Source organism: Oppia nitens, unplaced genomic scaffold (assembly GCF_028296485.1).
Source record: "Oppia nitens isolate AA-2021 unplaced genomic scaffold, nextdenovo-longstitch-racon4-pilon3 scaffold5_pilon_pilon_pilon, whole genome shotgun sequence".
In the NCBI taxonomy this organism is placed as follows: domain Eukaryota; kingdom Metazoa; phylum Arthropoda; class Arachnida; order Sarcoptiformes; family Oppiidae; genus Oppia; species Oppia nitens.
Genome location: NW_026533243.1, coordinates 5,335,526 through 5,467,500, shown reverse-complemented (window position 1 = coordinate 5,467,500; position 131,975 = coordinate 5,335,526). Strand labels below are relative to the sequence as shown.

The following is a 131,975-nucleotide window of genomic DNA, read 5'->3' as shown; positions in this document are numbered from 1 at the left end:
ATCAATAAGAGATCAATATTTAAAAGTTTTTTTAACGAAAATATCTTAATATAACAAACTTTTTTGAAGTTATTGAACAAATATTTTATAATTCTTTTGTACATAAATTTTGATTAATATTTTTTTATAAAAATATATATTAATATTAATAGTTTTATATAAATAAGAAAAAAGATTTTAAATATTGAATTATTTTATTATATGTTTTTAAAGATTTATATTTAAAGTTTAATTTTAATTTATTAATATTATAGTAATATAATTAAATAGATAATTTATATTTGGATTATATAAATTTACATAAAAATATTGTACTCATTATAACTTATATAAACATTTGTAATATTTTTGATATAATTTTTTAAATTAATTAATTATAAAATAAAATAAATTAATTATAAAATAAAATAAATTAATTATAAAATAAAATAAATTAATTATAAAATAAAATAAATTAATTATAAAATAAAATAAATTAATTATAAAATAAAATAAATTAATTATAAAATAAAATAAATTAATTATAAAATAAAATAAATTAATTATAAAATAAAATAAATAACTTATTTATAAATTTTGTTTCAATAGTTTCACTAATGATTACGTTATTTATGTATTATTATTGACTGAAAATATTGATAAAAATATTAAATTGAAAGTCAATTGAATTGAATTTTGAAATAATATTTAATTGTTTTTTGAATTAAATGTTAATTACATTATTTGACTGAATAATGAACTCAATAAACATATCCAGTAATTGGTTGTCCACTAAACCCATCACTTCATCACTTTATGTCAGATTTAATGACAATAATTGTGGTAATAAAAGACACAATCAATTGATGACATTTTATAACCAATTTTTCACATTTGTTATCATAGATGAAGACAACAATGAAGATATTGAAACACTTTTAGAAAGTTATGACAATTGTATTCAACTGTTGGCTAAAGACATGGATGAATGCAAACTATTTATTAAAGCCATTGATGACAATGAAGACAATGACCGGTTAACCACAAGAATTAGTTCGTTGTCGATGTTATGTTCAGCAAAAGTGATTGAAGTTCACGACAACAATACCAATGAATATATGGAAACTATTTTTAATAAGTAAGACATCGATGGATAACAACAACTAATAAAGTAATGATTTAATTGATTATTAGATTTATTGATGAATTTGGTGGCTTAAAGATGTTAAGATGTGATCATAATTTTAAATTACCACAAAAACATATATCGTTGACATTCAAAAATTTTGACGACTTATGGGTCTATGGATTGGTTGTCAATCTTTGCAAAGTGAAGGAAACTACTACACCAATGATGACATCTAATACTTGTCTTAATGTGGTACCAATAGCTACCATGTTATCCATGTTTAGTAATACAATAAAACCATCCAATGATTCATTGAACACTGATTTGATCTCAAAACTCGTGAAACTCACAACCAATGATAAGATTAGTGATGAAAAAGACGTAAAAACTTGTAGTATTTTAAATAACGATAATAATGGACAACCAATCATAACACCTGCTTCTGGAGATAATACAAGCGATAAAATAATAAACAATCAAAAGTGTTGTCTTTGTGATTGTCATATGAATTGTTTGACACAACAAAACTCGAGTCATTTATATGAATATATTGACCAAAAGTTTGCAAATTTAGATAAATCTATTGATAACAAGTTTGCTTTACTTGAAAATAAAATGTTAACAGTTTTACAACTTTATTTAAATAAATAAAATAATTTTTACAACTTTAAAATATTTATATACAAAAAAATAATTATTATAGAATTTTGCAATTCATTTATTTATATAATAATTATTATATAAATGTTTTATCCTAAAAATTTATCATTAAATCAGAAATATATATACAGTATATGTTTTATTACATAAGTATCATAAAATGAGTAAAATTATTTTATTAACTTTTTTTAAAGATATTGTATGCAAAAAATAGCTAAAGATAATTAAAAGTTTATTTATTATTTAGTTTGCGCTAAAATAAGTTACTATGTAATTATAAATAAATTCCTCTATTTGTAATATAATGGTGCTATTACAAATTGATCTAGATAATTTACTAATTTTGTTATAGTAACTTAAATTATTAAATTTTGTATATTAATCTACGGTAATTAAGTCAATAAGATAATAAAGTACTAATTCAACTATAGTTACAATCATTTTTTAAGTATTTATGTTAATAATATAGTTTTGTTTAAATATTTGGCGGTTGACTTAACATACGTTTAGCCCTAATCTGGAAGCACCAGAAGAAACTCATGATGAAGATGGTAAGCATTAGCACTCCGGCCACTGTACTGACCAATACAACCAACAATAGGAAAAAGTTTATTAAAGTCAACACTAAGTGATTGTCGTTCGGGTCCTTCCTATATGAGACCAGATTTGCTGAAATGCTGAACACAATCATTACGAATATTGATCCACAAAATACACTCAAATTCACATAACATTGTTTGCAGAGACCATCGATGTGTATAATATAGTAATAGTAAATCATTGAACCAATTATTAAACCAATTATTAATAAAATCACAAGAGTTATGTTTAACACTTTTGAAACGGTGTGTAATATGTCATTATCGGGTGTTTCAATCACATTGATGTAAGAGATGGCTAACATTAGCGATATAATTGTTAATATAATTGATGTAATTATTATAGTCTTTTTAGATAACATTTTTGTTAAGAATATTCTTTAATATTAATTATTTTATATATAGTATATTAAGGTAGAATTAAAAGTGAAATTACTACAATAATTTTTTGATAAAGTTATATATTTTATAAAAGCAAATATTAAAATTGTAATAAACCATTGAAATGAAAAATTATTAGTAAATTTAGAAATGAAAGTATAAAAACAAGTTTTTTAAGTTTAGACTCACAATATATACGATGAGTCGACACACAAACAGTCTTTAACCAAAAATTATCGATATATTACATAATCTGTATGTAAGACACAATTGCTAACTAATCGATAGTATGATTTTATTATATATTTTATTATTATATTTTTGTCATTAAGTTATATACAGTATATTTATAGTGTAATAGTTTGAGTAATCATTTATTTAGCATTAAAACCAGTGATTTTGGTTTTTAGTATAGCATGTGATGTGAGGACAACTCCCTTCTCAGACATAAACACAAAATATATCGACTAAAATATATTACGTGAATAATATAGGGATTATTGTATTCAAAAATATATTATATGTTATTTAATACGTGTTATATAATACTTACATTAAACTTATTTCTATATTGACTATTATAAGATACAATAAAAATTTATTTGTTAAATTAATTAAGTTTTTATTTTAATATAGCGAAAAAAAATATTATTAACGATGTGCTACTGGAGCATAATTTATTAGGAGGAGCATATGAGTGGGTGAGTGGGTTAGTGGGCTTGCAATAAGTGATGGGGTAAAAATATTAACAGTTCAGACACAATAATTATGATAAAATATATAATTTTTTAGAAGTTTTTATTGCTAAACTTTTAGACGCTTAACTGGTTTTAAATAAAATTTTAACTTAAAAAGTCGTAGACTTAAAAATATAGAGGCTTTATTAATGTAATTTTTTACATTAATTTTTAAATTATTTAAATAATTTTTTTCAATTAAGTTTAAACTTTTTGTCATACATGTTTTAAAAATTATAAGTATTAAAACAAATTTATTTATCTTTAATTAATTACAATATAATAGATATGTATTTATTATATAATTTACTATATAATAATAATAAATTGAATTGGTTTAAAATGAAAATAATAATTTATAATAAAAATAACATTAAAACTGCTTATTATAAACTTTGAGACAAAAAGCAATATTAGTTTATAACTTAATTACAATTTAATGTGTGATTTCTTTGTAAAGCTTTGTGTCCTCTGTTGAGCTAAAGAGGACTCATCTGTTTTACCGATTACTCGTTTTCGGGAAAGACTTATTCGTCCACTCGATTGTTGAGTTGTTAACAATGTTTTACTGTCCGACACATACTTCCTCTGACGACAACAACTTCTACATATATAGATGACTATCAAAACTAATATAATAGTCAATAAAATGGCCACTAATGAGCCTCCGATGATATAATAGAGCAAATTCTTCGATTTCTTGTAACAAATATCCTTATAATAAAATTTTTGACAATCAATCAATAGTTTCTTTGGCTTTGTATTCGTCTAAATTGAATAATTAGAAGACTATTATTATTAATTATTTGATGACTAAAATATTAAAATATGATTTAATTGTTAAACAAGTTTTACCTTATAATTACATTCATGGAAAGCTTTGCGGACATAAATGCCAGAAGAGCTGAGTTGTGCGACAAATAGATAAAACTTTTTCGTATCGATGTTTACAAAACCACCAAAAATGTCACCCAAAAAGGGCTTTGAATTATTGGAAAACTCTATTATATTGTCATTTATATACCAGTTGTTCTTCTTATCGCATGAAATAAATATAAGATTATTGTCTGTATTATCAGATAAACAAATTTAAAATTTAATTACGATATCAAAAATAATAATATAGTTTAGAATACAAGCCTTGAATGAATAGTACCCCAAATAAGTCAAAATTTAGAACAGCTTTTATCCGTCGGTTGGGTTTGAGTGCATCCATAGCCCTATTGATCACCGGATGCAGTGTTTTGTCGGACAATTTTGTCCACTTATTATTGATATATTTATAACCAAACCAATTAGTATATCCAAACAACTATAGATAAATACAATTATGAATTATTACTATGAATTGGTTGACATTCAACTATACTTTTGTAGCGAAAAGTGTTTCCGATTCGAGATTACAAATACCGTTGAAATTGATTCTAAAGGTTAAGTCAAATGTTTTCGAAATGGAAATATTATCGACTTGTATGACATCGATGTCGATTGTATCCACTTTTCCAGAATAATAACCCTTTTCTTTCATTTGGGCCTCACTTTTGAACACAGAATCGTCAGTTAAAGAACTCCAATAATAGCCGTCATTACTGACCATAAAATAAGAATTATTGTGTGATATGGGAGTAATTGATGTAAATGAAGGCTTAAAACATAAAATATCTTGTAATGGAAAAGATGTATTTGTGGTAATCATTATCATTATAATTGACAAACATTTGAATATATTTTTAACAAACATTTTGTACATCACTTTTTCAAACTTTCTAATGTTTTAAAAATTATAAGAATTTAGCTGTTAATAACTTGAATTCACGTTATGTCATTATTTTAGTAATTGTTTCAAATGTTAATATGTAATACTAATAAAATTTATATGCTATTGATTTAACTGATTAGAATTGATAAATTGGTATATATTTTAAATATTTTGTGCTATTTTTTAAAAATATTTATAATTAATAATTTTGTTTAATTTTTGTAAAATAAATTTTGTAGAATCATTTTAATTGAGTTTAGATCACAATAATTGTTTTGTTATAATTTTATATTAATGTAATGTATATCCAATAAGTCAAACCAAATAAATGTAGATTTTTTTTGTAAGATTTCAATCTAATTTAAGCTAACTTAGGATTAATCCCATAACACACACATAAAATATTATATTCATTTATTTGTGTTAATTTTTAATATCAAAACTATATTTTAAAGAAATTTTCAGTTTAACAACAAAATTAACTTTAAATTTATTATTTTAAAATAATTTTTAATTTCAAATGTATTTACAGTTATATTTAATTAGAAATTCTGTAAAATATTCTGTTATACGTATAAACAACACAAATGTTATCGTAATTGATGTCTGTATTAAACACATGTACTGATTGTGTGAATGTTTTAAATAATTCATTTCAATTGATTTATTCATTGATTTAATTGTTTTTATAATTGATTTCAAACAATGATATCACTGAAGACATTGACTGACGGTTTCTGTAATGCCTTAAGGATTACAAACAAATGTCATTTACTTCATTCAAGATTGATATCAACTACAAGTTGTCAACAAATATATCGTAAGTTTTGATATATCACTGATCTTCTCAATGATAAACCAATTGAAATCATATTTTGTTTCAATTTAGATGAAAATCGGCGAAAAAATGTGTCCAAAGGAAATGTCTTTGACTCAGATGTGACACAAAATTTGGAGAATGAGTTGACTCGACTCAAGAGTTGTGGGGAACAGACATATGAAGTATTGCGTAAACTATTGTTTCAGTACTGCCGTCGATCACACTTCTTAACGACTGAAGGCGACGACACTAACGATAAGATTGCTGTTCGCGTCAAAGACATCATCAATGATCTCAATAATAAAAACCATTTAATATCTGATGCTATGATGGCCTCATTGCTTGAGTTTTACACCAATTCACACGATTTACAGTCGGCTTTAGATATAAAGTCTAAAATAACAAAAACCTTTTCGTTAGATTCATTTAAAGTGTTTAATTTGGCCACACTTTTGGTCAAAAATGGTCGCATTGATGATGCAATTGAATTGATTGGTGACGAAAAAAATCGTCGCTTTGGTCGACAAATAAATCGAAGAATTGTCGAAACAAAAGGTTTTGACAAATTTACTGATCAATCAATTAATCGATTGTTAAACGCTTTGATTGACAAACGATTGGACACAAAAGTGGTTAAAAATGTGTTTTATATGTGCATTGAGATCAGTTCAGCCAAAGTGACCAAAATGATTGCCGGACCACTCATTAAAATGCATTTAATTAATAAAGAATACGACAAAGCTTTGGAAGAGTTTGTTTTTATTGCTGACAATTATCGTGTCTGTACGTGGAGTCTGGAACTGATGAGAATCTTCATTGAATTAAACCAAAAGACAAATTTGGAGACAGTTATCAATAAGACTCTCAATATTTATGGTCGCAATAACACACTTCTGGATTTATCAGCCGCTTATATCTACAATGGTATGACACAAGAAGCTCGTCGTCACATTGACAATGCAAAGGGTTTAACTCAAGAGTCGATTGAATTCTTATGCGATAAGTTTGTCAGAGACCGGAAGCCACAAGAATTGAAGCGATTTATTTCAATCACTTCATCGATACAAGGATTAGACAGAGAAAAATTGTACAGAATTTTGATTCAACTCTATCTTCAAATGAATGATCGCATCAGTGCTGATGAAGTGGTCAACACAATGATGACACAACTAATTGATCCCACAATAGAAACACTTAACCTTTTGAAAGAACAAAATCAAGTCTCGACATGAGTTGTCTATTATTTATATTTTAGATAATTTAATTGTCGTTTTATTTATAATTTATAATAGATTATATGATTTGTAAATTATAAATATCAATAAGTTTTTAATTAAAAAAATTAGATTACTTTTATACTATACATTATTTAATTTTGAATAATTACCGGTAAGTTTATAAATAAGATTATTTAGTAGTTATATTTAAAATAAATCAATTATATTACCGTAATTTTCTAATATTTCATCACTAAGTAATTATGACAAATATATTTAATAATTACCGTAATATGAATTAATAAATTCCAATATTTATCTAATTAAGAGTGTTTTTATTCATTTTTAATATCTTTATAAATTATTTTGTAGTTTTGCAACATTTTTGTAGTTTTATAGCATTTATTTGAAGTTAACTTTATATCTCATTTTATAATCAAAATATTTATTATGATCAACATTTTGAGGACATTTATTATTACTAAAGATAAACAAAACTATCCAAACATACAGAACCTATGATTTTCAATGAGTATGAAAAACTAATCTAATAAATACAGTATTTTGCATTTAATTTACTAATACAACTTTAATTTTAAATAAACACTAAACTCTAAAAAATATTTATAAAGTTTAAAAAATAACAAAACATGACATTTTTATTGTAAATATATACAATATTTTATTAATATTAATGTCTATTAGACATTTAAATAAGTTATTTTTATTTTCATTAAAAGTATGCATTATATTCAAGTGGTTTTTCAATATTTATATTTGACTCAACGATATCCCTATATCTTATAAATTATCAAAAAAAAGTTGTGTTAAATGGATTTTTCACTTTATTTTTCAGTAAAATTTATTAATCAAGAATAATGAAAACGAGTTTGTTTTGAAACACATCGACGATGGCATACCTGTCCTGTTTGTCCTATCCTTGTAGTTATCCTTGAATTGGGTGATATACCTCATAACATAACCATAACATAACCGGTTCTCTTGAAAATGTTGTAAACAAATTAAAGGAAAATAATTAAACAGAATATGTATTGGCAAATGAAAATGAAAACAAAACCATTAGACAGTAATTTAATGTAAATGTTAGCTAATATTAGTTAAATTATAGAGTAGAGTAAAATTATCGCTTCTCTAAAATATTGTTTTTTTTATTAAATGTTATATAATTTCAATGTGTTTGTTAAAGTAGTGACAAATAACATGTGAAATATACTGTACTATATTTTCCTATAATTAAATTGATTTAATACTACAGTATATAAAAAGAATTTGCATATTATATTACAGAACATTCATTGCAAATAAGTCACACATTTTATATTAAATTTTTTCAAAACAAAACTATCAAAATTCAAATCAATATAACATTTCGAGTAATTAAATGTTTGAAAACATATTTTATTTTAATTTGAAAAAACTTCCCATATTTATGTTTAAATATATTTTATTAATATTTGTAAATATTATTTATAAAATTGTTATTTTTTTGATAATATTACTGAAATATTACTATTCAAACAAATTATAGGAAAATCAAGAATTAGATAAAATAAACAAATATTAATAATAATAATAAATATTGTTWTKTGTAATATCKTATCAAATATTTACATAAGGATTCAATTTATAATACAAATTATAATATAAAGATTGTTTGATAATTATATATACAAATACAATCAATCAAATAGTTAATACATGTTATATTAAATGAAAGATTAAATACAAGAGTAATGTACAAAATGATAGCAATAGATGGATATGAAGTGCAAGTGATGAGCCATTTATCGGATGGCATTCTCGCACAACATATTGACCACTCTGTCAGCCATAGAGTTGCGATTTGAACGATTGATGTGAATCTCATCGCTTCCCGATCTTCTTCTTAAATCTTCAGCCAATTGTACATTACGTTTGACGGGAAGTGTTGCCATAATTCTGTATGACTTTGTTGTCACTTCGTTGTCAAACATTTGTCGCACACTTTTACGAAACACATCACTAAATGTTTCCATTTTTCCGATTTCGTCGATCACTAGAATCATCTGTTTATTTGATTTGTCCAACAATTCAATCTCCTCTTTGGATATATTCAGCAACGGTATAGCAATTGATTCAAATGAATGCAAATCAACAAAATATTTGCCAACTTTGGGACCACTATTGAAGTCAATGCGAGCCAATTGTTTGCGATTTAATGGATTAGTTATATCAATGATATCAAAGCCAATCCTTTCTTCAGTTGCTATTCATCGATGGTATACAACAAATACAATAACTTTTTGGTCAGTAATGCAATTCAAACACCAATCAGATATGAAAATCAATTGTAAAATCAATTACCAGATCTGACTTCTTGAGTGTAAAAACCTTTGACAGTAAATCTGTGACTATATTTGTCTTCAATAATATCAATAACTTTCTTAATGAGTGTTGTCTTTCCAACAGATGGTAAACCAGTGATAAAGATATGGTTTGTCATCAAAATTATGATCACTTTTATTGAATATTTTAATAGATATTAGAGTCTCGACTGTAAACACATTCAGCTTTTATACCAATAAAGGCATCAATTGTAGGGACTGTTTCTTAAGTGAATATTCAATGTTTGTATACATACTATACAGTGATATTACTGTACATTACATTACATGATTATATACATGTAGTTGTATTGTATGTATTGTACAGTACTGTACATATTATATTGAATACTCGGATAACAACTAGAGTATAGTGTATTACGGGAGTCCAAAACCGTTACATTTGTGACAAACCCGGAACCAATATCTATCTTAATTGTACTTATTTTTTAAAATATTTATTTCTAAGTTTTATCATTTTTAAAAATAATTTTCATTATTTGATTAACAAATTTATCTAAAACTTGAATTTAATTTAAAAAATAGTTTGGTTTGGTTTAGAATGACCTAATAGTTCATTTGAATTACATGTCTAATGTTGTTGTGAAATGTTGTTTATGTGTTGATGTGTATGTAATCACGTATACGATATGTACTGTAAATTATTATACTATACTACTGTATACTGTAGTACAGTATGTCTATCAATGCATTACTATTGACAATAACATTGTTGTTGTGGTCACTCCTCACGTATGCCAAACCCAAACATAATGTATGACTTTATCTGTAAATTCAATAATATTTATATTTATTTTTCTAAAACATTAAATTGATTGTTGAAATTGAATGCAAAAATATTTTTGTTTAATATTAATCATTTAGTAATACTGTCAATGATTAGCAAACTTTCTTAAAGTTTTGAGACAACAATCATTGAAAGTATAATACAGTAGTATTTGTGACATAATTTGCAAATGTTTTATCATTTTTTTGATATTTTTTATATACATTAATCTCAATGCAAACAAAATTTTAATTATTAATATAATACTATTTTATCGTATCTTTCGATATAATAAATCACTTCAAATATGGTCTCATATATAGTAATATTTATATTAATATCTTTTTTAATTTTATTAGTTGCTCTAAAATTAAATTTAAAATATTTAAAAACATTTATTAGTCTATATATACAATATATAAAAAATAATGTGTAAAATTTAATTAACATATAGTATTATTTTTTAATAAATACTAATATAAATTGATGTACAGTACCTTTACCTACCTGTGAGTTCATAGACACAATCTATGATTTTATTTTATTTTTTATGATTATCAACTAAAACCAATAACCAAGGTTCTATCAGTAGATAATTTTTATTATTTATCATAAATTTTTTATCATAATTATAATAACATAAACACTCATAAATTTATATTACACACAAATAATTAATACATTCGGTAAAAGTTACTAATAATAAGTTTTTATTTCTAAAACTAAGCCAAACATCGGATAATATTTTGTTTTTTATAGTAACTGTTGTTATGCTTACTGTTATGAAATGATAGTCTAATTTAGTTATTGTATGATTCACTTGTCTAATGCATGCGATTTTTTTGATATAAATAAAAATATTTATTTTAATTTAAATGGCATATAAATTATATTTATCTTAGTATTCATACAAATGTTTAATTAATTATTATTAATTTTGATATGTTTTTTAATATGTATTTTATCAGACATTTCAAAATATAGTAGTTGTTCATAGAGTACAGTATTTGCATTGTATTAATACTTTTTATTATTAGTGGTTGTATTAAATTAATTAGATTTATGCTAAACTAAAATAAGTCATAATAACTAATAATACAATGAAATCTATAATTGCATTACGAGATTAAAGATTTAAGCTAATTTGAATACAATGTTAAATAATATTTAATTATATTTCAATATAAGACATTAAGAGTAACTGTCGCAGCAATTAAGTTAACATTAGATTAGTTTTATGACAGATTGTTTTTTTATACAAAAACTTATTTCCGTACAAATATAAAACTTATTTATTTTATTTATAATATATCCTTAATATTTATAAAATTATTATTATTTATTAATGTCTAGAAAAGTGCTGATTTTTCAAATAAATTGCATTTCACTTATTAAAAATATACTTAATCTATAAACTAATTGACAAACGATATTTTAAAATGATTAATTATATCATTTCAAAAAAAATCATTGATAATTTTTTTTCATTTACTTATCCAAACACAATATATCGTATAAAATATACAATAAATTAATATCTATGCACTAAATTATTATAGATATAAAACATAAAAAATGGGTTAAATATAATCTAATATAATTGAATAAAATATATTTAGTCCAAATATATGCACACGTGTTATAATTTATACCTATAAATTTATTATTGTATTAATTATTGGTAAAAATTAGACTTATAAAAAAATACAAACAATTAACTTATCATATTTATTATGGACTAATTAATATTTTTTTGTTTTTATCATAAATACTCTTCATATACTAGTATAAAAAATATTTTATTTTTATTATTCAAACAGATGATAAAATTTATTATATTTGTTATAAATAGATTAAATAAAATATAATTTGTTAAATTAGCAAATTTATCAAGGCAAGTTTAATGAACATGTTGTTAATCAAATGTTTTCTGGTTAAAATGTTGATATTTGTATTGTTAAGTAAATATTTTGATTAAACAAAATAAAAATATGTCTATAATCGACAATCTATTTAAAAACATATTAAATTTCATTGAATAGATGCCAAAAATATTGTCGCTTATTATGATGTGATAAACAAAAGACTGTTTATATGAATTAATTTAGAGATTATTTTTGGTTGAGCTTTCATAACAATGTTTTGCCAAAAAAAAAATGATACTTAATAACCCTTTTTGCATAGAAATGTGTGTTAAAAATGATAGAGAAATTTAAATTGTTAATACAAATGCATAATATAGAGTACAATAACTATTTGGTGCCATTGGTCTCAATCATAATTTTAGTGTATGTTATGACCTCTTCATCGTCTGAATTGTTATGATATGAGAGAAGTCGTGCCAAATCTTTTTCTGGACCGCCAAACATATCTCTCTTATTTAAGACATAAATGCGGATCAATAGTAACAATAAAATAACAGCAAAACTCGATTCTCCGACAAACAGAATATTCTGTAGCATATGATAACTGGACGGCCGCTCAATAAGATAATGGCTTAATGTTAGTGACGAGAAAATAGCATAAATAATAAAATATAGACTATATTTGTTGATTTGATGTCTCTCTCCCAAAACCATTGCTTCAATTAGATTTTTAATTGATTTGAAGCCAAAAATTGTTAGCAAAATGTTTGTCCAAAACTTTAACTCCATTGTCGATAACCAGTATTTACGATAAAACACTTTGAGCTCAAAGTATTCAACGGGACGTATGATGTTATCTGGTTTAAGGAAATACGGTTTTGAAAATTTAAAAAACATCAAAAAAATATTAATTAGTAAAGTATTAGATACTGAATATGATAATAGTTAATGTGTTTAATTTAAAAATCAATGGCTTGTATGTTATAAACATCTATATAAATGACTCATTATTTGGGTCTAAATGCTGTTAATTGTTATATTTTGTAATCAATATTTTTTATCATATAGTTTGTCGATATTAGAGTGATAAAAAATATTATTTATATAATTGACAATATAAAAAATATTAATTTGTAAATATCTTGCTTAAGCCAGAAACATATTATAACAATATTTATAATAATATAGTTTAAAATCAAGTTATAACCAGATATTATATCTATATAACTATATATATAAATAAAAAATATTTAGTTTATTGATTGTGTAGTTAAATTTATAGTTATGTTTAATGACAATGTAAACTAGTCTCATATGTACAGTCTGTACAATATATATTATATAATCTATTACAGTATAAGTTTAACATGACATTTGTGATTATAACAAAAATAATTTTGGCTTTTATTGCCTAACAAATATAGTAGTCTATAAACATTTGTATCAATTTTTGTTATTTTCTTAAATCATTTATTTGAATTAAGATGTTTTCGGAAATAAGAAATATAAAAATCCAAGAAAATTAAGTGTCCATTAAATGATCATTTGCTGCACTTAATCTTAATTAATATATAAGTTTACTGTATTATCATTTAAAAATATGTCTGTATATTATTATATAATAATAACTAATATATAATTGTTATTTAATGCTAAATGTTAATGAAAATCAATCAAAATGTTATGCTATTATTAACTACAGTATGTTGTCATAAGACATGTCTCTCTCAATCTATGAATATATCGATCATTAGTTGTGTTTATTGATGTAATCCAGGGATAGCTTCTATAGTATTATTATTAATAGATTTATTTTGAAGGCAATGTTACTAATTTTGAAATTAAAATATAATTAAAATAAAGTCATACTGTGTTTAATCTATTTTAGATAATCGTTTCAATGTCTAATTTCAATAATTAAATAAGTATTAATTAACTGTCCTAATGTTTGCATTTATATACATGTAAACAACTGATAAATTAATATAATTTACTAATAATAATACAAACTTATTAAGTCTTGAATAGAAATAGTATTATACAACATATGCTGTTCTCATATAAAACAATATTCTATGCAATTGAAGGATATTTATAACCAAAATCTGTGTTTATAAAAATAAAATAAAAATATTGTTTTTAACAAATAAATATCAAACTTGTGTGACTTCCCCTTTTAATTTAATTGCTTATTTCAAGGCTTAATTTTTTTATATCATTGATATATAGATTCTAAATAGTTATGCTAAAACTGAAAATAATTTTGCAATAAATTAAATTATTATTTATAACAATAATTGATAATTAAGAATAGTAAATTTTATGCAATCCTATTAATTTCTAAAAATAGTCAAATCAAACAATAATCATGGACTAAACACATAATTAAATTAATTATAAACATAATTATTATGCAACTACAGTATAAAAAAGTAGTTACTATAAAATTGTTTTTATTTTCTATATAGATATAAAGTTTATTATAAACACATTTAATAGTTACTACGTTAATAATAGTTACTGTATTATTATTATTATTATCTAACGTTTTGAATTTTGTGATAAATCATTATAAACAAAATCTAGTGAAAATTGTTGAGACAATAAAAAATATTAATTTGCTTTCTGTTTATTGATCTTAATCTCTAAATTAAACATTAAATTTTGTTAATAAAGTTTTATGAACTTATAATAATACTGTTAAATTGTTATTTATTTATTTATTTTCAGCCCTAACATTGTTAGCAGTTTCTTCAATTAAAATTTTCATATCATTCATCATTTTTGATAATATTGATGTTACTAATAATGCATTATAATTAATAACTTAATGTAAATTAATTTAAAATAAAGGTTAATTTATCACTAAGTATAGTAAATAGTAATTAGTTGTTATAAAAATTAGACGTACAATGAATATACAAATGCTTATACTATTGATATTTATACTATTTATTGAAAAATCATTTATGTCACTAACAAAATCACTAATAAAAATATCTAGAATTGTAAATATTTGTTTTCATTTTAACACAATAATGTTATATACTGTATATTCAATATTATTCCTATACTTATATATTATTTAATATAGTAAATTATGTGTGTAATGCTAATTTAATTAGCCTAATTTAAAATAAAAGAAAAACAATGTTAATAATTATCACTTTCAAAAAAAGTTTTTGATTAATATAAGTTTAATCTTTATATTTTATATAACTTATAAAAATTTATTATTATCAAATTAATCATAAAATATTATAAATGGCTGAATCTAGTATAAAAGTTATAGCCAATTAAAACGTTTTATAAAATTTACATTAGACTAGAAGCTCCCATTTGAGTTGTGAAAATAAACTTTTATGAAAATTTTATGCTCCGTCAGGTGCTGACCCTGGCGAATTTATCGTAAACTAAAAGCCATTTACTATATATAAGCTATGTATATACTATACAGTATATTAACAGTAATGCTGGTATACTGTATAGTATATCTAATGTATAGGTAGTCTATTTGTACAGTATATATGTATGCGTTGTGGAGCAATATTTAGTACGTACTAAAACATTCAGTACGTACTAAAATGTATGCTACATAACCAATGCATATACTGTACAGTATATCAATAGTATGGATAGTCTGTTTGATTGATTGACTGATTGTATAGTATTGTATGTATATGTGTTGTGAAAAACAATGGATATCAATGTTGTTATGTCGTTAAAAATAATTAAATAATCTTAAATTTTGTTTATTATATATACCGTTAGTTAGTTATAATTTAGTTTATTAAATATGTATTCAAATAAATGTGATTTTGATCGTAAGTATTTTTTTTAATTTTTAAATATATATATATATATATATATATATATATAAATAACCGAAACAACTAATATTTTATTTTTAAATTAGATGTCAATATTTTGACACATATTGCAAATCAACAGAAAAATGGTCACAAAAATATGTATGAAACCGATACTCAAGAGTCCATGGAAGTGACTAACGATAACTAACAGAGAGGCGTTGATTTAAATATATCTGAAGACATATCAACTGAAGACAGTTATCATCAGCCAATAGTACCGTCAGTTGATCAACAAAACATGTCCTCAACTCAATCTAATTTGATACCAGTGAGTGAAGTACAACAACAGTTGAGTGAGACATCAATTGGTTTGCAAAATGCAATGCTAAACTATCTGAATATTAGACACAATCAAACAATTGATTCTTCCAAACTATGCGATTATTCAAACATTTTGTTTAAGTGTTTTGAAGAAGTGTCAGAAAATTTTGAAAATCAAAATAGTCATGAATTTCAAATATCAATGAAAAACACTTTCAATACATGTGCTCAAAATATTATTCAATCGTCATCTAATTGTCTTAAAATTAACAAAATTATCGATAACTCAGTACTCAATGAGTTAGAAAAAGAGTTGGAAGACTTTGAAACCAATTTGAATGAAGATTTTCTAATATTTGATGATTTTGTTGAAATGTTTTCAACTAATTTATTGAATTCAATAGTTATTATCGAATCATCAGCTGTTGGCCTATCAAATACTGATCAAAACTATTTAAGACAACTGAGTCGAGTGTTTAATGATTTGTGTCCATACAAAGTACTTATTAATAAATTGAAGTCATTATCTGCCGAAGACTCAAACAATAGGATTAAGATTTTTTATAAGAATTTATTTATATCCAACTCTCACTACAATTATAACAATTTGTTTGTTAATATGGTATTAAATCTTGAGGACACTTCACAGCTGTGTGTCATCAAAGTCAAGACAAACTTTAGCAGTTTGATTGACTTTACTAATGAAATTTCTAATTACGGCTTAAATTTATCATTAATTGATACCATGAATGATATTATTTTTGATACTCAATATCAAAACAATTTGTATTTAAAGTTAACAACTAATATCTTACATAACTTGAAGTCTCATCTCATAACTAAACCTATTGTCAAAGTAAACAAACAAAAGAATTTTATTATGTTATCAAATAATTGCATTAAAAAGAAATTATTAAATTCAAGAGTCATATTAATTGTTGACATTAATAGTTTGCAAATTATGTCTGTTATAATTAATTTCGGCCGATAATATTAAAAACAAATTGTATACTAAAATGTATGCTACATAAGCAATGCATATACAGTACAGTATATATATCGTATAGATAGTCTATTAGTACAGTATGTATATATATGTTGTGGAGAGCAATGGATTGCAATATTTAGTACGAACTAAAACATTCAGTACGTACTAAAATGTATCGTACTTTTTAAAAATACATAACTATGCTGTTAGTTAGTTAGAAAAAAGTTTATATAATACTTTCTAATATAATTATAATTGATAATAATTTAATTTTAATTATTCTACTTGTATTAGACTAAAATAATAAAATATATTATAATTTAATAATTATTAATCGTTTATAATTAAACTTTTATTTAAAAAAAATTTTAATAAAAAAAATTTCATTTTAATTTAATATGTAAATTTTTTTTATAGGATTTAACTAAATATTAATTATACCATATAAGACGATTCAAAAATAATATAACTAAATAAAATTTTAAATGTCAAATTTTATATTCATAATTATTTTTATTTAATTCTTAATTTAAATTTGTCATATTTAGTATATAACATTGATATACTTAAATATAATATGTAATAAACTTTATTTTGTTTCTGTTAATTTTTAACTTAATTAAAAATACTATTTATATTTTATTTAAAGAAATAAATAAAATGTGTTATTTATAATATAATTACTAGTAGTTTTGTTGTTAATTGCACTAAAATTTGCTATTAAAAAAAATAATAATTTTAACCAATTTAAATATAAAAAGACAGTAGAAATATATAGTTAGATTTATAAATTAAATAAATTAATTTATTAAATATTTTACACTTACAAAAATACGATTTAAAGGAATAACAAATTAATATTTACATATTTAAATAGATATATTTTATGATTTAATTAAATTAAATTTTAATTATCATTTGTATCTTATTTCTGCTAATTATATATAATAATTAAATGTATAATATTTATAAATATTAAATAATATTTATTATTTTAAAAATTTATAACATTATTAATATAATATCTAATGTAATTGATTAATTTTTTCTAAAAGTTTTTATTTTATTTGTTTTGTTAACAAATAAATGCTTAACAAATTTTGTATAATAATTATATTGTATAATTAAATATATAATGTTTAATTAATGTTTACTTGTTATTACTCATTTTTTGATATTATAAAAGTTAGATATACATTTCTATAAAATGTTTTATATAATTGATAACATTGTTTTCAATTTAATCAATAATAAAATATGTATATTACTTTAGTAAAATAAATAGACAATTAAATAATGCTAATTATTTTTTATCATTTATAATACTAGTATCAAAATGAATAATATATAAAATAATTTCCTAAGTACTTGATTATAAATTTTAAAATCTATTTAAATTTTAAATAATACAAAAAAAATAATCATTTCTTTTAATTTAATATTTGAAAACTGAAATATTTTATGTAATGAATAATTTTTAACATTTAAAAAATTATATCTAAAATGTAATTTATATTTTTGGTATACAAATTTATTTGACTATATGTTTTGATTTATGAATTTAATTATGTATTTTTTAAAGTTACAAAAATAATTTTTATTTCTATTTTGTTATAAATTATTATTTGAAAAAACTTTAATTGAATTAATGCTATAATAAAATAATGAGTCATAAAAAACAACTAAGTTTTCATATAGGGTTCAGTTGAGCAAATTTTTAATACATTTATGCAGTAAAATGTTTTAGAATTTTTATACTTTATATATATTACATTTTGGACATAGTTTTCATATTAATACTCAATAGTTTGATTTAAATTGTATATTAATATAAATAAAATAAATAAAAATAAAATAAAAACATTTAAAACAATAATACTAATAAATGGCAAAATAAAATAAAAAAAAGTTAATAATTCTATTTAAAAACCATTTGAAAATACTGAGAATGATTGTATAATAAAAATAAAATCATCCTAAAAATTTTATAACAACATTTATTGTTAATCAAAATAATCTACAATAGTAATTTTGTTATATTCATTATATTGAATTTCTAAATAATATTTTATAACTCTCTATTAACAATATACATGAATTATAGGGTCAGTTTTAAATCTAATTTTTTTTGTAGTATTTTGTATTTTTTGATTGCATCGATTAAAGTTTAGATTAGTTTCTCTTTTGAAAGCAGATTTTTGAATTTAAAATATTAATTTAATCTATTATATTGTTTTCAAAACTAAATGAATAAAAAGTAGTAATTAAATAATTTTAATATACATATATAATAATTAGATAGATATAATGTTTTATTATAATTAGTTAATTATTAAACCTTTTTACAATAAAAAAATAAATTATACTTAAAAAATAACTAAAAAACTCGTTAAAATAAAAGAAATAATATTAGTTAATTATATAAACTATAATTCTACTTTGTTAGTATAACAAATTTAATTAATTTAATTGTAAATAAATTTTTAATATTAGATTTGTATTTAGTAAATAAAAAAATTTCAGTAATCTTATATTCTATATTGTATGATATAAATTTTAATATATCATAACTAACTTTAATGCATACCAAATGTTTTATATAATTAATTATTCATTTAAATGTTACATTTTCATTATAGGGTCAATTTTGATTAAAAAATAGTAGATATTGCTTTGTATTTATAATAATTAGTCTACATTATTTAAATTGTATTTGTAACACATATATTATAATCAAATAATTGAATAAAGAAAATCATTAAAATAAGCTATGACTCATAAAAATTAGTAAATATATATGCATTTAGTTGAGTGAATAATAAAGTTTAATTGATATGAAATATTATATTAATATAGTGTAGTTTATTTTTATATATTCATACATACTTATTAAATTTATTTATATATTTATTTATAGTTAGTTATTTTATTAAAAAATTGGTATACATAAAAATAAATCCACATAACTGACATTTAATGTTTAGAAAAAATTATATATGTAATACAATAATTTATTAATATCATAAAATAATATTATATCATAAAAATACAAATCATATTTTTATTATAATTTTTAAAAAACGATCTATACTCAATCTAAATAAAATTAAAAAATAAAACAATTAAAAATGATTTATATATAAATTAGAAAATTAGTTTGTTTATTTATATGTATTTTCACTTATTTTTTTTGTTTAAAGGTTATAAATTTGATATATTATTTAAAAATAGTTTTTATAATTATTTAGATTTATATGAATTGTATTATAGTTTTTACATTTGTAATTTTATTTTATAAACAATTTAATACAATATATATTTTAACTTTTAACTTTTAATTCTGTTTTGATTAAAAAAGTAACTAATTTCTAGTATTTTGAAACAAATTATTTTTAGTTATATAATTTAAATTAAACAATAATTTAAGTATTCATTACAGTTTTCAGTATTAATTTATCATATATGTTTAAAATAAAGTTAAATATGTATTTTATATAAGTTGAAACAGAATTAATTATTAAAAAAAATTTACATTGATATAATATAGTCAATGTTAGTTAAAGTAATATTATAATATACAATTTATATATCTAATTTGTATATTATTTTGTTTGTTATTTTTATTAAAAAATCAAATTATTTGGTATAATAATATTTATTGAACAGATAAATAATTTTGATTGTATAATAAAAATATAGTAATCCTAAAAATGTTATAACATTTATTGTTAAACTAAATAAGTAATTTAATTATATTCATTTTATTGAATGTTTAAATAATATTATATAACACTATCAATAAATATACATGAATTATAAGGTCTGTTTTGTATTTAAATTTTGTATTTTTGTTAGCATTGATTAAAGTTGTGTTATACATGTTTAATTATATATAATTTTTTCCTTTAGACCATTTTTAGTATTATAATAATAATTAGTTATAATTTTTAATTTTATTTAGTTAATTTTTAGCATTAAATAATATTAGTAATTTTATTGAAATTGTTTTTAATATTGTAAAAAATTTAAAATAATTATTTAATATAAAACCTGAATTTAGTAAATAATTAATTTATATATTTATAATTTAATATTTATTTAAATTTATGTTATTTCTCATTGATATTGTATGATATAAATTTTAATGAATCATAACTAAATTTAATGCATAAAAATGTTTATGTATTTAATTATTCAATTTAATGTTACTTTTTATTATAGGGTCAATTTTTATTTAAAAAAGTAGCCGTATTAAAATATAGTAGATATGGCATTGCATTAATAATGATTATTGATCAACACTTTTATTGTATTTGTTTCACATATATTATAATCTAATAATAGGCAAATTTTATTTAAAAACTAAAATATAAAAGGAAAAGCATTAAAATAAACTATTAATCATAAAAATAATTTAATACATATGCATTTAGTGTACAATAAAGTTTAATTGATATTAGATATTTTGTGTTCATTTTTATAATTTATTTAATTAAACTTTATTTAAAAAATATTTGTAGAATTATTTTTTATAAAAAAATCATATATGTAATGAAATAATTCTCTACATTTAAATCTATACAACATAAATAGCTAGTTATAGAAATAATAAATCATAATCAACTTAAAAAGCATTTAACACAAGAAAAATTATAAAATTTAAATAGATATAAATATTTATTTATATATATATGTGTGAATTACAAAAATTTTAATTTAAAGTTTATAAAATGTTTTAAAGATTTCAAATAATTTTTGATTAATTAATAATTAAATATTTAAATGAATATAAAAATTAATTAATTTATTATTGTTAATAAAATATTCAAATATACAAATCAATACATAATCATTAACTAATATATATAATAATATTTAAATATACATTGAAATGTTTTAATTAAGTTTTAATAAAAAAATTGTCATAAAATAAACTATTATAAAGTAAATATTATAAACTTATAAATACACACATTATTATTTATAATGAATTATAATCAAAACATTTATCTAAACAAAACAAAAACATTTAAAAAATTATAATCAATACATAACAATTATTTATTGCAAACATAAAGTTAACAAAATAAATATTAACTAAAATATTTATTTTATTTTAATAATAATTTTTTTATTTTGATGCAAAAATAATTCATTTAATAATCCTATTTATACAAAAAGTAACAAATATAAGATACAGATTAAAATATATTATAATTATTTTACCATATAAATTTCTGAGTAATGCATATTGTTTATTTTTATAAAAAATTGTAAAAAATAATGTTTATTTAAGATACAAATATTAATATAGTATTGTTTTAAAAATGTATTTTATGATATTTATTTTATTGCATAAAAATTCATAAATATTTTTTTACACATTATTTTATATATATTTGTAAATTTTAATGATTTTAATTATAATACAACTTGTAACACATATATGAACATAAAATTTTATTTATTTATTTGAAAAATTATAAATTTTATTTTTTATTAAATTAAAAAACTGTAACAAAATAAAAAGTATATTAGTATTAAATTTTAACTAACGTATATCAATGAAAAAATATTTAAATATTATATAATTTGTATATTAAGATAATTGTTTTTTAACTAAATTTAAGATAAAAAAATACTAAAATTAAAGTAATAGTTTATTTATATATACTCTATTACAATTATACTGTGCTTATGAGTAATGTGAGTCATGTAATTATAATTGAAATGCCATAAAAGTAAATAATTTATAATAGAAATATAATATATTGGTTTTAATTTAATTTCTAAAATGATAGATAAAAGTGATGATAATTATCAAAGTCAGTGCTCTAAAATTAAACTCTACTGAAACAGAAACCAAAAACTGATTTGATATCCAATACAAAAAAAATTGTAAACATTTTTGTTGATTTTGATTTATCGGATATAGGATTTAATACAAAATCAGTTAATACATCATTTAAGTCATATCAACTGATCTCAAGTTCTAAGAATTACTTGCCTTTAAATTTACTATCAATGTCGTCTATTGTTTTCAGATATTAATCTCTCAGATTTAGGAATTTATGGCAAACCAAATACCAATCAAACAGACACTAAAGTTTTGACAACTAACGAAACTAATAAGAAAACAACACAATTTTCAAGTGATTTTTCGGAGACATTTTTTCTGATCATATTGCCAAAGAAAATGCTGACCAAAAAACAAATGATTCGACAATGATTTCAACATTTTATCAAAAGAAATGGCATTAGACGACGAGTTATTTAACGATAATATTTAAACTAACTATAAATTTGATTGATTTGAAATCGCTTAGAGAAAATATAACTAATAAGTAGATAAATCCGATAAAATTAAATATTAAAATTTATGTATTAAAATTAAAAAAGTGTTAAGAAAAATTAATTCATTTAATTATATAATATTACATTTAATTAATTAATATGAAATTTTTTGTTTAAATTTAATTTCATTGTTAAACAAAAATACAACAATAAAATACGATTAATATATCATTTAATTATTTTATTTGAGTACTTTAAGTTATATAATAATTAGTTTATTAACTATCAATTAAAATCATATTTGATTCTATTGTAATATAGATACCGTATTTTTCTAACTAACTAACAGTATAGTTATGTATTTAAATAATGTACCATACATTTTAGTACGTACTAAACATTTCAGTACGTACTAAATATTTTAGTAGGTACTAAATTATACTCTATTTTAAGAGACATTTCAGTACGTACTAAAATGTTTAGTACGTACTAAATATTATACTGCATTAGCCATTCATATACAACATTCTGATTTATTTTTGACTACACTAATGCCACCTGGATAAGGCACATGGGAGCATCTATTAGAATGCAATAATATATTTATAATATAAAAAATAAATTTATACATATGTTATCAAACGACTTTATTATTATCATATCATGTATTTAATATTGTGATAAATTTTTATATCATATATAACTTTATGATAATAATATCATATTATTAATTGTTGATGTTTTTGCTAATATACTATTTACTCTTACATCAAAAAAGCACATATATTAATATTATACATTATAACATTGTAGGGTACATTAGATATTGTACAGGTATATAATTTTAATATAATTAAATAAATTTAATAGTGTATATAAATTATTGCTTAAATTATTTTTGTTATAATTACCTGAATAATGGATGGTATGTAACAAAATATTGATAATAAAGGCGACAAATAGTGCAGTAATTATTAATGATCTCTTTCTTTGTGTCCATAATTGGCAAAAATGATAAAGTAATCGATAGACTATATAAACGCCAATAATTAGTGTTAACAATGAAAAAATGATTCTCAGAGCTGGACATCGATTTAATTGTTCATCGATTACATAATTTTTGATAAAAGTTTCATTCATATAAATAGCCATTAATTTTGTATAAAATATTTCTTAAAATTGTATAAAATTAAAACATAAATTAATTATAAAAACTATTAATAAACATATTTATACTATTATTAATAAAATATTTTTCTCAGTTTTAATAACAATTGTAGTACTAATAATACTGTATCTATTATGTATAGAAATAAAAGTTTAGTATTGTTTTTAATGATAAGACTTTGAAAATACATAACTACTAAAACTTAAATTTTTGCGATAAAGACATGTTTCCAATGATTTATATCATAGTATTGTACAGTATATTGTATTTGTAGTAAAAATGATTCATCGATTTAATAAATTTCTTATACAATGAAAAGACATTTTTGAAATAATTAAAGATTTGTTTAGCAATATTTTAAACTTATCTATAATTTATCAATTAAACAATGTTGACAACTATAAAAAAAATAATTTATATCAATTATATCGATTGGCATATAAATTGATAAATTTTCATTTATTTAAATCACATTAATTTTAAAAAAAACTTTAAATATAAATATGTTTTATATATTATTTGATGTATCTGAATAATTAATATAACATTATTTTATTAATTAAATAAAATATATACAAAATTTTGAATTATTAAACTAACAAATACTACTGTATTATATAACTACTGTATAATAGTTTAACAATAGAATACAATAAAATTCTGTACTGATATCTACAGTATAGCTAAAGTGTTATCATATTATATTGTCTACAATTTTTACATTTAATCTTAATATAAATGATTAATTATATTCAAACTAAATGATTTTATATCAAACTAATACAGTATATGATGATAAAATATTTTTTTATTTTTGCACTTTACAGACAACTTCATAGACTAATAGTTAGTTATTGACTAATAAAGTCTATTTTTGTTGGTTTCCAAGAACCACGAACTGAGAATCAGATTAAGGCTGTATTGTTTGATCCGACGGTGAGCCCAGATTCGGAACTCTAGCATCAATGCTGTTGCCCAACACAAGAGTATCAACTGAACGATTGTGGACAACACTCGCAAGTCGTTCGCTAGCTTTGATTGATTTGGATCAATCATAAGAACCAATTGGCGCCACTCAGCAACGCTCATATGGGTTGAACCTTTGGACACACCTTTGACGACTACCGTTATGGCCAGTAATAGAAATCTGAGTATATATGCCGACACAAACACCATTAGACCGATATATGAAGTGTAGATAGCGGCCACCGCACCGATCACATGAACCACCGATACTAGGAATATGAGAACTACTAAAAGTTCGTGACTGAGACCTTCGGCACCAAAAAGTATGCGAACATATGTACAGACTTCACGACATTCACCGGTTGTCATCAACTGTCTGATGCCTTGAACACCAAACACTACTAAAGTGATGGCAATTGTTGAGGCAATCGATGAAAACAATAAAACATTCAATTTTGATGGCATTTCTGATTTATGTGTGTCTTACAAATGTTTCGATATTTTCTAATCAATTTTAAATCTAATTTAAATGATTGCTTTAAAAGTGTTTATAATTTGCTGAGAATTTTGAGATTTTAATATTTGTACTATTAATATGTTTGTTAAGTTATTATAGTTAATACAATTTATTAATTTATAGTTATATATTTATATCAAAATTTAAATATTCTCGTGAAATCATTTTCATAAAGTTTTAATCATTTATTTTATGGCATAAGTTAATGTATGATACATTCATTTTCAATTGTTTGAGTTAATTTGTTTATACAGTATTATTATATAAAATATATTATTGATAATATTTGAACAATTTATAAATTCATTGTAAACCAAAATTTTGAACAATAAAATGACAGACAATAATAGTTTATTAAATGATAATAACAATACAGATGATGATAATAATAAAAGTAATAATAATAATGAAGATATTACTAATGATAGACAAATTCAAATAAATGCAAATAAGATATCAGTTAATGATCTGAAAAATAAAAACAGTGATAAAATAATAGATGAAATGACAGATATTATAATCATGAATACAGACGTGAAGACAGTTAAGTATAAAGAATACGATGATTACATCAAAGGAGAAGTTTTAGGCGAAGGAACCTTCGCTAAGGTTCGCGAGTTTGTCCACAAACTAACAATCAAGAGATGTGCGGCAAAAATCTTCAAACGCGATCGCATGTCTTATCTTAAAAAATATAAACACAATATCTATGATAATATCAACAATGAGATCAAATTAGTCTATAAATTGAATCACAAAAATATCATTAAATTCTATGATGTTTTGGAAACAAATAAAAAAATCTATATATTTATGGAGTATTGTGTGGGACCTCTCAGTGATATAATACAGTCGGCATTTCCCAATGGACTTCCCAAATGGCAGTGTCATCACTACTTTTGTCAACTCATTGTAAGAATACGACAAAGCTTTGGAAGAGTTTGTTTTTATTGCTGACAATTATCGTGTCTGTACGTGGAGTCTGGAACTGATGAGAATCTTCATTGAATTAAACCAAAAGACAAATTTGGAGACAGTTATCAATAAGACTCTCAATATTTATGGTCGCAATAACACACTTCTGGATTTATCAGCCGCTTATATCTACAATGGTATGACACAAGAAGCTCGTCGTCACATTGACAATGCAAAGGGTTTAACTCAAGAGTCGATTGAATTCTTATGCGATAAGTTTGTCAGAGACCGGAAGCCACAAGAATTGAAGCGATTTATTTCAATCACTTCATCGATACAAGGATTAGACAGAGAAAAATTGTACAGAATTTTGATTCAACTCTATCTTCAAATGAATGATCGCATCAGTGCTGATGAAGTGGTCAACACAATGATGACACAACTAATTGATCCCACAATAGAAACACTTAACCTTTTGAAAGAACAAAATCAAGTCTCGACATGAGTTGTCTATTATTTATATTTTAGATAATTTAATTGTCGTTTTATTTATAATTTATAATAGATTATATGATTTGTAAATTATAAATATCAATAAGTTTTTAATTAAAAAAAATTAGATTACTTTTATACTATACATTATTTAATTTTGAATAATTACCGGTAAGTTTATAAATAAGATTATTTAGTAGTTATATTTAAAATAAATCAATTATATTACCGTAATTTTCTAATATTTCATCACTAAGTAATTATGACAAATATATTTAATAATTACCGTAATATGAATTAATAAATTCCAATATTTATCTAATTAAGAGTGTTTTTATTCATTTTTAATATCTTTATAAATTATTTTGTAGTTTTGCAACATTTTTGTAGTTTTATAGCATTTATTTGAAGTTAACTTTATATCTCATTTTATAATCAAAATATTTATTATGATCAACATTTTGAGGACATTTATTATTACTAAAGATAAACAAAACTATCCAAACATACAGAACCTATGATTTTCAATGAGTATGAAAAACTAATCTAATAAATACAGTATTTTGCATTTAATTTACTAATACAACTTTAATTTTAAATAAACACTAAACTCTAAAAAATATTTATAAAGTTTAAAAAATAACAAAACATGACATTTTTATTGTAAATATATACAATATTTTATTAATATTAATGTCTATTAGACATTTAAATAAGTTATTTTTATTTTCATTAAAAGTATGCATTATATTCAAGTGGTTTTTCAATATTTATATTTGACTCAACGATATCCCTATATCTTATAAATTATCAAAAAAAAGTTGTGTTAAATGGATTTTTCACTTTATTTTTCAGTAAAATTTATTAATCAAGAATAATGAAAACGAGTTTGTTTTGAAACACATCGACGATGGCATACCTGTCCTGTTTGTCCTATCCTTGTAGTTATCCTTGAATTGGGTGATATACCTCATAACATAACCATAACATAACCGGTTCTCTTGAAAATGTTGTAAACAAATTAAAGGAAAATAATTAAACAGAATATGTATTGGCAAATGAAAATGAAAACAAAACCATTAGACAGTAATTTAATGTAAATGTTAGCTAATATTAGTTAAATTATAGAGTAGAGTAAAATTATCGCTTCTCTAAAATATTGTTTTTTTTTTATTAAATGTTATATAATTTCAATGTGTTTGTTAAAGTAGTGACAAATAACATGTGAAATATACTATATTTTCCTATAATTAAATTGATTTAATACTACAGTATATAAAAAGAATTTGCATATTATATTACAGAACATTCATTGCAAATAAGTCACACATTTTATATTAAATTTTTTCAAAACAAAACTATCAAAATTCAAATCAATATAACATTTCGAGTAATTAAATGTTTGAAAACATATTTTATTTTAATTTGAAAAAACTTCCCATATTTATGTTTAAATATATTTTATTAATATTTGTAAATATTATTTATAAAATTGTTATTTTTTTGATAATATTACTGAAATATTACTATTCAAACAAATTATAGGAAAATCAAGAATTAGATAAAATAAACAAATATTAATAATAATAATAAATATTGTTATTTGTAATATCGTATCAAATATTTACATAAGGATTCAATTTATAATACAAATTATAATATAAAGATTGTTTGATAATTATATATACAAATACAATCAATCAAATAGTTAATACATGTTATATTAAATGAAAGATTAAATACAAGAGTAATGTACAAAATGATAGCAATAGATGGATATGAAGTGCAAGTGATGAGCCATTTATCGGATGGCATTCTCGCACAACATATTGACCACTCTGTCAGCCATAGAGTTGCGATTTGAACGATTGATGTGAATCTCATCGCTTCCCGATCTTCTTCTTAAATCTTCAGCCAATTGTACATTACGTTTGACGGGAAGTGTTGCCATAATTCTGTATGACTTTGTTGTCACTTCGTTGTCAAACATTTGTCGCACACTTTTACGAAACACATCACTAAATGTTTCCATTTTTCCGATTTCGTCGATCACTAGAATCATCTGTTTATTTGATTTGTCCAACAATTCAATCTCCTCTTTGGATATATTCAGCAACGGTATAGCAATTGATTCAAATGAATGCAAATCAACAAAATATTTGCCAACTTTGGGACCACTATTGAAGTCAATGCGAGCCAATTGTTTGCGATTTAATGGATTAGTTATATCAATGATATCAAAGCCAATCCTTTCTTCAGTTGCTATTCATCGATGGTATACAACAAATACAATAACTTTTTGGTCAGTAATGCAATTCAAACACCAATCAGATATGAAAATCAATTGTAAAATCAATTACCAGATCTGACTTCTTGAGTGTAAAAACCTTTGACAGTAAATCTGTGACTATATTTGTCTTCAATAATATCAATAACTTTCTTAATGAGTGTTGTCTTTCCAACAGATGGTAAACCAGTGATAAAGATATGGTTTGTCATCAAAATTATGATCACTTTTATTGAATATTTTAATAGATATTAGAGTCTCGACTGTAAACACATTCAGCTTTTATACCAATAAAGGCATCAATTGTAGGGACTGTTTCTTAAGTGAATATTCAATGTTTGTATACATACTATACAGTGATATTACTGTACATTACATTACATGATTATATACATGTAGTTGTATTGTATGTATTGTACAGTACTGTACATATTATATTGAATACTCGGATAACAACTAGAGTATAGTGTATTACGGGAGTCCAAAACCGTTACATTTGTGACAAACCCGGAACCAATATCTATCTTAATTGTACTTATTTTTTAAAATATTTATTTCTAAGTTTTATCATTTTTAAAAATAATTTTCATTATTTGATTAACAAATTTATCTAAAACTTGAATTTAATTTAAAAAATAGTTTGGTTTGGTTTAGAATGACCTAATAGTTCATTTGAATTACATGTCTAATGTTGTTGTGAAATGTTGTTTATGTGTTGATGTGTATGTAATCACGTATACGATATGTACTGTAAATTATTATACTATACTACTGTATACTGTAGTACAGTATGTCTATCAATGCATTACTATTGACAATAACATTGTTGTTGTGGTCACTCCTCACGTATGCCAAACCCAAACATAATGTATGACTTTATCTGTAAATTCAATAATATTTATATTTATTTTTCTAAAACATTAAATTGATTGTTGAAATTGAATGCAAAAATATTTTTGTTTAATATTAATCATTTAGTAATACTGTCAATGATTAGCAAACTTTCTTAAAGTTTTGAGACAACAATCATTGAAAGTATAATACAGTAGTATTTGTGACATAATTTGCAAATGTTTTATCATTTTTTTGATATTTTTTATATACATTAATCTCAATGCAAACAAAATTTTAATTATTAATATAATACTATTTTATCGTATCTTTCGATATAATAAATCACTTCAAATATGGTCTCATATATAGTAATATTTATATTAATATCTTTTTTAATTTTATTAGTTGCTCTAAAATTAAATTTAAAATATTTAAAAACATTTATTAGTCTATATATACAATATATAAAAAATAATGTGTAAAATTTAATTAACATATAGTATTATTTTTTAATAAATACTAATATAAATTGATGTACAGTACCTTTACCTACCTGTGAGTTCATAGACACAATCTATGATTTTATTTTATTTTTTATGATTATCAACTAAAACCAATAACCAAGGTTCTATCAGTAGATAATTTTTATTATTTATCATAAATTTTTTATCATAATTATAATAACATAAACACTCATAAATTTATATTACACACAAATAATTAATACATTCGGTAAAAGTTACTAATAATAAGTTTTTATTTCTAAAACTAAGCCAAACATCGGATAATATTTTGTTTTTTATAGTAACTGTTGTTATGCTTACTGTTATGAAATGATAGTCTAATTTAGTTATTGTATGATTCACTTGTCTAATGCATGCGATTTTTTTGATATAAATAAAAATATTTATTTTAATTTAAATGGCATATAAATTATATTTATCTTAGTATTCATACAAATGTTTAATTAATTATTATTAATTTTGATATGTTTTTTAATATGTATTTTATCAGACATTTCAAAATATAGTAGTTGTTCATAGAGTACAGTATTTGCATTGTATTAATACTTTTTATTATTAGTGGTTGTATTAAATTAATTAGATTTATGCTAAACTAAAATAAGTCATAATAACTAATAATACAATGAAATCTATAATTGCATTACGAGATTAAAGATTTAAGCTAATTTGAATACAATGTTAAATAATATTTAATTATATTTCAATATAAGACATTAAGAGTAACTGTCGCAGCAATTAAGTTAACATTAGATTAGTTTTATGACAGATTGTTTTTTTATACAAAAACTTATTTCCGTACAAATATAAAACTTATTTATTTTATTTATAATATATCCTTAATATTTATAAAATTATTATTATTTATTAATGTCTAGAAAAGTGCTGATTTTTCAAATAAATTGCATTTCACTTATTAAAAATATACTTAATCTATAAACTAATTGACAAACGATATTTTAAAATGATTAATTATATCATTTCAAAAAAATCATTGATAATTTTTTTCATTTACTTATCCAAACACAATATATCGTATAAAATATACAATAAATTAATATCTATGCACTAAATTATTATAGATATAAAACATAAAAAATGGGTTAAATATAATCTAATATAATTGAATAAAATATATTTAGTCCAAATATATGCACACGTGTTATAATTTATACCTATAAATTTATTATTGTATTAATTATTGGTAAAAATTAGACTTATAAAAAAATACAAACAATTAACTTATCATATTTATTATGGACTAATTAATATTTTTTTGTTTTTATCATAAATACTCTTCATATACTAGTATAAAAAATATTTTATTTTTATTATTCAAACAGATGATAAAATTTATTATATTTGTTATAAATAGATTAAATAAAATATAATTTGTTAAATTAGCAAATTTATCAAGGCAAGTTTAATGAACATGTTGTTAATCAAATGTTTTCTGGTTAAAATGTTGATATTTGTATTGTTAAGTAAATATTTTGATTAAACAAAATAAAAATATGTCTATAATCGACAATCTATTTAAAAACATATTAAATTTCATTGAATAGATGCCAAAAATATTGTCGCTTATTATGATGTGATAAACAAAAGACTGTTTATATGAATTAATTTAGAGATTATTTTTGGTTGAGCTTTCATAACAATGTTTTGCCAAAAAAAAATGATACTTAATAACCCTTTTTGCATAGAAATGTGTGTTAAAAATGATAGAGAAATTTAAATTGTTAATACAAATGCATAATATAGAGTACAATAACTATTTGGTGCCATTGGTCTCAATCATAATTTTAGTGTATGTTATGACCTCTTCATCGTCTGAATTGTTATGATATGAGAGAAGTCGTGCCAAATCTTTTTCTGGACCGCCAAACATATCTCTCTTATTTAAGACATAAATGCGGATCAATAATAACAATAAAATAACAGCAAAACTCGATTCTCCGACAAACAGAATATTCTGTAGCATATGATAACTGGACGGCCGCTCAATAAGATAATGGCTTAATGTTAGTGACGAGAAAATAGCATAAATAATAAAATATAGACTATATTTGTTGATTTGATGTCTCTCTCCCAAAACCATTGCTTCAATTAGATTTTTAATTGATTTGAAGCCAAAAATTGTTAGCAAAATGTTTGTCCAAAACTTTAACTCCATTGTCGATAACCAGTATTTACGATAAAACACTTTGAGCTCAAAGTATTCAACGGGACGTATGATGTTATCTGGTTTAAGGAAATACGGTTTTGAAAATTTAAAAAACATCAAAAAAATATTAATTAGTAAAGTATTAGATACTGAATATGATAATAGTTAATGTGTTTAATTTAAAAATCAATGGCTTGTATGTTATAAACATCTATATAAATGACTCATTATTTGGGTCTAAATGCTGTTAATTGTTATATTTTGTAATCAATATTTTTTATCATATAGTTTGTCGATATTAGAGTGATAAAAAATATTATTTATATAATTGACAATATAAAAAATATTAATTTGTAAATATCTTGCTTAAGCCAGAAACATATTATAACAATATTTATAATAATATAGTTTAAAATCAAGTTATAACCAGATATTATATCTATATAACTATATATATAAATAAAAAATATTTAGTTTATTGATTGTGTAGTTAAATTTATAGTTATGTTTAATGACAATGTAAACTAGTCTCATATGTACAGTCTGTACAATATATATTATATAATCTATTACAGTATAAGTTTAACATGACATTTGTGATTATAACAAAAATAATTTTGGCTTTTATTGCCTAACAAATATAGTAGTCTATAAACATTTGTATCAATTTTTGTTATTTTCTTAAATCATTTATTTGAATTAAGATGTTTTCGGAAATAAGAAATATAAAAATCCAAGAAAATTAAGTGTCCATTAAATGATCATTTGCTGCACTTAATCTTAATTAATATATAAGTTTACTGTATTATCATTTAAAAATATGTCTGTATATTATTATATAATAATAACTAATATATAATTGTTATTTAATGCTAAATGTTAATGAAAATCAATCAAAATGTTATGCTATTATTAACTACAGTATGTTGTCATAAGACATGTCTCTCTCAATCTATGAATATATCGATCATTAGTTGTGTTTATTGATGTAATCCAGGGATAGCTTCTATAGTATTATTATTAATAGATTTATTTTGAAGGCAATGTTACTAATTTTGAAATTAAAATATAATTAAAATAAAGTCATACTGTGTTTAATCTATTTTAGATAATCGTTTCAATGTCTAATTTCAATAATTAAATAAGTATTAATTAACTGTCCTAATGTTTGCATTTATATACATGTAAACAACTGATAAATTAATATAATTTACTAATAATAATACAAACTTATTAAGTCTTGAATAGAAATAGTATTATACAACATATGCTGTTCTCATATAAAACAATATTCTATGCAATTGAAGGATATTTATAACCAAAATCTGTGTTTATAAAAATAAAATAAAAATATTGTTTTTAACAAATAAATATCAAACTTGTGTGACTTCCCCTTTTAATTTAATTGCTTATTTCAAGGCTTAATTTTTTTATATCATTGATATATAGATTCTAAATAGTTATGCTAAAACTGAAAATAATTTTGCAATAAATTAAATTATTATTTATAACAATAATTGATAATTAAGAATAGTAAATTTTATGCAATCCTATTAATTTCTAAAAATAGTCAAATCAAACAATAATCATGGACTAAACACATAATTAAATTAATTATAAACATAATTATTATGCAACTACAGTATAAAAAAGTAGTTACTATAAAATTGTTTTTATTTTCTATATAGATATAAAGTTTATTATAAACACATTTAATAGTTACTACGTTAATAATAGTTACTGTATTATTATTATTATTATCTAACGTTTTGAATTTTGTGATAAATCATTATAAACAAAATCTAGTGAAAATTGTTGAGACAATAAAAAATATTAATTTGCTTTCTGTTTATTGATCTTAATCTCTAAATTAAACATTAAATTTTGTTAATAAAGTTTTATGAACTTATAATAATACTGTTAAATTGTTATTTATTTATTTATTTTCAGCCCTAACATTGTTAGCAGTTTCTTCAATTAAAATTTTCATATCATTCATCATTTTTGATAATATTGATGTTACTAATAATGCATTATAATTAATAACTTAATGTAAATTAATTTAAAATAAAGGTTAATTTATCACTAAGTATAGTAAATAGTAATTAGTTGTTATAAAAATTAGACGTACAATGAATATACAAATGCTTATACTATTGATATTTATACTATTTATTGAAAAATCATTTATGTCACTAACAAAATCACTAATAAAAATATCTAGAATTGTAAATATTTGTTTTCATTTTAACACAATAATGTTATATACTGTATATTCAATATTATTCCTATACTTATATATTATTTAATATAGTAAATTATGTGTGTAATGCTAATTTAATTAGCCTAATTTAAAATAAAAGAAAAACAATGTTAATAATTATCACTTTCAAAAAAAAAGTTTTTGATTAATATAAGTTTAATCTTTATATTTTATATAACTTATAAAAATTTATTATTATCAAATTAATCATAAAATATTATAAATGGCTGAATCTAGTATAAAAGTTATAGCCAATTAAAACGTTTTATAAAATTTACATTAGACTAGAAGCTCCCATTTGAGTTGTGAAAATAAACTTTTATGAAAATTTTATGCTCCGTCAGGTGCTGACCCTGGCGAATTTATCGTAAACTAAAAGCCATTTACTATATATAAGCTATGTATATACTATACAGTATATTAACAGTAATGCTGGTATACTGTATAGTATATCTAATGTATAGGTAGTCTATTTGTACAGTATATATGTATGCGTTGTGGAGCAATATTTAGTACGTACTAAAACATTCAGTACGTACTAAAATGTATGCTACATAACCAATGCATATACTGTACAGTATATCAATAGTATGGATAGTCTGTTTGATTGATTGACTGATTGTATAGTATTGTATGTATATGTGTTGTGAAAAACAATGGATATCAATGTTGTTATGTCGTTAAAAATAATTAAATAATCTTAAATTTTGTTTATTATATATACCGTTAGTTAGTTATAATTTAGTTTATTAAATATGTATTCAAATAAATGTGATTTTGATCGTAAGTATTTTTTTTAATTTTTAAATATATATATATATATATATATATATATATAAATAACCGAAACAACTAATATTTTATTTTTAAATTAGATGTCAATATTTTGACACATATTGCAAATCAACAGAAAAATGGTCACAAAAATATGTATGAAACCGATACTCAAGAGTCCATGGAAGTGACTAACGATAACTAACAGAGAGGCGTTGATTTAAATATATCTGAAGACATATCAACTGAAGACAGTTATCATCAGCCAATAGTACCGTCAGTTGATCAACAAAACATGTCCTCAACTCAATCTAATTTGATACCAGTGAGTGAAGTACAACAACAGTTGAGTGAGACATCAATTGGTTTGCAAAATGCAATGCTAAACTATCTGAATATTAGACACAATCAAACAATTGATTCTTCCAAACTATGCGATTATTCAAACATTTTGTTTAAGTGTTTTGAAGAAGTGTCAGAAAATTTTGAAAATCAAAATAGTCATGAATTTCAAATATCAATGAAAAACACTTTCAATACATGTGCTCAAAATATTATTCAATCGTCATCTAATTGTCTTAAAATTAACAAAATTATCGATAACTCAGTACTCAATGAGTTAGAAAAAGAGTTGGAAGACTTTGAAACCAATTTGAATGAAGATTTTCTAATATTTGATGATTTTGTTGAAATGTTTTCAACTAATTTATTGAATTCAATAGTTATTATCGAATCATCAGCTGTTGGCCTATCAAATACTGATCAAAACTATTTAAGACAACTGAGTCGAGTGTTTAATGATTTGTGTCCATACAAAGTACTTATTAATAAATTGAAGTCATTATCTGCCGAAGACTCAAACAATAGGATTAAGATTTTTTATAAGAATTTATTTATATCCAACTCTCACTACAATTATAACAATTTGTTTGTTAATATGGTATTAAATCTTGAGGACACTTCACAGCTGTGTGTCATCAAAGTCAAGACAAACTTTAGCAGTTTGATTGACTTTACTAATGAAATTTCTAATTACGGCTTAAATTTATCATTAATTGATACCATGAATGATATTATTTTTGATACTCAATATCAAAACAATTTGTATTTAAAGTTAACAACTAATATCTTACATAACTTGAAGTCTCATCTCATAACTAAACCTATTGTCAAAGTAAACAAACAAAAGAATTTTATTATGTTATCAAATAATTGCATTAAAAAGAAATTATTAAATTCAAGAGTCATATTAATTGTTGACATTAATAGTTTGCAAATTATGTCTGTTATAATTAATTTCGGCCGATAATATTAAAAACAAATTGTATACTAAAATGTATGCTACATAAGCAATGCATATACAGTACAGTATATATATAGTATAGATAGTCTATTAGTACAGTATGTATATATATGTTGTGGAGAGCAATGGATTGCAATATTTAGTACGAACTAAAACATTCAGTACGTACTAAAATGTATGGTACTTTTTAAAAATACATAACTATGCTGTTAGTTAGTTAGAAAAAAGTTTATATAATACTTTCTAATATAATTATAATTGATAATAATTTAATTTTAATTATTCTACTTGTATTAGACTAAAATAATAAAATATATTATAATTTAATAATTATTAATCGTTTATAATTAAACTTTTATTTAAAAAAAATTTTAATTTAATATGTAAATTTTTTTTTATAAGATTTAACTAAATATTAATTATACCATATAAGACGATTCAAAAATAATATAACTAAATAAAATTTTAAATGTCAAATTTTATATTCATAATTATTTTTATTTAATTCTTAATTTAAATTTGTCATATTTAGTATATAACATTGATATACTTAAATATAATATGTAATAAACTTTATTTTGTTACAGTTTCTGTTAATTTTTAACTTAATTAAAAATACTATGTATATTTTATTTAAAGAAATAAATAAAATGTGTTATTTATAATATAATTACTAGTAGTTTTGTTGTTAATTGCACTAAAATTTGCTATTAAACAAAATAATAATTTTAACCAATTTAAATATAAAAAGACAGTAGAAATATATAGTTAGATTTATAAATTAAATAAATTAATTTATTAAATATTTTACACTTACAAAAATACGTTTTAAAGGAATAACAAATTAATATTTACATATTTAAATAGATATATTTTATGATTTAATTAAATTAAACATAATTTTTATTATCATTTGTATCTTATTTCTGCTAATTATATATAATAATTAAATGTATAATATTTATAAATATTAAATAATATTTATTATTTTAAAAATTTATAACATTATTAATATAATATCTAATGTAATTGATTAATTTTTTCTAAAAGTTTTTATTTYATTTGTTTTGTTAACAAATAAATGCTTAACAAATTTTGTATAATAATTATATTGTATAATTAAATATATAATGTTTAATTAATGTTTACTTGTTATTACTCATTTTTTGATATTATAAAAGTTAGATATACATTTCTATAAAATGTTTTATATAATTGATAACATTGTTTTCAATTTAATCAATAATAAAATATGTATATTACTTTAGTAAAATAAATAGACAATTAAATAATGCTAATTATTTTTTATCATTTATAATACTAGTATCAAAATGAATAATATATAAAATAATTTCCTAAGTACTTGATTATAAATTTTAAAATCTATTTAAATTTTAAATAATACAAAAAAAATAATCATTTCTTTTAATTTAATATTTGAAAACTGAAATATTTTATGTAATGAATAATTTTTAACATTTAAAAAATTATATCTAAAATGTAATTTATATTTTTGGTATACAAATTTATTTGACTATATGTTTTGATTTATGAATTTAATTATGTATTTTTTAAAGTTACAAAAATAATTTTTATTTCTATTTTGTTATAAATTATTATTTGAAAAAACTTTAATTGAATTAATGCTATAATAAAATAATGAGTCATAAAAAACAACTAAGTTTTCATATAGGGTTCAGTTGAGCAAATTTTTAATACATTTATGCAGTAAAATGTTTTAGAATTTTTATACTTTATATATATTACATTTTGGACATAGTTTTCATATTAATACTCAATAGTTTGATTTAAATTGTATATTAATATAAATAAAATAAATAAAAATAAAATAAAAACATTTAAAACAATAATACTAATAAATGGCAAAATAAAATAAAAAAAAGTTAATAATTCTATTTAAAAACCATTTGAAAATACTGAGAATGATTGTATAATAAAAATAAAATCATCCTAAAAATTTTATAACAACATTTATTGTTAATCAAAATAATCTACAATAGTAATTTTGTTATATTCATTATATTGAATTTCTAAATAATATTTTATAACTCTCTATTAACAATATACATGAATTATAGGGTCAGTTTTAAATCTAATTTTTTTTGTAGTATTTTGTATTTTTTGATTGCATCGATTAAAGTTTAGATTAGTTTCTCTTTTGAAAGCAGATTTTTGAATTTAAAATATTAATTTAATCTATTATATTGTTTTCAAAACTAAATGAATAAAAAGTAGTAATTAAATAATTTTAATATACATATATAATAATTAGATAGATATAATGTTTTATTATAATTAGTTAATTATTAAACCTTTTTACAATAAAAAAATAAATTATACTTAAAAAATAACTAAAAAACTCGTTAAAATAAAAGAAATAATATTAGTTAATTATATAAACTATAATTCTACTTTGTTAGTATAACAAATTTAATTAATTTAATTGTAAATAAATTTTTAATATTAGATTTGTATTTAGTAAATAAAAAAATTTCAGTAATCTTATATTCTATATTGTATGATATAAATTTTAATATATCATAACTAACTTTAATGCATACCAAATGTTTTATATAATTAATTATTCATTTAAATGTTACATTTTCATTATAGGGTCAATTTTGATTAAAAAATAGTAGATATTGCTTTGTATTTATAATAATTAGTCTACATTATTTAAATTGTATTTGTAACACATATATTATAATCAAATAATTGAATAAAGAAAATCATTAAAATAAGCTATGACTCATAAAAATTAGTAAATATATATGCATTTAGTTGAGTGAATAATAAAGTTTAATTGATATGAAATATTATATTAATATAGTGTAGTTTATTTTTATATATTCATACATACTTATTAAATTTATTTATATATTTATTTATAGTTAGTTATTTTATTAAAAAATTGGTATACATAAAAATAAATCCACATAACTGACATTTAATGTTTAGAAAAAATTATATATGTAATACAATAATTTATTAATATCATAAAATAATATTATATCATAAAAATACAAATCATATTTTTATTATAATTTTTAAAAAACGATCTATACTCAATCTAAATAAAATTAAAAAATAAAACAATTAAAAATGATTTATATATAAATTAGAAAATTAGTTTGTTTATTTATATGTATTTTCACTTATTTTTTTTGTTTAAAGGTTATAAATTTGATATATTATTTAAAAATAGTTTTTATAATTATTTAGATTTATATGAATTGTATTATAGTTTTTACATTTGTAATTTTATTTTATAAACAATTTAATACAATATATATTTTAACTTTTAACTTTTAATTCTGTTTTGATTAAAAAAGTAACTAATTTCTAGTATTTTGAAACAAATTATTTTTAGTTATATAATTTAAATTAAACAATAATTTAAGTATTCATTACAGTTTTCAGTATTAATTTATCATATATGTTTAAAATAAAGTTAAATATGTATTTTATATAAGTTGAAACAGAATTAATTATTAAAAAAATTTACATTGATATAATATAGTCAATGTTAGTTAAAGTAATATTATAATATACAATTTATATATCTAATTTGTATATTATTTTGTTTGTTATTTTTATTAAAAAATCAAATTATTTGGTATAATAATATTTATTGAACAGATAAATAATTTTGATTGTATAATAAAAATATAGTAATCCTAAAAATGTTATAACATTTATTGTTAAACTAAATAAGTAATTTAATTATATTCATTTTATTGAATGTTTAAATAATATTATATAACACTATCAATAAATATACATGAATTATAAGGTCTGTTTTGTATTTAAATTTTGTATTTTTGTTAGCATTGATTAAAGTTGTGTTATACATGTTTAATTATATATAATTTTTTCCTTTAGACCATTTTTAGTATTATAATAATAATTAGTTATAATTTTTAATTTTATTTAGTTAATTTTTAGCATTAAATAATATTAGTAATTTTATTGAAATTGTTTTTAATATTGTAAAAAATTTAAAATAATTATTTAATATAAAACCTGAATTTAGTAAATAATTAATTTATATATTTATAATTTAATATTTATTTAAATTTATGTTATTTCTCATTGATATTGTATGATATAAATTTTAATGAATCATAACTAAATTTAATGCATAAAAATGTTTATGTATTTAATTATTCAATTTAATGTTACTTTTTATTATAGGGTCAATTTTTATTTAAAAAAGTAGCCGTATTAAAATATAGTAGATATGGCATTGCATTAATAATGATTATTGATCAACACTTTTATTGTATTTGTTTCACATATATTATAATCTAATAATAGGCAAATTTTATTTAAAAACTAAAATATAAAAGGAAAAGCATTAAAATAAACTATTAATCATAAAAATAATTTAATACATATGCATTTAGTGTACAATAAAGTTTAATTGATATTAGATATTTTGTGTTCATTTTTATAATTTATTTAATTAAACTTTATTTAAAAAATATTTGTAGAATTATTTTTTATAAAAAAATCATATATGTAATGAAATAATTCTCTACATTTAAATCTATACAACATAAATAGCTAGTTATAGAAATAATAAATCATAATCAACTTAAAAAGCATTTAACACAAGAAAAATTATAAAATTTAAATAGATATAAATATTTATTTATATATATATGTGTGAATTACAAAAATTTTAATTTAAAGTTTATAAAATGTTTTAAAGATTTCAAATAATTTTTGATTAATTAATAATTAAATATTTAAATGAATATAAAAATTAATTAATTTATTATTGTTAATAAAATATTCAAATATACAAATCAATACATAATCATTAACTAATATATATAATAATATTTAAATATACATTGAAATGTTTTAATTAAGTTTTAATAAAAAAATTGTCATAAAATAAACTATTATAAAGTAAATATTATAAACTTATAAATACACACATTATTATTTATAATGAATTATAATCAAAACATTTATCTAAACAAAACAAAAACATTTAAAAAATTATAATCAATACATAACAATTATTTATTGCAAACATAAAGTTAACAAAATAAATATTAACTAAAATATTTATTTTATTTTAATAATAATTTTTTTATTTTGATGCAAAAATAATTCATTTAATAATCCTATTTATACAAAAAGTAACAAATATAAGATACAGATTAAAATATATTATAATTATTTTACCATATAAATTTCTGAGTAATGCATATTGTTTATTTTTATAAAAAATTGTAAAAAATAATGTTTATTTAAGATACAAATATTAATATAGTATTGTTTTAAAAATGTATTTTATGATATTTATTTTATTGCATAAAAATTCATAAATATTTTTTTACACATTATTTTATATATATTTGTAAATTTTAATGATTTTAATTATAATACAACTTGTAACACATATATGAACATAAAATTTTATTTATTTATTTGAAAAATTATAAATTTTATTTTTTATTAAATTAAAAAACTGTAACAAAATAAAAAGTATATTAGTATTAAATTTTAACTAACGTATATCAATGAAAAAATATTTAAATATTATATAATTTGTATATTAAGATAATTGTTTTTTAACTAAATTTAAGATAAAAAAATACTAAAATTAAAGTAATAGTTTATTTATATATACTCTATTACAATTATACTGTGCTTATGAGTAATGTGAGTCATGTAATTATAATTGAAATGCCATAAAAGTAAATAATTTATAATAGAAATATAATATATTGGTTTTAATTTAATTTCTAAAATGATAGATAAAAGTGATGATAATTATCAAAGTCAGTGCTCTAAAATTAAACTCTACTGAAACAGAAACCAAAAACTGATTTGATATCCAATACAAAAAAAATTGTAAACATTTTTGTTGATTTTGATTTATCGGATATAGGATTTAATACAAAATCAGTTAATACATCATTTAAGTCATATCAACTGATCTCAAGTTCTAAGAATTACTTGCCTTTAAATTTACTATCAATGTCGTCTATTGTTTTCAGATATTAATCTCTCAGATTTAGGAATTTATGGCAAACCAAATACCAATCAAACAGACACTAAAGTTTTGACAACTAACGAAACTAATAAGAAAACAACACAATTTTCAAGTGATTTTTCGGAGACATTTTTTCTGATCATATTGCCAAAGAAAATGCTGACCAAAAAACAAATGATTCGACAATGATTTCAACATTTTATCAAAAGAAATGGCATTAGACGACGAGTTATTTAACGATAATATTTAAACTAACTATAAATTTGATTGATTTGAAATCGCTTAGAGAAAATATAACTAATAAGTAGATAAATCCGATAAAATTAAATATTAAAATTTATGTATTAAAATTAAAAAGTGTTAAGAAAAATTAATTCATTTAATTATATAATATTACATTTAATTAATTAATATGAAATTTTTTGTTTAAATTTAATTTCATTGTTAAACAAAAATACAACAATAAAATACGATTAATATATCATTTAATTATTTTATTTGAGTACTTTAAGTTATATAATAATTAGTTTATTAACTATCAATTAAAATCATATTTGATTCTATTGTAATATAGATACCGTATTTTTCTAACTAACTAACAGTATAGTTATGTATTTAAATAATGTACCATACATTTTAGTACGTACTAAACATTTCAGTACGTACTAAATATTTTAGTAGGTACTAAATTATACTCTATTTTAAGAGACATTTCAGTACGTACTAAAATGTTTAGTACGTACTAAATATTATACTGCATTAGCCATTCATATACAACATTCTGATTTATTTTTGACTACACTAATGCCACCTGGATAAGGCACATGGGAGCATCTATTAGAATGCAATAATATATTTATAATATAAAAAATAAATTTATACATATGTTATCAAACGACTTTATTATTATCATATCATGTATTTAATATTGTGATAAATTTTTATATCATATATAACTTTATGATAATAATATCATATTATTAATTGTTGATGTTTTTGCTAATATACTATTTACTCTTACATCAAAAAAGCACATATATTAATATTATACATTATAACATTGTAGGGTACATTAGATATTGTACAGGTATATAATTTTAATATAATTAAATAAATTTAATAGTGTATATAAATTATTGCTTAAATTATTTTTGTTATAATTACCTGAATAATGGATGGTATGTAACAAAATATTGATAATAAAGGCGACAAATAGTGCAGTAATTATTAATGATCTCTTTCTTTGTGTCCATAATTGGCAAAAATGATAAAGTAATCGATAGACTATATAAACGCCAATAATTAGTGTTAACAATGAAAAAATGATTCTCAGAGCTGGACATCGATTTAATTGTTCATCGATTACATAATTTTTGATAAAAGTTTCATTCATATAAATAGCCATTAATTTTGTATAAAATATTTCTTAAAATTGTATAAAATTAAAACATAAATTAATTATAAAAACTATTAATAAACATATTTATACTATTATTAATAAAATATTTTTCTCAGTTTTAATAACAATTGTAGTACTAATAATACTGTATCTATTATGTATAGAAATAAAAGTTTAGTATTGTTTTTAATGATAAGACTTTGAAAATACATAACTACTAAAACTTAAATTTTTGCGATAAAGACATGTTTCCAATGATTTATATCATAGTACTGTACAGTATATTGTATTTGTAGTAAAAATGATTCATCGATTTAATAAATTTCTTATACAATGAAAAGACATTTTTGAAATAATTAAAGATTTGTTTAGCAATATTTTAAACTTATCTATAATTTATCAATTAAACAATGTTGACAACTATAAAAAAAAATAATTTATATCAATTATATCGATTGGCATATAAATTGATAAATTTTCATTTATTTAAATCACATTAATTTTAAAAAGACTTTAAATATAAATATGTTTTATATATTATTTGATTTATCTGAATAATTAATATAACATTATTTTATTAATTAAATAAAATATATACAAAATTTTGAATTATTAAACTAACAAATACTACTGTATTATATAACTACTGTATAATAGTTTAACAATAGAATACAATAAAATTCTGTACTGATATCTACAGTATAGCTAAAGTGTTATCATATTATATTGTCTACAATTTTTACATTTAATCTTAATATAAATGATTAATTATATTCAAACTAAATGATTTTATATCAAACTAATACAGTATATGATGATAAAATATTTTTTTATTTTTGCACTTTACAGACAACTTCATAGACTAATAGTTAGTTATTGACTAATAAAGTCTATTTTTGTTGGTTTCCAAGAACCACGAACTGAGAATCAGATTAAGGCTGTATTGTTTGATCCGACGGTGAGCCCAGATTCGGAACTCTAGCATCAATGCTGTTGCCCAACACAAGAGTATCAACTGAACGATTGTGGACAACACTCGCAAGTCGTTCGCTAGCTTTGATTGATTTGGATCAATCATAAGAACCAATTGGCGCCACTCAGCAACGCTCATATGGGTTGAACCTTTGGACACACCTTTGACGACTACCGTTATGGCCAGTAATAGAAATCTGAGTATATATGCCGACACAAACACCATTAGACCGATATATGAAGTGTAGATAGCGGCCACCGCACCGATCACATGAACCACCGATACTAGGAATATGAGAACTACTAAAAGTTCGTGACTGAGACCTTCGGCACCAAAAAGTATGCGAACATATGTACAGACTTCACGACATTCACCGGTTGTCATCAACTGTCTGATGCCTTGAACACCAAACACTACTAAAGTGATGGCAATTGTTGAGGCAATCGATGAAAACAATAAAACATTCAATTTTGATGGCATTTCTGATTTATGTGTGTCTTACAAATGTTTCGATATTTTCTAATCAATTTTAAATCTAATTTAAATGATTGCTTTAAAAGTGTTTATAATTTGCTGAGAATTTTGAGATTTTAATATTTGTACTATTAATATGTTTGTTAAGTTATTATAGTTAATACAATTTATTAATTTATAGTTATATATTTATATCAAAATTTAAATATTCTCGTGAAATCATTTTCATAAAGTTTTAATCATTTATTTTATGGCATAAGTTAATGTATGATACATTCATTTTCAATTGTTTGAGTTAATTTGTTTATACAGTATTATTATATAAAATATATTATTGATAATATTTGAACAATTTATAAATTCATTGTAAACCAAAATTTTGAACAATAAAATGACAGACAATAATAGTTTATTAAATGATAATAACAATACAGATGATGATAATAATAAAAGTAATAATAATAATGAAGATATTACTAATGATAGACAAATTCAAATAAATGCAAATAAGATATCAGTTAATGATCTGAAAAATAAAAACAGTGATAAAATAATAGATGAAATGACAGATATTATAATCATGAATACAGACGTGAAGACAGTTAAGTATAAAGAATACGATGATTACATCAAAGGAGAAGTTTTAGGCGAAGGAACCTTCGCTAAGGTTCGCGAGTTTGTCCACAAACTAACAATCAAGAGATGTGCGGCAAAAATCTTCAAACGCGATCGCATGTCTTATCTTAAAAAATATAAACACAATATCTATGATAATATCAACAATGAGATCAAATTAGTCTATAAATTGAATCACAAAAATATCATTAAATTCTATGATGTTTTGGAAACAAATAAAAAAATCTATATATTTATGGAGTATTGTGTGGGACCTCTCAGTGATATAATACAGTCGGCATTTCCCAATGGACTTCCCAAATGGCAGTGTCATCACTACTTTTGTCAACTCATTGATGGGCTTAAGTATCTGCATAGTAGAGGTGTATATCATCGCGATATCAAAGATGATAACCTTATGGTTGATAATTCACATATCATAAAAATTGCCGACTTTGGAGTCAGTTATTTAACCGATCTGTTCGCTCCCAATGATATGATTAAAGGATATGAGGGAACACTTGATTTTATGGCTCCTGAGGTCGACACACAAGTTCTTTATAGGTATTGTATAATATTATAGCTTTTACTGTATATTAAAAAACATGTAATTAAACAAAATTTGTTTTTATTATTTAAAATAGTGGTTCCAAAGCTGACATCTGGTCTGCGGGTGTTTTATTGTTTAAAATGATTACCGGAACCCTTCCTGAAACGCCAATATCAGAAATATTACCCAAATATCCATTTATTATCACTGAAGACAAACCATTGCGACACTTATTTGAAGATATTTTTCAAAAAGATTTTAAAAGTCGGATATCTATTCGAGACATTAAACACCATCAATGGATTCGTCTGAAACAACAAACTGATGATAAGTCGCGGATAGAAATTCCATCAAAAACTATAAGCGATATCTATAGAGGTATAACATTATTGGAGAGATTGCGGGTTAAGTATGAATTAAATGTTAAAAACGAAGAAAACAAATGTATTAATCAAATAAAATATGAATCAACCGTTAATCAGAAAGATCTCAAAGTTAGGACCGATAGAGTCAAAGAAAAAAGACAAACACCGGAAGGTCGGGTCTCACCATTGAGACGATTATTACGGTATGGTTTATGGGACACAAACGGTCATTAATTAACATCATTTATAGCATAACTGTTTATAAATACATTTATTATTATTAATACTTCTAAATTTAATAAATATTAATTATGGTTAATTTAATTAAAATAAAATAAACTATCAGTAAACTAAATTTATCATTTTAAATAAATATTATGCAAATGTTTTAATTTATAAATATAGTAAAAATCTACCGGTAATAAGTATTGCTAACTTATCGTAAATATTTCACAAATTGTATTTACTATAACAATGTCATCAAACAGTCAGTCAGTTGTGGATCAGTTGCAGACATTTTTTAAACATTTTAAAAATTTTATTAATTAAATAATAAGATATGAGTTTCAATGAAGTATTGATTAACATATTACTTACAAGTTAATGTTAACAAATTATTTTTTACCAAAAATAACACAATTTAAATAAATAGTTTTTAAAAAAGAAAATATAGAAATACGATATGAAATAAAAATTCGTATTATATTATAAATAGAAAATAAACTAATATTATTATTAATTGATTAAAAATCCTAAATATATTTTTTTTAAAAAGTTCTGTAAATTTACCGGTAATCAAACTATAAAAATAGCAACAATTACTAAATTAAATATTACAAATTAATACAATAAACATTACAGAACTTTATAATAGCTGGTAATTATAATCCAATCCAAAAAAATCTCAAATTATAAATATTATAATAATATGGTATTCAGCGTGTATTCAGCAATTTGAGATATCGATAATTATATTTAATAAACTCAATTAAATAATCATAAATTAAATTATGCAATAAAATAAAACAAATGTTATATAACAGTATATTAAATATTCAATTAATTTGATTATAAAAAATCGAAAATTTCATCCAAAAAAGCTGTAGTAAACCAATATTGTATTATTGTATGAATGAGTCAATTGTTTTATTTATTAATCGCATATAAAATTGATGTCAATTATATCTATTAAATATAAACAATACTCAATCAATATCTGATAATTAAATAATTTTATCACACAATTACTTACATCGTCTATCTCTTCATCTCCCGATCCTTCGACAAAATCAATGTCGACGTCATCTTCTTCTTCTTCACCGAAAGTGACCGTATCGTTGATTTTGGCCGTTTCGGGCAATTCTCCGTATGACTTAAGATTGCGGGCCTCATCGGGATTATACTTCAATATGACATCAGCTTTGGCGTCCTGATAATCACGAAGACCCACAAGAATTATGTCTCCCTGATTGATCCAAACCTGTTAACAAATAAAAACATTTAATAAATCTATTGATATGTTTGTCCACATATTCATCATTATATGCCAACTAATTGTCAAATAAAATACAAACCTTTTTCCTAAGTTTGCCTCTGATATGACACAAACGTTTAATACCATCAAAACAGAGGGCTTCCAGTCTGCCGTTGCCTAACATTTTGATCACTTGTGCGTACTCTGCGGTTACAAACATCCAAGACTTAATTAATCGATAGTATTGAGTCAAATAAGAGAATATATGACAACAAAACAATAATCTTAACTTAAACTCAAGTCTATAAACAACTAAAATGATGAGACAATTCATGTCCATCAGTGGTAATACAAACCCTGTCCGTCCTCTTTGAAGACCAGTTCTCTCTTTTCCGTTTCGTTCTCATTCTTACCGCGCCTTCGATTCTTTCCTCCCTTTCCTGTCAAACAATAAGATAATCGTTAGTATAAATCAAGTCATTATCACTACAATTGATACCCTTATTCTTCGGCATAATTCAGACGAAACGATGAATTAATTAAATGTCAAATTAGTTAACAATTAATGCAATGAATTGACGGCAAAAAAATTGCGTTCAATTGTGTGCTAAACGTGTGGACACTGTTTGACACAAACATGTCATCCAATACTTGACTCTATATTTGTCCACAAAATAGTATATCATTTTAAGTAAAGTATTGTTACATTTTCATTGTTTCATTGCATTCATATTTCAATATATATTTCTAATCATAAAAGGATACAAATATTAGCTAAAAAAATAGTCTTTTTAAATATTTGTAAAATTTGAGTATTAATACAAACTTACAATTATTTACGTGACGTTATTTATGTACAAAGTTTTTGATGAGTTTTGTGGTAAAAATTGAACCAAAATTTATATACAATTAAAGCTCACTATAGTGTTGATACAAATTCATTGCAAAATCAATTGATTTGTAATGAAATCTAATTAATGGATAATTTGAGACAATTTGTATGTAATATAAAAAACTATAAAAAACTATAAATGTTGTCAAATATGTTAGAAATAAATAAATAACATATTGTTTAACACTTATTAAGTGTCACTGTATTGACTATATTATCAAATCATATAATCATTTGGTTATTGTTTTGATTTAACATTTACTTAGAGACCAACTGTTTGGTGACAATAATGTCAGTCATATACCGAAGTTTGGTGACGGCTTGCGACCGCTTTGTCCCGACGGCAATGCGACCACTTTGGGAACATCCGGCCGGACCTAAAACTATCTTTTTCTGGGCGCCGGCCATGAAATGGGTTTGTATTTAGTGGCCATCGATCTGTTGTCTTATGAAATGGCAATTTAAATGAGATTATGAAATAGTCGGGTCAGAGGTCGGGTTAGGTTAGGTCAGGGCCTATGTTATTCTGGATTAGATTTGTCAGCATATGATTTGATCCGATACTTTGATTGACCTTCAAATGTGATGATTGAATGTATTGTTTGTATTGTAGGGTCTCGTCATTGCCAGCATTTCAGACATTCAACGACCCGTCGATAAATTGTCGGCCACTCAGACATGTAATATATTTTAATAATTACAACAATTTATATAACAATAATTATAACCCAAGTATTGTTGCCAATGTAGCGGCACTGGCGGCCACAGGTCTGATATGGTCGCGGTATTCACTGGTGATAACGCCTAAGAATTGGGCACTTTTCTCGGTCAACGTATTTGTGGCGATAACTAATTGTTACCAATTGTCTCGTATTTATAATTATAACCGAAAAATAAAACAATAACTATAAAAAAAAGTTATTCATTATTATTATCGGTAATACCTTTTTTTATCTCATTTTATTTTACGGTATAATTGAATGAATTTGTCTAAAATTGGTTTAATATTATTCAAGGAATTATTTTTTCTGAATTTTAGTCATTTATTTAATTTTAACGTAATTTAAAATAAGTCAAAATTGTATTATCGGTAATAAAATTAGGTTAAAATTATAATTGTTGTACCGGTAGTTTTATTTTTTATAATTACCGTACTCTAGTTTGTACTCATATATATTTTTATTTGATAAATAGACCGGTATTTTTAGTCAATTAACTAATTAATTTTTTTTATTAACATTCACCGATAAAAAATTTCTCAGTGATGTTAAAGTATAATTATAAATGAATCTAATTATTTATTGTATATACAGTATATATTTTTATATATAATCTCAAAATCTGTTTAATCAATTATTGTTAGTATGTTTTGTTTTGTTTAAATAAAATATTATAAAATAATTAAATTAATATTATAATATAAAAATATAAAATAATATATAGATTTAATTGTTAAATTATGATAAATTGATTGATAATATAAAAATAGTAAAATGCCATCTGTTTCTTACAATATATAATTCAAAATTAATTAGATTTTATATTTAATTATTGTCTGCAAAATGGATAATATGTCTGTTCTTTTATTTACAATTTTACTAAATAGTAAGTATTTAAAAAATTATATAAAATATATAACAGTTAATTAAATTATGAATTAAATTGATAGTATGTACTGTGAGTTTGACAATTCAACAAATGTGTGAATTAGTTCCCGATACGGGATGCGGGAATCTTGATATTATACGTATTTATTATAATCCCATTTTACAACAATGTCTACCATTTTCGTGGTCGGGTTCCGGTGGAAATGCCAATCGATTTGTTTCCATAAAAAGTTGTTATGAGATCTGCCATCCGGCAGATCCCGGCATTAGGCGTATCACTGCCACTGGAATTCGTCCATATTTTGTATCGCGAAAACCACCGAAATATTGCAACGGAAAGATACCAGAAATACCTGAATTAGGCGTTCCTATTATGACATTATCTACTAAATCCCAAACCACAACTACCCCATCAAATGAAAAATTATCCGCCGGATAGTGAAAATGAAGTTTAAGAGAATGTGCAAATGTTTTTTGAATTTTAACAAATTATTTTTTTTAAATTATTAAATGAACAATATTATTATAATGTAAATTAATAATAAGTAATTATTTAGTTTAAAATAATACCAATATAATAATTAATATAGTATATTATACTATACAGTATCTTCTGTACATAACTACTTTATTACATAATTATTTATTTATTTTTAAAATTACAGATATTATATAAGTTATATTAATATATAAATTAAACATTAGTTACTAATTTATGTTACTAAAACATGTTATGACTAATTTCATTATAAACATATACTTTAGACTACACTATAAGTTTACTGAATAGCCTATACTGTTTACTTAAATATTAATTTAATATGCAAATAAAAATTAACAAATATTTTTCATTATTAATATCAATTACACATACAATTGATTTTTATGAACATTTTCTCAATTTGTTAACGTCATTATCAAAGGTTTTTGTCTACACAAATGGTTAGCCAATGAATTGGTTGTATTCTTGTAGTGAACCGGGATTATGGACACACATGTAGTTAATGGGATTATTATTATTATTATTATTAGTTGTTTTCATAACCAAAAACTTAATCGTCTACACGAATAATAAATTTGCAAAATTTTGATACATTTTCAATCAAATTATTTGAATTAATTTACACACATTCGTATTATATGTTTTTTATATACATAAGAATATTATGTTCAAAATAAACTAACTTTATTAAAATTTATATTTGATTTATTTTTATTGTAAATAATATATTTAAAAATATTAATAATATACTAATTATAGAAAGCATTAACACCTGGTTCGGACAATCTCCTCAATTAATACTGTATTTAATACCATTAAAGCCTTAATTAATCTCAGAATTGTATTTCAAATGTCATATCAAACGTTATTGAAATTAACAAATATATCAAAATATAAAAACAGTATTAAACTAAAATAAATTACATTATGCTCTTATATAAGTTGTAACTATATATAAAGTTATAACTAAACAATACAAATTTGGGGAATTCTCGATTATTATTTAAAGTAATTGTTAAATTATTAAAATTGTTATATCTAATTTTTCTAATTTTAGATAATTAGTGAAAAATCACATAACTGACAATTAAAGCTAAATTTCCTCAATATTAATATGAAAAATAGAAATTAATGCAAAATAAACATAAGTTAACACTAAGCAAATAATTAAAAAACTATGAAGTTAACAACTATGACTTAATTTTACAAAATCACATAAAATTAATACTGAATTATTAAATATATATATATATATATATATATATTGTTTATTAATTATAAACTAACTTTTTAAATAATTATTTAAAGTATCTCCAAAATAAGTTTTAGTTAGTAAAACCCTAAAAATTATATTGTATAGTTATAAATTCATCTAATAATTACCGAAATAACTATATTTGTTGGTCAATCATAACAAAGAAGTATTTATTTTGACAATTATTTTCTACTAAAATGGTATAAAATTACTTAACTCCCGGATTTGTCTAAAAATATGTTAATCTGAAACTTTTATAATAAATTAAATTTTATACATTATATTGAATTAGTTATATTTATATAATTAATTAATTGAATATTTATTAATAGTACAATTGTTTATAAAATTGCAAATAATTATATTACAGACTGTTTTTAATATTTTTTAGTATCAAATGTATCATTTTCTTGTTATACAATATTATAAGAGCTGTGTCTTACTTGTGATTATAAATTAATTAAATATTACAAATTTATAGTATAATCACAAATAAAACAAAATTATATAATGATATATTTGACAATAAATAATGCTAAAAACATTTAAAATAAATTATATTTTTGTAAATGACCCTAACATAGATCATTTTATAGTCACCGATTTTGCTAAATTTATATCACTTATAATACACGATAAATTAGAAATACTCTAAAAAAATTATTTTATAAAGTAATGGGAAAAAAGTTATTTTAAAAAATAAAATTGTATTTATTTAGGTATAACTCATCTATGTTAGGGTCCTTTACAAATGAAATTTTAAAAATAATGGTTACAGTTATTTACAATTATATTCAATTGCAAGTTTTTATTGACAGTTAGTTAACAATAAGTATTTTGATCACATTTATAGAAAGACATACAAAGAGAGTTTTCGGCCGGATTTAATTAATTATATCTTTTAAATTACATTTTCAAATATAAAGTATTATACATCAATTGAAAGCTTATTTAGTCAACATTATTATTATAAGAAATAATTTCTTTTAAAAATACTTTAGAATTTTTAGAACAATTTGTTTATTTATTTTTTGCTTCGTTCAATATAAACTATGTTAAACAGTAATTAAAAACAATTGTGTTTCCATAATTATTATTAGAAAAAATACCAAATAATAACAAGTTATATATTTATTAATTGTAATAATATTTCATGAAAATTATATGTTAATCATAACCCCAAAAAAATCCCGTATTTATAACATTTTAATTCGTGATTTTTTTAAACGTCAAAAAGTATCGGGTCTTTCTGACCATACTCTGGACATATAATATTTATAAAAATAGTAATACAATTAATAAATTTATAACTAATTTTCATAAAATGTTTATAGTTGGTATTTTTTTATAATAATAATTATGGACACAATTGTTTTTAATTATTGTTTAACATAGCTCATATTGACCAAAGTTACAAAAAAATAAACAAATTTGTTCTAAAAATTATAAAGTATTTTTAAATAAATTATTTTTTATTATAGTAATGTTGACTAAATAAGCTTTCAATTGATGTATAATATTTTATATTTGAAAATGTAATTTAAAAGATATAATTAATTAAAGCCAATCAAAAACTCTTTTTTGTATTTCTGTTAAATAAATATAATATTAAATAAAAATGCAAATTATTTTACTATTTTTTATTATAATTAATGTTTTGTCTAAAAGTTAGATAAATATATTTAAAAAATTGATCTGTATTTGTGTATATGTCTGTAATCTTATGCCTACACACATCATAAAGGTTGTCACACACAGCTATAATTAGGAAGTAAAGTACCCAATGTATGGATCATATAATATACTCAACTATAAGTAATTAAAATTATATATTAATAATATGGATATTATTGTATTATTATTAACTCAAAAACCGATAAATATATGCTCAGATTCTTGAGTTAATTGAATCCTAAAAATACTATATAAAGGCTATGATTTTATTCATAAGTTTTATGCAAATAATACTTTTCTCTTAAAGTTTATTTGTTTAGTTTGCCATTCAATAAAACTTTTTTGATTATTATTTTTCAATAAGCAATTTTCCCATTAAAATAGTTTAAGATGTAAGTATAACTAATTTTGATTAAAAATATTTTCGATTAATATTTTACTTAATTATTAAGATTTAAAAAAGTATAATATGATGAACTATATGAGCATTGGGACAATCATATCATTAGCATTGGTATCCATTTGTATTTGTAAGACAATACAGACTCGAAGTGATGTCAACCAAAACAGCACTTATTATAGAGTGTTCGGCACATTAAGGATGGAAAGACACAATACATTGAGATTATGTGGTCAGGCATTGACTGAAGCCATGACTGCCGCCTGTATGCCTACCTATGGCTATAACAACAAACGATCAAAGATTATACCCCTTAATACAAACCAAATAAATGGTATTTTATTTATTATATTTTTGTTAAAAATATTAATTAATTGAATAATTTTATTTAATTGAACAGAACTGATCCCTACAGAAGACATGCTTTATATAACCGAAAAATTATTTGAAAATTTCATTAATCAGGAGAAGCATCGGTTTACCAGACATGTGAGGTCAGCCCCACAAGAGTGTTGCGCCAATTCATGCACTTACGAGACATTATTGTCATATTGTAATACAACATCTAATACAAGACCCTGAACTATAACTGGCTTTCAATCCGATTAAGTTATGAAAATATATATTTTATAATTTTAGTTTTTTTTTATTTTCTTATATGATTTTAATATTATTATTCATAAATAATATGAAAACAGTTAACAACACTTTAGTATTTCTGAATTTTAAAAAACTAATTAAAATAATAATAATTTATTGTATAATTATCAGCCTATATTAAAAATTAAGTATTTACATAATAAAAAGTTTCAACAATAGCCATAAATCACTATTAAAAATAATGAGTAGACTAATATAATATTTAAAAAATAATTTTATAAAAGTAACATATTGTATAATATTTAATTAATTTTCCTATTTAATGTAAATTAATATACTTTAATAAATGATGTTTATAATTATATTTTATAATTAATTAATAATGAAAACTAATATTATTAATGAAAATATTGATATTTTTACTAATAAATATTTTCTTACTATTTTTTATTGTTTCAATTAAATTTGTTTTTAAATATAAAGTTTGATAGAAATTTTTAGTTAAACTTAAATAAATTTAGTATTTTAAACAAGTTTTCTTAAATATAATGAGTAAACCTAAAAATGATTTATTATTACATAAAACTGCTATATTAATCAATATAATAGCAATAATTTTAGGTAAATAAATTTATTAAAATATTGATAATTAAAAAAACTTTAATAGTTATCAAATGATAATAATATTAGCCGATAACGATGTGGACGTTTGGCTAACAATTTACTCACAAATTGATAGCAAAGACTTTTGGCAAACAGAGCCAGACTTACAAACAGAAAGAAGACTTGTTATCAATTGGATAAATGCAGACATCAGTCATACAAATGTTTGGATTGGACTCTATTCAAGTAAACCTAACATTACTTATAAACCGTTATATAAATTCATTACAAATGGTCAGAAAAGTGGTCATATAAGGTGTACTTTTAGATATTTTTTAATTATTAATTTATTGGATAATTTAATTATTGTTAATTTATGATTATAATAATAATAATAATAATTATTATTATTATTATTATTATTACTCAAAGGACTAATCAACAAATACACAATTATGATTTTAATAAAAACAATTTTATTAATGATTGTGTTAAAAGTGGTGATAATGTCTGGTATATTGTTTACGTTAAAGATAATAAAATATTAAAACAAAATTGCTTTAAAACAAATCCAAATTGGATGCAAAATAATTTACAAATAATTGGTTCTAAACGTCTCAATGATATTGTGATTCCTGGGTCTCACGACTCCGGGTGTTATCATAAGTTTGGTCTCAACAATATTCCCAGTAATTTATTTATTTTAATTACAATTTTATTTTAAAAAAAATATATTTAAACTTTATTTGATTAGCAAAAGCAGTTTATATGTACGCACAGGACGAAAGCATATTTGATCAGTTAGTTTATGGCATACGTTATGTTGATATCCGTATTGGTTATGACGACACTATTGAAGACAACAATCTACAGATAGTTCACGGACTTTGGAGTTGTTATCATTCCGTGGCATTTGTTTTACAACAAATCAAAGATTTTCTTGACATCGCTCCCAAAGAAATTGTCATTTTTGATGTCCACAAACTCCATGGATTTACTGATCAATTGGGAAATAATATCCCTGAAAGACATCAAAAACTTATAAATCTAATTATAAAATTTGTTGGAAAATATATAATACCAGAGAATTATAGTAATCATAATTGAAATTATTATATTTTATATTAACCATAATTTATATTTAATAGTTAATAAAACAATTGCTGAAATGATTAAAAACAACAAACGATTAGTTATTGGCTATCAAGACAAACATCTTTTAAAGAATGTTATGACAAAACATTTATTATGGGATCAAGTGATTCATCGATGGGGTAATAAACAAACAGTTGAGACATTACAAGACTATTTCAATGAAGAGCTCTGTTCTCATACACCGAAATACTTGCACTCAGCTATGGCTCAAATGACACCATCTGTTTGGGAAACACTTCTTCATTTAAATTCAGATCGAGGTCTAAGACAAAGAGCCGATAGTGTAAATCCTTTGTTTAATCAATGGTTTTATAATAAATGGAAAAATTGTATAAATATAGTGAGTGCCGACTATTTTCTTGGATCTAATGTCGTTAATATTGCTATTAAAATAAATCAACAAAAATTTACTCAATAAACATATTTCAAAATATCAATTGCAGTTTAAATTACTATTAAATATATTTTTATTTGTTATATTTTTACTAATTTTTTAGGTCTTTTTTATTTTAACATATATAAGTTGATATTATGTTTTTATTTCAATTTATATGAAAATTTTACTTACCGTTAAAGTTATTAAACAAAAATAATTTAAAATGATATTAACTATATAAAAATATGAATAGTTGTAATAAAATATTAACTTTAAATTAATACTAAAAAAAAAAAAAATTGTTAAAAAAATAAAAAAATAGTTGTTTTAAAATAATAATAATTTTAATAATCTAATATAAAATAATATTCTTAAAATGTTAGAAATAACTAAATACCGATAATTTGGTTTTTATAAAAAAGCATAATAAATTAAATATATGTATAAAATTGTTAATAAAACAGAAACAATTTAAGCTATCATATAATAAGTTATGTTTTAGTAGACAAACTGATTAAAGGCCGGTATTTATTAGTCGGACTCTTTGCTTTGATATCAGTCTGAGTTAAATCTGACTTTCGTTTTGTTGCCTTATATCTAGTATTGATATATTGAGTGCCAGATGTGTCCAAATAATAGTGTAATACAACAGTTATAATGATTAACAACAAACCAATCAATAGGAAGAATGAAGGCGTCATATAATCACCGGACGATAACTTTCGTACTTTATATTTATAGTTCGGAGGATTGAAATTATCACCAATTTTTGGCGGCTGTTGTGGCGGACTATCCGTTGGTTTTATTGAAGTACTAGATGTGGTCTCACTGACGGTCGATTCGGTAGTGAGTGTTGATCCAGTAGTGACTAATGGTTTAGTAGTGGTCGTTGTTTTAGTAGTTGTCGTTGGTTTAGTAGTTGTCGTTGATTTAGTAGTGGCATTAGGTTTAGTAGTGGTCGAAGTTTCAGTAGTGGTCGAAGATTCAGTAGTTGTCGAAAATTCAGTGATTATCGTTGATTCAGTAGTGACCGTTGGAATTGTGATAGTAGTTGGTCTAGTGGTTGGTCTAGTGGTTGGTCTAGTGGTAGTCGTTTGAGAATCTTTAGTGATAGTAATCGAAGCGATTCCAGCAGTTGATGGTGAAGTCTGTTGACTGACTGTAGAAGAAGAATCTGAAAATGAATTATTTGATGTATTATTAAAAGAAGTTTCGGTTTCTTCTTCTTTGTCCTATAATATAAATTATAAATAAATTTTATGTTTTCATAATTTACTCGATAACAACACATTTAACATTACATTTTGTGCTAAAAATTGACCGAAAATTAACAAAAGTATAGATAATTGAAATATAAAAAAATTCATGACTTGACTCTCTAACAAAAATTTAAATAATATTAAAGTCTAAATCGAAATGATTGTATTAAACAAAATATTGTGATAAACAAAAGTTTTATAAAATGTCATTTATATGAATTCTACAATTATTTTCAATTGTCGTCTCGCTATAATATAGCTTTTTATATGAATTTTATATACATTTTAATTACAATTAGTTTAATAGCCTAACAAACCTATAAGTAGAATCTATTATCAATTAAATACTGTAAATTATTTAGATTAAATATAGATATTGATATATTCAATATTAATATAATGATACATACATATATATATATACAGTATATATATATATATTTACCGATATATTTAAGTTAGAACTATATAAAATATTATTAAAATTATAATTTCTAATTAGATTTTGAATATACAAAATAGTCAATTAACTTGTTAGTATAATAAGTTAAGTTAATATATTTAATAAGTTAGTATATATATATATGTATATATATTATTAAACTATGGTAGATGTTTTCATAATTAAAAATTCGAAATATACTAAATAATAATAATACTTATTTTTAAAAATACATTAAGTTGTGATAAGTACAGTATTTAAAATAAATTGCATATTATTATTATGATTTTAAAATTTTTAATTAATTTATATTCTTTATTTTAAATAATTTGTTTTATAAAAATTCAATGTCAAAATTTTAAACAGTTTTTATATTTTGGCCGCTATTTTGTTTATGTTGCATATGTTGTCATTTTTGATGCTAATCCTCTATACATTATTTTTTATTTCTAACCGAATCTAAAGTCAGAATTTCGAAATTTCTCAAAAAAAAACTGCGGACATATGTCTTATGTTTTTAATGTTTATGTTGGAAAAGCTATAATATTTACATAGTATTGATATGTTAATTGAGTAATAAAAAGTTTTATTGTATCAATTAATATATGATAGTTTCAATTAAATTGCTTTATAAATATATTTAATATTTTCTGTGTCAAATGTTGATATTCAACTAAAATTTATAGTATAATGATAAATAAATATACCTGTATATATATAATTATGAGAAATCATGATTTTTATATAGTAGTTTAATATTAAATATACGCAAAAAATCACTTTTATTAATATAAATGTAAATGTTTAAATATTTTTAAATATTAAACAAAACAAAATCGATAAAACTAATTAATTGGTCAATTAATACAAATGTATTTGAAATAATTATAATTTATTATTAAATCTGCTGAAAATAATTTATATGCACATTAAGTGCCTGTATATATGGTACACAATGTTGTATATCGTAAATATCTGTTTGTAAATTGTATAAATTGTAAAACAATACTATATTTGTATCTTTAAATATTATTATATTTAATTAATTGACGCTTTTAATATTTGAGTAAAATACTGTAATTTTTTGTAAAATTATAATATAATTTTATAAATTTATTAATTATTGAGACAACTTTGAAAAATATAACTAATGTAAATTACAACAAAAATAAAATACAATATAATTGAAATATAAGTGTTAGTTTCGTTATCTTTAAGTGTTTTTATAAATTAAAAACAAGATATTAGTTAATTATCAATAAATTTGCTCAAAACACTTATAAAATAAATTGATCGGAACAAAAAGCATCAAGATAATCTATTTTTATATTATTACAAAAACCACTGATAATTAAAAAGTATATAAATGTATTACTGTATGATTCAAATTAGTATAACAAAAATAATAATTAAAAAGTGTTATTTAAATGATTACTAATAAAATGATAATTAATGTTATAAATTAAACTTTAACCATGTAGAAATTTGTAATATCTATAATAACTGATATTATAACAGTATTATTCTGCATATTTTATGCACTTTTATTGATAATTTATAAATTTTATTGAAAATACAGTATACACTAACAAACATACATAAAAATTAATTGAAATTAAAAGAGAAATTAACATAATTCCCTTATTAAAATTAATACTTAAAAAATATATTGTTTTAATTAAAAAATAAACACATTACAGTAGTAATAAATTAGCAATTAATGAATGTAAGCTTAATATTAATAAAGTTATACAGTAGATAAGTAGGCAATAAGTTACTTATAATAATTGTTAATAAAAATTGGATTATACTGTACTACAATAATTGTACAATATATATGTACCTGTACAATAATATTATATATTAAAATTATAAATTATATATTTATAATTCTAAATAAATCATTACACATAATAATATTATATTTAAATACTAATACTAATATTTATATAAATCAATATTTAATAACAAAAGAAGATTCAAAAAAATATTATAGTATCTATCAAATTATGTAATAAAAAATCTGATACTTGTTTTTTTGAATAAAATTGATAAAAATATATGCAATTTGACATAATTTATAAAGAGAAAAACTTACACTATCTTATGTTTATTTGCGATAATTAAATGTATAAATTTAATAAAACAAACACATTTACACATAAACACATTTATGGGTTTTAATTTAAGTTTAACTAATAAATATGTTTGTTATTGATGTTGTATATGATTGGTCAAGAAATTCATAAAAACATTAATTAAAAATTGGTTTTGCATTACATTATAACAAACTGTTGATAAAAAATAAGGTAATAATAATTTATTAATTTTAAGCTATTATTATACTGTATATGAATTGTGTTTATATTATAAATTTTGTTAAATAATTTGAAAAAATTATAGATTAGATAGAAATAGATACATTTTATTTTTTTAAAAATTATTGATTAAACGTATCATTATTTTTTTAAAAATAATGTGAATATAATATCATATATACATATAAATGACCTAATTATTCAAATGTATTTAATACTGTATATAATTAATTATATATTTTTTATTCAAATGTGCATGCTCAATTGTATATGATAAGATAATCACATTTGGTATACAATTAAATGGACAAATAATTGTATAAATAATTATAAGACTGTTTTACACATCAAATGTTGTCTATTATTAAGCGGACAAACAATTACAGACTGGATGTCATATGATTACACAAAATACTTTGATTTTAAAATATTAATAATAAATTGTTTTACATATTAATGATAATTTCACTAATATCACTAACTAATGATTATAAATTATACTAATATATATTTTTAAATATAACACAATAAAATATAATCATTTAATAATAATAATCTGTTTGCTAACTACTAAAAACTTGATATATTTATAGAATATTTTTATAATTAGTATTAGTATTTCAATCACTGAATGTGAAAACCAATTGAAAATTAGCGCTAAAAAGTGTTATCCTATGGTATAGTAAATCAAATGATTGCATACAATGTTTATGTTAACTAAAAACAATGTTTTTTGTGTGCATTTCAATCAAAATTACAATTCAATCAATTGATTGACATTTTTAGCGCTAAATTGCAAATTGCAAGCAAAAGATTGTGTCAAAAGTGATGATATAAGAAATGGTACCAAAAGTTTATTTTTGTCTCTTCTGTGTTAAGAAGTTAGTCAATGAAAACGATTTGACTAAACATATCATTGATAAACACTTTGACGGCAATGTCGACAACAAAACTGATGAATGGATCCTATCTTTTGGTCAATACGTGAGTCGTGTGAACCATAGTCTCAATCAAGAGCCACAAGAGTTGCCCCAATCGTCGGTCGAATGTTTGTCACAGAAATTACTGATTGGATGTCTTCTTTGTGACCGAATTGTCCATCACTTCAAACTTGGTCTTCACAACGACTATCCCAACCATAAACGCAAAGACAAGTGTGTCTGTGGCGGAGGTATAGAAGTGAACAAAGTTGTCATCAAATGCCATCTCTGCCAACAACTCTTGCATTACGATTGTGTGGAACCGTCAAACTTCTCCGGTAATGACAATCACATTATATTATTGTCAATATATTTAATTGATTTTTATATCATATTTAATATAATTATAAATATAATTATTTTTAGTTAATATTTTTTTCGGTTTATCAATTAATTTACGACAAAAAATGAAAAACATTTTTAAAATCTAGAAATTGATTATTAAGATCTGTTTAATTGATCTATTATTTAAAATTAATTTTATTTTTTATTAAAACTACAGTATTTTTTAAAAATTTCTATTACGGTATATATTTAATGATTTTATTGACTATTAAATAAGTGACATTTAATTTATAACAATTAAAAATATTTAATAATTAACTTAATTTAAACATAACTTTAATTATTAAAATACAGTTATAAAAAATTTAATAATAATTAAAATAATTAAATCAAATTACAATATTATTTAGTAGTAGTAGTGAATGTTTGTTATGCATATCATATTGTTATTTGCGATCTCTAAGAGTTAAGATTATAAAAATATAGTATAATATTGAATAAATTATATTATATAATCAATATTATAATAATTTCTGCTCAATAGATATAATATATTAATACTACATTATTACTGTATATAGTAGTTGCATCTATTAATATGATATATTTAATATATTAAATTATACCTTAAATTTATATTAATATTTGGCACTTAAGTATTTTAATATTATTGATATTTTGTAGTATTAAATGATTATTTTTAACTTAGTAACAAATATTTAGTAAAACTGCATATAAGATGAGATTATTTTTAATGTGTTTTTAATTTTTACTAATTATATGGTTTGCATAGTGAGTATGTATTATAAATTATAGTATAAAGATTTGTTACTGTATGTCATTATTTAAGTTATAATTTCTATACTATAATCTATTGCTGTTTATAATAATCTACAAATATATTAAAGGGAAATAACACACACTTATTGTATGTTATTTGTGGTAAATTATTTGAGTAAATTTTTCTTTAAAAAAAATATATCAATTGATTTCCATGGTTTTGTATAACAATCCCATAGATGTTTAATATTACTGTATTATCATTTGTTTATTAAAACAAACACAATTGATTTTTTATAAATAATAAATTTATACAATAAAAAATATTGGTAAATATAAATGTATTATTTAAATTAAAATAAGTTGTTTATATAAAATACTATTTGTATTATATGTTAAAATATTTTATTGTTGTTTGATTTATTTTGGTAACTATCAACAAATATTTTATCAATAATATAAATATAATTATTCCTATTTATTAATTTAAATTAATAATTTTATTTAAATTTACTTATTAGTTAAATATATATTATTTGAAATGTGTACATGTACTGTATATTTAATATATATATATTATAAATGATATGATAATAGTGTTTGTCGGGGTAACTCTTTATATTAATAAATAATTAATGTTTATATTACTTAGTACTGTACTTATTAACAACAGGTAATATACTATAAATTTATATTATAAATGTCATTTTAGTTATTATTGTATCTAGGTCATTCAATATTTTGTTTGTAATGATTTTTACTTGGTATATTTTATTGAACAATGTTTAAAAATGTATTTATTATGTAAATGAAATATAGTATATGCAATGAATGTCTAAATTTGCAATATTTTCAATTCATTACATTTTTCTTAATTGATTTTATATGCTATTGAAAACTTATTAGTCATTTAATTTTTTAAATAGTATGTATGTATGTGTAGTGTAAGTAATATTTATATCGATATGAATTTATAGGTTAATTAAAATATGAATTGTAAATCAATAACAAACTGATATTAATTAATGTTATGATATATTTAATTAACAGGTGAAGACACATCACTATACAAATGCTACAAATGTAAGCCCAAGGAGTATAAGATCGAGAAATTGAAAGACTTTCATCAAAGTCTACAAAGACTTCATTTATACCATCACTTCTCTTATTTGCCAATTTTATGTAAAGCCGTTAAAACAGTGAATGGAAGACAACAGGTGTGCAATGAATCGTTTCCATTGAAGAACTTCCTTAAGGCACACATCAAAGCTGATCACAATATCAATCCTAGCGATCAAGTGTTAGAAGAAATCTATTTAAAGAACAATCAAATACCAAAATTACAAGACTTGATTGATAATTGTTTGCAATTAACTAATGGTAACCCATGTGTACAAAGTGTTGACACTTCAAAATTTAATGAAACAAATTATCACAAAAATATTACACCAAATAATAAGTCAAATGGTTTGGAGGCACCCATTCTGACAGCCGTTCAATTAAACCCTACTTTGCCGTCAGGATCTTCAATAAGTCATTCGTCGCGACTAAATATGAATCAAGTGTTTAATAAAATTCAAAACAAAAAGAAAGTGACAAACAATGGCATTAATCACCGCAATAGTTGCAGTTCTGGTCAGTCCAATGTTTTAGACACTCCACCAGTTCTCGTTAGTGAATCATCAGTTCCTCGCCAACAAACCATTCCCGTCAAACGTCCCAGAGGTCGACCACCAAAATCTCAGAGCAAAGCCGGAAATAATTGTACGCCTCGTAATGTATCGGTTAAACCACATATTACTCCAAACAGTGATTACGCTGACAGAAATCCAATGCCACGTAACAGACTGTCGGCACAGTCGAGAGCTTCGCGACCCAACATTAGGTTAAGTCGTGAACAGGAAAAAGCTCTTAAAGAGAAACAAAAACGAAATTTTAATGAAGAAAGTGATAGTTGGGACTCAGATGTTGAACGATTTGAGCGACCAAAACGTGTCCGAACTTCAAATAAAATAAGTCCAGTAAACAATGCGTTTAACAATGTGGTCAACAATGCGGTTAACAATGCGGTTAACAATGTGGTCAACAATGCGGTTAACAATGTGGTCAACAATGTTAGTAATCGACAAACCAATGATCTCAATAATAAAAGAAGTCCTAACTTACAGACAACAGGACGGCCCCGATCTCAGACACCTCTAGAAAGTAATACAACTGAAAGTAGCGCTAACTCACCACTCAAAACATTACCGACTCGTCCGCGACTTTCGACGCAAATAACACGCATTTTGGATACTGAATCGGACCAAAACCACAATAACCAAAATGGGATGTCTAGTCAAGTAAATGGTATGAATAATATACAAACATCTGATCCCGAAGTACGTCATTTTCATCACATTAGTCGCTCAGGTATTACTTTTGACAGTGAAAATACATTTTAAAATATTATTTTGTAATTTTTTGTTTTCTACAATTTAATTACTAATAATTTATTATTGGATTATTTTTTGTAGTATTTATTACTTTATTATTTTTAAAATACTATTACATGATTTATGTTATTTCTTTATTTTTGTATTGAGTTTTTCAATGAGTGAGTTATTAATAAATATTGCATTTTTTTAAATAAATTTTTAATTTAAAGATTGGTTATTACGCAAAAAACCTGCCAAATATCCATACTTTCCCCAATTGGGTGATGAAGTGGTATATATACCGCTGGGTCATCGGTCTTACATTGACGCCGTCAGAGTTAATCAACACTACATTCAGACAAATACTAATAAGTTTGTGAACACAAATGACTGTATTTTTGCAAAAGTTAAAGAAATCAAATTTGAAAAACACAAGGATATCACTGTTTCAAAGTTAACATTGATTTGTTTGGATAATACAAATAATGAAACAAAACAACAATTTACAGTCAAATTTCATGACATCGACAATGTGATAGATTTTATTATATTGAAACAAATGTATGACAATAGTATTAAAATTGAATGGAAAGTCGGAGATCAGTTTCGGGCCATTGTTGAAGACAAGTACTGGTTTGGAACAATTGCCAACTTTGTGCTCAATGCCAACAACGAAATGTCATACTTTCAGTCTATAGGCGTCAAGTGGGCCAACGATTCACATGAATTGTTAAGTTTTTGGGATTTGGAGAAAATTAGAGGAAAAATGCCATTAAATAGAAGAAATTCTGTTGAAGTAACAGATGAAGACAGACATCTGTTTTATCGATCAAATGTAAAGGAATGGCCCGTTAGAGGAATGGCTTATGAATGTAATCGTATTTCTAATGGTATATACTATCTACTAGTATTTCTTATACTATTAGTTTATTTTAATTATTTATTAATATTATTTATATTGATTAGGTTTGCGTGAAATCATGGCTTTACCTGAATGCCAACAAATGTCAAAAATGATAAACTCTTCAAAACATGATTATGTTAAAAACACTGCTTATCCCATAACAATTGATATAATCAAATCCCGTGTCGACAATCATTTTTATAGACGTCAGGCGGCCATCAAATGTGATATTAAATATATTTTCACGAATGCCTGTTCTCTCAATACCGACAAAAATCATAATCTCGTAAAACATGCTTTAGTTGTGACATACGTTTGCTTACTATTTATCGATAATCCGAATGCCATTAATATTAAACTATTTTACGACAGAGCCTTAGTTGAGCCAATCAATAACGAAACTGTTAGGTCTTACTCTTGTCACATGAACTCAATGAACAATAGTCAAAATGAAAGAAACAATCCATCAAATGTAGTGATAGATCACAAACAGACCATTAATCATACAAATGATGAGGAAATCATTTTACTCAGTTCTGATGAAGAAGAAGAAGAAGAAGAAGAAGAAGAAGARGTAGATCACAATAAAAGAAGTTCTCCATTGAATTCAAGACAAATAAAACAGGAAAAGATTGACGAAAGAGAAAGAAGTATGTCTTCGTCTTCCGTCTTAAGGCGTCTGCCGAATGCAAACAACTTTACTCCAACACAGGTTAGACTGTATTTATTGAAATATTAATACTTTATTTATTCCATTATTACAGTCAAATCAAGTGAGTCGTCCATATTTTTGTGTCCTAAGCAAAGAACTGAACACATTTGCCGATCGCAACGAAGCCATTGATCACTACTGTAACAAACTTAAGGTTAAACTAAAATGCAGTTTATGTCCACAGAATCTCAAGTTTGAATCATTAGAACAGTTCATTGGCCACAATCGCGATCACATTAACTCAATGCAGCCATCATTTGATCAGAAATCATATGTAGATCACATTAATTGGATTAAACAAATGGTTACTTATAGTGAAATGTTGACAAATGAAATGACTATTTATAGAGAGATAAACACATTATATGGTGACTACTGTCCCGTCTGTAATAAACTGAATTACATGACTCAAGACGTGAATCCATTTTACAATCACAAAGTGTTTAGTATTAATAGAAAGAATTTGGGCATTGATTGTGACAGAAGCTCGAAGTCTAGGTTTGAAGATCACGTCAAAGAGCACCTCAGATATACATCACAACAAACTAAGATTGAATCCATTGAACGACTCATCAAAGATTCTGTAAATCTTTATGTTATCTATTGTATGAATATTTGAAAATTACTTCAATTACATTACAGTAATTGTAAGTAATTCTAGTATTTAGATAACAATTTATTATTTCTCAATTTTTATGTTTACTGTAAATAACATAACATTTTTATATTTTTGTTTTATACAAAATATCACTTTGTTTATTACGGTATGATAATCATTAGTATAATTTTTTTACGTTAACGGAAACCAATTTGTTGACTGTACAGGTAATTTATTTTTAATTCAAAATTATTTAATATGTAAAGTCTGTAATATTTGAGTCATTTTGTTTAATATATTAATAATTATTAGAGTATTCAAAGGTTTTAACAAAAATAATTGAATTACAAAACACAATATCAGATTTCATTTATTATTTAAAACAATCTATATTTGATTTTAATGATATATTAATTATTTCATTTCAATTGATATTTATTATTACAAAACCTAATTATTAATTACTGAGATCTGTTAATGTGCAAATATATCATTTAAAGCATATCATTAATTATTTATTTAATGGCAATTATTTTGTTTACCGTAATATGTTTTGAAATCTTATAATTACCGTATACTAAAAAACAAAAAATCTAAAAACTGTTAATATTTTCAAATTATAATTTAGTTAAACATTTGTATTATCGATTTTTTTAAATTTTGAATACAATTTAATTAAAAAATATTCATAAACTACTCGAATACAATTTGCTCATATTTTTGAATATAAAACTACTATAATTATTATTTGTAACTTTATATTATATCAATTTTACCAATTATTTACTGATAAATGAGTCTAATGACTGTATCATTTGATATATTCCTAAATGTATCAAATTATAATTAACGGTAAAAAATTAGTTTTTTAAGAGTTTTATATTTCAATATCAATTTGTGTGTCATTATTATAAAATACAGAATAAAACGAATCTCAATTTTGGTAAATACAGTTTTATTGTTTATTTTTTTTTTATTTAAATATTTACAAAATACAATTATTATTATTCAATTTAATTATTTGTATTACAAAATAATTTATAATAGATTCAGCACTGATCAAAAATTTGAGTTGGCTAATTTTAGGTAAACATTTAATATACAGCATATTTATGTTTTATCTAAATAAATAATTATTATGTCAATTGATAGGAATAACACCAACCTATAAATTAATATAAATTAATAAATAAAATATCATTTTTATGTCAAATTATAAGAAAACATACGCCAACTCCTCCCTCGTGTGCGGCCATAGATGTAGTGAATTCCCAACAATTTTTTTCGCTATTATATACTTCGACTGTACATAAATTGGAGACACCATCTGAATGACAAAAAAGTTTAGTAAGTTTTAAAATCAACACCAAATTGATACAAACCATAGCCGCCGATAGCATATAAGAGACCACAATTGGCCACTAATGCCACACGACTTCTCATAACGTTCATCGACGCTACCAATGATTGTTTCATTAAATATATTATTAATATTTCAATATTTGATTTCTATTGTCATTACCGATATAATTCCATTCTTCTGTTTTCGGGTCATAGACTTCAGCCGTTTGTAGAAATGTTGAGCCGTCATAACCACCGCAAACAAATATTTTCCCTTTTAAAGTGGCCACACCTAATCGGCACCTATTCATCATTTTAAATTATTACTGTTGATTACAATATTTTTTGATAAAACAATCAAATAACAAAAAAAACCTTTTGGTACGCATCGGTGGCATAAAACTCCATTTTCCAGTTTGAGGATCATATCTTTCAACTGAATCAAATATAGATAACCCATCGTGTCCTCCAAGAGCATAGATCTGTCCCTCAAAAGCTACGACACCAGCAGCTGATCGATGTCTGGACATTGATGTAACCATTGACCACTCATTGCGATCCAATGAATAGCACTCAACAGTACTCAGTGATGATATGCCATCATAACCACCGCAAACGTATAACATATTGTTAAGAGTGGCCGCTCCCACAGCACTTCTTTTACAATTCATTGGCGACACTTTAGTCCAACTTCGAGCTTTCGGATCAAACACTTCTACAGTACTGAGTCTTTCGCTTCCCTATTATATCAAATAAAATATTATTTTTTTGTTAAAAATAGTTTATTTTATACATTATATCCTCCAATAGCATAGAGTTTGTTGGCCATGACTGCCACACCAACTCTTGACCTCAACATTGTCATTGCTTCTGCCATTTTCCATATATTTGTCTGTGGATTAAATACTTCAACAGTACTCAATGAATCACCATTTTTTGTAAGACCTCCGACAGCATAAATGAGACCTTGAATATCATTACAACAGCGAACCCGAGTTCGGAAACTTTGTAAAAGTTGTCTCCTCTGAGGCATTAAATGATAATCTTTAGCCTCGTCTACCAAATCACGGCAAGCATGAGATGAACGGATAAGTTCTTCTGTAATAACATAGTCGGCCACAAATTCAGGCGATAGTAGAGGTAACCTTACATTTGTTAAAAGATTCGGCAAATGTGGTGCTCGTGTATTGTAGTCTTTCTTAACCCAACACATGACTGAATTGAAGACATCCTCTTCGCCGCCAACATTAAGTTCATCTTTGCTAATGATATCAATAATTTCGCTCAAATCTAAGCCCAAAAACTCATCAGACTTAGAGACTTCTTTAAAATGTTTTTGTATAAACTTTTTGGACGCCTCGACCAGAGTATCACAACTGAGTGAATCCGCAAATGATTTGACACCCAAAACATTGTTTGTATTTAATCGTATCTTCAGATATTCACAACAGGCGTCCCTAACAGTAAACAATTGCAAAAAAGATGCACCGATTAGTAGCGACTGAACGTTAGATGTTGTTATGACAATCCTTCCGGTGTATGCAAACTCAAGAAGTGCTTCCATAGCTAAGGCATCGATACTGTCCTGAATCTCGACCTCAGTTTGAGTGCTCTCTTTCATGTCATTTGTAAACATTGCATGAAAGTAACTGATCGGCAAAATAAAGACAAACTATAATATATATATATTTTAATTCAACAAATATTTTAATAATTATTATTACGGAACGGTAGCCGCGATAACAACCCGATGAGCCATAAATGACTTGTTGTCTACCTGTTTGATGGACACAAATAAATCAAATATTATGATAAAATAAAGATTGCGTTTTAAAAATGAAAAAATTGATAATCACTTTAATAGATATGTCACACAGTTTTTGACTCTTTCGGAGGACATCGAAGATGGGAAACGAATTGACAGACAAATCCTTTTGAACAAAACCATAGCATTCATCCGATAGTGAACTCAATTGATTGCACTCTTCTTCTAATTGCATCTATTATTACAAACACTTGTCATTATAACCACAAATATTTCATGTCTTCAAACATTTAGTATACAAACCATAACCGATGTAAAGACAGTGGTATTGCGATCGGTGTCCACGTAGTGGTGACCACCGATTATATCCCTTTGTTGTGCCATTCAATTGATTTAATGATTAATACATTATATCGTAAATAATGTTTTGTTTTGTTAAACAATTCAATAGTAAATATCATTTCATTTTAACGTTTGTTTACATTGAGTTCATTGATAACAACGTTGTCTACACTCTTATGGTTTGTTTATATACAACAGTACTATAGCTATGATAAATAAAACAGTATTTTATAAATATTATAATTATTATAAATATTTTGATTAATTTGAAGGCAATGTCACTGAAAGCACTGAAATTTAATAAATTAATATAATTATGTAGTAAAGCATACATTTAATAGAAAAGTGACCAATGTCATTGTTGTAGATATTAATATGATTAACAAAATTGTCATTGGTCATTTTTATATTAGATCAATAATTGACCAGATAATTGTAGTCAACAATTAACTTTCATTTTTAACCTATTCATCAATTATCTGGTCAACGATTGATTTAATATAAAAATGATCAATGACAATTTTGTTAAGCATATTAATATCTACAACAATGCCATTGGAAACTTTTCTATTAAATATATGGTTTGCCAATAATAATAAAATTAGCAAATTATTATATTTGTTAGTTGTAAATAAATTGTAAATATTAGACAATCTGTATGTATGATAAAATACATGTATACTTAAAAGTCATTATAATTTATAACATTAATAAAGTAATACTTAAATTTATGTTTGAATTTCTACTGTATTACATATAAAAGTGTAAATGTAATATTTATGATAAATTAATATCAATTAACTGTCGTTATTATTATTGCAATTAATTTATTAAACTACTGGTAATTTATCACTAATATTGCACTTTAATGTAAATTATATCATATCTTAAATTTGGTCTCTCTTTGTATATCTAAAAATCTATAGTCCTTTAAAATTAAAAACAATTAATTAAAACACTTTATATGATAAACTGAATAAAAAAACTGAATAATTAATTTATTTCGGATAAATTAAAATATCAAATATTTAAAGATATAATTTTTGCTAAAGTTATCTTATTAAATAAACTATAATACAGTACATTTTATTTATTATTTTATAATAAACATTTAATAATAATTATTAATAATTAATTAATAAATATAATTATAAAGTTTTTTTAATGTAGAATCTGTTTAGTATTTAATCAGATTTAATCATAATTAGTAATAAATAATTAATAAACTTTTAATTAATTTTTACAAACTTATTATCAGTTATACACTAATTTTCTTGACGTAATTGATGACCAAAACTATTGTTTACAAATAAAGGTCGCAAAAGCAGTGAAGCATTGATTCAAACAAATAGTTAAATAAATCTCTATTTCATTGAAAATAATTGACAACTTGTTTGACAAATGAATCAATTAATTGATAATTAAATCAATCGATTGACAACTTATAGTACATGTGATGAATGTTTGCATTGAATTGAGAGCACAATCACTGAACAATCAACACATGATTTGCAAAATACAGACCAATTAAGACATTACTGGACATGGATTTCAAATCATCGAAGAATAATTTATTGGTCAGAAAGAGACCAGAAATAGCTTTATATAAGCCGGGAATGGGAAAGATTTTGACCAAAAAAGGCGATATCAATGATACCATTAATGGTAAGACCACTTCGACATCAATTAACTAATTATTAACTAATTTTTATTTGTGTCCATTCAGTTCATATTAATAAACAAGACATGGATGAAGAGATAAAGTCAGACACGATTAGCTCTAAGAGTCAAAATTATCAGCAAATTGACAACAAAGAAGTGAAGTCTAACGCCAATAACAATAAGACAATTACTAAGAAACCCGATATCAAAGTGTATGTTCCGCCCAAACTTAGTACTGGACAACAATCACTGTCACTGAGCGGTTCCACTGAACCACAAGACAAAACTCAATTAAGTAGTAAATCATCGGACAAGAGTTCAAAAGGCAAACATAGTGTTCATATTAGTGAAAATAATAATAATAACAATCAATATAACCAAAAATCAGGTTTGRATTAGTGATTGGTATCTTTAAATGAATTGATAATTGTATAATGTTTTTGATTTTATAGGAAATAGTAGACAAAAATCAGAACGATATGATAGACAAGAGAAGAATGAAAGACGTGATCGTAGAGACAATAGAAGATCTGATCGAAACCAAAGACATAATTCCAGCGGTAGTGCAAAACAAGACAAACAGATGCATGAAATTGATATGAAATCAGATGAAACACAAAGGTTYGATAAACAACAAAGAAGTGGTAAAACAGATAAAATTGATAAAAAAGATCGAAACGAAAAAATTGAAGAAAGAACTGATAGAAGATCACAACTGGTCAGCCAAATGAAGAATAAAGCTATTGATAGAGTTAGTCGTGACAATCAAAATACTGAAAACATTAAACAACATATTGTCCATAAAGAAGAAAATARTAAAACTAAATTAATTGAACCGAAATTAAGTGAAAATTATTTTGAAAAATCTAATATTGAGAGATATGAAAATTATGACGATTACTATAATGTGGACATTATCTCAAGTTATACAAAAGTTACCGAAAAAGATAATCATAAGCGCCATAATAATAATAATATTAATAATAATAATAATCGTAACAACAATCATTCAAGTGGTCATTCAAGTTGTGAATCCAATCGAAATCAAAATGAGATAAAACGTGAAAAGTCTTTGCGTGGAAAACAAGATTCAAATAATAATAAGAGAAATACATTTAATAATAAATCCCAACCGAATCACAGATACAATAAGACATACGAACAGCAGATTCCGCCGCGATTTCTCAAACAACAACAACTAAAAAAGGTATTTATTTATTGTTTAGTTTGTGCGCGACTTTTATCACATTTATTTTCAGTTTATTATTTACCGATAATTTATTTTTAAAAATATATACTATTAGATGAATTTTGTTTATAAAATATCAGTAAATAAAAAAAAATATATATTGAAAATATGTTGACATTTTTTAATTGTCAAATAAATTGGAAATAAAATGCACAGAATTACAACTCTTATATTTGTTAATAAATTACACATAAATATTGTAAAGAATTTTGTGTTAATTAAATTCTAAAAGTTATTTAATTTTAAATACAAGAAATTATGTTTTAATAATTTATTGTAATCTATTTGATTGATAGCAAAATGAAATTTCAGAGCAAATGCAACCACAAGAAGAGAAAAGTTGTTACGAAAATCAACGAAGAGAGTCATTAAAAGAGGAACAATTGCAGACATCGACTTCTAGATCTCCTCCACAAAGAGGTCTGATTCGATTGCCTACAAATCAAGTGAATCCAAACGATTGGGCACAACAACAGCAACTGTCCGCTGTTAGTCAAATACCACATCAAAACCGAAATATCATTTCAAACAAACCCTGTGTTGCCATACGTCCCACACAACACGTGTCAGTTGACAAAAATCCGTCACAATATTCTCCTTCATCGAGTCCAGACACGAATTCACTGTCCACAGCAACAGACAATTATCACCAATTGTCACCATATGTGAGAAACAATTACAGTGAATATTCTATTCCACACTTTATGTCCACGACTTCAGTAGAAAATAATGAAAGCTTTAGGAAACGGTTAAAACCAATAATCGAAAAAAGTCTTAACGAAGCGACAGCAGCTGAAACTGATCTTTCCGTTTGTCACGACCCGCAAAAAATGGAACCAATTCGCTACAGAATTCAATTACGTTATGAACACATCATTTTGAATGATTTACGAGTTTGTGCTGAAACTAATATTGAACAGAGATTATGGAAATCTGCGTTTTATCAGTTTATTGAACACTATCGACGTCTTATGGAACAAAATACCGATCAACAGACAGAACTTAAGACATGTCTTCATAAGATTATAGATGAGGCCTCACTATTCTTCGAGAATCTATTGGCTAAAATGCAAGAAACATATGACTTCACTATTGAGAAACTGTTGGCTCACGAATACGATTCTGATTCAGAAAATTATGAGACAATAAAATTGGCGTCCATTTCGGCCCAAAAGATATATTTATATTTAGGTGATCTTTCGAGATATAGAGAATGCGAAACTAAAAATTCAAAATTTGTTAAAAGCAAATTGTATGAGACATTTATTATTATACTTTTTTAAGTATTGGTGATAAATCTGATGATATATTTTGTTATTTTTTTGACAGCTTTTACTTAAGGGCACAAATGTTAGCGCCGAAGAACGGCCGCAGCTATAATCAGTTGGCATTACTAGCTATGTATCAAAACAGGCGATTAGATGCTGTCTATTACTATATGAGAAGTTTGGCCGCAAGTAATCCTTTTTTGACGGCCAGAGAAAATTTGTTGACCATATTTGATGAATGCCGACGAAAGGTTTATAATTATAAATAACTGTAAAAATATTTTAAATTGTTTTTTAATAATTAATTATTAGTATGAATTAAATGAAAAGAAACGAAATCAAGATTTATTGAGTCAAAAGAAACGAATCCAACAAGAATTGGATGGTTTGGGCGCTCATAAGGAAAGGCTTGAGATTTGGATTAGAAATGATGGCAAGTCTGACGTTTGCTCGAACTTCAGACAATTACTTGAAACAGATTCAGAAACAGTTAAAGAAAACTTGGATACACTTTCATCTGTTGATGTATTATATCTTTAAATGTTTTGATTTAAAAAAGTTTTAATATGTTTTTATTTTATAAATTTTATTATTTAATTTAGTTAAACAAGAGATTTGTGTTAAGTTTTCTACACACTCACGGAAAGTTGTTTTCAAGAGTTGGGTATGTATTGAAAATAATATTTTTTAACACAATTATGAAAATTATGGGAATATTTACTGAATAGTATGGAAACGTTTATTCCTGTTGTGAATCAAATGTTAGCTGAGTTCCAATCATTACTTCGTCGTTCACCAATACCTGTAATGTCTCAACGATTGTCACAACTATTGGCAATCAATATGTTTGCTGTGTTTAACACATCACTTAAAGACACGACTTATGGACAAAATTGTCGATCACTACTACAAGAACAGGCAATTCAAGTGACATTAGCTATGATGTCATTAATACTCGAATGCGCTATAAATTTGTTAAAAACACAAAATGCAAACGAAAACAAAACCGAAACACTTAGTGATGACTTAACAGAATTATTGCCAACAATTAAAATATGGACGGATTGGATGTCCTGTCAAAAGCAATTATGGTGTCCACCGCCTCCTTCATCTGATTTTAAGTTAGTTTAATAGATATTAGTTTAATACCTACCGAATAATTATAACAATTGTAACACAATTATTATATTTTAGTGTTTCGAGTGATATTTGGAGTATTTTTGCCGAATTTTTAACATTACTAACAAAAGTGAATATAAAAAGTGTTAAATTATTTGGTAGTAAATTGGATGGATGTGAACCCATTATACTTCCTGAAGATACATCTTTAGCTGGATTTCTACCACTTCTTGGTTCACCTCAATGCGTACAATACGCTCAACCAAATTATGATAAAGTATTTAAATTATTTGTTTTGAAAATTTAAGATAATTTTAATTTACAATAATTTATTGAATTTTGAAAATAGGAAAAAGCAAAAACCTGTCTGCGTTTAACAGCAATTCAATATTTTGGTGATTATTTGTGTGGCATTGTTGAACCATATCTTAAATATGATGTCGAAAACAAAAGATTTGTATCACTTATTCAAACTTCAGCTCTAATGACTTCAGAAGAGAAGATAACTAAACCAATCGACGATTTAGATGTGATATTACTTATTATTCAATGCATTATTTTATTTATTTTTTCAAATTATTTGTTTTACTAATTATTATAAATAGTCTGAACCAGAAAATGATGAATTTACTAACGAGATATCATCTGAAGAAACTCTTAATAGTGACAATACTTGTATGAGTGATGAAAGTTTGAAAAGTCCGGATCAGATTGAGATCGAAAAATTGTGGTCACTTCAAGAGAAACTCAAGAAAACCAAAGATAGACAAGAAGTTCTTAAGCAAACAGTCGATGTAAGTGTTTGTCAACATATTTACCATAACTTTAAAAACCGTAAATTTTAGCAAATATTAATCAAATTATTTTTTAAAGGCTGTATTGAATGAAGTGAACCAAAGAAAACAGTCTCGTATTGTAATACAACCCCGATATATAATACCGGATACCAACTGCTATATCGATCATTTGGATAAAATTAAGCGCATTATAAATACTAAATTTTATGATCTAATTGTCCCACTCATTGGTATGACATATCTATCTATAGTTTTATAATTATTAATAATTTTTTACTATTATCTCAACAGTAATTAACGAATTAAATGGACTTAAAACTCGTGGAATAAAGATTATGAAACCATTGACTTTTAGTAGTGATCACTCGGGAGTTGTAGCAAAAGCAGCGATGGATGCCATCGACTATTTAGTGATTGCTTTTAATGACAAAAGTTTACGTTTGAGAGCAATCACATCAAAAGGATCTATTCTCGATTCAATCAATTTCATCAGCGAATCCATTACTGATTCACAGGTTTTTAAAATATTTTATTGTTATTAAAAGATATTGATATTAATATTCTGTCATTTTTAGGGCTGTTCTAATGATGACCTAATTTTAAGTGCGTGCCATCATTTTATTAAAGAGAAAACAAATGATAATACAATTAAAGAAAATGTATTGATTTCAGGTATTGTTTTTCTAAAGCATTTTATTTTTGTTTTATTTTTATATTACCGGTAATTATAATTTTTTACAGAAGAAGTCAACAGTTTGTTTCGAGAAGTGGTTCTTCTGACTGATGACCGAAATTTAAGAGTTAAAGCGTTAGGACATAACGTTCCGGTCAAAGGTGTCCAACAATTTGTCAAATGGGCCAACATTTATATGGTTAACAAACGTGTTTTGTAATGTATGCTTTACATGTACTAAACGTTAAGCACATACACTGATCTAAAGGACGACAATTGGTTATTACTATATCTCAGTTAATTAGCGATTACTTGATTGTGTTATAGTTAAAGTGTTAATGTTGTCAAATAAATTAATCGTCAATTAGGTACACATTTGAAAAAGAAAAATTATGGCTTAATTTCTCATTTACTATAAATACTTTTAAGTGCTTTTTTAAGTATCGGTAATTGATATTTATTAATGATTAATATACCGTATATTGAAATTCTTATATTGAAAATGAACAACACTTTTGTGTACACTTTAATAGTAAACTAGAAAATCGTGTCTTACAAGTAACAAGAAATTTGTTTAAATTTTTCATATAATTATAATTACAATTCTATGTATTTTAATTGTATTCTATTGTTAATTAATCTATACTATAGTCTATAAATAATAATTATTTATTACTGTATTATTAATCTAATATTTTTTATTAAATTTTCGCAATCTTGTTTTTATCGATTTTACAATAACTTTTAAATACATATTTATTTGTAATGTATTAAATCATTGAATCAATTAATTTGTATTTATTAAGCATTTATTACACTGTAATAATAATAATCATTTAAATAAATAAAATTGAAAACTATACAAATTATTAAATTAATATATTTAAAAAATAGTATAATTATGAAGACAATAATTTCTATGAATTAATATTATTGTAAATTATATACAGTACGACACACGCACTTAATCCGAGATCTTATAAAGAGAGACTACAGTACTTAAGTTATAATTATTTTAACCGTAATTTTATTAAATCAAACAAATAAAAAGTTTAATACAAATAAATAGCAAAACATGATTGACATAAAAATTCTATGATTTTGTATATACAGTATATCTTATGTAAAATATATAAAATTATAAATCGATATAAATATTAGATTTAATTGATTTTAAGAAATAAGATTCCATTGTTTGCTTTCATCTGAATTGCATAACGACATTATCACATATTCTCCACTTGACTCGTGACGGACACCCAAACACATACCGCCCGCTATTGAATATATTGCAGTGTTTTTCTTAAAAAATAAAATTATTTCATTAACTCAATTCAGTAATAAATTATTATTATATCAGAAAAATACTTTTGTTGAATGTTTCCAGTCCTGAGTGCCACCCATTTCGTGACATTTGGATAAATGTGGATTTTTGTCGTCCGCTTCTAAACATAACTTTTGTCCTAATCTTAAGTCATGTTTTACTGTTTCGTACCATAACTTTAATTAAATAATAAATAAATAAAATTATATTTATAAACCAATTTATAAGTGATTATAATTTATAACAAACCTGTCGACGAATTTTAGCACATTTTTGAAGCAACATTTTCGACCCTTTGTATGATACTTCAGATTCGGATTCAATGCACAAATTAGTTCCCGAGAGTTGAATTAAGTACTTATCGACAACTTTTGGTGTTTTCCTTAATAGAGCCGACTTTCCCTTTACATGCTTTGATAATTTTGCTTTAATTGCTTTCTTTCTCTCTTTAAGATTGTCTTGAGGTGACGGTAGCCTTAGCTCTGGGTATACATTATTCAGGTACCACTCAAAAGACTTGCAATTTAGTCGTTGTCTTAACTTAAATCTATTGCTAATATCACCATAAGATTTGTTACTGGCATCTGGTCTTTGCATAAAAAAGAATTTCTATTGAAAAAATTAAAAATAAAATTATAATTTAAAAAATATAGACTATTATTAATATCACTTTGTAATCATCCATCCAGACATGAGCCACACGTAAGGAGTTGTATGTTAAGGTGTCCTCACCAGTAGGTGACCCATAAGGTCGCCTTTGTCTAAACACGTGTCCCACACGAGAACAGGGAATTATTTCAAGTGTTCCGCCACACATCCAAATCTTTTACAAATAACATAAATTATAAGTAACGGTAATTTATATATTTAAAAATTATAAATTGAGACAAACCCTAAAAGATATTTCAAGATTCTCTCCACCCCTAAAACAATCAATAATTAATAATATCAATAATAAATGGTAATAACTATAATCATAAGTTAAATAAATTACCAAATATCCATTCCTCTATCATATTCTCCCATTTCATAGAAATAGTTGCGATCGATGGCGAACAGTCCGCCAGCCATTGTTGGAGACCTATGTAGTCAACAATTTATAAAATTCATTATATATAAGCAATATATAAATACCGGTAATTAAATTAAATTTTAATATTTACGGAATTGGTTTTATAAAATCGCTTTTCTCTAAAAGTTTATTGTGCGGCACTGAATCCCATTTAAAATGCAATCCCCTAAACAAACATTTTAAAATTTACCGGTAATGATAAAATTACAGTAATATTAGAGATAACAAACCAATTAAAGCCTCCCTTTACTATAGGAGAGGCTGTATATTCAAAAGTGTTGGCATTTATAATGTCAATGATTGGACAAACAATTGTTGTCTTGTTTTGATGAATACGGGATAGAAGTGGTGGCAACCAATCGGTATTCACTTCGCAATGACTGTCAAGAAAAACCATTGTTTGTCCGGTGCTGTGATACGCGCCATACATACGGGCTCTGATAAGACCAGCTCTTTCTGGAGTTCGGATTAGTTTGACTTTATTAGGTAACTCTTTATCCACAAAATCTCTTAATTTATCTTTAATGTAAGCTTTTTATAAAAATTAATAAATTAATATTACATTTCATCTTTATATTCAATTAATGAATACCATCGTCACTAAAGTCATCGACAAGTAGTATCTCATGAAGAATTCTATGATCGGTGCGCTCGAGAACACTGTAAACGGTTCTCAATAAAGTCGTAAAATCTTCATTGAAAAAGCAGATAATGACCGAAGCGATCGGTAAATCACTTAACGGAATATACGGTTGACTTGTTTGGCACAAAGGGTTTCTCGTGTCGGGAATCGGTCGATGAAAACCAATTCTGGAACTAATCAATACATTAAAGGCGTGCTTCTTATAGCCGACATCTTTGATACGTTTGTCTTCTTTGTTGTTAATAATACCCAAACCAACCAAATCCATGCTATTGTCCATCGATTGTAAACCTGTGTTATGCCATTTGATATCTAATTGATGGTCAATCTCATCGTCGACCGGATTATCGTTTATTAGATTAGACTTAATTTCTTTGGTTCTTAAGATTTTTAACTGATTTAAGTCATTAAACTGTGATTTCAGTCGAGATATTATACGATGTCTTTCTGGAAGTCTCTGTACATAGTTTGGCATCAATGGGTTCTTCGTGTTAATTGAGATATCATTGAAACCATTTCTTAAGACATAGAAGTAGATAATCAAAAGCCAGACAATGGATGTGATTATAATACCGAAGAAAAATGAATTCAAACGTAACATGTCTTTCAAATCAAGTGATAATCCATGTCTTTGATTATACTCTCATGTCTTACTGTTTTGTAAACAATTGTCACCAATAAGTGTCAATAATTTGGTTGTCATGTCTTGACATAACTTATATCAATAAATCAATTCATTTAATAACAAACAGTATTCAAGACATTAATTAATTATAAGTTATCTTTTGAAGTGATTTTGTGTCTAAAAACTAATAACAATTTTCACCACATTTTTGACAACAAATCAAAATAATAAACGATTCAATAGTTTGTTTGGATATTCATATCAATTGATTAATAATTAATTAATCAATTCATTGATTAAGTGTCACAACAAATGATAATTAATTTCATGTTTTGTTGTCAACAGTAATGTTGTTATTATTGTTGTGAATGTGTTGTTGACATACAATACCTCAACACTAAGTCATACCCTATTTGTATGTATAGTATGTAGTCTACAGTCTGTCTGTCATATAATATGATAATTCTTTCATCAATTAATGCATTAGTTATTAATAGAGACTTCAAAATATAATATATAATATTTCTTTAAATATTAAATATATGGTCGATATTTCTAATATTTAATAAAATGTCAAAATAAGTGCTTATTTTTTTTAAAAAAATTAATTATAATTTGTATATATTTTAGTGGTATATTATTAATAATTAATTTTGAGACATTATTTTTATAATATAATAATCATAATATAGTATATAATATTTTATCAAATAATTTATTTTTCGTTGTTAAGCACTTTTTGCAAATATTTACTAATTTTGCATAAAAATGGATATTTTATACATTTTAAAAATATATATTTTTGTAAAAAATGTAGTAATATGTTTTGAAAATTTGTCAATCGGTTTCTTATTATATTATTAGGATAGATATCGATTATCTGAGTCAATATATTTAACCCAACAAATATGTGTTTCACATATTTTGATGTCTCTAGTTATTACTAAAGCATTTAAATTTATTTCACATAAAATTTATATTTTTAGTGATAAGAGATGCAGTATTAGTCTAATAATTAAATAATAATATATATATTATATATATTATATATATTATATATATTATATATATTATATATATTATATATATTATATATATTATATATATTATATATATTATATATATTATATATATTATATATATTATATATATTATATATATTATATATATTATATATATTATATATATTATATATATTAATGTTCAAAATTCACATTAGAATAACATTTTTAATATTTTAAAGCAAATATTTTTTTCAACAAAAATCTAATTTTAGTCACAAATATCTAAAGTAACTCTTTATTACTAAATCACTATCAAAAGTATCTAAAACGAGAATAACTGAATATTCGTGTAAATAATATTATAATTTTTTAATAAAATCATATTTTTATTTATCTATTTTTCTAATACAGGTATTTACACTGTAATTCACCAACAAAAGGACAGTTGCGACTTTTAGAGACATACAGTAAGATCTCAAATGAAAGCAATATTATATTTATTATAAACTGTATATTTGTTTTAAAAAATCAAAAAATAAAAATTTATTAGTATTTATAACACGTTTTATATAAAGCGAAAACAAAATCAAAATTATTTGTTTCAATTCAACAATTAATTCAATTTTGATTAAATAGTAATAACAACTAAAACATCAAATATTATGAGTTCGGGTAAATCACCGATAAGTGAATCCGATAGGATTACAGCCGCGCGTAACCATTCAGGTAATGATTAATTGATTGTTGAATACATTGTTGATTATAAATGATAAACTAATTGCAGACAACTTGTATTGGTTAGCAGATTCATTGGCTAATTCATCGCGAGTGATGCCAACTGTGCCGTCATCTCCAACAGTATCTGTTCACTTGGCTCTACCACTAACTCATGAGTCAACACATGCATCGCAACGTAATCCATATATGAGATCTATCAAAATGTCTTCAATTGATAATAGTATGTATCATTACATTGATTATTAGTTATAACAAATTTATATTTATATTTATTATTATAATTAAATAAATTAATTATATTATAAATAATTAAATGAATATTAAAATGCATTCATTTATGCGATATTGAAAACATTGAAAACATTGAAAACATTGAAAACATTGAAAACATTGAAAACATTGAAAACATTGAAAACATTGAAAACATTGAAAACATTGAAAACATTGAAAACATTGAAAACATTGAAAACATTGAAAACATTGAAAACATTGAATCACGTTATTATTCAACACAAATCCGACAACAATGTGTAAAACTGTATTACGAGTTGCGAAGTTATCGAAAAACAGAAGACGCATTTAAATTATTATATCCTAATTTGCCCCGCCATCCGGGTCGAAATGACATCAATCGATATGTAAAAGCGTTTGAGAAAAGAGGGACAGTAGAGAATGAAAAATACACTCGTAAACCAACAGCAACAACACCTGAAATGACTGATAGAGTATTATCTGAATATACCACAAATCCTATCCAACCACCAATAAGAGTAGCAAAAAATTTTGGTATATCTCAAAGCTCAGTACGACGAATTTTGAAAAAAGCTAAATATCATCCATATAAATTGCAAACAGTTCAACCAATATCTGAAGTGGACATGGAAAAAAGATTTGATTTTGCAAATGAAATGCTTATACGATATGAAGATAAAAAAGAAGGCGATGAAAATTTTCCATCAAAGTTGTGTATTTGGGACGAAAAAGAATTTAAAATTAATGAAAAACCGAATAATCAAAATTATCGTTTGTACGCAAAATTTGGAAGCAAACCAGTATTTAACAGAGCGTTAAATAATCAAAATGCAGCAAAAGTAATGGTTCTTGGTGGTGTTTGGGGAGACCGAATTTTAGGACCATACTTTTTTGATAAAAATGTATCTGGTGTTACATTTACGAAAATTCTTGAAGATCAAGTTTGGCCGGATATTATGAATCAGCCCGATAGCAATGATGTAATATTTTTACTTGACGGAGCAAGCCCACATTACAGCTGTCTTTCACGTGAATGGCTTGACAATCATTTACCAAACAGATGGATTGGCCGTGGTTCAACATTAGTTGAATGGCCTGCAAGATCTCCAGATGTAACACCAATGGACTTTAATATCTGGGGTTATATTCATGATATCGTGGCTTTAAAAAATGTTCAAACTGTGGATGAATTAAAAAACGTAATAACATTTGCCTTCACATGTGTTTCAAAAGTTCATTGTGCTAACGTACGCGAAAATATGATCAAACGATGGCGTTATCTCATCACATGTGATGGTGGTCACATTGAACCTTATTTATAATTTAATGTAAGTTTTTTTTATTTTTTATTTAAATTATTGATAATTATGACTATCACTAATGTTGATGTAATTTGTGATGAACAGGTATGTTGGCAATGGATGATGGGGGTCGATGTCTACTTGATGTTATCGATGACCCTAAGCTATTGCAGTCGTTTCTGGAGAACACTAACGTTGCCATTGAACGACTCGAGACCGGTGTGAATGTCAACCAAAGCGGAGATAAGACATTGAATTCAATCAAACAGCCGATCGACTCAAAAATCCTGTCCAACATATCGATGAGTGCTATCAATTCAGACATTTCCAAGAACTCTGTTTACGTGACCAGTTCTGGAGACAATGGGTTGTCTCTGACGAGTATCAATAATAACAGAAAAATAATTTCTGGTCAGATAATGATTGACGAAAAGCCGACGATAAACATGGTTTCATCATCTGTTGATTATATACCAATCAGCAGTTTTTCCAGTGCCGTCACCGCTGCCTACTTATCAATAGCACCATCAATGACGAATATGACCAACACTGTTGGCCATTTGACATCAACATTACCATTGCCTACATATACTCCAAATATAATGCCATCCTTTCAAATAGCTGGTCCTCGCAATGGTGGACCACTTAAGGTACAATATTCACAACAATTGATAGTACAGGCGGGTGCCGTCCAAATGACACAAACCCTTGGTTTACAACAAATGTTTTTAACAACACCGCGTTCGAGCACCTCATCCAGCATTACCACCTGGTATACAACCGGGACAATTGGTACAAATAATACATACACCAAATGGTTCACAAATACTACCGAACAATCTGACGGCGACCATACAATTGATTGTCAACACAAATAGTACAACAACACAGCAAGAAAAAAATGATGCGTTTATTCAGTTTTATGCCATTTGAGACATCCTTAAACACTTTTTTATAAAAATTGTATACAGATATCTACACTTTTTATCTGCACTTTTTTAATAATAAAATGTATGCATATATCTACACTTTTATGTCATACACTTTGTTAATAAACAAATGCATAGATCTACACACATGCGTAAAACACTTTTCATATATCTATATAAAAAAGTGCAGATATCTGCACAATTAAAACCAAAATTACATATTAATGCATAGCCTATAATAAATTTATGTATAATAATGTATTTATTTATTCATATTTATAAATAAAAAAAGTATTTTTATGTAAAAATTTAATAATAAAATTTATTTTAATGCACTTTTTTTATTTATTTTTATACATTTAAAAAATTATAAAAATACCCAAAATTTATAATTATATTAATTATTATACAGTATTTTTTCATATAAATACATTATTTATATACATATAAATACATAAAATAAAAAGTTATATTCATTATAATACAGTTTTACAGCAATCACCGTTTGTAATCACTAAACCTGTTTTGGACTTCATTTCTTCTTTCAATAAACTCTCTTCGGTTCCGTTTTTAGCCGTCAAAGTCTGCGATAAATGTCATCATTTTGCTTAAATCTGTAATAAATTATAAAAAGTTAAAATAAATGCAAACATTTATAAAATAATACATTAACTTACTTTTATTTAAAAGAGATGTTTTGTCTATTTTGAGATATAATTTTAGCCGATTTTCATATATTATGTGCAATGTTTTTAAAGACATTCCATAGCGATGTTTAAACATTGCGTTAACCTTAAAACAAAAAATAATTAAATTAAAATGCTTGCATTTTAATAATATTACCTTTCATAAGTATATGAAATAGGATGTGATTTGAGATATCTATGAATCGGTTGCTTATCATATAAAGGAAAGTCAATGCCGTTCACTGTCAATGCATTTTTCTCAAATACTCCCAACAATTATCATTTGGACCAAACCATTGATTCATTGGCATATCATTTGATTCATTTTTGTTATCAATTGACTTTTCATTGTTTGTTTCAATTTCGAGTCCACTTTCTATGTCGATATTGTTTTCTTCGTAATCAACAAAAAAAAACAATCATCTGATGATTCATCTGAAGATTGATCAGAAGATATATCAATTATATCATCAAAATGATGCCATTGTATTGAGTATATGGCATATGGTATGAAATAATTACATTTAATACAAATGCCTGCAAATGACGAAATAAATAAAAAAATACTGTTCACAAAATAACGTGACAATAAATGCTGGCATTTATTGTCACGTTATTTTGAACAGCTCTGCACAAAAATTTTTAAAAACTGCAGATTTATGAATTTACATAGTAATACATAAAATTGAGCTCATTATGCATTAAAGTGTTTATTTTTTGTGCAGTTTTATGTAAAACAACATTTTTAAATATTCAGTTAAATGAAAATCACTTTTTATACATAAAATTATTTTTTTATTCAGTTTTATGAATCCTAAAATTTTCGATTTTTTGCTGTGAAAGTTATCGACGAAATCGAGTTTTTCGCGATCTAATAAACAAATATTACCGAAACCTATAGGTTCCACAACTTGCTAACCATTTTGCCAAAAATATTAAAAATTTATTTTAATATTTAATATTTTTTTAATGCTAATAATTCTGGTCAATTTTAGTCATTTCTTATAATTAAAGTTTATAAATATAAAATTATATTACATTTTTTAATTAAATTAATTATAAAAATAAATTTTTTAATTGCAATAATAATAAAAAAAAAATTAAATTATTAAATATGTTTAATATTTTATTTTTTATTATTAAATTTGTTTTTTTGTTATATTATATTTAGTTATATATAATTTTGTTATACTGTATTATGTTATACTTATTACGTCACTGTCCTTTTGTTGGTGAATTACAGTGTATAAACCAATTAAACATAACATATATAATAGAAATCTTATGCATTTTATATATTTATATAATATTTATAGTATTATTAATAAAATATGTTATTGTATTATTTTTTAAAATAAATCATTACTAATAAATGTTACATATAATAAATTATTATTAATAATAATCATTACATATCTCATAAATGTTTATAATCATAGATTAGTATTTATTTAGTTATTTAAATATTAAATGGATAATATCTAAAGATTATTTTCAATTTTTATATAAATAATAATAGTTATATAATTAAAGCTAAAGTAATATCATATAAATTATTTTAACTCAACAATAATTGTTAAACTTTATGCTTAGTAATTGAAATCTTGTCATTAGTTTTAGTTAAGTGTTTGTCGACTTTAACTGTATTTTGTGTTAAAACATTGTTTAGTATGTTTAGTATGAGTTAGTTGTTTGTGTGGATCACTAATTGGTTGTAATAAATGTGTATTTCCTTGAGTTTGTCTAAACATTTGATGCGTTGCTTCTATAATCTCCGGCTTATAAGTAAAAGTAGCGGCGATTGAGAAACATATAACATAAATAATACCTACAATTGCTATAACTATTATCCAGGTTTTAGTTGATTTTCGATGAACTGTCTCATTCAATGATCTTAATGTCGATGAACTTATTGACGGACTTATAGATGAACTATTTGATGGACTTTTTGGTTTAGTCATCGATGGTGTTATTAATGGTCTATTGGTTGTACTTATTGATGAAGTCGTGTTTAAAGTATTATTAATAATATCTGTTTGATTATTGATATGTTTTACAGTACTTTTAAAAGAAAAAGTACTAATAGTTGTCATATAATTGTTGCTAATTTGTTGAGTAATTGAACTGCTATTAGATAAACAATAAGTTATTTTGTTTAATGATATCAAAATCATTAACATTTTGAGATATAAAAACATTTTGGATTTGTGTCTTATTTCTAAAAACTTTATGCAAATATATTTGAAATTATTGATATAATTATAAAATATAAATTGTTTCATAAAAGCTCACGACTTACTAAAAAAAATATTGTTAAAAATTAATAAATAATTAAATTGTTAATTTATAAGTTTTAACAATTTAATTTTCTATAAATTATATTTATTTAATACAATATTTTATATAAAATGAAATCAATATAAAAATATAAGTTATTTGCATTCAAATTCAAAGTTTGTGTAAATTAAATGTTTGATTGAATCAAAATATTGATTAATAGGACATTGAATTCTGTTGTGACAATTGGTTAACGCAATTGAATGCAAACATTCACTATAACTATCATTTATATAATAGACTTTTAAAAAGTATTGATCACTAAAACCATTGAATTTATAAATATTTTCGTGTAATTCAAATATCATTGTCGACCCAAACGGCACTAAATTTTGATTAAATATATTTAACGAATGCATTAAATCATTAATGACTCTGTCGTGAGTTGAATACACAAACAATTTTTTGACAATCAGTTGATTGCCAATCAATTTAAGTATATTTTTCATTAATTCTTTGATTAGACCGCCGGCTCTTAACCTCAATATGAGAGGACTGTCGCCAACGAGTCTGTATGACATCAAATGGCTTTCATAGAGTTGTCTAACAACGCGTTGTTCTTCACCTTTAGTCCAGATATGAGTCCAATAAAAACCAGAATTGATTTCAATATCAAGTGTTGAATGAAGTGTTTTAGCCTTTTTTATGCAATCAATTTTGTGGCCAACAATTGGACTCAAATACTCATAGAAATCATTCATCGATTCAACAAATTTCTGCACTTTTAGTGAATTATATATTCTTTGTAACTCTCTTTCAACGATTGGACATCTTTTGTCTCTATTGAGAACAATGTCTTCTGATTTTGGTATAAATGTTTGCACTGGAATTGGTTGCCATATATTTCCTAATTGAGACTTTGATCCATTACTCCACTTTAAAATCGATGATTTTGGTGGATAAACGCCTGACATTAAACACTGGACACTCTCGACACACCTTTCGCTTATAGAACTGCGGACATAGACATCGCGTGGGGAATAACTATGGCCTAAGAATCTATGATAACGTTTTCGTATGAATTTTCCCAATCTATACATCCGTTGTTTACCTTTTGCTGTCAGTCCACCGATTCCTTCCTTCCAGAAGTGCTGTCCTTTAAACGGATCGTTTGGCGAAAATTCTAACGGATTTCTATCTCCGTGTCTGTGAACTAATTGAACTAATCTTAATGTAGACATATCTTCAGTACTTCTATAAAATAAGGTTAAACTATCTGTCATTAAACAAACTATTGTTATCACATATAAGACAGTTCTCAAGTTTTTATATTTTGTGTTAAACATTAGATAAAAATAAAAATTATTTTAAATTGAAATTATTCCAGTATTTTATAATTTGATTATTGTTGCTATTAAATATTAATTATTGTCTTATATTATTAGATTTTTCTATTGTTAATTATAATTAGATTATTATTTTTATGGCAGTATTTATTTGGTAATACTGTATAATATTCACGTGAATTATATATTTAATATTAGAAATTCAGAGAAGAAATATAAATATTTAATTATAGATTAATTAATTAACTTTCTAAATAACATTACACTATATTTACTGATTGTCAATAAAATATACTTAAAGTTAAACTTATATTTTAAAATTTATTAAATATGCTTTAATAAAGTAATTAAAATATTATAATTATTAATGAATTACTAATTAGTCAAAATAATTGATTTAAAAATTTATTCAAACGATAATTTATTGTTTTACTTGTATTATGTAAATTTTGTACTATATTTTATTTATACAATTATAATTATTATTATAAATTATAAATATTATTATCATTAACTAAAAATTTGGCTATTTTTATGATGAAATTTTTTTACATCAATTAAATATTAGCTTTTCTTTGACAATATTAAAGTTAAGATTTATTTTGTTTTTGATTGAGTCCAACAAAATGCTGTGTAGATTGCGTTTGATTGAACTTTTCGATCGGTTGGCTATTAAAGTGGACAATCGGGACACAAAATATTGTATAATCCGTTTCAATAGCCGAATACCGGTTATGTTTTCCGGTATATTGACGTCAACTTTAATTCCGACCACTTTTTTAACATTCAAATCATTTAATACAACTCTTCCATACTTTTCTTCATTTATGTCAAACAAAACTTGTATTTGTTTTATCTAATATACAGTATTTGATTAAAAAAAAATAATGTTTAAAATTATTAATCTAATTAATTCATGTAATTCATCAAATCTAAGATCAATTGTAAAGTTAATACTCAACATTTAAGACAGCATTTTCTGAGAAATTATTGCCAAATAAATTATATATTTTCCAATTATATATTCCGTTGAGATCATCAAATGATACCATTATTTTATAATTAATAATATCTTCATCTAAATGATAACATATCGGTTGATCCAATATTTTGAAATTTTTATTCATTGTAAGTCTTCCCTTATCTAAAACTACTTTAAGTCCATCTCCTCTTTGAATTGGTCTTAATCTCAAAAAGTTTGGCACAAAACTACTTAAAATCCCTGTTATCTATTAGATACAAATCTATTGATTATTATAAAAAATTACAAAAAATAACAACAAATACCTTATTTTTAATAAGTTGTTCGTCTGTCAAACATTTTTGTCTATATTTAACTTCTTTGACATTCATATCAATTTCTGGCATTGAATTCATAACTGAATTCAATGGCATTTCATTTGACATAACATCGGAAACTATTGATGAAAATGTTGTAATTTTTGTTGAATCGATATGTAAGTCGATATTTCTTTTATTATAATTTTTAATATCATATTTAGTGATCTTTAGAAATAAAAATTAAAATACATAGATATTAAATTGTAATAAACAATTAATTTAAAATAAAATATAAAATAAACTTGCATAATTACTGGTTTAGCATTTACTAATAATGGTATAAATGATATTAAAAATATGTGATGTCTTAATCCTATTAATTTCATTTTGAATAAAAAATGAAAAAATCTGTTTAATGTTATAAAAGATAATTTTTGCAATTTATCAAATTATTGCATGACATTCATTATAAAATTTAACAAATAGTATAAATGTGTTATAAATGTCAAAGACTTTTATATACCTAATGACACAAATTTTAAGTCAATTCATTGATTAGATCATTGGTTTGATGTATATTCCGGACTAAATGACGATATTTTCCAATTCCTATACATTATATCCTTCCCATTAATGTGTCGCTTAAATCATACATTAATAGCTCACTGTTTTGTCTTTTTCTATGATTAAGTTTATAATTATTATTAATTATTGTCACTATTCTCTAGTATCAAAATAATAACACTAAAAACTACATTTGCTGAAAAAATTTACAATGATTAAATGATGCAATTAATTTAATAAATTATAATTAATAAAAGATTACATAAATGATTAAAATTATCAATAAATTAAATCTCTTACATTTTTCAGCCTTAAATTAAACGATAATATTAAATAAAAGTAACTTAAAATAATAGAATTGATATAATTTATGATTATTTTAAGGTTTAATTCTAATTTTTTGTTGAATACTTTCGAAAAAAACTTGTTTCATATTTCTGACAATTGAATCCATAGATCCATTGGCTATTGTGGTAGAAATTCTTGAGATTATATACTCTAACATAGGTCTCAAAAAATTGACATTTGTTATCTGTGGAGGAATATTAACATTTAYTTTTAAACCATCAATTTTGTTGACATATATATCATTGAGTCTAGGCTTATATCGATCCATTTCATTGACAACAAAATCAATTGTCATTTTCTTTATCTATAAATTTGTGTATTATATAAATCAATTTATAAATTATACACTTAATATAAATTTAAACTTAACTGTAATAAAAGCCGTTTCAGAGAAGTTATAACCAAATAAATTATAAACATTCCACTCATAAGAACCTAAAAGATCATTAAATTCAAGTTTTATTTCATATTTGTTTGTATTGTTTGTAAATTGTCTGCAAATGGGTTGATCCATAAGTTTGTAATTATTATTTATGTTAAGCTTTCCATTTGTTAATTTAATTTTTGTCAAGTTTCCCCTATTAATTGGTTTCAATTTGAGAGTATCAGGTAAAAATCTATTTAAAAGTTCATTTATCTATCAAAAAATTTAATTAATTAAATAATTAATAATAATTGCATTTAATATAAATTTATATAAGAAAACCTTATTAATAAACAAATCATATTTCATTAAACAAGTATTGGAATCACTTGTAGATGAAGTGTCCGATTCTGTCGGTCGAAAAGGCTTTTCCTCATTGTTTGATATGTCGTCTGTGACCACTTCGGACTCAGTCTCTGATCCTTTTAATGATGTTATTGTTGTTGTTGTCGTCCATATCATTGGCTTATCTGACGGTTTATCCGATTCATCGAGAAATATATATTCATCTTTTGGATTTTCTTTAGTTTGTGGTTTTAATATTTTAGTCACAAATCAAAATATATTTATATAAATAATAAATTGCTAAAAAATAAATGATTATCATATAAATTAATTTAAATACCATTAAATAAAACAGATTTGCCGCAAATCAATGCAGGAATAATTAGTAGTATATTTACTGAATAAAATTGTATTACTAGTTTCATTGTTTTGATTTATCATAAAATTTTAAATAAAAATATGAAAAACATAATTATTATATATAAACATAATTAATAAATAATAAATATAATTTAATTATAACTGATTAAATAAACTAGACCATTCGGAACTATTCATATCCTTCCTAAATAAAAATATATTTTAATTTTTTTTAATATACAGTAATTTACTATACAAATATATTTTCAGTTAGTATACAGATTAACTAATACTAATTTATATTAGTTAACTAAAAATAATGGCAACTTAAATATACAATTCATAATTTATTTTTGCTTAATATTATAAATTAATATAAATAATAAAACATCAACAACCAATTTTTTTTTGAAAATTTTATGCAGTATTTTCATAATTAAAATATAAAAATAATATTAATATAACAAACAATTTTTTATTTAAAATTAACTTTTAAATTGAAAGACACGATTCTATGATTTATACATTATTTAATGAAAATACAGTTTATAAATTATTGAATATTATAAATCTAATTTACTTTAAGTGTATAATTATACAATTGGCACTTTAATAAATTCTCTTTATATAAAAATAAATTTTATACAAAATTTTAAAAAATTTCTTGTAAAAATTACTTAGAAGATAGAAGATAATTATTTATAACTAATTATAAATCAATCAAAATATGTATAAAAATAATTTTCTTATTAAATATTTTCAAMTGTATAAACTACACTATAAATTATATTACCGTAATTGTTGACATTTATATCACAACAATAAAAACTTAGTCAATTGAATTTATTTCATACAAATCGTCAATACTATTGTTAATATCAATGCAAAACTTTATGTGTTCGTCTAAGTTTGGACTCAATGTTTCAACTTTATTATAATGTGTGGCCAAACTTGTATCGGTGTCTAATTTGATCCGATGTTCAGTTAACACATGACTGTGTGCATCGGTAGTACCGAAAAAATATTTTTTCGTATCGCTTGACGATTTCAAACATGTCTTACACTCAAATACTTTATCACAATTTAAATGAAGACGAATGTGTTGCTGAATGGTATGTCCATTGTTTGCTTTATCATTGATTAACGGTTGATAATTGCATAGTTTTAAAGACTGACAAACTGGACAAAAGCCATCGTAACGACGGATCAATTTCTTAAAAGTATCAGTCATTTGAAAGTTCAGAAATGATTCGATCCAATCAATTGAGAGACAAAAGTTGCGAATATTGACAACATTTTTCTCACTAATTGAATGCTGTTTATTATGAGTGCGAAAGGCTTTCATGTTTGCAAAATTGACTGAACATATATCACATCTGATAACTGCTGCCAAATGACTCTTCAAGTGATCGAAGGCTTCCTTTCGATGAAAAAATGTTATCAATTGTCGACAAAATATACATAAATAGAAAAACTCTTTCTTCACTTTCATATCAATTGATTCGGATTTGATAACTGGTTTAATATCAATATTTTCTGTTTGCGTTTCTATATCACAAACGACTTGTTTAGTAATAATTGTCTTGTATTGCGATTCAATTATATCTATAGTTTTACTGACAGTTTGCTCTAAATTTTCCAAATTTAATGTCTTTTCCACATCTTTTGCTGTCAATGTTATTGTCGTTTCTGTACTTTCTGTTATTATGGGTGTCGTTGTAGACATCAATACTTTCTCTGAGCTTTCGTTGCTCTCYTTATTAGCCATTTTATCGACAAAATTATTAAATGTACTAATAATAAGATCTAACTGATCACTACGTGAATGATTCTGTTCTTCAACTGATTTTGATTGAGTTTCAGATACACTTAACTCAACATTATTTTCAGCATTTAATTGATTATCATTAGCTAAGTCCGTCGATTTGTTTTCAAGTCTAGATTTTTTAGCTGCCGGTTCACTATCATCATCTGACTGTCCATTATCTGTCTCTGTCTCACTGTCCATGTCCATTAGATCAGATTCGGGTGACATGGGTTCGCTATCCATAATGTTATTATTATTATTATTAGAGACTGATTGGATCAGTGAGTTTGATTTCGTGAGATTAGTTAATCTCGAATAAGTTCGAATTTGCGTATAATTTAATTTACTATTACTCGACATCTCATCATAGAATTCTTCTAAATTATGTTTAGAACGGGTAGAGTTAGCCGGTGTTTGTGGTAATTGTCGTCTACCACTAGATTTAGTGGCTTTTGTTTTTGAACGGGTAGATTGTGATACTGTTGGCACTTCATATTTTTGKATCCAAAGGTCCAACTTTTGTCCTTTTGTTTTTGATWCCTCCGAAGAAGTGGGTGATTGTGGTGATGAACCATTCATATCAATTTCATTATTAATAATTTGATTGTCTAGTGTATCGTTTAATTGTGAATTACTTAATTCGGGCACTAATTCGTTGCTAAATAGATAAAAATAAATTACCAGTAATTAAAAAATGTTTAAAAATAATAATAAAATACCTATTATTTTGTTGTTCATTATTGTCTAAAAACTCTTTAAGAAACTCTATTTCTTTTATTTCTTTTTGTTTGAGCTCATTATTAATCTCTTCAATCTGTTCTTTGTTTAATTGTATGACTGCGTCTCTCTGTGACCAGAGTTGATCCCACGTARCGTTAAAATCAAATGAAAGCCAATGACCAGGTCGTTGTCGAAGTTGTGTTTCAGCCACTTTCCAGCCTTTCTCTCTAAATGAMGTTGGATTAGCTGTAAGATCGCGTAGATATAATGTACGCTTATCARCACTTTCCTCAAATCTACCGTTACAGTAGTCATGCTCTAAATGGTTGGCAACTGAAACCGCTAAACCTTTTGGTGCAAATAATGGCACATTATTGATACCATTTAAATAAAGCAGATCTTTATTGAGATAATATTTGAGTTCAGGTAGTATTTCTTTTAGATGAAGTGAATAATTATCAATAGTTATATTCATATCTAAAATTTGTGTAATTTGTTCAATAAATTGGTCAGTTTTGACGGTTTCATCCATCAAACCCTTGAYAAGGGATACAACTTTGATATTAATTTCTTTCGGTTGAATACTTGCTAAGAGTAAAGTAACGTAAAGACATTTAAAACATTCTTTAAGATTATCACTAAAAGATATGCTATCATCAGATGATTCAATCAATGTATTTGAAAAAAATGTAGATTTGGGTTGAAATGAGTCCAATGATAATATTGACGGATCATTTGGTATCGACAACTCATCTGTTTCATCGTTTTTATCCAATCCTTTCAATATTTTAAATTTTGTTTTCATTGATATTGAATCACTTAATATTTTATCACTAGTTTCGGGTACAAAAAATGGCAGACAATGATTAAGTATAGGAATAATGAGCTCTGATGGTGGATATCGGATCAATTCATTAGATTTTGTATAATAGTCTGCAGTATTTAAGTCCTGATTCTGTAATCAAAATAATTATAGAAATTATATTTATTTAAATATATCTTTATTTAGTAAATTACTTATTGATTAATTTAAGAYTAYGATACTTACAATTGCTAATAAAAGACGATCTATAAAGTCTTGAAATTCTTTGCTTGATTTTGTACTCATTATATTAATATATTTACCAAAAACACTGTCAAACATTTGCGAACGAGTCATAAAATCAAGGATTTCTATCAAATCGTTTACTTTGTTTTCAATGTTTGTTTTCTTTTTCCGATTCATTGATTTATTTGGTGACAAAGGRTTTAAGACAAGACCTAAAACTATTTTATAAATAAAATTAAAAACAAAATAAACATTTAAAAAACACTACACATTATTAAATAATATAAAAATACCTTTTTTATTGCCATTTATTTTACAAATGAAAGGCTCGTTTTGATGAGCTTTGGTTTGTTCCCTTCCAGGAACTAATCGTTGAAATTGTGGTAAATATTGATTGCCATTAATATTAACCAGGAATGGTATGGGCAATAAATGAGGATCTAATTGAGTTTCTTCATCAATAAATGATAATTTATTAGCTAATTGTTTAATTGGATGATAATCATTATGAAAAAACAGTTCATCGGGAATATCTTTGTAGGAGTTTTGTGAATTAAGACCAAAAAGAGATAATTGTCCGTAACATGTGGTSACACCAAACATAGTTCCATCGGCAGTAAAAGCGGCGTCCAATATAGCTCTGCCTTTCTCACCAGTAAACTGTAATAAATATGTATTAAAACCATAATTAAGATAATCTCTTAGTAATAATAGATGTAATAAATAAAGTAATTAATACCGATTTAATGAGTCGACCCTTTTTCAAGTTCCAAATAACAGCTTTCGAGTCATAACCGGCTGATAAAAATAYATGTGAATAAATGGGATGACTTTGGATGACATGAACTTCATCGGTGTGTTGTCTTAATGTGTGAACTAATTGGCCATCATTTGAATTCCAGACTTTTATTGAGAAATCAGTCAAAGATGTTATGATGTATTGATCGTCTTGACTCCACTGCATCTCAACAACCAATCTCTTATAAATGTGTTTTCCGTTAAGTTCTGTATAAACTTTTATGGGAATCACTYTCCAAGAGTTTTTCTCGAACCTCCAGATAAAAGCATTGTCTTTATCAATATTTTTTTCAATCCATACATTTCTACTTGAAGTAGCAAATGACAGACTATTGTGACTAAAATAGATTCTAAAACAAAATAATGTTAATTACCGGTACATAAAAAATTTGAATCAATGATAAAATTACAAATAAATACCTGTCCACATGTGCCGAATGATATTTCATAGAAGTTAATTTTTTTGGACCCTTAATGGCGTCCACTTTAAAAATAGTAACATAAAAATCTGTGGAACCAACAGCCAATAGATGACCACCAGATGAAAATGAAGAACAAGCAATACCAGAGCGCTTAAAGTGTTGTTCAATTAGTTGAGAATCCGGTTCTGTTTTAAACACTTTAGTCATTGTATTATATTTCCAGAAGCAGATCCTCCCGTCATCCCCTGTAGACATCAAATAACGACTTTCGATAATTTGAGATAACGGACAAAATTTTAGTGAAGTTATTTGTTGGGTGTGTCCTTTGAGTACATATAATGATTGTGYGCTTTTCAAACACCAAATAAATATTAAATAATTTATATCACCCGAAGCTAATAAAGTGTTCTCATAATTAACAGCAATATCTGTTATTTCGTAAACATGTCCACGAAGTGTGGATATAAGGCGCCCATCATTTGTGGACCAAATCTTTATGAGGAAGTCATCAGAAGCCTAAAACAAAATAAAATTTTATAAAAATAAATAATCATTATTATAGTGCAAAATGATTATTACCGTAAACGCATATTTGCCTGTTCTATCAAAAGCAAAACAATAAACACACGAAATGTGTCCCATTTTGGTACATAATTTGCTAAAACTTTTCCAAATTTTTGTTAAATTTGATTCATTAACCACCAAATTATCATTAGATAATTCATCATTCAATTCAATCAATGTTTCATCATATGATTCATTCATGATATCAGTTATATAATCTGTTTGATTTGCATTAGAATTAGAGTCCATATCATTACTACTATTAGTTTTATCATTAATTAGTTGTTCGTCTTTATTCATATTATTTGACTGTTCATTAATATTTTGATTTTCATCACTTTGTTGTTCATTAACAGTACAATTACCGGTAACTAAATTTGTAACACTTTCATGTAAATCATTTACTTCACTTGTATTGTCTTGTTGTCCACTATTTGATACATTATCATCACTAAGTTGTCCATCATCTGAAGAATCGTCACATAAATCAATAACTTCAGGATCTGTTGAATTGTTTGAGTTATTTTCTACTGTATTACTATTGGGAAAGTTGTTAATAACTAATGATAATGTTTGGCGATTCATTAGTCCTTTCGGCCAAAGAGGTATAATTTGTTGATCCAAAAACTCAATTAGATATTGATATTCAGTTATTTTATCTTTTCTTGATTTTGGTAATCTCTGATATAGTTTTAGTTTAGTTTCACACAATTCATTTAATAAATCAATTAATTCATCACTTATTTGAAACTTTTTTGTATGACTTGATGTACTAAACGATTGTTTCATATGTTTCAATATAATTGTTTTWATTTTTGTCTTTTTTTCTTTAATAATTTTATCACAAACTGCTTTAAAAAGTATTTCCAACAATCTTTGTTTATCAATCTTTAATTTTTTGCTAAAGTGATCATAAATTATCTCCCGTTTCGCAATGTTCTCTTGAAAGTCTTCATTTGCTTCAATTCTAAACAATTGTCGTTAAATAAAACAATTTTATCCAATATATCAAAATATTTTACCCGTAATTACTTACTCAATAAGTCTTTCAACGAAATATTTATATTGATATGATTTTGGATTGTTTAGCCATTGGTGTCCAATTAAGGCTAACTATTGTAGAAAAATAAGATATTAGATTTATTAATAAGTAAAAAAAGTAATGATATGTAATCAACTAATCAAACATTTTCAATATCTTTTATAATGCGATGTATGGTTTTTGGATATGCATTGAGCCAGGAGTGTGTCTTTTTATTGCTACTATTTGTTGGATTATTAACCATTGATGACGACTTTTGAAGTGAAGTAGTCCAACGAATAGCTGTTTATAATTATAGAGTTTAAGATTTTATATTAAAATAAAGAAAAACAACAAATAATTACTTGAATCGCTCTTCTGTAATGATCGTTGACTTGTCGACGGACTGTCCAAATGAGATTTTTTGGCTAATTATAAAATACTTTAATTAAAAACAAATATTAACGGTAAATATATCTGAAAATTACCATTTGTTRCCAAAACAGGTGAAACTATTGGTCTCACTTGTATTGAGGAGACACTTCTATTATCACAATTTGATAAATTATTTGTGGAAGAATTAACTATTAAAATAAATTACAATTAACTAAATAAATCAATTTAATGTCAAAAAACTTGCGTACAATTAATATCTGATTCTTTATTTGTTGGGTCAGCACAATAGGAGGTCCACTCCAAATCAAAGATACAATTGACTTTATTTTGTGTCAAATGGTCCTCTAAGTCATCAAACGGTTCAAAAACAAAATTTTCTTTTACATTCTCTTTTGTGATCATCTGTTTCTGCCATTTATGTATTGTCTTCAAGTGATAAACAAAAGATGATAACGAATGAAATCTTTGGTCGCATTTCTTTGATTGTGAGACAACACAACATTTGAATGGATTGTAATTCATATGTTGTCTCCAATGGCTCAACACATCCATAGGCGACAAATCAGTGGTTAATTCAATGTTGAAGTTACGAGTCGTACAATATTTACATAAATAATCATTGTTTACATCTTTGTCTGTAAAATACAAATCAAATCATAGTTGTAATCAAATAAACAAAAATCATTTAATTATATCAATACCCATAATGTTGTGGTCATAGCATTGCAAATGTAATGAGTGTCCGCATTGCCCACAGGTCACCAAATCTGACCTTTTGTCCGATTTTCCGCAAATACATTCATTTTTAAACGGTTTGATTACCCGATCAAATGAGTCGAGTTTGTAATGACTGATAATATTATCGCAAACATTGCAACCAATGACCAAACCTTTTACGTTATTTGATGGCAAATACTGTCGACTATTATGTGATCTCTTAATGGTATCATTCAATTGATTACAATAGTTGATCAATTGATCCAACATATGATCAAATCTTGAATCCACTCTATGTTTAACGTGTGTCATATATATGTGTGGTTTTACATCGCTTTTGAAAATATCAGTTTTTGAGCAAAAAATACAAAAACAGTTATTTTGTGACAAATCCATAACCAGTGGACTATCGGTACTACCGAAGTGGTCACTCAAACATCAATAATATTGTCTCTAATTATGAGTCAAATATTGTTTTCATATTAACTAATAATAAAAACTCTGACTTTTTTTCATTCACTCAATGCATTCAAATTCAATGCAAACATTTGACTGTATTTACAGTATAGCCATACATAATGTCGTATAATATTAATAACACGTAATTATTATTAATATTATTTAATTAATTTAAAGTTAACGCAATAATATTTGTTACTTATTTTGTTCAATAATTTTAATTATTTATAATGTAATAGATATTAATGATAATAATTGTTTAATAAAAATATTTGATATAATGAATAGAAACTTAATATAAAATGTTTACTACATGTACAGTATATTAAAGTTACTGTAAATTAATAATCAGTTATAACCAACAGTTTCTCATTTTGTTTTATTGAAAAATTAAATTAAATTGTTTTAACTCTCATATATAATATGATATATATATTATTATTAATAAAAATCTTTTTAAAGTATTAATTGTTTTATTTAGTATTACTTAAAATGTACAGTACATGTATATTAATAAATAAATTGATTATATCATTGAATTATTTTATATGAAAATCGTTAAAAATCTGCATTTACTTAAACAKCATAATACTGTATATTTGATACCTATATTTTCAAAGTATATGATATGATGAGAGTTAAGTAAGTGGGGGTATAGGGAGTAAAACCAAAATACCCCATAAGACCCAGATTTTGGGATTTTACCAAACTTTATGACCAAATGGCAAAAATTGTGGCTTAAAAATGAGGAAAAATGACAGAAAGCACTGAAATTTTTTTGAAGTTTATAATAATTTGAATTAATACTATTTTAGTAAATGTTATTGTTTTTAAAAGTTATATGAATCTAATTATTAATTAAAAATAAGAAAAATAGTTAAAATCACTTTAAAACCCATCTAAAAATAACATTATTTTAATTAAAATATTCAACTAAAAAAATAATAATTACCTACTTGTCAAAAAAAGTAATCATATTAAAATTTATATAGAAGTTTAAGATAAATAAAGTTAGCAAAACAATAAATACTTATAATATAGTTTTATTAATTTTTAAAATTTTAAGCAAAAAATTAAAAAATATTTTTAATTTTATAATCATTATAACTAAAACTTTAACAAAAATTAAGTTAAATAATTTTTATATAAAAATAACATTTAAAAAATAAAATTATGTGCCTATAAACATTAATTATTATTTAATTTTTTTATATTTTGTAAAAATTTACCTATTTTCCTGGGAATTTATACGGGAACTTTATGGAATTTACATGGGAATATTCGGGAATTTAAGGAATTTTTAGGGAATCTTGAACCCCTTTTGATTTTTGAAAAAATCGCCGTTTAAAAATGCAATAAAAGTCTACACCCACCCTAGACTCCCCCAAGATTTTTCGAGAATTTTGTAAATTGACCCCACCCTACCCCCCACTAAAATCCAAAACCTTGCTTAACCCTGGATATGATATGACATTATATAACGTTAATAAAGAATATTTTGAAGTATTGTATAAATTTATACCATATTTTAGAATTTGATTTTTAAAAATAAATAAATAGTTGTTTAAATGATATTCAATAAACTATGAATTTATTAACGAAATCTATATATTGTATGCTTTATATTGTAGATTATGTATAAAGAATCGATAGTTTAGTTTTTCCCCTTAGAAAAGCATTGTTACTATAAGTTGAAAACAAAATGTTAATAAAAAATGATTATCAAATCAAAAGAGATGTTTTTGTCTTGTTTTGGTCAAAATTTGATAACATTTAATGATATTATATTTTAAAGTCGATTATTAAATTTATTCATACAATTATCATTATACATATATTAATAATTTATAATTTATGCATAATGTAGGAGTATATAAATAAATTTTAGGTATATATATATACAGTATATAATATTAACCACATAACCAAACATTGAAATTACATATTTATGTTATTTTAATAGTTATTAATAAAAAAATATGAAAGTCATTACAGCTTTCTGAAAATTAGCAAAAACTTTCATTTTATTGTAAATTTTTTTCTAATAATACTCTAATGACAACAATTTTAGTTAGTTTTATTTGATGTTTTTTTAATCAATTTTTATTATTATCTGTATTATTTAAAATATATTTAATAATCTATAAATTTGGTTTTTATGTTTTRAATAAATTTGTAGAATATTGTAAAAAAAATTAAGTTATAAAAGAAAGTTTGATAAATAAAATTATTACAAATGGCTAATGTTAACGATTATATCAATGAAGTATTTTTAATTAAAATATTTAGTCATAATTATAAAAAATGTTGATTTATTTAAAATGATTACTATTTACAGATATTATTAGAGCCATACAATTATTTATTACAATCAAGTGGCAAACAAATCCGTACAAAATTGATGACTGCTTTTAATTATTGGCTAAAAATACCCGACGATTATTTAAAAGTAGTTCAAGAAATTATTGAAATGTTACACAATTCAAGTCTATTGGTTGACGACATTGAGGATGGATCTGATCTTCGAAGAGGTAAACCAGTGGCCCATCACGTCTATGGGATGGCAAATGCTATAAATACAGCAAATTATGTATACTTTTTGAGTCTAAAAAAGATTATCGAAAAGTTTCCCAAATATTTGGTCACATCTGCTGTTACTATGTTTACTGATTGCTTAATTGGTTTACATAAAGGACAGGGTTTGGACATACATTGGAGAGAAACATTCAACTGTCCCACTGAACAACAATACTTTCAAATGATAAATATGAAGACAACAGCATTGTTTGCATTGTCTGTTCAATTGATGCAACTGTTCAGTGATAATAAGCAAGACTTTAGTCAATTAATCTGTCTTTTGGGGACTTATTTTCAGATCAAAGATGATTTCGCAAATCTCTGCTCTCAAGAGGTATTATTATTATTATTATTATTATTATTATTATTATTATTATTATTATTATTATATATTTAAAATTATATAAAATAATTCTTTTTTTTCGCTGATAAGTACACTGAAAACAAAAGTTTTTGTGAAGATATCACTGAAGGAAAGTTTTCGTTTCCTATAATTCATGGCATCAGAAGTCAACCAAATGATAGCGAAATTGTTAATATATTGCGACAGAAAACTCGTAACGAAGAACTCAAGAAGAAAGTGATCCAAAAGTTGCTACAATTGGGTTCATTTGAATACACAATCGGTGTCTTAAATAAGATCAATAGTGAGATTAGGGTTGAGCTCAACAAGTTTGAAGCCAATAAACAAATTACTAATATAATTGATTTATTGGTCAGTGATGTTCAAAATTTCCATAATAGTCAATAGTCAAGTGAAAATTGAAGTATATATTGTTAATTGTAATAATATTAATAGTTATCAAATAGTTTATTTAAAAATGATCGATAAAATGAAAAATTAGTTATTAATGATTGTTAAAATTTATATTAACTAAAATAAAAATCTATTTAATTTTACTACTTTAGTACAATATTACTTATAGAATATTTTTAATTAATTAATAAATATAAACTATATTTTTAGTAATACCCCATAAATTAATGTTTTAATTAACAATTTCAAGTTAAATGTGTTTGTATTGAATCAGTGAATAATAATAGCATTGAAATACATTGCAATAGATTTGTTGGTCATGTAATGCATTGCACGTGAGTTGACTTTACAGTTAACTTAACTTTTTGTTTCACGTGTTGACCAGTGTTTCCATTTGAAGACATTTGTCGTCATTTTCAGACATTAACCATATTTTAGGTGACAATTATACCAGTGTTTAGACAGTCATGTCAGACAATGATCCCAGAGATGAACAGATGAGGAAAGATAGCATTGATTTTTTCATATCACTGGTAAAGTATAAGATTGAGTCCAAGAAGTCGAGCCGTCCGTCAAATTTTGGAGTATGTCTTGAACTTTGACCCATTCGGGCCATAAATTATCAAATTATCAACAAAATGGATGTCTAATTGATTGATTAATTTGTTTGATTAATACGTTTATCTATCGATCACTGTTAGGGTCATATCGGGCGTCATATGAGGAAAGATCTGAGGGATTGGTTTCTTAACAAATATCCAAATCCTCCGGATTTCGTAAAATTCTTTCACGAAAACAATCACATCTTTAAATATGACGGCAATACCGGCGATATTCTGCTTAAGACACCACAAAAACGATCTGAACGATCAAAACAACCGAAACCGGATCCGTTGGTTTGTCAGACCAATTCACACAACCAAACCATTAACACTTCGACTGTGAAGATCAATAACTCATGCAATAATCAATTGGATGAGTGTTGTCATCATTACTCGCAAATGATGGATGAAAATCCAAAGATTTCGGTGATTGAATTCCGAAAGTTGACCGAAGATCACAAATTGTGTCTATTGTTGACAATGATTGGCAATTTGCACACCGAATTCAAAGCCAGATTTGCCCGAATGACTACAACCGATGCCATCATTCAAACTTTGAGTACCGGTTGTGTCCATCCCCGTCATAACAGTCAACCGTTTGGCGATAATTAATTGAAACCACATTTATGTAAATTACGGTTTATATTTTAAACAGTGTCTTAATTTCATTTATTACTTTAATTACAAAAACCATAAAATGGTTTCTACTTTTGTTTTGATAAAAAATTATAATTATAAACTGTATTATTGTTTATATTAATAAACTAATTTGTATTTCTGAAAATTAAACTTACGATACAATTATTATTATGACATAACTTTAAAATTTTTATCGGTAATTAAGAAAATAGATTTTTTTACAATATATGGTTAATGAATGTGATATAAATGATTTTAATTGCAATTTTATTTTAATTTGTCATAATATGAATTGTTTTATTCAAAATTTAATTACCCGCACTAGATTATTATTCATTATTATAATCACAAACATATATTAATTAAAAGTTTTATAAGTAACAAAAAATAATTTAATTTTAAAAAACCTAAATAATTAAACAATTTACCTAAAAATTAACGCATAAGTCAATAAAATATTACCGGTAATACCATAATTATACAAATCATACATTTCATGAATATCTGAAATTTTTGGGTTTCATTTTTTGACCAGTTTTTGTAATATTCGTATTAAATATTTAAAAAATGTGTATAAAAAATAAAATTTTTAATTTATATATACAGTAAAATATCTACCGGTAAAATAAATCAAACAATACAGTATAACAAGTGAATAGCATATTAATACTGTATTAAAAATATCAAATTAAGGCAATAAAAATAATTATGTATGAAATGTATAGTATTGTATTCAGAGTGTGTCAACCTGTGGGTCCCATTTAAGGACAGTCCTATTATCGGCCAATTTGTCGATCAGTTGTTTTTCAAATTTATCTCTTATAAGACTAAACTCCATAACAGATTGCGGTCGAGATTCGAGCCAAAGCTTATCAAAGGTCACAAAGAGATAGCAATAAACTTTGTGAAAGTCTTCTAATTTAAACAAACGATTGTATGAATTGAAGAAATGTGTCTTTAGATTACCCGAAGTCAACAGACTTAGGGCTAAATGAGTTAAATTGATGCCAACGATAGCAAAGGGAAAGCCATGTTTAGGATGTAATGAGTGCATCAATATATGACGCGCCGGATCTTTATATGTCGTCACAAAGTATAGCAAATTGTTTAAACTTAAGAAACCCATTCCTCTGAAGTCAGTGGACGGATCATCACCTTGAAAGCCAATGTCTGACCACTGTTTACTTATTAAAGCGGTTAGCGGCTCATCACTTAACTGTTCCCAAAGTGATTTCAGCATATTTTGGTGGTCATTGATATTAGGATCGTATGCTATAGACCTCTGGTCTTCAACGAGTCTAATGAGTTGTTTATAACCGTATATATGGACCAAACAGATCCTATAGGCGACAACAAAGTCTGTATGAAGTTTAACATTGATCTTCTTGTCGACGACTGTGGCTTCGATGGCCTTCTCAAACATAATCCATTTGGCCGTCAATTGCTTTTCATCGGCCAATCGTGACATCTCTGTGTTGATCTTCTTGAGAACCGACGATCTACTCATAAGTATTGAGTATTCAACACCTTTGGTACGATTTGATCCCAAGTTGTCTGCATAACAGAGTCGCTGTAATTCACATAATTTGGTTGTTTTGTGCAAAAACCACTTCACAATTGATCTAAACTGAAGATATAGTATTAGTTTGAATGTCTGCCAAAAACACCGAAAACCAAAACGTATTGCCATTTCTTGTCATTTGATTAATACTTTTATCACTCAATTTATAATCATTTTAAACACAATATTAATGTCAACAATAATCTCATCTCATCTCAAATCAATCAAATTATTATTAACTATAATATAATTAAATGTATAATAAATAGTTGAGACAATTGTCTGTTAATAAGTTAATACATTATGTATTAATAATTTTATATTAATATAAATTTAATGTAATAACAAAATTAACAAAATTAACAATAATATCGTCTATTGTATTGTCAATGTATTGATTGTGTTATGCATTGGCGCTTAGTTTAAACATATTCATCAAATCTGTAAATATTAATATTATTATTTGTTTTTAATGAAATGTAAATTTAATATTAAATTTGCTAATATATAATTATTTATAATTTAAAATCTGTTTAAATAATTAAATTATCTAATTAAAAAAATAATAATTTTTATTTATTACTTATTATATTTAATATTTATTATTCAATTTTATTGTCAATATCTGTTGATTTACATTAACTGTAAATTTTAATTAACATATACTGTTATAAAACTAAATAAAAATAAAAATGATTTAATTGTCAGTGTTTTATAAGTAGTGTTGGCAAAAAAGAGAAATTTATAAAATAATCGAGAAATTTCTAGAAAGTTTCTAAAAGAAATTTCTATCTATGGGATCCCCTCTAATTTTGTTATCTTGATATTTGCTATCATATAACAATACATTACCGTAAATATTATTATTAGTATTTTAATTATTAATTAAAGTAAAAAATTAATTAATTAAATTACAGTATGATATATATAATAAAATGGTAAATACAATTTTACAAAACTAATTATTATTATTTTATATATAGGTATCTCATTTGTATAGTATTGTACTAATTTATAATGTATACTGTAGTATAATATATGTATAATATTATACCTTATTAATATAGTATTACAATAACTATAGATATGGGGATCCCATTGTATAACAATAAAGTTAAATTTCTATAGAAATTTATTCACGAGAAACTTTCTAGAAACTTTCTATTTGCCCATCTCTATTTATAAGACATTAACTGTAAACTGCATTTGTTTAATATTTGATGTTAGTATGTTTGCTTAAATACTTGTATACAACAATAAAAATAATATTTATATATATAATATATATTAATAATAATAAATAATTATTATCTTGTAATTTAATAGTTATTTATTTTTTAAATACTTTGATAATTATAAAAATTACTAAAAATATACATGATAAATTTATAAAAGAAGATATTTTGAATAATTGAAGTTTTGAATAACTAYATTAGTCTGAATTTAATAAAAATTAAGATTATTGTTTTTACAATTTAGGATTTTAAGTACGAGAATATAATTTCAAAATATCATAGATTTCTCAAAAGATCATCAAAGGTCTTGTCCGGGAATGTCAAATGTTTATAGATTTTACTTAAACTTTAACATAACATTAAAGAAAGTAAAAACTTTTAAACGATATAAAAATTATTTATTCGGATAATTAATAACAAAGTTATTTAAGTTTTTATATTAAAACTTCTCATAACTTTTTAACTATTAATGTTATTTAATTTTTTCAATATATTTCRATAATAACAATAATATTTATTTTATTAATATATATAAAAACGAGTTTAAAATAACTTAAAATAGTAGACTAAACTAAAAATAATAATATAATGTCATTTTTGACAATATTACTCAAGAGTATCCAAAAATGTTTTTCATGAATAAATAACTAAATAATACATAGAATTCATTTATGTAATAAATTTTTGGATACTCGTGGGTAATATATTTATACTTATTTTTAAAAATGTTAAAAACTTAATATTTCTATTAATTTAATAAATATACAAAAATAACAATAAATACAAAAACAATTAATTATAATTCAATTTTGTTCCATTTTTACACAAATAATATTAAGTTAATTTTATTTCTATCATATTTTAATTGTTTATAATGTAATAATTTTATAATATTTGATATTTACTAATTATAAATTCAATATTTTCATTGTTTTATTGTTTTTATTACATTTATTACAATATTATAAAAACCGTCACAATATTATTTTATTTACTGATTTTTAGGTACTATGAAATATTTGAATAAACAAACAAATGTTTTATTTATGGTTAAAGTTGTCAGATTAGACTATTTTTTACTATTATAATAATTTATTATAAAACTTATTTGTTTTATATTTCTTATTTAAAGTTTTAATGTCTTTATTTTTGATAACTTTTATTATGTTTAATCATTTACTTTTGAAAAGTTAGTCAAAAAATAAATAACCAAATGAAATGCATTGGCTTTTAACTAATTGACCACAACTACTAATATTGTAATAACTTTATTATTAGATAATATATTTAAATTATATGTAATTTTTAGGCTTTTATTATAATTAAAGGTGTAGTCTATATAATTTCATGTATTAGGTGTAGGCGTATAGATATGTGAATAACTTTTAAGATCCGATTCAATTCGGTTAACAATAAAATAGAAGCTAATTGTTGTTAATACAGTAAGATCTACGAATATATAGTATAATTAAATAATATAATTTCTATATTAATAATAATAATAATTTTTATTATTTCATTTTTAATTTAATTTAATAATTATACTAAATATTAAAAAATATATATTTATAATTTAAAAAATAGATTTTCATTTTATATTATATAATTTTAAGTTTACTAATATTTTAAGACTATTTTCTTCAAATTTCTGTATGAAGTTGTGGGTAATGAATCTTTAGTAAGATTATCACTGATTATCAGAAACTTAATAAAATAGGATTTAAAATTATTATTTTTAGAAAACATAGTAAAAGATTTTTTTATTTTATAGATATACTTTTAGTCAAATATAATAAATGTTTGTTTGACTTTTTATTACTGTAGTAATATTATATGGTATACAATATTATATATACCACTGGTGATCAGCAAAGTGATTTTTGATTATTTTGATTAAAATGCACTGTCGAAGCTTATGGTTTATTATAATATATTTCATCTAGCTCAAATACACTGTTACATATTTATTTTAATTAAGTAGTATATTTTATTTAATATTATATAAAAAAGGTTATTAAATTTGTGTATTATAATTTTTTTGTTTTTTATCTTGGTCAGTAATTATGTTTTCAAGTAAGGGACCGTATAATCATTGTGATAATGGCTGATATATACAATAAATTAGTATTATATAATTTATATTATGCATTACTACAATGTTATATTGTTATGTAATTTATATATTCCTGTAATATATATAATTTATATCACATTTACTGTACGACTAACCGTTACATTTTACTTCTATCATATTATCTTTCATCTACTGGTGTTTTATGTCGTTTTATTGTTGATAAAATAATTAGATAATATAAAAATTGCTAAAAATTATATATTACTAAACTATTAGTCATTTATTAATATATATTTACTATTAAGCATTGCATAAATAAACATAGTATAAGTAAAATTTCATAAAAATAATTTTAAAGATAAATATCCATTTTAATAAAAAATAATTTTAATAATAATRAAATATTTAATATTTTTATATAATTTAATACAAATTAATAAGTTTTTACAATATCCTAAGCAATCATAAGGTTAAAAATCTTTTAAAAAAATTATTTTACAGATTTATAAAATGATTAGTATTATAATTATAGTTCAAAATTTAAAATATTTATTAAATTTATTTTTACAAACAAATTTTTGTCTAAARTTATATAAATAAGATTAAATATAAATAATATTAAATAACATTTTATTAGTATTAAATTAAAAATTTATTTAATAATTAATTATTTAATTTATATACACTCACAGTAAGTAATGCAATTTGTTTAAAACAAAATCAGATATTTTTAATAATTATAATTTTATTAGTTTAAATTTAGTTTAAAAGTTTCAAACAAACAGTTGAGTTTAATAATAGTTATTTTAAATATTTAATTTGTTTGCTTAGTTAACAATTATTATATAATATTATGCATTATATAAGATGTAATTAATAATTAAATAATGTAAAAATTATTTTTGTTTGTCATAAACTTACGATTTTAATAAATCAGATTACATTCTCAGTTTGAAACCTATGCTCTCTCTCTCTCTCTCTCTCWCTCWCTCWCTCACTCACTCACTCACTCACTCACTCACTCACTCACTCACTCACTCACTCACTCACTCACTCACTCACTCACTCACTCACTCACTCACTCACTCACTGTGTATAATTGATCCACACCTACGTTCAATCTATTTTCTATTCATTGTTATCAATCGATTTAATTTTTTAATAAATTAAATGTTGAATTCATTAAATTGTTAATTACATTATTCAGTTATATTATGTTAGAATACACAGTAAGTTATTATATAATATAATTACAGTATATTAATATACATTATAGGTATTAAATAATAAATTCTTAAGTAAGTAATATTAAATAAATAACATTTTTTCTTAACATTTTAATTGTAAACAACTTATTTTATGTAAATAACATTATTTTAACAGCTTTTCATTTTTGGATAAAATTTATTTATATAATATTCCGTTAATATTAAAGAATCGTAAAGTGATAAAAATCCCAAAGAAATAAGAGGATATTAAATACAATAGCATTATTTCATTAATTATTATAAATACAATTTTCATATATTTTACTATAATATCATAATCTTTTTTTGTATTTTTGATATATCAACAATAGTTGAAAGTCGACAAAAAGGTCAATACGTATAAAGTATTGTTATTATCATATAATATTACAAGTATTTATAGCTATTGTATATTATATAATCAATTATGTATTAGTATAAGTGATGATGATTTTGCAACAATATAGAGATTGTAGTCTTTTTACGGAATGTCAATCATAAACAATGGTTTCGATACATAATAACATATTATGACAAAACTGGGAGAAATGAAATGCAAAGTTGTATTTGTTATTTGTTGAGTTGAAAACATCGTACATATTATAAGATTGGTGTTTAAATGTCATTCAACAACAACCAAAAAATTGATAAAATTTACTTAAAATTGCCGATAGTTTATGTCCGATAAGTACGTGACCTGAGTTTGTTAGCATTTAAGTTAAGTGTCAGAAAAGATATGTATGTTATCTCTACTCTGTCTTCAGATGCATAACATATACTGTATGTATAATATAATCAATGATCATAAACACACTTATTAAACAAACATAAGCAATTATATATCAAATTATAAATTAMTATAGATTTTTATTTAAATTAATAAATAATATTTMAAATGTACAGTATTATATACACTGTACTTTTATATATTAAATTTCAATAAAATTCTCAACTATAAATATTARCAATTAAATTATATTTATAAAATATATATTGTAATAAATACTAACTATTAAAAAATAAATGTATACATGAAATGCGTCACTAAATGCATATTATACTGTGATATTACTGTAAAACATTTTTAATATAATTTTGGTGCTGTTTTCAACAATCCTTTCCCTTATATTTTGTACAGTATTTGTTATTATCTATTAACAAATAAAAAAAAATAAATTATTTACTTTTTCGCCCAACAAAAGCCTTACTGTGTATACAACAGAATATAAATGTTGTTATATTATACCGTTGTATACAATGTTTAATATAAAGGTATTATCAAATGATATATAGATGTATATCAAACAAACAATTCTTATAATATAAAAACTCATTAATAATGGTTTTATTTGTTGTTCAAAAAGCGCTTCATTTATTATCTAATTGACAAACATGTTATTAATTTATTTATTACTGTTCATAAAAAATAATTTTATTTATTAATTTCTATTTTTAAAAATTTATTTATAGCTAAGTCATATTTTAATATTTAAAAAGTTAAATTTAATTAAAATAAATTTATTATTTATATCTTTACTGAATATATTTAGCATATATTAATCTGTTACCTTAGTAGTAAATATACTGTAATATTATTGTAATGGTATAATGCATACGATAACTATTTTTACTGTATATATCATATGAAAATACAGTCAAATTCTAAGTATATAGTATTTACACGTATTTACATTATTATGTAAAACAATAAAGTCATGAAATTTAAAAAAAAATGATTAATCATATTTAATATTAAAATTAATTCAAAAAATAATATTTTGCAATTTTATTTAGCTATTTATAAAAAATTATTTATATATAATATTATTTTTATACTATTAATAATGTCCTAAACATTATACTTTATATATGTATAGTACTGTACATTMATATAATCAAATAAACTAAAATCAGTTCTCACAAACTTTTAAATCCCTTTTAAACCACATATAAAGATGATTTATATAGATATAATATAATGTATTTTTGCTTATTTTTACAAAATAACAATCATTTATGATTTAATGTATTTATTCTGAAAAATATTAAATCCTCCTGGATCAATTTCACGTTAGTTATGTTTCTATTTTTGGATCGAGGCTTATATTAAGACAAATATTTTATATATTATAAAAAGTACTTATATTCTATTATATATTAAATATATATTGTATAATAATATATGGATAATAAAACCTATTGTTAATGTTTTATACAAAAAAAATCTTTTTTAAAAATAAAACATTATTGACAATATAATAATTCTCATTAAAAATTGCATAACAATATCACAAGTGACTAATTAGTAATTTAATATTATTTAAATAAAATAATATTAATTTATTATTTAACATATTTTATAACTATTTCATTTGTTATATAATAATGAGTTAAATACTGTATTTATTTGGTTTTATAAACAAAAACTCATAATTTTATATATTAAATTTATAAAAACAAATTATTTATTTAATTTAAAAATTATTATATTATTATTAAAAAATACTTTATTAGTTACTTTACAATTAAGAACTTATTAACTTTCAATTAGTTAAGCATAGAATGTATAGCTATTTAAACGATATCTTGTTTTATTATTTTCAGAATCAGCACAAATTCATGCGAAACCATAAATAAGAAGTTATAATGAGTTTTACAAACATATTCTGTATATTTAGTAAAAATATATATAAAAATAATTTGTAATGTTTTCTTAAGAATCTGTAAAATGTTTTATTCAAAGAATATTGTGATCACAGGTCACGAGAGAATATTCTTTTACACAAATAATTTATGATAATCTGCTAAACAATCTTARCATAGATTTATTTCGTAGATATTAATCTGATTCATGCCCTCCCCTATAATATCTATTTTAAATGTATTGATATCGACTCTCTTTCAATATATCCAAAATCAAAATATTCAAAATTAAACTCTAAAATAATAATATCCAAACTTATAATATCCAAAAAACATTTGTCTTAATTCGTTTAATCCAAATTATATAATTTAAATAAAAAATATTCAAAATTATTTATGATTACTTTATAAAAATTATTAAAAGATTATTAAAATTATTGTTATAAATCAATAATTGCAAACTCGAGTTATCATGATAACTTTTTTAGTTTAAAGTTAAACGTTATTTATTTTACCACATTTGTAAATAGTTTATAAATTTATGTATGCTTTAATTTTATCAAGGTTATTTACTTAAATTATGTTTTTTGTACTTACTTTTCAATTACTGTTTATTTTTTTATTATATAATTTTGAATAACTTTTATTTAAATTATATAAGTTGGATCAAATGAGTTAAGTAAAATGTTTTTGGATATTATTATTTTAGAGTTTAATTTTGGATATTTTGTTTTTGGATATTTTGGATGCGACCGATTGATATTGTATACAATAGATTTTGCAGTACAGTATAGCAATTTATTTGTGTATAATCTTCTATGAAACAAATGAGTATATATTTCATTTTTATACTGTGTATACTATATATAATAGTAACCWAAAAAAATACAATAAATAAATTAAATTCATTACAATTACAATGAATTGTATTGATATTGTTGTAATAAATATCTAATTTATTTTATATACAATTATAAGAATAAAATAATTTGTTATAAAATTCTAAGAATTTATTTTTATAAATATTAAGTTCAGAACTAATGAACAAAATGTGAATCGAATAGAATATAAAAATTTATTATATATTATAATATAAAACATAAACTTTTACAATAATACTATCACTTTTAATGAGAGTTAGTCAACAAATTAATAGTAAATAAATAACAATTTGTAGAAATTTCCCGTAAATTACTCAAATATTAATTTTCTCATAAATAAATTTTAATCTATAGATAACGAAAAATATGTATATTCGTCTATTTAAGGTATTGTTATAAAACAGCAATTTTTAATGAAATATTCATTGAGCTCTATATCAAATATTATTTAACGTTTATATTGATAATAATGTTATTAATATTTATTATTTTGTCATTTTTATATTTAATACTAAAAATTTAGATAATAATAATATTAAAGGCTATAAAAAACATTCATGGCTTAAAAGTAAAATTTATTTCAAAGAGATAATGTCGTATAATAATTGTATGTTCGCTTCCCGACAGTCACGACAAACACTTTAGTGTAAAACTGCGCCGATTTTCCTTAATCTAGTGTTGTTATTGATTTGTTGTTTAATTAGATTACTCTGGAAATTAATATTAAAAAATAATTCAAATATATAAATAATAAATTCAATTCAATGTTAATCTCATAAAATAATAATTCTTAAGGAATTTTTTTAGAAAGTTGAGAGTAATTTTTAAGGAAAATTCATAGTTTACTCAATACTAGCTAAAAGTTTATCTAAATTAATGAAAATAGTGCGAGACTTGACTGTAATAGTAATTCCGATAAAATAATTGACATAAATGGCTGCAAAACAGCAAATGCTAATAATAAGCATTTGTAGCTCACATTTATAGCAATTTCTTAATTAGCATTAAATTATAAACTCAATGAGAAACTGGAAAAAGAGATAATTAAATGTCAAAATAAAAACCATATTTTTTTGGTAATGCCTTTTGCATTTAAAGAATACTAATTTTCAAAAATACTATACAAACTTTAAAAAACATAAAAATAATAAACATTTTAAAAAAGAAATAATCAATAAACAGTCAAATATTGTTTAGTACAAACATCAACTAAAATAGTTTTCCTTAAATATATTATTATTTATTTTAAATGTAATAATTCAATTCAATACATGAATGAATGAATGAATTTGTGATAATAAAAACAACAATAAAAAGCAATAAAAAGACATACATTTATAGATTTGTCGGTCGATATAAAACATTAAGATTACGTCAGACAGTAGTTTGTGAATTGCTATGAAATACTATACTTAGTAACTGATAGTATGGGTCATCCATATTATGATATGTTTTTTGTTATACACTTATCTAATCGCAGAAAAAATTATTTACTAAATACCACACGTATTTAATATTTGTTTTTTTATTTATTAAACATTAACCATTTTGTATTTTTAAAATTTAAGATAATACTTTATTAATATTAATTTAATTAAGTTAAAAATTAATTTGATCAGCATTAAATATAAATAAATGAAAGACAATTATTAAATGATAACATTTTTTCTTTTATTTTTATATATAGTATATTAATATTTATATCATCATAAGTCAACGTATTAATGATACAAATAATTACAAAACTTTCAATATAACTTTAATCTTATTATTGAAATTCTAATTTTTCATAAATATTAATTATTAATATCTATTTAATACAATAATTTTGGAAAAATAAATAATAAAAATCAATTTGGTATAAATAAATTGAGATATAATTTGTTTTATCTAAATATTTTCAAAAATTAAATATTTTTGTTGTTAAAGATTAATTACCGGAAATATATTTTCAGATTAATTGACTCAAAATAATAAACAATAAGTACTCTTATTTAATAAAAGTTACAAAATAAGTTCACAATTTATAATATGATAATAAAATTTTCATCAATATTTTGATAAAATTATTTAAGTTTACTATGAATAAAATATTAAGAATTTTTATATTTTGAGTGACTTTTAATATTTTTCATTATTTTCTGAAAATATCTTTTTGTTTCTTAAATTAATTAAAAAAACTTAATTTACTAATAATTGTGTAATTTATTAAATTAAATATTTATATTAAAATATTAGTATTTTTAATTTAATGATAATAATTTAATTACTTATTATATATCAATATTATCATGATTACTTACTTATTCCTATTACTTATAYTTATTACTTACTAACTAAAATATTGTAAATTATACAAAATAATTAATTATCTTTACTAATAAAAATACTTTATTATCTCAAGTATTTTTTTTAATTTTTAATAATATAAATGTAACTGAAATAATATTATATTTAGTTTATTCAATTAATAATTAAAACTAATTGATAACTGTCTATGAATATTTTTGTTAAATTTTATATAAATAAATTATTATATAATTTATATGAAAAACGTGATTATCCACAAAATGTGATGTTTTGTTACTAACTATTTAAACTATAAAAACTATTTTGATAAAACATTAAATGGTAAAAATGGCAGATAAATATTTAAAAAATTTTGGTGAGTAAATGAGTATGATAAATTGTTGAACACAATTATTATAGATTCTTTCTAAATATTTGTTYTTAATTTTATCTAGCATTCTCAACTGTTTTTATTTTAAATATTGATATTAAGGTAAATTTTTGTTTTTAAATCTTACTTTTAATATTTTATAAAAATTAGATTAAGAATTGATTTAATTTTATCTAAATACATATAAAATGTAAGACCTTTTTAAAAAAACATTTTTTAATCAAAAAAAGTGTTTAAATACTTTGAAAAAATAAATAAATAGAAAGAGAGAAAAAAGAAAGAAATCCATTAAGTAATATATTTAAGACTACAATAAAATATAATTGAAAACAATAGTTATGTTAACATTAATCGTTAAAGTATTATGTCATGTATTACATTGAAGAAATTAACTTTATATATATGATTTGATAACTAATGGTTAAACAAAAAACACAATTACACTGTTATTGCAATGGGTTTTAATTAATATTTAATTAAAATATAAAAAAAGTATTGTGTAAACAATATGTAGATAATGTCATAAATAACATAAAAGATTGTTTGCTAAACTTTTTAATGTATTTTGTATTTTTTAAAAGCAATTAACTATACTATAATTATTTTATTAAACTTATAAAAATTACAAKTTTATTATTTATATAAAAATTAGCAACACAACAAAATATATTACGTTATAATGTATAATACTATTATATTTTTAATCTATTTATGTAATTAGATATTTATAACGACATGAATGCTAAAGTTTATTAAATAATAATTATTTTTTTATTCAATTATCAAGTTTTTTGATTTTATTAATTCACTATTTATTTTCACGAACTTCTGTAAGGAATACATATTTGAATTCTATATTTCTATCTATCAGTCCGTTTGTCAGAATTTTTTTAATTTTATTATTTTGACTTTAGATTTGTATAATACAACAAAAATAAGGTAAAGAGGATGAGCATCAAAATTGTCTCATAATGAAGATACACAAAATGGCAGTCAAATTAAAAAATAACTTATATTTTTAAGTATAGATTTGGATAATATATCATAGAGTAGTAACGAATATTGTTAAAAAAGTTTTGCACTATATCTTAAAACCAAAATTGCGAATAAACTCAAAAGTTATTATTTAAAAATTTGAATGTTATTTGCAAATTATCTAAATACAAGTTAGAATGTTGAAAATTTTAAATAACCAACAATTAATGTTTATATTTGAGTTATTTTAAATTATGAAACCAGGATTACTATATTTAATATTTGTTTTCATGTTGTCTTACAAAAATTAATACTAAAATAACTTATTTTTTATACTGAATCATATGTTCATTATATGTTTATGGTTTAGTATATCTGTATTTTGTAAAACTGAGTTATTTGATACCTTACATGACTTGACGCATATGTTAAATTCATTATTTAATTATTTTAATTAAGATATTTGTAAATTAACTAATATTTTACATGAATTAATAAATCTATTTAAGTGGAGTTCGTCTGATAATGCTTTCTAGCATTCTCAACTGTTAACTATAAATAAATGTCATTTAATAAACAAAATTATGTTTATTTTATATTTTAAAAACTAAAACTATTATTGTATTATTTATAATAAAATTAAATTTTAATAAAAATATATAATCTTTACTATAATAAAGTAGAATCTATAGTATTGATCAAACAGTCAGAAGTGTCACACTTTATCCTCAAAAGAGTCAAATACTCTCAATGGGAGTACATTTGGCAGACATAGTGTAATGTTTTATTTTATTACAATTATTGTTTAACACTTACATTAAATGAATTATGGTTTACATTGTAGTTAAAAAAAAGTAATAAATAATACATAAGAAATATTATATAACTAACAAACATAAATACTAAATCTAGCATTGCCATTAGACTACTAAAAAATAATATTTAGATATTAACGAAACAAACAAATACAACAATACTGAATTCATATACTATACAACATTTGATAATTGTTTTTATTTTTTTTATATACTGTCTAGTATAATCTTAAAAACTTTAAATAAATACAGTTTACAAATAAAATAGAAAATATAAATATTTATTTTGTTATTTGCTTAGTATTTGTTTAGTAAAAATATTATTTTTGTGTTAATTTCATGATTTATAACAAAAATAATGTCCATTTTTATATAAATTCTATTTTACATAAATTAATTATTAAATAAATTAAAATTAATAATAAATTATATCGTTTAAAGTTGCAACAAATTAATGTTATTTGTTAGAGATATAACATACAAATAATTATTTATAGTTATTTAAAACCATGTTTTTAGTATTGAGATTCCGGTGATATACAGTTGTCTAACAATCAAATGCGGATCACTTGTCAATTGATAGTATGTGCCAATCCTTGGCTCACATGTGGGCCGATAGGGACTGTCATTGTGATTGGTGTGGGAGGACTTTAACAACGATTTTGATAAATCTTTTTAACGACAACAACATACTGTACTATAACCCTATTATAAAATATAAATATATAGTTAAACACTATATTTTTGAAGCACATTACAAGTGATAAATATTATATTATATTAACAAAAGAACAAATTATTTAAGATATAAACAACAAATGGCACTAATTTTTATTTTATTCGATACTATATTTAGCATTAATTATTGATACGAATAAAACATAAAAACAAATATTGTTTTAAATAATTATATTTGAAATTCAATATTTGCACAGATTTTATTAATATTAATATACTGTATGTAGTATTTTAATATTTCTTAACACTATTTTTATATGAAATAGATGGGTGTATAGACATACAATATTTATTTAAATTATAAATATAAATTATTAGTTAAAAATTATCTGTACATTAAGTGTGTAAACATAATAAAAATAAATAATTTATAAATATTTATATATAATATTAAATATGACTACTGTAATTTAATAGTAAATAGTGATATATTGATCATATGAATTAGCAATTAAAGGTTTTTTATCTAAATATAATACATATATGACTGACTCAGTATATATAATAATATATCCCATTTATATATGGTATAAAAATATTATCGCTTAAATRATTTTTATATAAACAAAAAAGAATTTTCTTACATGTATCAATAAATTCAAATGTTAAAACATTAAAATAATAATAAATAAAAAAATGATTATATCATATATTTAATTTTATAAATTAATAAAACTAATCTTTTCATGTTATTATGTTATCACAATATTTGTTTAGTAATAGTTAGTTTGAATTGACCTTTAAATCTCAATAGAATACTTGTAAAAGTAGTTTTTTGAAATAAAATTCATAAAAAATATAAATCATTAAATAATATTATAATGTTATAATGTTATATGATTCTAAAATTATGATATATCATAAATCTGTAGTAATATAAAAATATATATCTGTATATATGTAAAGGTATTTAACAAAACTATAATAAATTATATCAATAATTAGTTTTTAATAGAAGTAACTGTAATTAATATTATATATAAAATCATTAATTATGGAAATTATATTATAAATGTTAAGTAAATTTTTAAAACAATTGTTTTTTATTAGTTTAATAACTGTTATTTTTAATAAATATATTTTGCAAATAAATTATTATATATTTATATAATGTACATAATAATATACTTTAATATAATGTACATTTAATGTATTAATTAAATATTATTTTAAACTTATTTTCAAAGATTTTTTCAACTTAAAACTTATATAATATACGACATTATTATTGTTAATATTAACAATTTATTTATTTATTTATTCAATACTACATATCTATAAAGATTTGCAATTTTGAAGGCGCAGGTGTTGTAAGTATGTAATCCAATGAATCGAAAAATTATTATTTACTATATTCTGTAACTTCTATATCAAATTATATGTTATTAACCAAATATAATAATAAAATGTATAAAATAAAATAATGTAATATTGGTTGGTTTGTATTTTTGTTAATTTTTTTAATCATTAAATTGGATATAATTCTATAATTTAAAAGTTAAGTAAATTGAATAATATGAAATCTCTTATTTTATTGTTTAAAATTTATAAAATATTTTACTAAAACCACTATAAGTTTACTGGTATTATAAAGACTTATTTTAATTAATATAATAATTTTCAGCAAAATATTTCGATGTTTTGAGATATAAAATTTGATAATAAAAGATAATTTTCAGAAAAAAGTCAAAAATATATTTAATTATCTTATTTACGTATAATTTTCTTTAATAAAATGTTATTTAAATTTTATAGTTTAAAAGAAAACTCGTTTCATATTATTTTGAAAATGTTTATATTTTTATGATAACTTGTTGTTTTGTTAATAATAAAATTATTTAGTATAAAAGTTGATTATATAACAATACTATATAACAATAAATTTTATAAATTTAATTAAATAGGTTATTTAGTATTTATCACCAATGATTATTATAATAAAATACTAATACATTAGTTATTAATTATTTCTAAGTAATATGATTAACCACTTCATTAATAATAAACTAAAAATGATAGTAATAATACATATTTTAGACATAAACTGTCGTGCAATAAATACTTAAATTCTAGATATTTATTATAATATTAAATGTAATAATAATGTAATTTACTATTAATATGTAATTATTACTATATTATGTATTAATATTAACAATATTCTATGGAATATAATATTACATCAAAAGATAGCAAACAAATATCCAGTCATTAATTCCCGTGTGATTTAAGCTTTTTATAAAGAAATATCAGTAAATGTGTAAAATAATGTATTTTTTATCTAAACTTTTCACCTGAAAATTAATACAATATTTTTTAAARTAGTCATTTGAAAATACTTTTGAATACATAAAACTCATAAAACAATTATAAAATATTTATATACTATTTATATGTCGAAAGTATTGATTTGTTTTAATATTTTTAATAAAAGAAATAATATACAATTGAAATTTTTTAATGATATTTTTAGTAACTTATTAAACTACAGTAAGTGTTATATAAATTAATATTTTAAGATATTTATCGTTTTAAAATTATAAAAATTATAGCAATATTTGTGATTAGTAGACCAATTTTTCTAAATTAAACATTACATTTTTATATTCAGTTATTATGATTAGTATAAATATCTAATATACCATTATAAATATTATTTTGATATTTATTATATTGTTTTATTTATTTTTGTAAATATAAATATATATATATTAATAATAAATAAAATTGCTAATTTTTCAGTAAAATCAAATTAAAATGTTCACAATAAAACAAAATATGCATATTATAAAAATGATACTTTTTAAATAATTTATATTTAATTTAGGATTTCAATAATTGTACAAATTTTTACAGTATTTACGTATTTATTAAAAATGATGTTTTGTAAAATTAATAATAATTTTTTATAATCTATTAACTGAATGATGGCATTAAGTTTATTATTGGAAATTATAAATTAACAAAATATTATTAACAAGAGATCATATCTAATAAATGCAATTAATTTATAGTATAAAGATGTAAGATATGACTCATACAATCAATTGTATGACTTCAAGCAAATGCCTTAAAAATCATAGATTACATAATGATTGCATTAATAAATAGTATCTATACTTTCTATTTGGTTGTACTTTTCAATCCAATTAAATATCTAAATATATATATATTGGATCAGCAGTTGTGTTAAAGCAAACAATTATGTCATTTCATATCATTTTAAGGCACTGTTTGCTTTTGCTTTGGTATATCAAATGGCACAACACATTCATTATAATGTTTAATGTTGTGCATACTATGTATCGGTCAAATTTGTAGTAATACAGCAACTTATATGCATTTAAAGTGTTTTACTATTAAATAAATAGCATATTACCATGATTCAATATTTATTAGTAAGTTATCGTTTGAAAATTTCAGCTAAACTTTATTTTTGTTTTATTGTATTTTTATTGCAAAATAACTTGGTTTAAAAATTTATTCTAGGTTTATTTAATAATATTTAAATAATAATTTTTTGAAGCTATATGAGTCTAAAGTATAAAATTATATATTTTACATTAAAATATAATATAAGTATTCTACAATTGAAACTGTCCGAAATTAAAACAAATTTTAAAGTTAATTTATTCGAAAACTACAAATGATAAAAAATCATAAAATTTACATCTGTTTCATTGATTATCGCCTAATATTTAGGTAAATAAACAATGTCATTTTAAAAAATTTTTCATATGTATTTTTTGCAAAAAAGTAAAAATGACATTTTTTACATCATGTTATAGTTTTAATTGTAATTTGTTTAAACAAATATTTAAAAATACAATTTAAAATTAATCTTAAAGTACACTAACAGGACTATATTTACAACTAACAATAACTTTATATTCAGACTCTTTTATTGTTTTTTAAATTCTTTAAATCACATACTTTTAAATAAAATAAGCATCATAGATTAATTCAATTGTTTTTTTTATTAAAATTTAAATATTAAATATAAACTATTTATTATATATTAGTATATATGTCATTTGATATAATAATTATAAAATTGATAGATATTTTCAATCAAATAATAAAATATGTTGAAATTATCACACATAACGAAAATTTTTTAGTTTTAAGATAAAATTATCTACTTAAATATAAATTTGTTTTTTATAATTCTACTTATCATTAGTAGATACTTATATACATACTATTCATGAAAGAAAATTAAATATATCTCACTTAAAGAAAAAGTTAGACATTTTTATAAGATATAGTACATGATTCAGCAAATTACAAAAAGTCATTATATTTATTTTTATATATTTGTCATTAAGAAGAAACAAGCTAGCTCTAACAGTGTGGCATTTAAAGTCAAGTATATTGTTAGACGGATAACATGATAACTTTAGATTTTTAACAATTATATGTAACAATATAATGCTAAACAATTTAGCTTTAGTTCTGACAATTATTTTATTATAAAATTTTAAATATTAATATTAAAATAAAACTTTATCATCTAGGCTAATATTATTTAATGAAATATTATCACATTGGAATATTATTATAACATTTAAATAATCACTATAATTAAAAAATTTGTTTAGTCAAATTTGAATGTCTTTTACTAAAATGATAATAATTGGTAAAATATAGAAAAACTAAATTCAAATAATTGTAAAATGTAAATATAAATAATCGACCTTTTTTATTTAAAAAGAATCACATTTTTATCTTTATTAGTTGCATCATAATAATAACGTAAAAATTGATGTACTAAAACGGTCATTACTTGTTATATAATGCTTATATATATATTGAACTAAATATTTTATAAAATAATACATTTTTATATAATATGTACAAGTATATTTTATAAAATCATTAAAATACTATTTATATATCTATTAGCAATTAGATTGAATTATTTTATTTTCCATTACACTATAATTGATATTTTTGATTACAATATGATTTCTGCAATGTATAATAAAATCTCTAAATTATAAACAAATAATATTCTAAAGGCTTTTTAGAAATTTATATTATATTCTAAATATATTTTTAAATATTAATTGAATTTAACTAAACAATTTAATTAAATTAAATATATATTTATTTAGTATTTAAAAAAACATTAATCTAAAAAACTAAAAAATCTTTTTTCAATAGTTTAATATTTTTGATGGCAGGCATGCCCTCGAATATCGACTCAAACATTGGGTAGTATTTGACTAAAAGTAGACAAAAACAGTTTGCGCTGGAGTTTCAAAGCGTAGGCCGTTTGCTACTAACTCTCATTCAGTGTGACGGCACTGTCAGCTAACTTCTCCCCTAACTGGGAGCTACATATAAATTAGTGGACAGTCAGTCACACAGTATTTATAAAAATTGTGTCCAATTTATTCAGTTGTTTGTATATAATATTGAGCGCTAGTTTACGACCACCTGAGACACTGAAACTTTTTCAGAAAGAGTCACTAATTTTTTGGATATTTTTTATTTGACTAAACTTTATTTGCAAATAACCCAACAATCATAATATCAAAAATAACATATTACTATTAACATTGTTTATCAAACAAATATATTTTTGCCAATAATTGTAAAAATAATTTTAATTATAAAAAAAAGTTAAACATTAATATTAGTTATGAATGGGAAAAGAGTGGACTTTTATAAACAATAATAATTATAATAATAATCAAATAAAAAATGGGCTCAACTTTAATGAGAATACTGTTGATCTCGAGTGTGGCACTGGTGGCCATCTGTACGGGCGATGACACTAACAAAGAGAAGTCAAGCCATCAATTATTGATGGACTCGACGCCAATGTCCCAAATGACACAACTTATTGCAGCTGAAGATGAAGACAATAATGAGTCACAAGACATTGAAAACCTACGACCAGAGCGACAATACATATTGAGCTCAACAACACTTTCCCCTCAAAATTATCTCAATTTTTGGAGACCCAGACAGAGGAGGAGGCGTTACCATAGATTAGTACATAATTTACCGACAAATTGGTTGGAATCCATTCAATTAACACATAATCAGAAAATCTCATCATTTAATAGAAATAATATTAATACAAATCTTGATAATACTAATAATATTAATGTTAATAATAAAAATAATTTCAATAATTTCAATAATGATAATATATATAACAATCAAATGGACCATAATTTAAGTGCTGAAGACTCTATCGACTCTAATATTCAATTACTGCCGGCGAGACATATAAGGAGAGCCACTAAGCAAACAGTGACACAATCATCAAATTCAGGCATCAAATCATCAAAACCATCACAAATATCGGTTCCCAAACACACGGCTACCGTTTCGAGATTTGCACGGGGAGCCAGACAGTATGACATACCACAAATCGGTAAGTTTATATTTTTTTTATTATCATATAAATTAAATATACTTTTTACTTGAATTTAAGTGAAATTATATCTAATTTAAAAAATAAGAATTGAAACAAGTAATTAAACAATTAAAATCTAATTCATAAAATTTGTACAAAAATATTTTATATTAAATCTAAATAAAATATCTTACAATTTTTTAATTATAAAATATTTTTGTCATCACACATAAAAATCATAGACTAAAAAGAAAACAAAAACGCATATAATTGTATTTACATATAAAGTATTTACATATATTATATTTTTTATAAATATATTTATACTATAAATAAATTTTTTATAATATAATATTCCTATTTTTAATTTCGGAGGGAGGAGTAAAAAAGTCATTTAAGCAAACGTCTAATGATAACGACACCTAATAAATTAAAAATGTTATAAAACATGTACTTATTAAGTACTGTACATATAATAATACAACAAAAATAAACCAATAAAATTAATATTGTAAAAATATGCTTGCTAGATTATTATTGTTTTTTATTTTTAGTTTAGTTTTTAAATATAATAATGAAAAAAATAGATTAAAATAATTACCATAATATATAGTAATTCACGTGTTTTATAAATATTATTAATATTAACTAAATACTATATATATATTTTATAATAAAAATAAATAAAAAATATTAATTTTTTAGAAAAGTTAAGAATATTTWAAAATATGTTTTGACTTACATTTGACATAACAATAAAACACAGCATTATGTTATAAAAATTATAAGACAGCAAATTATTTTTGAACTTTAAAATTATTAAACATTAATAAAAAACTATAACAAAAAAATATTAAGGGTATAAACTACTGTATTTTTATTGTAATTATTAAGTGACAACAAATTTAAATTACTAATGTTTATGGCAATTAATTTTCTAAAAACTAAATATTTAAATATGCAAATTAAATGTCAAATAATATATGTAAATATGTATCATATTTAAAATGGTACTGTATGAATATGATTTTCAAAGATTATAAGTTATGTTGCATAGCAATGAAATATTTATGTATTGTTAAAATAGACAAAAAATTAATTGATTGAAAGAAAGTGTAGAGTAAGATAAAAAAACTCATACAAATGTTTTGCATCTAATATAAAATATTTAAGTTATATATACCGTATAACAGAATAGTAAGAAATGCAGAAATTATATATTGTTTTTTATACTTTCAATCCATTAGTGGATAGAAATTATATATATATATGTATATAAACACATATAAAGACAGAAAAACTATTTTAGAAGTTTGAGTGCAAATCAATTTTGTCTTAAAATATCTATATATAAAAAATAGATACATATTTTGCTAATAATATTTCCATTATTTTATTGTAAATGTGTTTTGCTAAATAACATTTTTTGACATCTTATACCTAAATATATATAACATAAAAAAATATTACTGTTGTATATTGTCTTAAAACAAAACTATTTTTTGCCATAAATTTACATTTGTTTTGCGTATACAGTATATTCAAACAAAAATATACACTATTTTACCAAAATGTTATTATTTGTCCAAATAGTAAAATATAGTACTCTATTAATACATTATATGATGTATTTATGTAGAAATTTTGATATGTTTATTAATATTTGTTTTGACAAATTATTTTAAAGTTATTAATTTAATTTATTTTACTAAAATATTATATATCTAAACATTTAATTTATTATAAAAATACTATATAAGATATTTATCATTTAATTTTATGATATTTTAAATTTATTATTAATTCTTATTTTATTATTGCAATTCTTAAATATATTAAATAAATGAAAAAACGAAATAAAGGGTTAAATATTAATAAAATATTGAAATGAAAACAATAGGACAAAATGTATTGTCTTTAAAGCTATTTAAAGTTGTGTCGAGTATTGTCTGAATGGACGCTCATTTTTGTTCAATTGTATTCATGAATAAAGTTATAATTACTATATTTACTATAACTATGTTATATTGTCCAACTTGTAAAGTACAATGTATTGTGTACTGTATTAATACATCATTAAAATAACAATTGTAATAATGATAAATTTAGTAGTATTACATGTAGTAGTAGTAGTAGTAGTAATAGTAGTAGTAGTAGTAGTAGTAGTAGTAGTAGTAGTAGTAGTAGTAGTAGTAGTAGTAGTAGTAGTAGTAGTAGTAGTAGTATTAGTAGTAGTAGTAGTAGTAGTAGTTTTAGTAGCAGTAGTAATGATAAATGGAAATATTTATATGGTATACACATTTATACACTATATTTCTTATTAAGACAATTATTAAAAACAATTTTTATGTATTAACAATAAATTGAGGAAAAATATTATAATATAAAAAATAATTTATATTCTTACATTAAATGTATAAAATAATAAATGACAAAAAATAGTTTAATTCTAATTCTGTTTATAACAATATTTATATATTTAATTTTTAAACTTATACTTATTAAATTTTTAATTATAGCAAATATACCATTTTCTATAATTAAAAAATAAAATTTAAACAACAAAAATATAAAATCATATTTATTGACCAATGAAATATGACTATTTAGTTTAAACTATTATTATTATTTAATTTAATAAAAATGATTGATATAAAGATTTACATTTCTAATAAATCTTCAGACAAATTTATAATTTATTTGAATCATATAATGATTTTGTATAGCATTTAAATATATTTATTGAGAGAGAAAGAGTGTGTGTGTGTGTGAGAGAGAGAGAGAGAGAGAGAGAGAGAGAGAGAGAGAGAGAGAGAGATAGAGATAGATAGATAGATAGATAGATAGATAGAGAGAGAGAGAGAGAGAGAGAGAGAGAGAGAGAGAGAGAGAGAGAGAGAGAGAGAGAGAGAGAGATAGTTCCTATAGGCTTTAATCAAATCTATATGTGTGGGCGTCAGTGTAGTTGA

The 131,975-nt window shown here is 22.8% G+C and overlaps 23 protein-coding genes across 24 annotated transcripts in view; 13 read left to right on the top strand and 10 right to left on the bottom strand.

Moving 5' to 3' along the window:
* Positions 1 to 8, top strand: part of LOC128961590 (major facilitator superfamily domain-containing protein 4B-like) — a 1,455-nt gene extending 1,447 nt beyond the window's left edge. Inside the window, exon 1 of the mRNA XM_054307844.1 lies at positions 1 to 8. This exon is cut by the window's left edge and continues 1,447 nt beyond it. Coding sequence (XP_054163819.1) covers positions 1 to 8 — 8 coding nt within the window.
* Positions 9 to 672: 664 nt separating this feature from the next.
* LOC128961589 (uncharacterized) lies at positions 673 to 1,759 on the top strand. The gene is made up of 3 exons (XM_054307843.1): positions 673 to 822; positions 886 to 1,117; positions 1,174 to 1,759. Exons 1-3 carry the CDS (start codon positions 735 to 737, stop codon positions 1,757 to 1,759), a joined length of 906 nt encoding a protein of 301 aa, XP_054163818.1. The 5' UTR covers positions 673 to 734.
* A 2,786-nt stretch (positions 1,760 to 4,545) lies between these two features.
* On the bottom strand, positions 4,546 to 5,233 carry LOC128961588 (uncharacterized). Its single transcript, XM_054307842.1, has 3 exons — positions 4,855 to 5,233; positions 4,622 to 4,797; positions 4,546 to 4,552 (listed from the first exon to the last, which is right to left on the bottom strand). Exons 1-3 carry the CDS (start codon positions 5,224 to 5,226, stop codon positions 4,546 to 4,548), a joined length of 555 nt encoding a protein of 184 aa, XP_054163817.1. The 5' UTR covers positions 5,227 to 5,233.
* A 612-nt stretch (positions 5,234 to 5,845) lies between these two features.
* On the top strand, positions 5,846 to 7,344 carry LOC128960979 (leucine-rich PPR motif-containing protein, mitochondrial-like). The gene is made up of 2 exons (XM_054307168.1): positions 5,846 to 6,064; positions 6,134 to 7,344. The coding sequence occupies exons 1-2, from the start codon at positions 5,950 to 5,952 to the stop codon at positions 7,294 to 7,296; spliced, it is 1,278 nt and encodes a 425-aa protein (XP_054163143.1). The 5' UTR covers positions 5,846 to 5,949; the 3' UTR covers positions 7,297 to 7,344.
* A 1,569-nt stretch (positions 7,345 to 8,913) lies between these two features.
* On the bottom strand, positions 8,914 to 9,860 carry LOC128960984 (cancer-related nucleoside-triphosphatase homolog). Its single transcript, XM_054307172.1, has 2 exons — positions 9,646 to 9,860; positions 8,914 to 9,547 (listed from the first exon to the last, which is right to left on the bottom strand). Exons 1-2 carry the CDS (start codon positions 9,782 to 9,784, stop codon positions 9,087 to 9,089), a joined length of 600 nt encoding a protein of 199 aa, XP_054163147.1. The 5' UTR covers positions 9,785 to 9,860; the 3' UTR covers positions 8,914 to 9,086.
* A 16,929-nt stretch (positions 9,861 to 26,789) lies between these two features.
* On the top strand, positions 26,790 to 27,348 carry LOC128960985 (serine/threonine-protein kinase STK11-like). Its single transcript, XM_054307173.1, has one exon. The coding sequence runs from the start codon at positions 26,888 to 26,890 to the stop codon at positions 27,338 to 27,340; it is 453 nt and encodes a 150-aa protein (XP_054163148.1). The 5' UTR covers positions 26,790 to 26,887; the 3' UTR covers positions 27,341 to 27,348.
* Positions 27,349 to 29,394: 2,046 nt separating this feature from the next.
* LOC128960983 (cancer-related nucleoside-triphosphatase homolog) lies at positions 29,395 to 30,365 on the bottom strand. Its single transcript, XM_054307171.1, has 2 exons — positions 30,151 to 30,365; positions 29,395 to 30,052 (listed from the first exon to the last, which is right to left on the bottom strand). Exons 1-2 carry the CDS (start codon positions 30,287 to 30,289, stop codon positions 29,592 to 29,594), a joined length of 600 nt encoding a protein of 199 aa, XP_054163146.1. The 5' UTR covers positions 30,290 to 30,365; the 3' UTR covers positions 29,395 to 29,591.
* A 17,016-nt stretch (positions 30,366 to 47,381) lies between these two features.
* LOC128961587 (serine/threonine-protein kinase STK11-like) lies at positions 47,382 to 48,583 on the top strand. The gene is made up of 3 exons (XM_054307841.1): positions 47,382 to 47,998; positions 48,079 to 48,388; positions 48,467 to 48,583. The coding sequence occupies exons 1-3, from the start codon at positions 47,382 to 47,384 to the stop codon at positions 48,581 to 48,583; spliced, it is 1,044 nt and encodes a 347-aa protein (XP_054163816.1).
* A 697-nt stretch (positions 48,584 to 49,280) lies between these two features.
* LOC128960986 (eukaryotic translation initiation factor 1A, Y-chromosomal-like) lies at positions 49,281 to 50,505 on the bottom strand. The gene is made up of 5 exons (XM_054307175.1): positions 50,323 to 50,505; positions 50,180 to 50,263; positions 49,924 to 50,027; positions 49,602 to 49,829; positions 49,281 to 49,534 (listed from the first exon to the last, which is right to left on the bottom strand). The coding sequence occupies exons 1-5, from the start codon at positions 50,336 to 50,338 to the stop codon at positions 49,529 to 49,531; spliced, it is 438 nt and encodes a 145-aa protein (XP_054163150.1). The 5' UTR covers positions 50,339 to 50,505; the 3' UTR covers positions 49,281 to 49,528.
* Positions 50,506 to 50,732: 227 nt separating this feature from the next.
* LOC128960988 (mitochondrial pyruvate carrier 2-like) lies at positions 50,733 to 51,656 on the top strand. Of its 2 annotated transcripts, XM_054307178.1 has the most exons (4): positions 50,733 to 50,821; positions 50,982 to 51,130; positions 51,329 to 51,395; positions 51,466 to 51,656. In XM_054307178.1, the coding sequence occupies exons 2-4, from the start codon at positions 51,005 to 51,007 to the stop codon at positions 51,618 to 51,620; spliced, it is 348 nt and encodes a 115-aa protein (XP_054163153.1). In that variant the 5' UTR covers positions 50,733 to 50,821; positions 50,982 to 51,004; the 3' UTR covers positions 51,621 to 51,656. The 2 variants fall into 2 exon arrangements, with proteins under 2 accessions (XP_054163153.1, XP_054163152.1); XM_054307177.1 differs by lacking the exon at positions 50,733 to 50,821 and having other exon boundaries at positions 50,897 to 51,130.
* Positions 51,657 to 52,262: 606 nt separating this feature from the next.
* On the top strand, positions 52,263 to 52,761 carry LOC128960987 (kunitz-type serine protease inhibitor textilinin-3-like). The gene is made up of 2 exons (XM_054307176.1): positions 52,263 to 52,320; positions 52,385 to 52,761. Exons 1-2 carry the CDS (start codon positions 52,278 to 52,280, stop codon positions 52,759 to 52,761), a joined length of 420 nt encoding a protein of 139 aa, XP_054163151.1. The 5' UTR covers positions 52,263 to 52,277.
* A 3,473-nt stretch (positions 52,762 to 56,234) lies between these two features.
* On the top strand, positions 56,235 to 56,735 carry LOC128961586 (uncharacterized). The gene is made up of 2 exons (XM_054307839.1): positions 56,235 to 56,487; positions 56,554 to 56,735. Exons 1-2 carry the CDS (start codon positions 56,235 to 56,237, stop codon positions 56,733 to 56,735), a joined length of 435 nt encoding a protein of 144 aa, XP_054163814.1.
* A 692-nt stretch (positions 56,736 to 57,427) lies between these two features.
* On the top strand, positions 57,428 to 58,914 carry LOC128961585 (PI-PLC X domain-containing protein 1-like; the record flags this gene model as incomplete). The annotated part of the gene is made up of 4 exons (XM_054307838.1): positions 57,428 to 57,672; positions 57,855 to 58,045; positions 58,111 to 58,449; positions 58,550 to 58,914. Coding segments are annotated over exons 1-4 (1,140 nt in total), but the record flags the coding sequence as incomplete, so codon positions are not given.
* A 464-nt stretch (positions 58,915 to 59,378) lies between these two features.
* On the bottom strand, positions 59,379 to 60,262 carry LOC128961584 (integumentary mucin C.1-like). The gene is made up of 2 exons (XM_054307837.1): positions 60,189 to 60,262; positions 59,379 to 60,119 (listed from the first exon to the last, which is right to left on the bottom strand). Exons 1-2 carry the CDS (start codon positions 60,252 to 60,254, stop codon positions 59,379 to 59,381), a joined length of 807 nt encoding a protein of 268 aa, XP_054163812.1. The 5' UTR covers positions 60,255 to 60,262.
* A 3,319-nt stretch (positions 60,263 to 63,581) lies between these two features.
* On the top strand, positions 63,582 to 69,603 carry LOC128961583 (uncharacterized). The gene is made up of 5 exons (XM_054307836.1): positions 63,582 to 64,164; positions 66,002 to 67,363; positions 67,599 to 68,258; positions 68,335 to 68,984; positions 69,037 to 69,603. Exons 1-5 carry the CDS (start codon positions 63,747 to 63,749, stop codon positions 69,601 to 69,603), a joined length of 3,657 nt encoding a protein of 1,218 aa, XP_054163811.1. The 5' UTR covers positions 63,582 to 63,746.
* Positions 69,604 to 70,604: 1,001 nt separating this feature from the next.
* On the bottom strand, positions 70,605 to 73,245 carry LOC128960978 (kelch-like protein 18). Its single transcript, XM_054307167.1, has 9 exons — positions 72,992 to 73,245; positions 72,780 to 72,923; positions 72,648 to 72,700; positions 71,717 to 72,572; positions 71,299 to 71,663; positions 71,105 to 71,226; positions 70,965 to 71,039; positions 70,812 to 70,909; positions 70,605 to 70,747 (listed from the first exon to the last, which is right to left on the bottom strand). The coding sequence occupies exons 1-9, from the start codon at positions 73,070 to 73,072 to the stop codon at positions 70,724 to 70,726; spliced, it is 1,818 nt and encodes a 605-aa protein (XP_054163142.1). The 5' UTR covers positions 73,073 to 73,245; the 3' UTR covers positions 70,605 to 70,723.
* A 1,096-nt stretch (positions 73,246 to 74,341) lies between these two features.
* On the top strand, positions 74,342 to 80,190 carry LOC128960976 (telomerase-binding protein EST1A-like). The gene is made up of 15 exons (XM_054307165.1): positions 74,342 to 74,695; positions 74,757 to 75,080; positions 75,145 to 75,899; positions 76,238 to 77,193; positions 77,271 to 77,460; positions 77,522 to 77,734; positions 77,812 to 77,873; positions 77,938 to 78,330; positions 78,404 to 78,605; positions 78,678 to 78,857; positions 78,934 to 79,122; positions 79,202 to 79,355; positions 79,417 to 79,640; positions 79,701 to 79,797; positions 79,867 to 80,190. Exons 1-15 carry the CDS (start codon positions 74,575 to 74,577, stop codon positions 80,016 to 80,018), a joined length of 4,212 nt encoding a protein of 1,403 aa, XP_054163140.1. The 5' UTR covers positions 74,342 to 74,574; the 3' UTR covers positions 80,019 to 80,190.
* A 730-nt stretch (positions 80,191 to 80,920) lies between these two features.
* Positions 80,921 to 83,579, bottom strand: LOC128960977 (polypeptide N-acetylgalactosaminyltransferase 11-like). Its single transcript, XM_054307166.1, has 9 exons — positions 82,787 to 83,579; positions 82,425 to 82,725; positions 82,286 to 82,360; positions 82,117 to 82,203; positions 82,015 to 82,045; positions 81,793 to 81,945; positions 81,372 to 81,731; positions 81,167 to 81,298; positions 80,921 to 81,100 (listed from the first exon to the last, which is right to left on the bottom strand). Exons 1-9 carry the CDS (start codon positions 83,436 to 83,438, stop codon positions 80,972 to 80,974), a joined length of 1,920 nt encoding a protein of 639 aa, XP_054163141.1. The 5' UTR covers positions 83,439 to 83,579; the 3' UTR covers positions 80,921 to 80,971.
* Positions 83,580 to 88,162: 4,583 nt separating this feature from the next.
* Positions 88,163 to 91,961, bottom strand: LOC128961582 (prostatic acid phosphatase-like). Its single transcript, XM_054307835.1, has 3 exons — positions 91,109 to 91,961; positions 90,205 to 90,499; positions 88,163 to 88,270 (listed from the first exon to the last, which is right to left on the bottom strand). Exons 1-3 carry the CDS (start codon positions 91,930 to 91,932, stop codon positions 88,163 to 88,165), a joined length of 1,227 nt encoding a protein of 408 aa, XP_054163810.1. The 5' UTR covers positions 91,933 to 91,961.
* Positions 91,962 to 96,052: 4,091 nt separating this feature from the next.
* On the bottom strand, positions 96,053 to 103,275 carry LOC128961581 (uncharacterized). The gene is made up of 13 exons (XM_054307834.1): positions 102,735 to 103,275; positions 102,282 to 102,668; positions 102,126 to 102,221; positions 102,003 to 102,065; positions 101,804 to 101,940; positions 101,653 to 101,729; positions 100,632 to 101,583; positions 100,051 to 100,568; positions 99,572 to 99,980; positions 99,126 to 99,492; positions 98,833 to 99,050; positions 97,784 to 98,739; positions 96,053 to 97,722 (listed from the first exon to the last, which is right to left on the bottom strand). Exons 1-13 carry the CDS (start codon positions 103,144 to 103,146, stop codon positions 96,087 to 96,089), a joined length of 6,228 nt encoding a protein of 2,075 aa, XP_054163809.1. The 5' UTR covers positions 103,147 to 103,275; the 3' UTR covers positions 96,053 to 96,086.
* Positions 103,276 to 105,431: 2,156 nt separating this feature from the next.
* Positions 105,432 to 106,537, top strand: LOC128961580 (geranylgeranyl pyrophosphate synthase-like). The gene is made up of 3 exons (XM_054307833.1): positions 105,432 to 105,475; positions 105,548 to 106,120; positions 106,220 to 106,537. The coding sequence occupies exons 1-3, from the start codon at positions 105,446 to 105,448 to the stop codon at positions 106,535 to 106,537; spliced, it is 921 nt and encodes a 306-aa protein (XP_054163808.1). The 5' UTR covers positions 105,432 to 105,445.
* A 310-nt stretch (positions 106,538 to 106,847) lies between these two features.
* On the top strand, positions 106,848 to 107,816 carry LOC128960981 (uncharacterized). The gene is made up of 2 exons (XM_054307170.1): positions 106,848 to 107,127; positions 107,245 to 107,816. The coding sequence occupies exons 1-2, from the start codon at positions 107,011 to 107,013 to the stop codon at positions 107,755 to 107,757; spliced, it is 630 nt and encodes a 209-aa protein (XP_054163145.1). The 5' UTR covers positions 106,848 to 107,010; the 3' UTR covers positions 107,758 to 107,816.
* A 588-nt stretch (positions 107,817 to 108,404) lies between these two features.
* On the bottom strand, positions 108,405 to 109,527 carry LOC128960980 (ELMO domain-containing protein 2-like). Its single transcript, XM_054307169.1, has one exon. It carries the CDS (start codon positions 109,472 to 109,474, stop codon positions 108,518 to 108,520), a length of 957 nt encoding a protein of 318 aa, XP_054163144.1. The 5' UTR covers positions 109,475 to 109,527; the 3' UTR covers positions 108,405 to 108,517.
* Between the last annotated feature and the right edge of the window lie 22,448 nt (positions 109,528 to 131,975).

Bases quoted from the DNA above. Each gene is read 5' to 3' on its own strand.
- LOC128961588 (XM_054307842.1), bottom strand. From the start codon at position 5,226: ATGTTTGTTAAAAATATATTCAAATGTTTGTCAATTATAATGATAATG. The intron at 4,798-4,854 runs GTATAGTTGAAT...ATTTATCTATAG, and splicing joins AAACACTTTTCGCTACAAAA to TTGTTTGGATATACTAATTG.
- LOC128960983 (XM_054307171.1), bottom strand. From the start codon at position 30,289: ATGACAAACCATATCTTTATCACTGGTTTACCATCTGTTGGAAAGACA. The intron at 30,053-30,150 runs GTAATTGATTTT...ATCGATGAATAG, and splicing joins CACTCAAGAAGTCAGATCTG to CAACTGAAGAAAGGATTGGC.
- LOC128960981 (XM_054307170.1), top strand. From the start codon at position 107,011: ATGTCAGACAATGATCCCAGAGATGAACAGATGAGGAAAGATAGCATT. The intron at 107,128-107,244 runs GTATGTCTTGAA...GATCACTGTTAG, and splicing joins GCCGTCCGTCAAATTTTGGA to GGTCATATCGGGCGTCATAT.
- LOC128960988 (XM_054307178.1), top strand. From the start codon at position 51,005: ATGTCAGTCATATACCGAAGTTTGGTGACGGCTTGCGACCGCTTTGTC. The intron at 51,131-51,328 runs GTTTGTATTTAG...TTTGTATTGTAG, and splicing joins GGGCGCCGGCCATGAAATGG to GGTCTCGTCATTGCCAGCAT. The intron at 51,396-51,465 runs GTAATATATTTT...TTGCCAATGTAG, and splicing joins ATTGTCGGCCACTCAGACAT to CGGCACTGGCGGCCACAGGT.
- LOC128960979 (XM_054307168.1), top strand. From the start codon at position 5,950: ATGATATCACTGAAGACATTGACTGACGGTTTCTGTAATGCCTTAAGG. The intron at 6,065-6,133 runs GTAAGTTTTGAT...GTTTCAATTTAG, and splicing joins AAGTTGTCAACAAATATATC to ATGAAAATCGGCGAAAAAAT.
- LOC128961589 (XM_054307843.1), top strand. From the start codon at position 735: ATGAACTCAATAAACATATCCAGTAATTGGTTGTCCACTAAACCCATC. The intron at 823-885 runs GTAATAAAAGAC...TTGTTATCATAG, and splicing joins ATTTAATGACAATAATTGTG to ATGAAGACAACAATGAAGAT. The intron at 1,118-1,173 runs GTAAGACATCGA...ATTGATTATTAG, and splicing joins ATGGAAACTATTTTTAATAA to ATTTATTGATGAATTTGGTG.
- LOC128961582 (XM_054307835.1), bottom strand. From the start codon at position 91,932: ATGACAGATAGTTTAACCTTATTTTATAGAAGTACTGAAGATATGTCT. The intron at 90,500-91,108 runs GTTTGTGTATTC...TTTATCTAATAG, and splicing joins CAACTGATTGTCAAAAAATT to CAGTTCAATTACTCAACAAA. The intron at 88,271-90,204 runs GTAGGTATTATT...CATTTATCGCAG, and splicing joins GGATAATAGTTATAGCAATT to ACTTTGACGGCTAAAAACGG.
- LOC128960986 (XM_054307175.1), bottom strand. The intron at 50,028-50,179 runs GTTTGTATTACC...TTGTAACCGCAG, and splicing joins CTTCAAAGAGGACGGACAGG to AGTACGCACAAGTGATCAAA. The intron at 49,830-49,923 runs GTTTGTATTTTA...ATTTGTTAACAG, and splicing joins GAGGCAAACTTAGGAAAAAG to GTTTGGATCAATCAGGGAGA.
- LOC128961586 (XM_054307839.1), top strand. From the start codon at position 56,235: ATGAGCATTGGGACAATCATATCATTAGCATTGGTATCCATTTGTATT. The intron at 56,488-56,553 runs GTATTTTATTTA...TTAATTGAACAG, and splicing joins TAATACAAACCAAATAAATG to AACTGATCCCTACAGAAGAC.
- LOC128960980 (XM_054307169.1), bottom strand. From the start codon at position 109,474: ATGGCAATACGTTTTGGTTTTCGGTGTTTTTGGCAGACATTCAAACTA.
- LOC128960987 (XM_054307176.1), top strand. From the start codon at position 52,278: ATGGATAATATGTCTGTTCTTTTATTTACAATTTTACTAAATA. The intron at 52,321-52,384 runs GTAAGTATTTAA...TTAAATTGATAG, and splicing joins ATTTACAATTTTACTAAATA to TATGTACTGTGAGTTTGACA.
- LOC128961587 (XM_054307841.1), top strand. From the start codon at position 47,382: ATGACAGATATTATAATCATGAATACAGACGTGAAGACAGTTAAGTAT. The intron at 47,999-48,078 runs GTATTGTATAAT...TATTTAAAATAG, and splicing joins GACACACAAGTTCTTTATAG to TGGTTCCAAAGCTGACATCT. The intron at 48,389-48,466 runs GTTAAGTATGAA...ACCGTTAATCAG, and splicing joins CATTATTGGAGAGATTGCGG to AAAGATCTCAAAGTTAGGAC.
- LOC128961584 (XM_054307837.1), bottom strand. From the start codon at position 60,254: ATGAATTTTTTTATATTTCAATTATCTATACTTTTGTTAATTTTCGGT. The intron at 60,120-60,188 runs GTAATGTTAAAT...TTTATATTATAG, and splicing joins GTCAATTTTTAGCACAAAAT to GACAAAGAAGAAGAAACCGA.
- LOC128960977 (XM_054307166.1), bottom strand. From the start codon at position 83,438: ATGTTACGTTTGAATTCATTTTTCTTCGGTATTATAATCACATCCATT. The intron at 82,204-82,285 runs GTAAATATTAAA...TTGACTACATAG, and splicing joins GATTTTATAAAACCAATTCC to GTCTCCAACAATGGCTGGCG. The intron at 82,046-82,116 runs GTAATTTATTTA...TGATTGTTTTAG, and splicing joins GATAGAGGAATGGATATTTG to GGGTGGAGAGAATCTTGAAA.
- LOC128960985 (XM_054307173.1), top strand. From the start codon at position 26,888: ATGACAGATATTATAATCATGAATACAGACGTGAAGACAGTTAAGTAT.
- LOC128961580 (XM_054307833.1), top strand. From the start codon at position 105,446: ATGGCTAATGTTAACGATTATATCAATGAA. The intron at 105,476-105,547 runs GTATTTTTAATT...TACTATTTACAG, and splicing joins TTAACGATTATATCAATGAA to ATATTATTAGAGCCATACAA. The intron at 106,121-106,219 runs GTATTATTATTA...TTCGCTGATAAG, and splicing joins CAAATCTCTGCTCTCAAGAG to TACACTGAAAACAAAAGTTT.
- LOC128960984 (XM_054307172.1), bottom strand. From the start codon at position 9,784: ATGACAAACCATATCTTTATCACTGGTTTACCATCTGTTGGAAAGACA. The intron at 9,548-9,645 runs GTAATTGATTTT...ATCGATGAATAG, and splicing joins CACTCAAGAAGTCAGATCTG to CAACTGAAGAAAGGATTGGC.
- LOC128960978 (XM_054307167.1), bottom strand. From the start codon at position 73,072: ATGGCACAACAAAGGGATATAATCGGTGGTCACCACTACGTGGACACC. The intron at 72,924-72,991 runs GTTTGTATACTA...TTGTAATAATAG, and splicing joins CTGTCTTTACATCGGTTATG to ATGCAATTAGAAGAAGAGTG. The intron at 71,040-71,104 runs GTAATGACAATA...AATCATTGGTAG, and splicing joins AGAAGAATGGAATTATATCG to CGTCGATGAACGTTATGAGA.